Raw genomic sequence first — 138421 nt, forward strand, 5'->3', positions numbered from 1 at the left:
GGGAGCGGGCGAACCCCAGGGCACGCGCCAGCTCCGACCTGAGGCTGGGGACACCCAGGGAGCGACCCCACCCCCCGGGCCCGCAGCATCCCCTGGAGGAGGAGGCTGGTGTGAGAGGGCGAGACCCAGCGCGTGAACTCCACGCGGCCGTCATTGCCTCCGCAGACCTGCGCTGCTCCTGTTCCCGGGCCTGGGGCTCCCACGCCCTGAGTGGGAGCGGCTCCTGCCCCCTGCAAAGTACAGCAGCCAAAGGGCTGTGGGTGCAAAGGGACAGAGCAGGTGTTCTCGGTGGGGCGGCCTCGAAGGGGAAGGTGGAGCCCTGAAGCATGAGCCTGCAGAAGTAGCAGTCGTTCAGTAAATACGTGCTGATTTATTTATAGGGACAAGATGGTTTTAGGGGGGATAAATTCGAGAGGAGACGCAAGCATTTTATTCATCTGCAATGTCCCTTCCCTGGCAGCAAGGGCAGCCAGTTCTAGGACAAGCTAAAACCATCCTCTACTTAAAAAAAAAAGTTACCCCTAGTAGTCCCGAGGCAGAGATTAAATTAAAAAGAAAACACCCTCAATGATTCCTAATTATTTCTGAATACACAGGCTTGAGGAGTTTCTACTGGGTTCAGGAGGACGCTGTGACTTCTGCGTAGTGCTGGGGGGAGAAGGGTGGGAGCAGGGCCTATGCAGGCTGGCCTCAGCCAACAGACGCCAAAATGATGTCTACTGGCAGCTCCTCCGAACTTCTGGCTGTCACCTGCATTGTTACTGTATCCAAAAGCAGCAGCCGGGAGCGCACCAGGATGTCATGACCACCCCGGAACACACCTAGAAGGGAAGAGGCAATAATTACAGGAGTGTAAGGCAGAAGGGGCTGCAGAGGCTAGGCTGAGGGTGGCGTTTGCAGCCACTGATCCGGGCAGCTCTCGTGCAGTGAAATGGGAGTGGCCTGGAACCAGGAGAGCTGGGCTGAATCCCTGAGGCTCATGTGCCTTACTCCGCTTCTCTCAGCTGCAGTATCATCTACAAAGTGGAGGAGATAATACTAACCGTATTTCAAGCTTCTGCCAAGCTCAAATACATTAATAGACATACAAGCCTCGTCCCTGATGTCAGAGGCTCTCACACGTTGGCTGGATCTAAGAGCACGATGAAGGGACAGCCCCCACCATGACAAAACTGCAGAGCAGGTGTCTGCAAGACCCAAGGACTGAGGGGCTTCAGTGGGCTTGGGGGCTGTCAGCTGTGAGCAGGGCACCGAAGCAGAGCTCCCTTCCCAACCCTGTTTATAAACACTCAGCAAAAAGCATCTCCCATTTCCTTCTGTTCACTGTTTTACGTGTGATAACTGTATTGCCCCTCCCCTTAAATAAAGAGTCATTATCTCTTAGAGAAACATCTAGAAACAGAAACATTTATATACAAAATGCTTTATCTAGAATTTGCTTTAAAATAATCTAAGGGAGGGGCTGGCCCTGTGGCCGAGTGGTTAAGTTCACCTGCTCCACTTCAGTGGCCTAGGGTTCACCAGTTCGGATCCTGCATGCAGACCTATACACTGCTCAAGCCATGCTGTGGCGGCATCCCACACAGAAGAACTAGAATGACTTACAACTAGGATATACAACTATGTACTGGGGCTTTGGGGAGGGAAAACAAAAAAGAGGAAGATTGGCAACAGATGTTAGCTCAGGGCCAATCTTACTCACCCTCCCCTCCCCCCCAAAAAAATCTAAGGGAGAGAATGGGTGGGGATATAGATGCTATTAGGTGTTTTAGCTGGAAGATGGGCACTCAGAGGTTCATTGTACTATTCAATTTTTGTGTATGTTTGAAAATTTCCAAGATGAATGCTTAAAATTCCATTCCTATTAGAAAAGACCAACAACCCAGTAGAAAATTAGATGAGGGATATGAAAACAATTCATAGAAAAGGAAACACAATGGCACTTAACGTTTGACAAGATGCTTAACTTCATTCAATATACAAGAAATGTAAAATAAATCTACACTAAGACACCATTTTTCACTAAGGCTGATAAAGATCATAAAATCTGATAATACAGTGTGTTGTCCAGAGTGGAGAGGAAAGGCATACAATTCCTATGGAAGGCAAGTGGAAATATTTATCGAAATGAGAAATGCACTTTGACCTGGTAATGCCTTGGGAAACTTATCCTATAGATATTCTCAGTGCACACGTGAAAAATAAAGTATGTGTGTATATATGTATATGTGATGTCTGGGATCATTCACTGTAGCCCTGTCTGTAACAGCAAAAGACTGGAACAGTCTAAGTGTTCCTTGATACGGCCGGTTCTGTAATCTATGGAACATCCACATAGTGGGATACGAGGCAGCTATACACAGGAACGAGGATTCAGTTTGGGATGAGGAAGAAGTTCTGGAGAGGATGGTGGTGACAAGTGCACAACAGCGTGAATGTACTTAATGCCACTGAACTGTACAAATGGTTAAAATGGTAAATTTTATGTTATGTATATTTTACCACAGTCAAAAGAAAGAAAGAATGAGGAAAGTCTATGTACTGATAGGGCAGATCTCCAAGATGCACTGTTGAGTGAAAAGCCAGGTCCAGAGCAATGTACATACCATGTGTACATAAACATTTGAGTTAAAAAAGGGAAATGTGTCTGTATTCACTTTTCTAGCCACAAAATCCCTGGAGGACAGAGCGGCATTGCCTGTAATAGTGACACTGGCCGCCCGTGGAAGGGAACGGATGACTGGCAGCAAGGGTTGGGAGGGGGACATTTCACTGTGGGTCTTTTTGCCCCTGGTGAGCCATCGGCACTGTGAGTTGGGATCCCTGTGTCCCCAGTGGGCGTGCGTTCCCAGGATGCAGTGGCATCTGCACTGCGAGCTGCCTAGGCCCCTCCACTCAGAAATGCCACTTACCAGCCAGGAGCAGCGTGTGGGTGTTCTTGTTATCCGGCACTTTGTCCGACCTCTCACAAGGGTGCATTCCCAGGAATTTCACAATATTGCCCACAGCCTCTGCACGGAGAAATCCCAGTATCATTAACCCACAGATCTTGTCTCCCTTTGTGCCACCACCACTCCCCATCCCCTAACCCTGCTCTGAGGGGCTTTTAATGAAGTGGCATCTGAAGTATGCATTCTAGACATTGGCCCTGGATCCTTGGGGGCAGGGGGCGGGGAGGAGAGAAAGGGGAGAGGCACGCCAACAGTAGCCAAGGATTTTACCTTCAAGTGTCTTGATGGTTGACAAGGTGAATGTTTCCTCCTTCTCAAACTCATCTCCTACCTCATCCCAGGCTGCTTCGAAGTTCAGCTTCATGACCTTCTGGATGTGGTCAGCTACAGCGACTTCCAGGTCTTCCAGCTGGGGAGAGGGAGGGGGCCGTTAGGCACGCACTTCCAGGGGAGAAACTCCCTGCTTGTGCACCTCTGGGCCTCTGCTCTGTACTCGCTGCTCATCCTTTCCTGCAACACATTCAGCAGCTGCTTGCTCGGTGCTGAGCACTGTGCTAGGCTCTGGGGACACACAGCAACTTGACTGGGTCCCTGTCCTCAAGGTGGTCACAGCCAAGTGGCGTCCCTTCAACGGAAAACACCCTGACCCAGTAGCCACCTTAGGGTGTCAGCTGCAAGATCGCACCCCCTCTAGAGCCCCTAGAGTCAGCGCCTCAAGGATCCAGGGCCTGTAGGGAGCACTCACAGAGGTCTGCTTCCTGTGGCTCGGTCACTCCTATGACTCAGCAGGTCCTCCCCCTACCTTAGCTGTGTCCTCTGGGCCTACCTGTCCTGAACGCCCACCTCCATCCTAGCTGTGTCGTCCCTGAACTTGACACATAATTCTTCCCCCTACTTCGGACTGAGTGTACCCAAAGCTTCCCCATCCATTTCCCCAACACATCTTCCCTGAGCCCCTGCTCTTGTGGATGTGCCAGGTGCACATAAGCAGGACGCGGCTCCTACACAGCAGCACTGCCTCAGACCCGCCTCTCCCAAGGAGCTCACCTGGTCCTGGGGCAGTTCCTGCCCTTAGGGTCATTGCTGACTCAGGGAGGCCCCTCCTCAACAGTGGCGCTAGGATGACACAACCGTGCGTGTCAGTTATATTCCACAGTGACTGTCCCTCTAGTCATGAGGAGTTCTAGCAATCTCCAACCCCAGGCCAAGCATAACAGTCTGCACTCAGATGGCACTGAGCCACTGCCCCATCGTCAAACCCCAGAACGATCCTGCACTCGGTTCCATCCAAGCTCAGACAGGTGGAATTTGAAGGGCTATTTCACTGCATCAAAGGACCACCCAGCAGACACAAACTGATCCAATTACTCTAGAAAGCAAGCTGACAAAATGAATCAAAGAGTCTTAAAATCATGCTTATCCTTTGACCCAATTATTCCACTTCCAGGAATCTATCCTAAGGAGATAATCTGAAATGCAAATAAAAATTTGCACCCAAAGGGATGTTTAATGTAGCATTTATAGTGAAAATTTGGAATCCCAAATGCCTAACGTTAAAGGAAGACAGAGTCTAGTGAGTTATGACATATTTATGTAATAGAGGATTTCAAACTCATTAAAAAGTGTGTTTATAAAGTATTTATAATGACACAAGAAAATACTTACACCATGGTACTAAGTGAAAACAGCAAGATGTATAATGTATAGAATGACCTCAGCTATACAACTCCCTCACTCCAAAACCTCCCAAAGACTATGGGGTAATGTCCTCCTGTTTGTTTATGCTTTGTTTTTCTATTTCCCAAGTTTTGTTCTGCACATGAGCATGTATTTTTTAAGTTAAAAAAAAGTTTCAAAGAGAGCTGTAAAGCCCAAAACAGCAAGAAAGCGCTTCACGTCTCGTCAGCTCCTGGAGGGAGTTGCTCTGCAGCCTCAGGCACAGAACTGAGCCTCCTGACACTAGCTTCTTACCACATATTCATCCTCATAGCCATCATCATCGGTCTCCCCAGTGGTGGGGTCGCAGTCCTTGACAGTGAACTTCATCATGCAGCTGAACGTGCAGGCCACTGCAGGGAAGACAGGCTGGGTGGTCAGGATGTCCCCAGCCACTGTGGGGACGAGCTCCTCCTAGGGCAGGTGGCCATAGCCTGCTCTCTGGGTGTCTGCTATGTTATCGGTAGCAGCAACACGCCATCCAACTCCACAAATCTGGACAGGGATGCCACCACGTAGAAGGCAGGAGAGTGAAACCACGGGTATGAGGAGTCTCCTCGTGGGGAAGGAAGAAAGAGGGAAGCAGAGATGCTGTGGGATGGCTATGTCCACATAGTAGTCACAGGCCCACTGTCCAAGGTCTGGGAAAAGCAGCTGGTGGTTTCCTTGGGAGGAGTGGATTTGGGATGGTTCAGTATCGTGCCTTTGTGCTTTCATGGTACAATGAGCACTGGTCTGAGGCCCAGAGAGACCTGGGTTCTGCCTCCTACCAGCCGTGTGAACTTAGACAAGTCATTCCACCTGAGTCTGTTTCCTCATCTGGGAACAGGGACAGCATTACTTATCCCCATAGGCCTTCAGTGAGAATGAAATCAGATAATGCATGAGAAGTACCCAGGACTTAGCCATCATGCTGCTTCTCAGGACTGAAATAAGAGTTGAAGCTCTCATAGGAGACCAACGGCTAGTGCACAAGCTGCCCACCTCATCCTGATCCCGAGGGCTCCCACAAGGCCAGGGTAGTGTCTGGAGAAGGGCTCACCAGCTGTGGGGTCTTCCTTGGGCAGTGCCACCAGTGTGTAGCAGGTCCCAGGCTGGTTGTAGGGAAGGCTCCGGGCAGGCACGTAACAGAGCACCTCGTAGGCCTCAGTGGGCTCCATCTGCACCGTGACATTCTCCAAGGTCTGGTCGTTGAGTGTGTTCGTACAGTCAAACTGGACCATAGCGGAGAGGGGTTGCTTAGACACCACTCTAGGTCCAAGCCCTGCTGCCAGGAGGTCCTACCTCTCACCCTGTGGGCCAAAATGACCCCATCCCAGTCCCCCAGCCCAGGCTCCCTGTCTCCATGCTGACACTCAGGAGCCAGAGAGGTCCTAGGTCAAGGGTGAAAGAGACATACCGGCTGGTGACAGATCCTGTCATCAAATTGGGCTCCCAACCAATTCAGTATGGGGGAACCATGACCCTACAGGACCCATCACCCTGGGACCACTGCCTGGGCCCAAGCCCCAGCAGGGCCTCAGCCCTCCCTGCTCACCTGGAACACCATGTGGTCAGTGAAGGTGTGTTTGGTGCAGCGGACAACGTACTCTGTCTCTGACTCAGTGAGGGCCACAGGCTCAGGCGACGACTTGAAGAGGGGCCCCAGCCCACAGAATTCTGGCACTGCCGCCAACTGCTCTGAAACCCACAGGCCACATGTCCACTCAGCTTTTCAATTCCCAAACCAACTTGTGATGGTTTCTAATAAATGTTCATGCCCAATTCTCAAGGTCTTTCACTCTAGTGAGATGGATGGATGTCTATACGACTGGGTTACTCGCTATTTCCTAAATATATCAGTGCATTTTCTCGTCTCCCTAACTTTAAATTGTACCACCCACCACAAATACTCTTCTCCCCTCCATCCCATGAAAGACCTCAGAAGCAATAAACTGACTGGGAGACCCCACTGTCCTAGGCCTAATCCATTTGGAGACTCCCTCAACTTTAGCTCAGCAAGGATTCTTAAAAGGAGGTAGAAATTAGGAAGGACTAAGACGATGAGATGAATGCTGTCACAGCTAAAGAATCAGGCAAAAGAACAAACTGGTCCTATACATTTGTCAGTTAAGACAAATGCCAATAAGGAAATGTTTCAGAGTGTTGCAGAAAACCCAACTCAGGTGGTCTGTGGGCATCTGGTAAAGCCTATCCCTACACCCTGTAGCCAGGTTCCAGCACTGGGCTGGGCCCTCTGACCCGTCCAGGGGAATGAGGTATCTGGCAGCTGTCTGCACACATGGTGTCTGCCTATGATGGCTAGAGCTGCTGTCCCCTTCCCTGTTCCACGGCAGGGCAAGATTCCTCAAGCTAAAGGCACAGATCACCTGTGTCAGAATTATCTGGGGGTGGGGGCTTGTTAAAAATTCAGATTCCTGGACCCATCCCAAATCTGCTCTCTCAGAATCTCTGGAGTCGGGACGCAGGAATCTGCATTTCTAACAAGTTTCTTTAGATGACTCTTACGTATCCCGATATTTGAAGACCACTATGCTAAGATTTTCAACTTGTTTTCCCAATGAAATTGAACTCTGTAAGGACAGGAATTTTGCCCTGAGGGCAGGGATCTGCTATTCCGCCCTGTACTTAGTAGGTACTCAACTCATGTTTCAGGGATAGAGACAAGGGAGGCATTACTGTTATTATTTTGTTTTCTCCCCCTACAAAATGTCAGCCAATGTGACTGCGTCAGCCATTTGCTGCCTGAAGGACTGTATCTGATGAACATGCCAGCAAAAAGAGCCCAGAAAGAACCAGCTTAGATATCAGGAGGAACCTTTGGGCCTCCATGATCATCGGTCATCAGAGTGCTTTTCTACGGGAATTTATTTCACTGGTCGTCAGGTCTCTAGACCTAACACTTACTACCTGGGGGGTTCTGCTAGTAGCTATCAGCTAATGCCTCTGAGCTTCAGACTCTTCGTCAATAAAACAGATACAATAGTCTTGCTCACAAGGTTGTTCTGAAGATAAATGGGGCAGTAAGTGTCAAGATCTAGCAAAGTTCGTAGCATTTAACATGTGATGATAAATGAGGCTTTAGAAGACAGTTTAAAAATAGAACTGAAACCCTGTACGAGGCTTAGGAGGAGTCTCCCATGGAAAGTGTGGCAGAATGATGGCCCCCAAGATGTCCACGAGCTAAGCTCCAACTCTGTGAATATGTTATGTCACATGGTAAAAGGGACTTTGCAGATATGATTAAGTTGGATCTTGAGATGGGAGATTACCCTGGACTGTTTGGGTGGGCCCAATGTAATCACAAGGGTCCTTATGAGAGGAGGCAGAAGGGTCATGAAGAGGCTACACTGCTTTGAAGATGGAGGAAGGGGTCACTAGGCAAAGAATGCAGGCAGCCTCCGGAAGCTAGAAAAGGCAAGGAAACGATTCTCCCATAAGCCTCCAGAGGGAGCACAGCACTGACAACACAGGGAAACCCACTTTGGACTTAGGACCTCAGAACTGTAAGATAACCAATTTGCGTTGTGTTAAGCCATGAAGTTTGTGGCGATTTGTGATAACAGCAAGAGGGGAACAAATACAGAAGGAAAAGTTTCAAATTAGAGTGATCCAAGTTAGCTCAGGATCCTAGTTTTGCTGAATCTGAAAGATAATACGTTGACAGAAGACAAGATTCTGGAATGGAATGGAAAAGGGGGGATTTACTCCAATTCAACAATAACTGGGAGCCTACTGTGAGGAAGAAAGGCACTGTGCTAGGTGCTGTGAGAGAACAACAAAAGAACATGTGAAGAACCACACAGAACTATTTACAAGAAGATGGAAGAGCTGAGTAGAAGTGATGAGCTTAGGAGATCGGGGTGGGGGGGGGGCGCTTCACGAAGGAAGAGGCTAGTCCTTAAAGGTAGGAAGTCAATGGATAAAATGGTCTGGCAGTGAGATACACAGCCCCTCCCCTTAAAAAACACAAGACCAGAGGAACGGATGAATCCCTAGACAAAACCTTATAAGGCAGCGTGGACTAAACACATCTGGAATCCGAAAAAAAGTACAGTGTCTTTGGACCCAACTGTGCTGAATCAGACATTCTGAACTGGCCTGGGCTCCAGCGACCTGAGCCCTGAAAACCAAGGCCAGGTGGCACTCTGAGCCAGTTTGATCTGGATCTTAATTCCAGACCCTCCACTTTCCTGCTGTGCAACCTTGGGCACGTCACTTTCTCTGAACTTCCAATTCCTCAGACACCAAATGGACCTCATACCTCCACCTGAGGGTCAAATGTGCCATCTAAAAGTCTTCTCAGGGCCCAGCACTCAGCACAGACCCCACAAATGACAGTTCTTACTCTTCCTTCCCCTGAGGAGAGCAGCTACCCCCCAAAGCTGAGGAGCCCAAGTCCAGGTCCTGAGAACCCCACTGCGCACTGCCACTCACCCTGGAAGATCTCCTGCCGGGTGGCTGCCACTTTCTCAGGCTGCTTGGCTGCTGTGATGGGGGTGCTTTCTGCAGGAGCAAATACACATGGTGATCAACAACTCCAGTTACGGGGCAGCATGGTGTTGACCACAGTGCTACTACTTAGGGATTATAATTTCCAACCCTCCTGAGAGTGTGAAGTACAGAATATATGAGAAAGAGAGCAAATCTTTGTGTGTATGTGTCTCAATTTCCTGGAGCCAGAGGCAGAAAGGATTATTCCCTCCTCCCAGCACAACCCCATCCCTCCTGATTGGGTTTAGTGGCTTCGTGGCCAATGCAGACCCCGCAACGGAGGCCTGGACCTGAGGGCCTCTGAAAGGAACACAGGTGTTACTTACCTGTTCTCTGCTCTGCCATAGGAGTGGTGGCCAGGGGCACAGACTTGAGGTCAAAAGGTTTTTCTGACGGTTCTAGAGTGTACTGCTGCAGAGCCCTCTCCAGACCAGGGATGGATACGGTCAGACCTAAAGGCCAGTAGGAGAGAGGTCACTCTGCCTGGCACACATGACAGAACGAGCACCAGGGATCCCCCATGGAAGACTGAGGCATGAGGTCTAGGCTGTATGACCCTGGGAAAACCACCTAACCCTCTGAGCCTCCACTTTCTCATCTACGTCCTCCTTCATAGAACTGGTGTGGGGAGTAAAGTATACACAAGAGTGACTCAAAAAGGGTAAAGTACTATGCAAATACGGCAGAGGTCTTTATGAACGACTAGCATTTCAATTCACTGGGCTGTTCCCACCCACAATGGTGTAAACTGCATGACCCTAGGTCTCCCGAGGTCACAGTGATGCCATGAAATTGCCGTCCAAGTCCAGCCAACAGCATCTTGCCTCAGATTTTCCCTGCCAACAGAGGGTGTGCCTGCTCTGAATTGATGAGAAGAGCCACAGGTCCGATAGGCACCCAGATCAAAGACAGCCAGGGAGACTCACCATTTAGGATATAGCCTGCATTGAGGGCCTTCTGCTTCTGTTCCAGGACATTGAGATAAAAGGTGGCTCGGTCCCTTACTTCATTGTCATCATCCATCACACACCTGCAGCCAGAAGACAAGGTAATCTTGACTGGGGCCCCACAGGGGTGGCAGAAAGGATCCTGCAGGGCTTCATCAGAAGGTGGTGAAAGGAAGCAGGTCTTCTGAAGCCGAGAGTTCAGTCCCTGGATGTGGTATCCGGGCATCAAACACACAGGGGGCCCAGAAGACTCGAAATAATTAACTAGGAGGTAGCCATATTCATATTCCCTGGACTCTTTCCCTAAAGCCTACACAGTGAGGGAGGGAATCTCCTGTATCCAACAGCATACATCAAAAAAAGAATTTAATATGACCCAACAACTCCACTCCGAGATACATCCCCAAGAGAACTGAAAACATGTCACACAAAAACTTGTACATGAATGTTCATAGCAGCATTGTTTGCAAGAGCCAAAAAGTGGACAACAACCTAAATGTCCATCAACTGATGAACGGATACATCAAACATGCAATGAAAGGTTATTTCTCAATAAGAAAGAATGAAGTACTAGTACATGCTGCAACATGGATGAAACTGAAAACACTGTGAAGAAGCCAGACACACAAAAGGCCAGACATCGTATGACTGCAATTATAGGAAACGTCTAGAATGCGCAAATCCATAGAGACACAAAGTAGATGAGCCTAGGCCTGGGGGGAGGAGGTTTGAGGGGAGGGAGAAGTGACTACTAAAGAATGTAGGGTTTCTTTTTGGGGTGATAATGTTTTAAGCTTAGATTGTGGTGATGATTGTACAACTCTATGAATATACTAAAAATCATTGTATTACACATTTTAAATGAGTAAATTAGGGGCCGGCCCCATGGCCGAGTGGTTAAGTTCGCGTGTTCCACTTTGGCAGCCCAGGGTTTCACCAGTTCGGATGCTGGGGTGCGGACATGGCACTGCTCATCAGGCCATGCTGAGGCGGTGTCCCACATGCCACAACTAGAAGGACCCACAACTAAAATATACAACTATGTGCTGGGGGGATTTGGGGAGGAAAAAAAAAAAGACTAGCAATAGTTGTCAGCTCAGGTGCCAATCTTTAAAACTAAATAAATAAATGAGTGAATTATATGGTTTGTGAATAATATCTCAATAAAGCTATTTTTTTTTAAAAAAAATAACCAAATTAATAATGGTCATGCCTGGGTGGAGGGATTTTTGCATGACTTTGTTTTTCATGCTTTTCTATGCTATTTTTATTTTATTTTTTGCTGAGGAAGATTCGCCCTGATCCAACATTGGCTGCCAACCTTCCTCTTTTTGTATGTGAGCTGCTGCTACAGCATGGTCTCTGACAGATGAGTGGTATAGTTCCACGCCCAGGAACCAAACCTGGGCCTCCAAAGTGGAACGCACCAAATTTAACCACTAGGCCACTGGGGCTGGCCCAGTGCTTTCTATTTTTTACTTAAAATTCACAATTGTATAACTTTTCTCCCCCTTTTTAGTTAAAAAGAAACTCACCCGGGCCCTATGGCCCAGACTCACCTCTTCAGCAACACCAAGATACTGGGTAACATCTCTTCATTCTGTGCTCCAAACTTGGCCAGAGCACTCACAGCACCTGTGTTTATGAACCACATATGATTTACCTGATGGATGGGACAGCTCACCGCCTGGCACTTCCAGCGCTTCGAATGGGTCTCCGAGCAGAAGAGCCCCAGAGCCAAGCAGTCCCTAGCCAGGAAGCCTGAGCCCACTGCCAACATGAGCGGCTCTCACATCACCAATGGTGGATCTTGGCACCACCCAGCCTCAACTTCCTCATCTGCTTCATGGAAAAGGCAGTCCCATTCAGGGACTGTTTTCAGCATTAAATATGATGAGGCCACAGAAGCTGGCCACAAGGTCAGGCTTCTCAGCTTCTGTATACAAATGGCCTCAATTCGCAGTTAAGTTTTAGGTTAACACAAATGAGAAAATGAACTAATACTTAATGAATATCAATTACTGAAAGAGGAAAATATATCCAGCGGACAAGAGAAGAACAGTAAATTAAAAGTAAAATTAAGAATATGATCGTTGCACACAGAATTGTACACTCATTTAAAAAAGTGAATTTTATGGTACGTGAATTATATCTCAATAAGGCTATTATTAAAGAGAAAAAGCTAAATAAAAAAAAGCTTAACACCAACATATTTAAAAAAAAAAAATCAACAAATTAGAGAGGCTAAGAACCATTCAACTAGACAACATCTAAGCATTGGAGGTCCTTCCTACAATATTATAAAAAATTAACCCTGTGAGGCAAGAACACCAAGTGCCCTCGTCCCCACTGGAGGCTCCGGCCCCTCTGCTGGGGCAGTCTAATCAAGAATTAGCTAAGAGCCCAAGTTCAGCCCTGCTCAGACCTACCTGCTCGGACCTCTTCGTGCTCCAAGACCACTCGGTTATAGATGAAGCGGATGTACTTGGAGGGGTTGTTGGTCTTGGGCCCCTCCTGGCCCAGGAGATGCAGGATGCGAGTGGCCAGCACAGTGAACTCGCAGTCTTCAATGAATTCGCACAGGTGTGACAGCCCTGTCTCCTTGCTCTCCGAGTTCTCCTCAATGATGCTGATGATGCAGTCCACAATGGCCCGCTTGTACTCAAAGCCGCCCTGCAGCGGGAGGGATCAAGCTGAGCAAGGAGGCTGCTCTTGCCAGAAGTGAGCCATGAGGCCCAGAGCTTAACCAGGACCAGGCACAGTGGTCCAAATACAGAACCTAGAGGCAAGGAACCTAGCTCTCTGGGCCTCAATCTCCTTTTTGTGTAAAACAAAAGCCTTAGACTACACGCTCACTGGACGCTACTCAGACCTCAAGGTCAAGTGGGGCACTTTCAGTAGCTGGTTTGATAGAAAACATTTTGGGTCTTATTTTTCTTCCTAACTTTGAGATAAAAGGCAGAACGGGTGGTGTAGATGCTATGGAAAACAGTATGGTAGCTCCTTAAAAACTTTTAAAAAATAGAATTACTATGTGATTTGGCAATTCTACTTCTGGGTATATACCCCAAAGAATTGAAAGCAGAGTCTCAAATAGATATTTGCACACCCACGTTCATAGCAGCATTATTCACAATAGCCAAAACATGGAAGCAACCCAACTGTCCATTGATGGATTAATTCATAAAGGCAATGTGGTCTATACATACAATGGAATATTATTCAGCATTCAAAAGGAAAGAAATTCTGACTCATGTTACAAGATGGATGAACTTTGAGGGCATTACGCTAAGTGAAATAAGCCAGACATAAAAAGACAAATAGTATATGATTCCACTTATATAAAATATCTAGAGTAGTCAAATTCATAGAGACAGAAGGTAGAATGGAGGCTGCCAGATACTGGGGGTAGAAGGAACTATTTCTGTCCAAGGGACAGGAAGTTTCAGTTTTGCAGGATGAGAAAGTTCCGGAGATCAGCTGCACAACAACATGAATATACTTGTGCTGTGTGTATTTTACCATATGCTGTTTGTACACTGTGTGAATTCCTTGTGTGTGAGTTACATTTCAGTGAGGCTGCTGTGTGAGCAGGTACTCTGAGAACCTTCCAACACTACTCTCACTATCAGTTCTACGGCTAGCAAACCAGCCTGGGGGAGACCAAGAAGTTCAGAGTAACTGCGAGGCTTTGCTGGCAGCTGCTGTGACTAGAGGATGACGCCCCCCTGTGGGAGTGACAAACCTCTTCCAGCAGACAAGGTGCCATGTTCGAGTGCGGCACTCTAAGGAGTCAAAGTCTTTCTTACACTTAAGGAACCATGTGTTGTTCTGGGAGCCAGGGAGGTTGAGAGAAAACCATGGGCTTTGGAGCCAGACAGATCTCGGCTCAGATACTCCAAGATCAGGTCACCTTGGTCAGATGACCACAGGCAGGTCACTTCACCTCTCTGAGTCTCAGATATCTGATTTCTAAAGGGAGAAAATAGTGTCTGATGACAAGGCCAGTCACTAGGATCACACCCTGTACACTGTGAAGTGTCTCCGAAGTGCCAGGCCCATTAGCTGAAGGCTCCCTAGACGTTAGCGCCCTCTTCCCTTCTGACACTCCTGGGAAACCCAAAGACACACAAGGCAACGGTTCCTCTACTGCCTCAGTCCAAGGGCCACTCTGGGGTTGGGGCAAAGGGGTACCAAATATCTGGGGACCAAAGCTAGCCCTTGAGCACTCTGCTTCTGCTCCTCTGAATTAACCGGTTTTGTTGAGACATCTAAGAAAGGTGGCATAAGTGAATCAGGAACAAAAATAGAACCAATGTCACAGTATTAGCACCAGCTTCACAAGAAACCACCCCTAGAGCTCTTGGAATGGCCCAGAATATTTGTATGCTAGACAACACCAGTACAGAGCACGTGTTTTCCCATCTTCCCCACAAACATTGCCTCGGGGCATCTGCTGTGTCTGTAAAGCCAGGGAAGTGAGTCATTATCATAATTACTAGCAATTGCTGCACGTTTTTACTGTTGGTCTGTGAGGAGTTTAAAGGGCTGCTGGCACCACGGAATCCAGCCAGTTAACAGGCTGATTTGGGCACACCCAAGAAGAACAGGCTCTCGGCTCCAAGTTGAGCCAGGAGCCAGGTCACTCCTTGTACCAGGAGACCTGGCATGTCCTGAATGCCCCCTACTCTTACCTCTTCCCGAAGCATAGTGAACAGGAAGTTCATAAGGACGGCGTGTTTGCGAGGATACTTCTGACACAGAGCACTGATGGCCTGGACAACCACCACCTGAGTCAAACAGACATGTGTGAGGAGCAGACCCCTGCCACCAGGATCAAGTCATTTGGTTCACTAAGTGCCAAAGGAGTCCTTTCCAAGGCAAGGCCAGGCCCTGGATGTGACACAAGGGCAAGGAGATGAGAGGAACTCCATCACCACCCTCAGGGAGCACGCAGCCCCAGAGCCATGTGGGGCAGGGTGGCATGGAGAGCAGTCCGAACAGCCCCAGGTCCAGACTCTGAGTCCCCAAAACTCTGCTTTTCTACTCAGACCTCAAGGTAAGTCTGAGAGCCCCACTCCGGATGGGGCTCCTTGTCCTGCTTCTCTCCCCTCCCCCTATTCCCATGCTTCCCACCCACCAGCTTTTCTGACTCTTCTTTCATCACGCCTGCCTCTGGGTATTCTGTCCTTGGCCATCTTCTCTTCTCACACAGTCTCTTTGGCAATCTTATCTCTTCCCATGGTTTTAATCACTTCTTCTATGCCACTGACGCCCAAATCTTTCTTGTCTGAGCTCAAGTGTTTCAAATGTCTACCAGACAGCTCCACCTGCTGCCCACAGGCACCTCAAACTCAACACGTCTGCAATTACCTTCCCTCTTTCCTTATCCAAGACCTGACCCTCTCCCTCCTTCCCAAAACTCATTACCACCATCAACCCAAACTAGAAAACGGCATCATCTCTGACAAAATTCGCTCCCTTGGCCTTCATACACGCCTGCTAGTTGGCTCTGTTCCTTGAAGAGCTCTCAAACCATCCCTCCTTGCCCACTTCTGCAGCCTGCTTTAGGTGCCATCATCTCTTTTCTGAACTCCTGCGATAATGTCTCACCCTAGCTGATCCTCCAAGCTGCTCCAGAAGGATCTTTCGAATATGCAAATCTCACTGTGTCATTTCAGTATACAAAGCATTCTTAAAAACCCATAGGCAGAATTTATTTCTGCCTGCTTTGCATAATCCACACTATAGAACTTACCATACTATATAATTACTCATATTACTGTCTGCCCTGATTAAAACTCTCCAATAACATACTACATAATCCCATTTATGTAACAATTGTGACACAACCTAATTACATAATTGAGAACACAGTAGTGGTTGCCAGGGGTTAGGGATGGGAAGGAGGGAAGAGGTGTGGCTATATAGGATAACAACACAAGAAAGTCTTCTGGCTATGGTACAGCTGAGTATCTTGACTGTGGTAGAAGTTTTGCAAGACTACACAATGTGACAAAATTGCATAGAGCTTCATACACACACAGAGGCACCTGCATAACTGGTGAATAAACTATGGATTGTGCCAATGCTGGCTGACATTATACTGTGGTTGTGTGGGTACTGGAGGAGAGAGTTGGGGAAGGGGGTGCACAAGACTTCTCAGTACATTTCTCTTTTTTTTTTTTTCCCTGCTTTTTCTTCCCAAATCCCCCAAGTATACAGTGTATATTTTAGTTGTGGGTCCCTCCAGTTGTGGCATGTGGGACACCGCCTCAATGTGACCTAATGAGTGGTGCCATGTCCGCTCCCAGGATCCGAACTGGCGAAACCCTGGACCCCCGAAGCGGAGCACGCGAACTTAACCACTCGGCCACGGGGCCGGCCCCAGTACATTTCTTCTCTTTTTCTTTTTCTTTTAAAGATTGGCACCTGAGATAGCATCTGTTGCCAATCTTTTTTTTTCCCCTTTCTTCTCCCCAAAGCCCCCAGTACACAGTTGTGTATTCTAGTGGCAGCTCCTTCTGACTGTGCTATGTGGGATGCCACCTCAGCACGGCCTGACAAGCTGTACCATGTCTGCACCCAGAATCCAAACCAGCAAAACCCTGGGCCACCAAAGCACAGCAAGTGAACTTAACCATTCGGCCACGGGGCCAGCCCCAGTACATTTCTTTGTAACCTCCTGTGAACTATTTCAAAACAAAAGTTAAAAGAGGGCCAGGTCAGGTGGCCTAGTGGTTAAGTTCAGCATGATCCACTTCAGCGGCCCAGGTTCAGCTCCTCGACATGGACCTATACCACTGTGTTATCAGCCATGCTGTGCTGGTGGCCCACATCCTAAAATACAGAGGAAGATTGGCACAGATGTTAGCTCAGGGCGAATCTTCCTCAGCAAAAAAATAAATAAAACAAAACTAAAAAAAATTAAAAACTAAAGATACTTCCGAAAAAACTCTACAATACCTTCCTTAAAATCAAAACTCTCTATCATGACCCACAAAGTCTTACATGACCTAGCGCCTCCCTACTCTCTGGCTTCATCACCTACGACTAGCCCCAAAGCTCCCAACCCCCTCACAGGCTGCCTCTCTCCCTCCTGTCCACAACAACTTGGTGCCTGCCTTTCATCCTGGATCTTCCCCCAGCCAGCCCTCTCACATTCCCAGACCATGCTTCTCCTTGGGAACCTCCACTGCATTTCCACTTCTCTGCTCTGCCAGTGTCTGAAACGATCTCATCGGAGCACTTATTTACTTGTTTACTGTTTACCTCCCCTCATTAGAAAGTAAGCTCCAGGACAGCAGATCCCTGTCTTGCTCACTCCTATGTTCCCCTCTCCAAACACTCTACATAGTATACAACAAGTGCACCAAAACACTTCAGGAATTAATACAGGAATCCAAATGGCCTGGAAGCTACTGGTCTTGCAGTATACAGGAATAATATGGACAAAGGCCTACAGGCAGGACTGTGTGCATCTCCCAAGACCAAACCCTGTGAAGGGCCACATGCCAGCCTTCTCCATGAGTCCTCCGGCATGACCAGCCCCTCAGGTCAATCCGGCACGGAGGGCAGGCACAGAGGCTCTTCCTTACTCCGGGAACTGAGGGTACCTTGAATTCATCCGAGATCTCTGACATAAAGGAGGAGATCTGCTTCATGAGGCGGTCAATGCTGCTCTCGCTGCCCGTCTTGAGGAGGGTGGTGATGGCCAGTGTGGCAATACTGCGATTCGAATCTGTAACCAGGTTCTCCAGGTCCAGATTACAGGCTGTCACTGCTGATGGATGCTTCATGGCAACCTATTTTAGGAAGAAAGAGATAAAGAGAATAGGGATGAGAGATTAAAAAAAGGACTGTCATTCCACTGGATGGGTTTGGCCTAGTCAGAGGTCCTTCAGATGAGCTCATCTCACCATCTGGAAGAAAATAAGTGACCAGGGCTACACCTTTCACAGTCCAGGTCAGGGGCTAGGAAACACCTCTAGCGGGATCAGACCACCTCCCCCAAGCCTCTCCAAAGGCCAGGCCCCCATTCCACCCACCCTTGGACTCTTACCTTATTGAGGGTGCGGACCGCGGCATAGCGGAGAGCAGCCTTGGGTGAGCTGCAGAAGAGCTGAAGCACTGTGGGGAGACAGATGCCACAGGTCAGGCTGTTTCACTGCCTGGCAGGTGGAAAAACCCAGGGAGGCCTCCAGGGAAGGGCAGGAACAGGGCCTCAAGGGCGTACAAGGGCTCTGAGGCTGCTCAGACTCAAACCCTCTGCTCAGCTCATTTCCCTGCTGGCACTCCCACCCCAACCAAGGAAGAGAGCTCTTTTCTCCCTGGTGCCAGGAGCAAAGAGGCCTTAATATGCTCATGAGAACCCAGTGGTTCTCACAACAGCTGCTGTTTGCTGAGCACCTGCTGTGTACCAGGCACTGTGTGGAGGAGCTGCCGTGCCTCGTCTCAATGACCCCTCACAACCCCACGACAGCTACTGTTCTTATCCCTGTTTGACAGACAAAGACTGAAGCACAAAGGGGTAAAGCAACACAAGTGACTCTGGGTTAGCAGCCAGCGAGTGGCAGGAGCAGGACTGAAGTCCAGGACTGCTGGCATCTAAAGCCTGAGTCCTTGACTCCCATGACGTGAAACTCTACTCCTCTCTTCGGGGGCATGTGCAGAAGCCAGAACTTCCTCAGTCCTGCCTTAAACAGGTGCCTCAGTTCCTCTCCTACATCAGCACACGGCAGGCAGCACGTCCCTCCCTGTGCTTTGGTTGTCAGGAAGCTCAGGGCTCCATTCTGCACTCCCTATGTCGTGAACAGGACTGTTGTTCTCTGCAGGATCCATGTTCCTTTCTTCATAACTTGGCTTTTGTTCCCTTAGACTTTTTCAGCACCTATTTGTTTTCCTTAAATAAGATAACCCTTATTTTGAACGCTCTGTCTTACTTATATCTTTTCTTATTCTGGAAACATGGGGACTATAATAAGAACAAATAAACACCCAAACCAGTGAATGGATTCATTTAGCTCTTTTGTGTTTGTCTCTGAAGAGGAAGGGAGACATCTCTCCTCAAACACAAGCCCCATCTCTCTGCCTGACCAGTTTTATAGTATTATTATGGACAATATTTGAAAAGCAGGAGGTCCAATCCTTCCTAAAAATCTGCAACTTGAGCTCTCCTGACATAAAATCTTGGCTTTCAATGGGTTTTCTTCTCTAGAATGCTCTCCCCCTCTCCCACTCTTTGAATCTGGGTTTAGAACCCAGAAGAATCTCCTCTTTTCTAACTTCTCAATGTACCCGCTTTCCAGTCCCAACTCCTTCACACATCCTCACATGCTTGCTATTCTAATACACAGTGAGATCTCAACACCCAGGGCAGGGTCCTGCACAAACCAGGCCCGATTACCCACACACTGGATCCCAACAACTTAACCCTGGTGGATCCTTCTGAATAACCGGAGAGAACACTTATGCTGTGTTCACCACGGTGTGAGGCACCGTTCTCAGCCATTTGTATAGATCACACAAGTTTACTGCCTACCCTGACCCTGCGTAACAGGCACAATTACCATGCACATTCTAGAGAAGAAGGTGGAGCACAGAGAGGGTAGATGACTTGTCCAGGCTCACCCAGCTGGTAAGTGGTAGAGCCGGGACTCCAACCTGGGCTATCGGGCTCCAGCGTGCAGGCTCCAAATGACTCCTATGTATTGCTGTCTCCTTGCCCTGAGATGGCTCAGGCCCTAGAGAGCACGTGCTGGCCATAAATCCTGGGTTCTTCCACCAGGCCCTCTTGCCATAGCTAGCCAGCCTGACAGGCCGCAGAATAGCTTTGAACTTCACCTCTGCCACTCGCCTCAGCCTCATCAGTGGTTAAGATGGAACTAAAAGTACCCTATCCCCCAATACGTAACCCATGGGAGAAGCCCTGGTCCAGTGCTGGGCAGAGAGTAGGGCTTACCAGGTACTGATGTCTTCTCTTACCATGAGACTGTGGCTTATTTGAGGGGATTTTCTTTCTTTCCCTCAACCCCCGGCCCAGGGCCCAGTTCCCAGCAGGCACAAACATGTGAGGCTGGGGTGAAGGAATGTCTGGTAACCTGACACAGCTGGGGCCAGCTCTTTGGCACTGCAGCCTGGCAGATTGACGATGGCCGAGGCGGCTTCATACACCACCATCTCATGCTTGTTGCGCAAGCAGCTCTCGATGAAGTCAAACAGTGGGCTGTCACGGCTACAAAAGAACAAGGGCGGCAAAAAGCAGCTGGGGATGGCCCAGCATGGTAAGCTGAATGAGGCAGCATCCTGCCAGAGGAGACAAAAGCTGTTACCTGCCATCCTCCTCTTCCAGCTGCTTGCTGGCCACCCGGATCATCATGCAATAGGCAAAGGGAGACTTGAGGCCATGCCGGGTGAACTTGCTGATCATCTTATTGACGGCCAGGCGGTCATTCTTACGCACATGGTACAGGAGCCCCAGGGCATGGTACTACAGGACAGGAGACAGCAGCAGAGCACAGGAATGTGAAGCTCAGGTCTTCCAGCTGTATGGCCCTGGGTGGCCACCCCATCTCTCTGGGCTTCAGCCTTCTCATTGCTAAGATGGGCATCGTAGCAGCTACCTAACAGAGTGGCTGTGACAATTCCCCCAGATGCTCTGTATGGAGAGCCCCCAGCACAAAGCTCAACAAACCACATGAGTGTGTCTGCAGTTCTCGTTCTCACCCCTTGATTTCAGCAACGGCCTCAACGGGCATCATGAGTACAGATGTGGAGGGGAACAGATGCCACAGAGAGAAACAGTGGGAGGAGACCAAGCGTCTTTTGACAAGAAAGGGAAAGTGTGAGCCAGGCCCCAAGCACGGACATGTGTTGTAAGGTGCTGTGCAGCACACCTCAGACATGAGACCTTACAACGTAGGGTAAGCCTTACGGAGGGCAGACCTTACATAGGGTAAACCCTACAACACCCTGATGGTAGATATTCTTATCCCCACTGACCTGCCCAAGGACTCGCGGCTGGTACTGGCAAAGCTAGGTCTGGAGGGCCTAAAGTCCAGGGACTGCCCTTCTGGAGATGCAAGGTGCGCAGACTTATTTCTTGTCCCCTCTGCTTTTTGGTTTCCTTGCCAGAGTGGCATTCAAAGGCTATGACATGGAAGCTGTGTGGGCCTTCTATGTGGGAAGCTCCTGTTACCCTAGGAAGTGTTCTGAGGGGCCACAGCTGGCCCTAGAGGCAAGAATCAGTACAAAGGCTGAGGAGAGAGGGGGCAGGTAAACACAAAGGAAGCACCTCCAGGGCTGTGGCAGATGAGTCAGATGTTATAGATGCCGCTGCATTTGACCTTCACGGCTTTGTGAGGCAGGGACTTTCACTCACATTTTACAGACAAGGAAATCAAGACTTGGAGAGATCAAAGGAATTCCTGGCCTAGGTCACTAAAGAAGAGTTATGTAGATGAAAGTCCGCCAAGATTATGTCCATGCATCACCAACAAAGCCAGCTTGGCAAAGGCCCTCTGCTTTCCTCAGTGAGGTTTGCTACATGGCATACCCCAAAACAATACTCAGCTGGTTATCAAAATACATGAATATCTTGGCACCAGCTGGTAAGCAGTCTCTAACCCAATCTCTCCCAGCTCCCACCTCCCACCCATCCCAAGTGGTACCCTGAATGCTTTTCTAAAACTCCCAAGTCTCCCCACAATCCAATGACAAAGGATTAAAGCCTGCTTTGGCTAGAGGCACCAGGATCTCAGTGGTGACTGTCCATTCTGGCCAGTGCCATGCTATCTGCCTAAGTATTGTAAATAACACTGCTCCACTCACATCTCACCTGGACCATGATGTTATCACTGGATGCTGCCTCCTGGGCCTCATTCACCCAGCGCTTGACCACGTCAAAGCTGCACTTCAGCAGGTGCTATGGGCAACAGGGCACATTAAGGACCAGGCAGGCAGAAGGCTCTCCCATCACACCTCCTGGGCTCAGCTCTCAGTTCAGCCCAGCTCTGGGTCTTCCCTCTCTATTGGCCTGGTCTTCTGACACAGTGCACAAACTCAGGACGGCTCCCACCCTCACTCTCCCCACCCTGGCAGAAGATTTCCTACCAGGCCCAAACTCCAACAACCTGTCACCCCAAGGGATGGGTCAAGGCCCCTCCTCAACCAACCCAGAGGTCCCCAGGTGCTTGTCACTGACAAGGCGGGTGGGACTCTCAGATGTGGGGATACAAAAACACTTCTCTTTTCTACTGGAAAGCAACTCATATTTTCTTCAGTTTCCCAATCCACCCCCTGCCCCTGGCCCCACAGGGCCCCAGCCACAGCTACACACCAGGGAAGACACCAGGGCGGAGCTGGAGACACTGGGCACCTTGTCCACGATAGCCTGTTTCATGTAGCGCTCAATAGCCTGCAGCATGGTGCTCTGTGGGGACAAGGGGGGGTGGGCAGGAGGAGGCCCAACTGGTCCTCAGCAGCCCTCAGGAGGGCAGGTGATGGGGTGTGGAGGAAGGAAGCAAATGTGTTTTCTGTATTCCTGCACCGCCCCCCACCCCATCTCCTGGCTCAGTGCTTTGCCCAGGAGACGAGACCACCTAAAGCGTGCAAAGGATGAGCCTGAGCCTCGATGAGAAGCGGGGAAAGAGAGGGCTGGCTTGGCGGGGCAGCAGACTCACGTCAGTGATCTGGCAGAGGGCTCGTACGGCCGGGCCCCGGTAGTTGTCTTCTTTCCCGGTCATGTCCTTTGTCAGGCTGCAGGGCAGGGGAGAAAGCCTTGTCCACACACAGTAGCTTGCCCTGCCCTGCCCAAGCCCAAATCCCCACCCAGCCCTCTCCAGCTCCCGTCACCTCATCACCTGCCTGGATCACTACACCATTGTCCTAACAAGCATTTTCTCTGTATTCTTAATCCTTCCAAGCCAAACTCCAGACAGCAGCCAAAGGAATTTTTATAAAACTCAAAACTGACCAGGTCATTCCTCTGCCTTGACTAAAACATCCCTTAGGCTTCTGACTGCCATTTCCCTCAAGTGCAAACTCCTTAACAGAGAAGTCCCCAAACTCTCTCCTCTCCCAGCCTTTGCACATGCTGTTTCCTCAGCCTGGAGCACGCCTCGCCCCTCACCTCCACCTCTGTCCTGCCATTTCTCATTCACCCCTCAGGACACCACTCCAACAGTTCTTGGAGGCCTTTCCTGATCAAATGCAAGCTGGGGGCCTTCTGGTCTGCTCTCACAGCCCATCATACTTCCTGTGATAATCCATATGATACCCGATCTTAAGGGCCGACTGCCTGGTTATTTCTCTGTAAATTTTCGGGCTGCAGAGGCCATGTCTCTCTTGTTTGCTGCTCTGTTCCCAGAAGTACACATAACGACTGGTAGACACTCAATAAATATTTTCTCAATGGACCTACAAACAAATATATAACATCCCCCTGCCCAAAAAAATGTGGCAGGAAGAAATAAGAGAACTGAGTCCCAGTTCTTAAGGGCAGAGACTATACCTCAGTCACCTCTGCACCCTGAGTCACTCAGCCTGATGCAGAAACCAACACTGGGTAAGCAAGCCTATTTGAACACTTCTATATTCTTTATGTCTGCTTTTCTTGTGTTCTCTCCGGGTACCCACTAAAGTCTTCATGAAAGTTCCAGGCTGGCTCAGTTGACTAAGAGGCATCAAGTGAAGGAAGGGTTTGTACCTGAGCAAAGGCCAGAGAATTAAAGGGGAAACAACACACTCTGGAGGCTGTCATGCCATGGGCTGGGCAGCAGTAAGTGAATGATGAGAGAGAGAGAGAGGAAAGGACGCCTGGCAATATGTCAAACAAAGTCTCTCATCGCCAGGTACACATGAGAAAAAATGGCCTCTGTATCAATGGAACCCATCAGAGGAGCCATCCACAGACCCAAGATGCACCTGCTGGTGACGATGATGACATCCTCTGCGATGCAAGACATCTCCTTGATGGTCAAGTAGCACATGCGACGAAGGGTGGGCTGGGAAAGAAATGGGAAAAGCCCTATGACCCCTGGCTCAGCATGAGGGCGAGGGGAAGGAAAAGAAAACTCCACTCTTGGGGCTGGCCCTGTGGCATAGTGGTTAAATCCAGTGTGCTCCACTCTGGCAGCCCAGGTTTGCAAGTTCGGATCTCGGGCACGGACCTACACCACTTGTCAGTCATACTGTGGCAGCAACTCACATACAAAAGAGAGGAAGACCGGCACAGATGTTAGCTCAGTGACAATCTTCCTCAAGCCAAAAAAAAGAGGAAGACTGGCAACATATGTTAGTTCAGAGAATTCTCCTCACTAACAAAAGAAAACTCCAACCTACACAAAGGCAGTCCACACTGATAGGTGAGGTGACTTTCCCTTGGCCCTCCCACCACCCTGTCACAGCTGCCCCCTCTTGAGGAAAGCTAGGGGTGGCACACTTACATCATTGGACTGAAAGAGCTTGGTCATGGCAAAGAAGGCCTCCGTTGCTTCAGTGGTCCCTAGGTGCTCCCCCTATTGTAATCAAGAAAGAAGTCTCAGCCTGGGACAGAGGGGCCAGAAGGCCCTTCCTGCCAGATCAGTCCAGGCCAGATCTTCGGACCCTGCGGAGGGTCCATTAAAGGCAACATATCAGAGTTGGACGCTGAGGAGACCCAGAGGGGAGCCAGTGATTATAACCATACAGTGGCTGTCGAACAGCCTAATGGCTGTTTGACTTATACAACCCCCAACATGCCCCGACACCGTTTTCCCACCCCCAAGCCTCACTCTGTTACCTGGTTGATGAGGTAAAGGATCTTGGTGAGGATGTGGGCACATTTCCGAGGGTTGATGGGAGTTTCGTTAAATACACGGGCCTGAGAAGAAGCAACCAAGAATATTACCCCCCATCCCAGCTTATTTCCCTTCCATTGACTCCCTTCAAGCACACACAAGCTCTGAGAAGACTCAGAATAAATAAAGACACTTGCCTGGACAAGCTTATTGTCATAAGGAAAGAGTTTTGAGTTTTTCTCCTTAATTTATCTATTAACAACTCCTGCAATCTTCCCTAAGCATTACTTAGGAGTGTGCTGACTTATTGACTAACAGATACTAGTAAACACTTGTTAGCTAGAAAGAGAAATGAACAACAACAACAGAAGTGTAAGTACAAGGAACACTCTCCAGGAACAAAGTTTTCCTGTCTTTCTAAAAACAGGCTTCTCCTCTAGTGTTTTTTAAACCAGCACTTTGAATGTATTAGTATTCTGATCACATCAATCATGAATATTTATGATGGAAGATACAGGGGAGCAAATGACACTTGCCTCCTGGAGTACTGCACTCTTCTCAAGGTGCTGGAATGGGTTGGAGCCTCCACCTACAATCAGAGAACAGAAAACATTAAATAGAGGTTGTGACCCTGAGTTTCAGAAAGATGTCCCTATCATCTACCTACTCAAGTTGCAACTCCTCTGGAATGGCAATCAAAGCTTTACAATCTGCCTACAGATACCACTGCTGTCCCACAAGGGAGCTCCACTCTACCCAAAACCACTTATTCAGTCACCCAGGAGCCCTGCTACAGTCCTTCTGTGCCTCTCATAGCATCCTGTCTTGCATTCATTTATGCAACTGGTACTTAACTGAGTCCCTACTATGTGCAGGGACCACCATCTCCCCCACACCTGGGACTCCTTCACAGAACGTGTCACATTTGTAATTAGTTACAGGTGATTATCTGATGGATGTCCGTCTCCTCCATTATGCCTGTTACCATTCTAATATTTCCAGCCCAGGCACTGAGTGTCTCACTTGTTCTACCGCAGTATCAGAACATAGTACAGTTCCTGGCACGCAGTAAGCGATCAATACATGTTTGCTGAGAAAATGAATGAAAGAGTCACGGTTCTCAGCCACAGGACACTGGCTCCGAAAACTGCGCCCCAGTCTGGCCAACACCAACGCAGCCCCGGCGAATCCCAAGAGGTCGGACGGAGAAAGTAAAGGAACATCTGGCTCAGTTCCCTCCCTTGATAGATGGGGAAACTGAGGCCCAAAGAGGCACGTGACCCGCCCAAGGTCACCCAGCGAATCGGGGCCCGAGCTTACGAATGGGGCGTGGGGGGGAGAGCTGGAGAGCACGCTCGGGCTCTCCGAGGTCTGCCACTGACCAGTGGTGGACCTTAGGACAAGCCCCTGTCCCTCACTGGGCCTCGGCCCCGGGTCAGGACAGAAGCCCCAAAGAAGGGCTCCCACGGAGGGTGCCGAGAGCCTGCGCGGGGTTCCGGCCTCCCCCAGGCCAACGTACAGGCCTGGGCACCCTCACCCGATTCCTCGTCCTTCTTGTCGAATTTCTTCAGCATGGTGGTGCCAGCGGGGGCGCAACGCAGTAGCTCTGTACTGGACCGCGACAGCCAGCTACAGCAGTCGAGCGGCGACTCCACACAGCCCACTTCCGGCCGGCCACGTCGCCCTGCGCTTTGCGCAAGCGCACCCCGCGCCCTGCGCATGCGCACATTCCGGCCGCGCAGCCGCGTCCGGCGTTAACCTTGTCCCCGCCGGGCAGGGGCGGGGGAGGCTGGGGGCCGGGGCCGGGGCCGGGGCCGGGGTCTTGGGAGGAAGGGGAGCGCCCAGACTCGGCGCTGATCGGCGCCGCGGCTCCGCGCCTCGCGCTCTCCTTATCGTACAGTGTGAGGAGCAGTCGTCGCTGCCTCGCTGCGTTGTGGCGGGAGTTTAAACCGGCCTTCGGAGGTGAGGCCCGCAGCACACCGGCCTGGAGCAGACGCCCAGTTAGTTCATGTTACCTGTTGTTTGTATTGTCATTACTGTCACCTTCTCACGTGTGAGAAGCTGGCTGCTCCTCACTTTCAGTCCCCTTCCCCTGCCTGGTTTTCTTCCTAGCTCGAATCACCGCCTAACACATTATGTTTTTACTTTATTGCTTTTTACTGTCTTTATTCACTGCGGTGGATAACATTGGCATATAGCAGGTGCTCAGTAAATTCTTGGTATAATTCATATCTGTCTACGCCCTAGCACATCTGCTCCTGGTGCAAATTGTTTTGTATTTTATTAACTTCAGAGCTAACTAGAGTAAAAGATCAGCGTAGAAACTTCAGTGTTGCTGTTTAAGGGCTTTGGGTGTTTATGGAGCGCCGTAGTAGACCCGCCGCCTAGCGCTGGGGAGCGAAGGGACAGGAAGGGGAAAGAGAAACATCACGCGGGGTTTATCTTCCTAGGGACCTACGCGGGACACTTCGAGGCCAAGGTAAGGACGGTGTGTGCAGACTTGCCAAATTGCATCGGCTACGGCCAAGCCGAGTCAGGACGGCCCAGCGCTGCCACGCGTGGCACCAGCTTGCCTGGGGAGGGGACAGCCCGAAGCCTAGCGGGGAGGAGAAGGAGCCCTGGTGAGCCGGAGGTGGAGAGGAGCGGCAGGAGGCTGGGGCAGAGGCTGGCGAGTGAAGAAGGAGGGGCTGACAGCAAAGTGAGAGGAGAGGTGACGGCGGAGGGGCCAGCCTTTAGCGTCAGGCTTTGCAGAGGCTGAGTCTGGTGGCTGGGGGGAAGTAGGGAGGGGGAGGGAGATCTTGCGCCAAGGTGAAATCGTCGAGAGCCAGAAAGATGGTCAAAATCTTTACCGGAAACCCCACCCCTTATCTGGAGGAAATCAGCCAAAAGAAGAAAGTAAAATTGCCCACTGCAGCAGTTTGCTGCAAGATAACTGACAACACTCGAAATGCCCAGCAATAAGGAGATGATTAAGGGAATTATGGCACATCCATTGGATGAAATATTCCACACCCTTTATAAAGGGATAAATGAATTACTGACGACTTGTGAGGCGGTATGCAAGCTTCTTATAACAAATGAGACATTAAACAAGAAAAGCAGAGTGTAGAAGTACTCATAATTGAGATGAAATAAGTATGTCTCATGGTTAAAAACCAGAAGAGAACCCCAGAGACTTGAATTGTTGTGCTAAGATGATGAAATACAGATGAATTGTGTTGGGTTAATAACCTGTTATGATGTTAATTCTATAAAACTCTATACCAAGGACAATTTTGACAATACCTTGCTAAGAATGAGAATTGTGGGTTGTGACTCCAGGTCTAAGTATGGGCTTATCTATATAATTGTAGGGCTTTTATTATTTTTTAAATGTAATATATATTCTTCATGATAATCACTAAGTCCTTTTTAAAAACACAGAACACTGAAAGTTCAGGAAAAATAAGGGATATCTGAACACAATTGGGAGGTTTTACCAAGATCCATATCCTGGTTGTGATAGTATTTATTAATTTTACAAGTATTTAAAGATTGAGGGGCCGGCCCTGTGGCCAAGTGGTTAAGTTTGCACACTCTGCTTCAGCAGCCAAGGGTTTCGCATGTTTGGAACCTGGGCGCAGACATGGCACCGCTCATCAGGCCATGCTGAGGTGGCATCCCACATAGCAGAGCTAGAAGGACCTACAGCTAGAATATACAACTATGTACTGGGGGGCTTTGGGGAGAAGAAGAAATAAATAAAATAAAAGATTGGCAACAGATGTTAGCTCAGGTGCTAATCTTTAAAAAAAAAGTTGAAATATAATCCGCATACCATAAAATTCACCCCTTTAAAGTATACAATTCAGTGGTTCTTAGTATATTCAAAAAGTTGTGTACCCTTTATCGCTAATTCCAGAACATTTTCGTCACCCCCCAAAAGAAACCCATATCCATTAGCAATCATTCTCCTTTCCTTACTCCCCTCCCTGATGCCCCCAAAACTGAATCTACTTTCTGTCTCTATGGATCTGCCTATTCTGGATTTTTCGTATAAATGGAATCATACAGTATGTGGCCTATTGTGTGTCTGGCTTCTTTCACTTAGCATGATGTTTTCAAGGTCTGTCCATGTTGTAGCATGAATCAGTATTTCATTCCTTTTTATTGCTGAATAATATTCCATTTTATGGATGCACCACATTTTGTTTATTGTTTATCCATTCATCTGTTGAGGGACATTTGGATTCCCACTTTTGGCTCCTGTGAACAATGCTGCTATGAACATTCGTGTACAGGTTTTTGTGTAAGCTGTTTTCATTTCTCTTGGGCATATACCTAGGAGTAAAAATGCTGGGTCATATGATAACTATATTTAACTTTTGAGAAACTGCATCTGCACCACTTTACATTCCTACCAGCAATAAGGGTTCCAATTTCTCCACGTCCTCGCTCACACTTGTCATTGTCTTTTTGGTTGTAGCCATGCTACTGGGTGTGATGTAGTATGTCATTGTGGTTTTAATTCGCATTTCCCTGATGGTTAAAGATGTCGAGCATCTTTTCAGGTGCTTACTGGCCATTTGTGTATCTTTGAAGAAGTGTCTATTCACATCCTTTGCTCATTTTAAAATTGGGTTATTTATCTTTTTACCATAGAGTTGTAAGATTTCTTTATGTATTCTGGATGCTAGACCCTTATCAGATATATGATTTGAAAATATTCTCTCCCCTTCTGTGGGTTGTCTTTTCACTTTCTTTATAGTGCCCTTTGAAGCACAGGAGTTTTTTATTTTGATGAGGTCCAATTTATTTATTTTTCTTTGTTGCTGGTGCTTTTGGTGTTGTGTAAGAAATCATTGCTTAAGCCAAGGTCATGAAGATTTATCTCTATATTTTTTCCTAAGAGATTTATAGTTTTACCTCTTACACTTAGGTCTTCGGCCTGTTTTGAGTTGGTTTTGTACGTGGTATGAGGTAGGGGTCCAGCTTCATTCTTTTGCTTGTGGATATCCTGTTGTCCCAGCACCATTTGTAGAAAAGACTATTCTTTCCCCTATTAAATTGTGTCATCACCTTTGTCAAAAATCAAGTGACCATAATGTTTGGGTTTATTTCTGGACTCTCAATTATATTCCATGAATCTATATACCATAGTTTTGCAAGATGTTACCATTGGGGGAAACTGGGTAAAGGGTACAGCATCTCTCTGTATTATTTCTTACAACTGCTCATGAGTCTACAATTATCTCAAAATTTTAATTTAAAAAAAGCAGAAATTATTTTTATGGTACCTTCTCACCATCACTACTACCATCGCCGCCCTCACCCCACAACTAAAAGAGCTGTTCTATTCTAAGCATTTTTCATCTGAAGTACCCACTCTTGCCCTCCAGGTGGCACCAAGTCTTTTACCTCTAGTTTTTCAGAAGCCAGAGCAGGAAGAGAGTCTGCTGGGGCCTCTTGCCAAGAGCAGGGCCCCTTGCCAGGTTCTGGCTGTCCGCCAGAATGACTCAGGGCAGTTTCAGAGTCCTGGGCCTGCCCTGAGGGTCCCCTCCATATAACGGAGACTCAGGACTGCCTTTGCTTTAGGGGCAGCTTTGAGCCTCGTAAAATGAGTTCTCCAGGCACAGAAGCAGTCCTCTATTTCTTTGCTCACATCTACCTTTGAAAGCATTCATTCATTCCTGCAGCACTTACTGAGCACTATTACATAATTCTCATGAACATGTTACACTATTACATAATTACATATTTCTATTACATAATTCTTATGAACATAGCAAATACCTGTACTCTATGCATGTAAGCTATATTATTAATAAGAATGAGGCTTTTTTAGGATCAGATGATGAATATTGCCCCCCCCACCTTTGCAAACTGTAAAGGGCTACACTGTAATAAGGTATGATCATTATTGGGGCAGGGAGGTCACAATAAAAGTGCTGGCATTTGTCGCGTACTCACCAGGAGATGGACACAATGTATTTTAACCTTAACCCACCCAAAGAAAGTTCAAAGTAAACATCACTGTGCTTTTACAGTCATGAAAACTGAATCTCAGAGAAGTTACATACGTTGTCAAAGGACACACGGCTTCTGAATGACAGAGCTGGCATTCAAAACTAGGTTTCCAAGTTTGCAAAGGCCTCTGCTTCTCCTGAACCCCAAGCCATTAACTGAAATGAAATCTTGGGGTAAAGCCACCTTCAGGAAGGTTTGAGCTGGAGCACACGGTGGTTAGAAGATGACCTAGGGAATTGGGTCACCCCCTAAATATGCTTTCTTTACGCCTTTTCTTCTGAACATCATAACGCAATTCTACTTGTAAATGATTCCTGAATTCAGCACGTCGTTTCCCAGGTATTTTAATATATTTCTTTTTTTTTCCGATTAGAAAAACAAAAGCATTTATTTAGGGGGAGGGACCTTTTGAACAATACAGCAAAGTAAAAAGAAAAGGAGAAAATCAGCCATTCTTTTTTTTAATTACATTTTCATTTACAGTTGATGCATACAAAAGGATACATGTGATGCACATGTAAATTTTAGGGCATGAGAATGCAATGACACCCATGAACTCACCTCCCGAATGCAGACCTAGAACATTACCAGATACAGAGGCCCCCTGTATTATTATGCCCTGCCCAACCCCAGAGGTAACTTTTAGTTTATTGAAACTTGTGAAAAAAAATCAAGTATGTATGTATGCTTAAACAATGGACTGTATAGTTTTTGCTTGTTTTTGAGCTTTATAAAAATGGTGTCACAGGTAGCGTTCAAGGAATTTCTGTACTCAGCATTATCTAAGGTTCATTTTGAGGTTATGTAGCTGTAGTTCATCCTTTTCACTACTGCATAATATTCCATTGCGAATTACCACAATATATTTACCTGTTTTCTTCTTGTTGGGCATCTAAGTTGTTTCCAGTTTTTTTATTACAAAAAAATGCTGCTATGAACATTCTTGTGCCTGTCTTCTGATGCAGATATGCAGGAATGCCTCTTGGATATGCACAAGGAGAGGAATTGCTAGGATATTCAACCTTACGAGATAATGCCAACTGTTTCCCAGAATTTTTGTACTAATTTATATTCCCACCATGGACCCATATCCTCTCCAACTAGGTATTGTTAAACTTATTTTTTGCCAATCTAGTGGCTGTAAATGGAATCTCATTGGGGTCTAATTTGCTTTTCCCTGAAATTGAAAATCTTTTATCTGTTTATTGGATAATCATGCTACTTCTCTGAAATGCCCATTCATGCCTTTTTTTTTTTTTTTAAGATTTTATTTTTTTTCTTTTTCTCCTCAAAGCCCCCTGGTACGTAGTTGTATGTTCCTCATTGTGGGTCCTTCTATTTGTGGCATGTGGGACGCTGCCTCAGCATGGTTTGATAAGCAGTGCCATGTCCGCGCTCAGGATTCAAACCAACGAAACATTGGCCACCTGCAGCAGAGTGCGCGAACTTAACCACTCGGCCATGGGGCCAGCCCCCCTTTTGTTGTTTTTTGGTAGCCAATATGTAGGAGTTCTCTATTGTCAGTGCTGTCTTCTTTCAGTTTGTGATTTGTCTTTTCATTTTCTTAATAGTATATTTTGATAAATGGAAGTTTAAAATTTTAATGTTGTTGAATTATCAGTATTTTCTTTTGTGGATAGCATTTTTTGTCTTTTTAAAGAGATGTTTCTCTGTCCCAAGGTTGGAAAGATGTTCTGTATCAGTTCCGTCCAATAGAAGTTTCCGCAGTGATGGAAATGTTCCCTATCTGTGCTGTCCAGTACAGTAGCCATCAGCCACAGTGGCTGCCAAACGCTTGACCTGTGGCTAGTGTGACTTAGGGACTGCATTTTAAATTTTATTTAATTTTAATTACTTTAAAATTAAATTTAAATAGCCACATATGGCTAGTGCCTACAGTTTTATGTTTTCTTCTAAAGATTTAAAATTTTGCTTTTCACACTTAAGTTCTGACTTCGTCTGAAATTTTTTTATATGGTGTGAAGGAGCCAGCTGATTTTTCCCGTGTGAATAATCAATCGCCCCAGCACAATTTGTTGGATAGTCCTTTCCTTCCACGCTGATCTGCAGTGCTGCTTTAGTCCTATATCAAACTTCCATTTATGTTCTGTTCGTATGTCATCCGTGAAAGGCCCACTTCAATGCATCTATTTCTGCGCTGCCTATTCTGTAGCACTGTCAGTCTGTCCATCCCCGTGTCAATGCCACTGTCTCATCATAGTCTTAGAATAAGGCTTGATATCAGTATCTACTAGGGTGAGTCCTTCCATCTTATTCTTCTTAGAGTGTGTCTTGCCTCTTCTTGGCTTTTCCTCCTCCACATAAATCCTCCAAATAAAACTTGTTCCATAAACAAATTGTGGGATTTTAATTAGAACTGCATTAAATCTACAGATCAACTTAAGCAATCTTTAGCATAGTGATCATTATATAAATATAACTTTGTGCTTTTTTAAAGTAGACAGCTCCCATGGATTGGAGGCCTGCTGGGCGCCAGGCACTGTGTGATGTGTTGCACGTACGCTCTCTTTTAATTCTCACACAACCCTAAGTGGTGGGCGTTGCTCTTGTTAGCCCCATTTTCTGAGTTGACTGAGAGTTACAGAATGGGATTACTTGCCAGAAGTTACCCAGGGGATGCGGAATAGCCAAAGTTTGAACCCAAGTCCATTTGACTCCAAAGCTCTTGTTTTAATGTACCCAAGTGTCTTTAAACCATCCCTTATCTCAGACACTCAGTTGTTTCCATGCGTAAATGATATTGTGATGAACATCCTTGGTATACGTTTTGTCCTTGTTTCCCATTGTTTCCCTAGGCTACAATCCTAGCAGAGGAGTCCCTTGTCAAAAGATGTGCTGTATACTGTCTTCCAGAAAATTCATGCCAGTTCCACTTCACCAGCTTGTTTTAGTGTCAGCATTTGCCAATCATTGCCCCTAGTGAACAACCAGGAAGAGAAACTGACATTTCTACAGCCACTTCTTTGGGCCAGACCCAGTACTAACTCATTCTCTTATATTATCTAATTTGATCCTGACTACAATGCTGGGAAACTAAAGCTCAGAGACCTACATTCATTTGCCCAAGATCACACAGCAAGCTAGGGATGCAAAGCAAGCGAGAGGGTTACACACATTCTTAAAACCTTCCAAAGGATTCCCCTTGCTCTCCGAATAACGTCCAAACTCATCCTCATGGACCATGAGGCCCTAATGCCCTGCATCCTGCCTTCCTCTCCCGCCACGCTCCCCTCAGCCATACTGGTATTCTTTCTGTTCCTCCAACTCCCCACAAGCCTGCCCACTGCAGGGCCTTTGCCCATCCATTCTCCCCCTCTTTTACATGGCTGTTGCTCTCCTGCTCTGGCTCAGCTGAAAGGCTGCCTCCTCAGGGAGGCAATCCTGACCTCCATAACTAAAGTACCACCCCCTCTCTTTTCCACGATCATGTTTTGTTTTCTTCATGGTAATTTATCACTGTCCAAATTGATGATTTGTTTGCTTGTTGTATTAGTCAGAGTTCTCCAGAGAAACAGAGACAATAGGATGTGTGTGTGCGCATGTGTGTGGAGAGAGAGATTTGTTATGTGGAAATGGCTCACAGGATTTTGGAAGAGGGCAAGGCCCAGGATCTGCAGGGCGAGTCAGCAATCTGGAGACACAAGAGAGCCGATGATTTAGTCCCAGTCTGAGTCCAAAGGTCCGAGAACCAGGGAGCCAATGGTGTAGTTCCCATCTGAAGACTGGCAGGCTCAGGAGTCAGGAAGAGCTGATGTTTCAGTTTGAGTCCAAAGGCAGGAAGACAGCTGATGTCTCAGATTGAAGGCAGTCAGGCAGGTGTTGTTCCTTCTTATTCAGCCCTTTTGTTTTATTCGGGCCTTCAACTGATTGGATGAGGCCCACCCACATTGGGGAGGGCAATCTGCTTTACTCAGTCTACTGATAAAATGTTAATCTCATCCAAATACACTCTCACAGAAACACCCAGAATAATATTTGACCGGACATCTGGGCACCCCATGACCCAGTCAAGTTGACACATAAAATTAACCATCACACTTGCTTATTGTCATCTTTCCACCTTTAGCTACTAAGGCAGCTCCTTGTCTGCCATATCCCTGGCACCTGGCACATAGTAGGTACAATGTAAATAGCAGTTGAATGAATGAATGACAAAGCCCAGATTTTAGCCCTGGTCTGGGCAACTCCACATTTATCTTTTTTCTGCAATAGGAAATTCCTTCATGTTGATCACTGATGGTTTACTAAAAAGAAAACATAATATAATAGCTAAAGTCAAATCAATGTTCATGTGCAAATCCATGATTTTCTTGTCACGTGATGAAAGAGCCCTTGACTGGGAGTCTGAGGGCAGTATTCGGCTTCTTGTGGATCCTCAGTTCCCAAGCAACAAAATTAACACCCATCCTGCTCTCCTCTGAGTGTGTGACCGTGGGCCGAATAGGCACGCAACAAAGCTTCAGGGTTACTGAGGGATGGTTTTCCTGTCACTGCAAAGTAGGAGGAGAAGCAGCCACCTACAGGTTCTCTCCACCCTCCAGGGGGAGTCATGGGGCTGAATAGTTATTAGTGACTCATCAGGGGCTGGTGACAATGAATAGAAAGAGTCTAGAACATCTCCACGCTCTAGCAGACTGAAGAATAACGAGGACCCAATAAACTCAAAGGTGGTGTCTGTGATGAGTCCAGAGGCCTGTGCTCACCCCTCGGGGAGCTTCTTCATACAAACCATAACACCTGGGCCCGGTAAACACTGGCTTGTGCCCGGGCCTGGGGATTTTGTAGTCAGAAGGCCCTCAGAACAAGTCTGCCTTTACATAAACAGCTAAAATACACATGCACGATATGGTGGAGTGTCCATGAATCACACATGTGAATAAAGCAGGAACATATTCCATGTGCAAGGACCCAGTCCCAGCACCCCCCAGAGGGTGTTCATGGTGCAGTTTGTGAAGGGCCTTTGACTTGGAAACCCCCAGCAATTTTAGCCATAGGGGTGTTTTGTTTTCTCTTTCAAAAAATGTCATTAGAGGCTGGCCTGGTGGCGTAGTGGTTAAGTTCAGCATGTTCCACTTCAGCGGCCCAGGTTCATGGGGTCGGGTCCCAGGTGCAGACCTATGCCACTAATCAAGCCATGCTGTGGCAGTGACCCACATACAAAATAGAGGAAGACTGGCACAGATATTAGCTCAGGGCCAATCTCCTTCACCAAAAAAAAAGTCATTAGGGATCTACTATACATTGTGCTTTGCTCAGAAGAGTCCTGAGCAAGAGTTGATGCATGGGGGAGGAAGGACATGGAGCTGGACTGCCCAAGAGGCAGATTAAACATGTATCTTCACCCTGGCCACGCAGGACACTGCAGGGAGAGAGAGAGAATATTTGAAATAATTAAATATTTGATATTTACACCCAAGGAAGACTCAAAGTAGTCATCAAGGGGAAACAAAGCAGAATGTTGCTGGTTGATATTAGTCTTGTTTTTATTTTGCTTCGGAATTGGGCAAGCCAGCAAAGCATTCTGGTAAATGTGCGAGCTCAGGAGCCATTCAGCTGGGATTCTAGTCCCAGCCCTGCCAGAGGTGCCAGAGGTGCCAGAGGTGCCAGAGGTATTTAAATGTGATCAGTTCCTTTCCAGCTTCAAAATGAAGAGAATGCAACCCACCATCTGACTGCACCCCCTTCCATTTCTCTCTCCCTCACAGGAAAGAACATAGACAACCCATTAAAATTATATAGGTGACTCCTTTAAAAAGTTGCCCTTATTCTTCCTTGCTGCAAGTCTCGCCACCACTCCCCAACCCCACCCCCACCCCCGCCTCCACTGGATCTGCTCTGCCCAAGGTCCCCAGCCTTTGTTCTGTGATGACTCTGGAGGACTTTTGTTTCAGTTCTCCTCTTGCCCAATCTTTCAGCTGTATTTGAAACCAATAACCACTCCCTTCCTGGAACTCACAAAATGAAATGGTGTGTTACTTATGTATTGCCACGTAAAAGTCATTCCAAAACATAGCTGCTTAAAACAACAGTGAGGTACCACCTCATTCATGCCCTTCCAGATGGCCACTGTCAAGAAACCCCAGAAAACAAGTGTTGGCAAGGATGTGGAGAAATGTGGAACACTTGTACATTGCTATTGGAAATGTAAAATGGTGCAGCCACTGTGGAAAATAGCATTGCAGTTCCTCAAAAGATTAAACAGATAGGGGCCAGCCCCACAGCCTAGTGGTTAAGTTCCAGGCATTCCACTTCAGTGGCCCAGGTTCAGTTCTGGGTGCAGACCTGGACCATGCTGTGGCGGTGACCCACATGCAAAATAGAGGAAGATCTGCAAAATGTCAGCCCAGCAAAAAAATAAATAAAAAAGAGGGCTGGCCCATGGCCAAGTGGTTCAGTTCATGCACTCTGCGTTGATGGCCCAGGGTTCACCAGTTCGGATCCTGGGCACGGACCTAGCACTGTTCATCAAGCCATGCTGTGGCAGCATCCCAAATAGAAGAACTAGAATGACCTACAACTAGGATATACAACTAGGTGTTGGGGCTTTGGGGAGGAAAAAAAAGAGGAAGATTGGCAACAGATGTTAGCTCAGGGCCAATCTTCCTCACCAAAAAGCATACTTAAAAGAAAAAAAACAGATTAAACAGAATTACCATATGATCCAGCAATTCCACCTCTGGGCATATAACCCAAAGAATTGAAAGCAAGGGCTCAAAGAGATATTTATACACCATGTTCATAGCAGTATTATTCATAATAGCCAAAGCAACTCAAGTGTCCATAGACAGGTGAATGGATAAACAAAGTGTGGTCTGTGCATACAATGGAATATTATTCAGCCTTGAGAAGGAAGGAAGTTCTGATTCATGCTATAACATGGATGAACCTTAAAGACATTATGCTACGTGAAATAAGCCAGTCACAAAAAGACAAATGCTGTCTTATCTCACTCATAGGTAAATATCTACCTACATGCTGACCGCTCCTAAACCCAGATCCACTGCCCAGACTGAGCGCCAGACCCAGTGCAGCCTCATAAGTGCCTTTCAGCTCCACACTCCCTAACCTGGCTCATTGCCGTCTCCAGTCCGCCCGTCAGCTCCCTCTGCGGAGCGTCTCACCTCTGCTAATGGCACCACCCAGTTGCATAACCCGGAAACTGGGGGCCATCCTTGACATCTTCTTTCCCCTCATTCTCCACATTCAATCATCTACATTCTTCTTTGTCTCTTCAGCAAATACATACAGAGTTCCTCCTTAGGGACCAGGCTGTATGCTTGGCTTCTGGGGATCAGCAACAAACAGGACAGGCAAGATATCTGCCCTAATAATGTGCACAGTCTAGCTGAGGCAATAGTTTAAAACTTGTTTCCTTAGCTTTAAAATTAATTTAAGACAAAGTTGGGTAAGTGAGGACTAAATGAATTAATATAATGTAACATGCTTGGAACAGTGACTGGCACACTGTAAGTGTACGCAACAAATACTAGTTGTTGTTGTTAGAGTAAGAAAACCCATAAAGGAAGAACAAAAAGAGGATTCTGTGGAGAGAAGGAGAGAGCAGACCTCTCCCTGGGGTGGGCAGGGAAGGCTTCTCTGCAGAGGCCGCGTAATGGCTGAAACCGGAAGGATGAGAAGGGACCAGTCAGGCAGGCAGAGAGAACAACCAGCGCAAAGGCAAAAGGATGGTCTGGACGAAGGTGGAGGAAGTGAGAGAGAGGAGGAGGGAGAGAGAGAAAAGAGGACCCACGTCAGATATGTTTCCGAAATAGAATTCACATGATTTGCTGTGGGCAGGTGAAGCAGGGGAAATGGAGGGATCAGAGAGGATGCTGTATTTCTGGCTTTAGCCAATATCATTTATTGAAATGTGGACACCTGGGACACTCCCTAGTATGGCGGAGGGATGGAAAACAAGGTTCCCAGCGGAGATGTTCAGGAGATGTTCAATAGCCCATTTCCTGCCCGGTCGCTTGAGTCCACCCTGGCCCTCCTTCGCCCAGTCCGGGCTGCCAGCCTGCCTGCCTGGACTTCTGCAGTCCTCCACCCTGATCCCTTCCTCTGCAGTCCTCCCTCCCTCTGCAGCGAGGCTGGCCTTGCCCACACAGACCCTCTCCGCTCACTCCCCGGCAAGCAAATGACTGCTTAGTCCAAGAGTTCCATAGGTGTTTATTGACTTACAGATTTATAAGCTGTTGGAGCCAGAAGGGGCCTTCACAGCCATCTGCTTCCAATTTTCAATCAAGTGGTCTTTCTGCTCCCGTGTCCCTCACCCCCTGCCCTGTCCTTATGAAAGTCAGCGTGGCCTGGTGAGGGGGCCGGGGCTTTAGGGCCAAGTAGAACCGCATTCAGTTCAGGTAAGTTACTTAAACTCTGGGGGCCCTAGATGTTTTGTCTGTAAAAAAAAGGTTCTTTTTCAATTGGTGTGTTGGGGGTCCCTAGGACCACCCTTAGGTTCAATGATTTGCTAGAAAGACTCCACTCAGAAAAGCTGTTATACTCATGGTTATAGTTTATTATAGCAAAAGAATAAAGATTAAAGTCAGGAAAGGACCGAGTGCCTCAGGCAGAGTCCAGGAGAGACCAGATGTGAGGTTCCAGCAGTCCTCGCCCAGAGGAGTCCTTCAGACAGTGTGTGATGCTCCCAGCAACAATGTGTGACAACATGTACAAAATGTGGCCAACCGGGGAAGCTCATGTGAGCCTTGGTGTTCAGGCTTTTTCTTGAGGGTCAGTCACGGAGGGTTGGAGCACCTGCATGGCTGACCACAGGTACTCAGTCTTCACTACTACCCCATCAGCCAAGTCAGGCTAAAACAGTGTGGCACAAGGCCCCAGGCAAACAGAAACAGGCGTTCTCTATAAATCCCATTGCGGGTGTTAGCCCAAGGCCCCAGGTATACAAAGACTCTCTTATCAGGCGGGATATTCTAAAAGTTTATAGGTTATCTCCCAGGAGCCAGTCAAGGGCCCATCCCTTCTCTGGAATGTGCAGCGTTTGAGCACTCCAAGCCTGCTGAGTTGTCCTTTTGCTGCATACTTGGTCTGAACAGTTATTGTGTGTAGCAGCCAGAGTCCAGTCAGGAGAATCGAAACCGCTGTCATTCTATGAAACAGACAGAGTTAACAAGAGTTGGTTGCACAAGTGATAGAAGAGTTGGGAGCTAAGCAGCAGACAGCAAAGGAACCCAGAAAGCAGCAGCAGCAACAGGAAGCCTCTGCTGCCCCCAGGACCAGACGTGGTGTCACCAGAGCCCAGAGGCTAGAGTCGTCTCTAGGAACTGATGTGTGGGGGCACCTGGTGGACACTGGGACCACAGAGGGAGGGGCTGTCTGGCGGGGAGCTGGAACTACAGAGGAGGGTCAGCAACCATCCCACCCCCCCGCAGAGGGAGAGAGGGAGAAATACCCTTCCTCCTTCCCTCTTGCTTCTACCTGCCAAGCTTCCACTTGCATCTCCCATTGGCTGAGCCCAGCCATGAGCCAATGGGCAAGCCTGGGAAATGTAGTTTCCACAAGGGCAGGGGCTCCCCAGGAATGATTCAGACACCATTTACTTGGGACCTGTTCTAATGTTCCTGACACATTCACCCACACCGCTCCACCTAGCCCTGCCTGAGAACTGCCGTGCAAGCAGATGTGACCATCTACATTGTATGGATGAGGACACTTAGGGACTCAGGTGAAGAGAAACAGTTTGTGGGGAGTAGAGAGGGGGCGAGAAGAGTAGGGAAAGGAGGCAGGACTGCAGGCTCCGTCCTGTCTCAGAATGCCCAGCAGGGTTCTGCAAAACCTTTGGGGGCGGGAAGGCTCCCTGTGCCGGAGCCCGGCAGAGGTGGGAAGAGTGAAGTTCAGCACATTCTTTATTACTTTAACACAGCAAGGAATTTCCTCCTGCTGGAGCCTCCTTTCCTTCCTCAGTCAAACTGCCCCCACCCACATCTCCCCCTGGGAAGACCCAGGTTCATTCACAGCAGAAATTATTTGTGCTGAATCTTTTCTTTCTTTCTCCCCCCGTGCTTGCAAAGATGACTTGTGGCTACAATTTGTTTCATGTCTCAAGGACCCATTCACTTCTGTTTTTCATGCTATTTTCACGCTGGTGGTCAGTGAGGTCGGCCCAGGGCTGCTGCTACACAGGCAGGTAATTACTCGTGCTCACAATCCAGGCAGCTGGGAACTTCCCATAAATGGTTTTAAACACACCTTTGAATGATGCCAACTTCACACATTTGTCCGGGCCTTTGAGGATCAGAAAGCCCTTTTTTTCCCACCCCCCCCACATTTAGCCCAGCACCCTGGCCAACTTTCCTGTGCTCCCAGATAAGAAACAGAGATAAAAGTTATCATCTGTGTTCAAAGATTCTGTTCAAATTTTTAAATTTTTCTTTTTAAGATTTTATTTTTCCTTTTTCTCCCCAAAGCCCCCTGGTACATAGTTGTGTATTCTTTTAGTTGTAGGTCCTTCTAGTTGTGGCATGTAGGATGCCGCCTCAACATGGCCTGATGAGTGGTGCCATGTCAGCGCTCAGGATTCAAACCGGTGAAACCCTGGGCCGCCAAAGCAGAGTGCGTGGACTTAACCACTCGGCCACGGGCCGGCCCCAAAGATTCTGTTTAATTATAGTTAACCTTTTAGGTGTGAAAATGCTATGATGGTTACATAGGAGAATTGAAATTACCTCCAAATCTTTGAGGAAAACACACGCACCCACTTGTAAAGTGAATATGGCAACTTCTTCACAATTTTTGGATCTTTTAACTCTTCTGTTTATTTGACTTTTTTATTAGAAAAAGTTTGGCTGTAAAAGAATCCCCTCTTCCCCCTCAAACTTTTTTATGTATTTCTTTTTCATTGTAAAATTAATTTTTTTCTAGCCTCAAATAACCAATCATAGCTTCTAATCTACTTGAGATAAACTGTGACATAACTCTGAATTTTAATTTGCTTAATTCCATCCAAGAGGGGAAAAAAAAGGCAGAAGAAATAAGCCTTTCTATTTCAACTTGGACTTGGAGGCAGTATAGATAGGATTTTTTTGATCAAGGAGAGTGGCCCTGAGCTAACATCTGTGCATGTCCTCCTCCATTTTATGTGGGACACCACCACAGAGCGGTCTGACGAGCAGTGCTAGGTCCACGCCAGGGATCCATACCTGCAAACCCCGGACTGCCGAAGTGGAGCCCACGAACTTAACCACTACGCCACTGGGTTGGCCCCTTGTTTTGAGCTTCACGGTTAAGCACCTGCCTTATTCTCTCTCTCTCCCAAAGAGCACTGGTCCTGTGGAAAAGGGGGCCAGGAGGTCAGGTGGGTGTGTGCCTGCCCAGGGTCCAGGGACAGGGGTATGGCCCCCAAACCTCAGGGGCCAGGGAGAGGGCAGTGGAGTTGGCTTCAGGGTCTGCAGGGAGCTTAGTCATGTTAGCCTGGCTGTTGCGTCCTTCACAAGCTGTGTGACCAAGGACAAGCTGTAAAACGACCCCGCTAACACCTCACAGGATGGCCTTAAAGATCACATGAGAACATGACTGGGGTCACTTTGCCAACTTCCCCGAGCCTTCAAACAGCAGCTAGAACACAGCTGACGCTCAGCTCTAAAGCCGCTCCCTGGGTCTCCCGTATCCGGGGTGGCAGCCGTGCCCTCTCTGGCTCCCGGAGACCTTTGTCTTGACCTCTCTGGACACTGATCTTCACCTCCTGCACTTGGGCTGCTGTGCTGGGACTTGGGCATGATCTCTGACCTCAAGGAACAGCCTGTGATGTCTTTGCGCAGTGAATCTCCACGACTTCTTTCTGCACCTCTCCATCCCTGCCACACGAACACACAACTGGCCTCACACGAGTAGCACAGAGACTAGCGTGTAGGGGAGCTCAATACATCTTTGAATCAGTTATTGACCTAGTCTCTCGGATTGACTTCAATTTGTGCAGGATGCCATGCAAAGTGGGAAAGATACGGATAGTTATGTTGCAACCCTTTGCCTTGGGCTCACAGTCTAGTGGGGGAAGAGGGTCGACTCATACACAACCATTTATAATGGAAGATAAAGCGATGTTTCAGCCACCGATTGCCATGTAAGAAGCCATGCCAAACTTCTAAAAAAAATAATTGATTTCTTATTCCTCATAGTTCTGCAATCTGGCCTGAGCTCAGCTGGGCGGTTCTTCCGTTTACCTGGTATCTGCTGGGGCTGGAATGTCCAAGAGGGCTTCTTCAACTCACATTTCCAGCACTTCAGCTGGAATGGCTGGAACAGTGGGGGCTGGCTGGGCTCACCTATCTCTCCATGTGGTCTCTTCATCAGGGTAGCTGGGCCTCTTTACCAGGTAACTCAGGACGTCAAGAGACAGTGTCCCAAGAGGACAAACCTCAGCATTCAAGCACTTGTCAAGCCTCTGCTTGTGTCACTCTTGCTAATGTCTCATTGGCCAAAGCAAGTCACATGGCCAATCCCAGAGTTAATATGTGAGGGACTATAAAAGAGCATGGGGGCCGGCCCGGTGGTGCAGCAGTTAAGTTTGCGTGTTCTACTTCTCGGCGGCCTGGGGTTCGCTGGTTCAGATCCCGGGTGCGGACATGGCACCACTTGGCAAGCCATGCTGTGGTAGGCATCCCACATATAAAGTAGAGGAAGATGGGCATGGATGTTAGCTCAGGGCCAGTCTTCCTCAGCAAAAAGAGGAGCATTGCAGTAGTTAGCTCAGGGCTAATCTTCCTCAAAAAAAAAAAAAAAAAGAACATGAATACTGGATGCTCTGTTTCATTGGAGAGCACCAATGTATCAATCTACCATAACTAGGATAAGCACTGCATAAAGGAATAAATAAACTGCCATGGATCACCCAGGAGGAAGCTATTCATTTTGCTGTAAAGATGTCATACAGGCTTTCACTCATCCATTCATTTAACAAGTATTTCTTTTTTTTTACTGAGGTAAAATTGGTATATAATATTATATAAGCTTCAGGTGTACAACATTTTAGTTCGACATCTGTATACGCTATAAGGTGATCACCCCTAAAAGTCTGTCACCCTCCGTCACCATACAATCGACTCCCTTTGCCGATGTCACTCACCCCCTGACGAGTATTTTCTGAGTGTGGGGATGCAGTATGGACAAGACAGATGAGCTTCTGCTTCTGTGGGGTGTCAAATAATAAATTCGCAAAGAAGATAATTTCAGGTGATGGTAAGTGCTATAAAGAAAACAAAATAGCATAATAGGGTACAGAGTGGCTAGGAAGTGAGGTGTGGCTCTTTAGCTAAGGAGGGCAGGAGAGGCCTTCCTGGAAGGTAGGGCCTAGTGAAGATCTAAATGATGAGAGGAAGCGGGCCAGCCATGTGGGGATTCGGGGAAGAATGTTCTAGAAAGAGGGAACAAGAGCAAGGGAAGGAGGCAGGAATGCATCTTGACATGTTTTACAGACAGAAAGAAGGCCAGAGTGGCTGCAGTGTAAGAAAAGATGGGAGAGAGAGGGAGGGAAGGTCAGAGGGAGCAGGCAGGGGCCTTGTTGGACATGTGGATGCAGCCTCGAAGCATTAATTGAGTGTCAGGAGCTGTGACCCATAGTTTCTTGCCCATGAACTCGCCCCTCTGCATTTCCAGAACCATTCTGAGAAGGCAGCTAGACCTGGGGACGGCCAAAAGGGGAGGGACTCAGAAGGAAGTTAAAAAGTATTCTAGCATTTGAGGTCTAATATCTGTGTCCGGGAAACTGGGAGTCAAAGACCTCCCACGACCACCATGTACACACAAACAGACATGCTGTCTTGACATAGTCTGAGGGCCCCTGTGACCCACTTCTAATTATAACCAGCCTTTGTTTTCACATGCGTCATCCAGTGTAGCCCTCACATTGAGCCAGGAAGAGGCAATCTAAGGAAGCAAACAGTTGAGCAATGTTTGTGCTAAGCCCTGTGCTGAGCATCATCCTATGCGCTATCTCATTTAATCTCCCCCACAACCCTGTCAAGAGGTTTTATTACTGTCTCCATCTCGCTGTGGAGGATATAGTCTCAGAGTTGACGCAAGAAATGGCACAATTGCAATTTCAGCTGACGTCCTTTGATTCCGCATCACAGGCTTGTCCACTCCCAGCGGCTCTGGCTGTCTCATAGCAGGGCTTGCCATGGGCGAGTGGCCAGGTTGCACATTCTCCAAGAGCCTCATCTCCATACAAGGGTGTGCATGAGTCAGAGACACATTGGCAGGATTAAAAGAAGATGCTTATCATATTACCTTGAATTGGTCTTCCTTTATCAAACCAGAACACCTGGAGTACACTATGAGTAGATAGATAGATAGGATATTATACATATATGTGTAAAATTTTCCCTTTGTATTTATTGTACTTTTTCAAATGAAAAATTGTATCTATTGCTTTAAATTTAGATGTTCTTTACCTGAAAATGTTGCTAGAGATTAAAGAAAAGATACTGAGCATATTTGAAATGTTCCTAATACACTATTAAAAAACAAATTTATCCTGTTTGCTGACTTTTCAAAATATCTGCTCATTCCAAAAAGAAAATATATGTATCTTCATCCATATCTATAAAATTCTGTAGCCGTCTTTAGAATAGCACTATTATAAATGCAATGTTTGTGTGTTGAAAGTGTTAATTATTTCAAGTAAACATTTAGAATATACTACAGCATATGGCCGAGTGGTTAAGTTCACGTGCTCCACTTCAGGGGCCAGGGTTTGCTGGTTTGGATCCTGGGCATGGACCTACACGCTGCTCATCAAGCTATGCTGTGGCGGCCTCCTGCGTAGACGATAGAAGGACCCACAACTAGGATATACAACTATGTACTGGGGCACTTTGGGGAGAAAAAAAAATGAGGAAGATTGGCAACAGATTTAGTTTAAGGCAAATCTCAAAAAAATAAAATAAAGTATACTACAAATTTTAAACTTGATTTGATATTTCTTCATATTCAAAAACCAAATTAGAAGTGGCCCAAGTCTCTCTCAACCCCTGAGAAGCCCCCTGCTCCAGCTGACTTGAGCCATATCAAGTCTAGGATTGACTTTGTTTTTAAAATTGCAGAGAAAAGCGACCCGCTTGCATGATGTTCAATTTGCAGTCCACGTTTAGACACGGCAAAAAACATCCTTGGGGGCAGACATGGCAAAAACATCCTTGGGGGCAGATAACAGTCACTAGCCTGGCCGAGGCTGCCAAGGAGGTCCTGTGCCTCCTTCCCCAGAATCAGCCTGCTTCAGATCCTCTCCGCTTATGTCCCTTACACAGTGGCTGTCACATGTCCCAGTGACCCCGCTGGCCCCCAGGGCTGAGGCTGTACCTGAGCGTGAGCCTGCGTCCTAAGTAACTCCCCGCCGAGCCGAGCTGGGTCACAGTTCTTTCTCGATAGAATCTCTGATTCGCTTTCCCAAGGTCAGGAGCTTGAGCTCATGTGTTTCAGGGACAACCCAATCAGCTTGTATTTAAAACAGAGACTTTTTATAATTTGGAAAAGAAGGTAGAGCTTCTGGGAATAGGGAAAACACAAGTTAAAAGCTTTCCCCCCAATCTTGGTTTGTATATTTGCAGTATAACAATAAAGGAAATAAAAATTAGAAAACCCTCAATGATCTCAGCATGCTTCCCTTCTAATCCTCATCCCTAGAGGGGTATATTCTCACAAAGCTGTAGCTTTTTTTTTTTTTTGTAGCACAACTTTGTAGCACAATACAAATTTGTGTTCTGTCTTTTCTCCTGATGTCATTGATTCCAAAAAAGAGAACCTAGCTTTTTAGAGGGAAGGAGTTACTTTTTATTCCCAAGATGGTGTAATATTACATAAAGTTTAGGGAAATTGAAAAAATTTATTCATAAGCCTGCTCTCCTTGCTAAACAACTTTTTTTTTCTTCTGAGGAAGATTAGCCCTGAGCTAACATCTCTGCCAATCTTCCTCCACTTTATATGTGGGTTGCTGCCACAGCATGGCTGATGAGTGGTATAGGTCCGTGCCTGGGATCCCAACCTTCAAACCTGGGCCGCCAAAGCGGAGTGCGGAACTTAACCGCTACACCATGGAGCAGCCCCAAGAAATTTAACTTTTGCCTTTCCTATCTATACTTTGCTCACCGCATCCGTATTTTGCATATTTTACATAATAGAACTATTCTGGTTATTGCCCACAGCATTCACAGGTTTAAAAAAAAGAATACATACTCCTACACTCTAAAAAACTCTAGAGATCTGTGTTGAGTTCTCCTTACCAGTCCTCATCCGTGTGCGTATTTCACTTTTACAATTGTAATCGAAGCATGAGTCCAATGTAATCTTTTTGTTCTGTTATTTTATATTATAAAACATTCAATATTTCCTTATAGTCTTTGTCATTTTTTCTCTTAAATTTTCTTTAAGACTTGAAAGAATTATAAAGGTAATTTATGCTAATTTGGTACAAGCAAAATAATCCAAAAGTTTGTAAAAGAAAAATTCTATCTGCCCCACATCCTACTCGAATTCTGTCTGCTGAAGTAATAAATATTAACAGCCTGGAGGGCTCAATCTATATTTTTCCCCCTCTATCTTTCAGATAGAAACTAAATATAAACAAATATACACTGTTTGGGACAAAAATAGTATACTATGCACATTTCTTGACAACTCACTTTTTTTTTTTTTAACATGACATGCATATTCCTCCAGGTCAATAGATACCGATTTAACTTCTTCTTTTAAATAGGTTTATAATATTCTACGGTAAGAATCTACTGTGATTTATTCAGCTATTTTCCTAATGACAAACATTCCTATTGTTTCCAGTTTTTTGCCTCTAAAAACAATGCTGCGCTAAAACATCCATCTGCATATATTCTTCCATACGGTACTTTTATTTCTGTGGAAATGATTCTCCAAAATGGGATTTACAAAACCAACAAACATGTATATTTGTACTTTTAAATGTTTAAATCAACTTTATTGAGATATAATGTACATACAACAAAATGCTCCCATTTTCAGTGTATCACTCAAAGAGCTCCGGCACATGTGCACGCCAGTGTCCTTTCCCCTGAAGCTTTACAAGCACCGGGTGGTCTCATTCCGTCCACTCTTTGCCGGTCTCACACACGAGTGTCAGTGTCTCCTCCTTGCCTAGTTTGTGCTTCCCTGACCGCAGAGGTCGTGCTGCTGGGCTTTCCTCTTTTACGAGTTGTCTGTACATTCCATTTACCCCTTTTTCTATGGGATTTTAATTCCTAGAAACTGTTTTCTGGGGATATTAACCTTTGTTGTAGATATTATAATGTTTTCCTGCCATATCCTTTGTCCTCTGGCTTTTTAATAATGTTTTTGTCATAGAACTTTACGAATTTTCAGTGGTCAAACATGACTATCTGCCTTCACGGCTTCTAGATTCCCTGGTAAGCATAACGGATACGTATTTCACGTCCTGTTTCTTCACTTGGGATATAAGTATTTCCCATTTGTTACAGTTCTCAAAATTATAATTGTTAACGGCTGCATAATATCCCACCCAGAGATGGCCCATAAATTATTTAAAATTATTCTCTTGCATACTTAAGTTGTCCTGATTTTTCATTTTTTATTGAAACGTCTTTGTGCACATGCCTTTTTCTCCTTATTCAATTAATTACTTTCAATAATTTCCCAGGAGTAATGTCTTTGGTTTTGAAGATTTCATGTAATTTAAAAAATATTTCAGTAATCTAAAGAAATACCAGCACAGGGGCCGGCCGGGTGGCGCAGCGGTTAAGTGTGCACATTCCACTTCGGCAGCCCGGGGTTTGCCGGTTCAGATCCCGGGTGCGGATGTGGCACCACTTGGCAAGCCATGCTGTGGTAGGCGTCCCACACATAAAGTAAAGGAAGATGGGCGTGGATGTTAGCTCAGGGCCAGTCTTCCTCAGCAAAAAGAGCAGGATTGGCAGCAGATGTCAGCTCAGGGCTAGTCTTCCTCAAAAAAAAATCAAAAAAAAAAAGAAAGAAAGAAAGAAATACCAGCACAGCATCATTAATGCTTTCATAGTTGAGTGTAAAACAGGGCCAGTAACAGACCTAGAGGTTCAAGGGATGACAAATCAACCCCAAATATGCCTAGAACCCACTGCCATCTGGTTCGTAGTGGAAAAGAAGCTGACGTTGGATGTTACCTGCTCTATGCTTTCGCATATCTCTCCCCTCCCATCTCCTCTTTACGCTGAGGAAACAAGCCCAGAGCTGAGCCGGTAGGGCCGAGATTGAATCCCACTCTGACTCTGCCTTGAATGCCTGGTCTCCACACTGTGCCTGTGAGTCAAGGAAAACTTGTAGAGCACAGAGCATGGCACAGTTTACACAAGCCCTTTTACGTCCTTTTCCACTGCGGTTCTTAGTCAGGTGAATGCCTTCTCACTCTTCAAGATGCAGATGAAGGGTCTCCTCCTCCAAGCCATCTTCCCCCACTCTTGGGATGGTCTTACCATTCACCACACTGTGTTTTAATCCATCATTTATGTCAGTCTCCCTGACTAAACCCAGCTCCGCTGCTCACTTTGGATCTCTCAGGAGAAGGGCAGGAAGCGCCTTTGTAGGGTGAGCATGGTGAGGCCACCAGCATGGTGAGACCAGTGTAGGGGTAGTATGGGGTGCGTGATGTTGTTGGTAAGCTTGGCTGGGGCCAGGTCGCCAGAGCCCTGGTTGCCATGCAAGAGGCGGGACTCACTCCCATGGCCAGTGTGGAGCTGATTGGAGGGGCTTAAATGTGAATAGACTTGGGTACGTGGTGCTTGTGTGCAGGCTGACAGAATGAGGGCCCAGCAGAGGCAGCTGGGACAAAGGAAAAGGATGAGTCTAGATTCTAGAGAAAAACTGGATTTTGAAGCAATAAGTCTTGGCCACTGTAGTGACTGCTGCTATTCAGGACTACCTGGATTGATTTCTCCCTTAAGAACTTTACAGGCCATGCAGGGCGGGGTGTACATGTGTATCGGGCGGGATATGGCAAAGCAAGGTGAGTGCTTCAGAGCTACGCCGTCTCTGGGGCTGGTCCATCTGGACTGAAATCCTGATGAGTGACCACGTGTAAGTTACCTGACCTCTTTATGTCTCAGATATTTTCAGCTTTAAAGTGAGAGTATGTATCTCATCACGTTGTTGGGAGGAGTAAGAGCTAAGGAATATAAAATGCTTGGTACATATGAGCACTCAATGAATATAATTGTAGCTATTATTGTTATGAGAATATTACCGGTTAGCCCAGAGAAAGGAGCGCTCACGTGGGCCTGGGGCAGCCACAAGACTTCATAAGAGTGGCTTAGGGGATGGGCAGGGGGCCCAGATCCCAAAGGCACAGACACAGAAAATCTTCCTTTGGGGAGAGTAGGGGGTGATCCTTATAGGGGAGAGTAGAGGAAAATGGATTTTCCAAATGCTGTAAGCACTATAAACTCAAGACGTAAATCTTTTCTTTTCCTCTTTGTAATCTGGCATGTGGTCAGCTCCCAAGTATCTGTTAAATAAACGAATGCTTCCAAAATATTTTTAAAATATTTTCAAAATTTTGTTAAAATTATTTTTTATTAAAAAACACTCATTGCAAAAATTTTACCCATTCATTAAAGAACCTTTGTAACACAGACATTGTCAAAACTGTCTAGTGAATTGAATTATAGTCACTCCACTGGCTTTGAGAGAATGATGTGGAAACTTAGGCAACATTTTCAAATTACTTATATTTACTATAAAATTGTTCAATGTAAGATTGTCCAATATAAAAATACCTAATCTATCCAAGCTTCCTATTAAAACAACCGCACACCCAGGCAAATTTCTGTGGGGCAGGGACAGAGGCCCTACACTGTGCCTTAAGTTCTAGGGGGGGTGTCACGCCCTCCCCACAGCTGCCTAGGTGCTCAGTGCGGACTGCAATCAGGGGTAAGGGCTCCCCCATCAGAGGGAGGGCCAGAGCCTACAGCCTGAGACTCCCTCCACCTTCAAGAATTAGAGAACAGGAGGGCAGCATACGACCCTGCCACCATGGGCACAAATGCCATCCAGCTCTGCAAGCTTAAGGCTCTAGAACTCTGGAGTGGGGAGTGGCTTTCTAAGATTGATTTCCAGGGGTACTGCCTCCCATCGCCTGATCTACTGGGCTACATGCAAATGAGCAAACCCTCGCATGTTGGTCCCAGGTACGACTGGTGCAAATCGGGCTCTGCTGTAGGTCTTGTGAATATGCAAATAGGCCAGGCCAATATGTTGATATTAATATGATATGTTGACCCTTCCTGGGATAGGGCGTGTGTTGGTAATTGATAAGATACAGTGCCCAGACCTGGGACTTAGAGTCATAGTTCATATACCCACCCATTCTATACACACAAACAAAAAGGAAGAAAATTACAATTTCTCAGAATCCCACCACTGCTAACATTTTGTTGAGGTTATGCCTGTGCTGAGTATGTATATATATGTGTTATGTTTTATATATCTGTGCAGATGTATTTTGAAAAAGTTAAAACAAAAACAATAAAAATGAGATAATATTATCCATACTATTGCATACCTTATTTTTCTCTTAAATGTAATAATAGATATATTTCTGAGTTTGGCATTTATTAACTAGATGGTCTTGAGCAAGTTACTTAACGCCCTCTGCTTCAGTGTTCTCATCTAGACAAATAAAAAAACGAGCATTTCATCACAGGGAGTTATGTTGTCAGGGTGAGATAAGATAACACAGACAGAGTGCTTCGTTAGGGTCCAGTAAATGTTAGTTATTACTATGAAGTGGTTAAATATTCTCCAGAATTTTAAATGGCTGTGTAGCATTCCTTTGTACTGATACACTGACATATGTTAAATGTATATTTATATGATATAAATATATTTACATGTTATTTATATTATATATTATTTATACATATGATATATATCTGGCCTATGTATTGAAATACTGATATAGTGGCATATGTATATACTGGCATACATTTATTTATACATATGCCTTAATATCAATACATATGTATTGTATATAAAACTAATTCCTTATCTTTAGCCATTTAGATTGTGTCTTCTTTTTCAGTATTATAAACAATTGTCTTAGTCCATTTGGGCTGCTATAACAAATTATTACAGACTGAGTGGCTTACACAACAAACGTTTATTTCTCACAGTTCTAGAGGCTGGAAGTCCAAGGTCAAGGTGCGAGCAGATCCGGTGTCTGGTGATTGCCTGCTTCCTGGTTTGCAGGTGGCGGTCTTCTCAGTATGTCCTCACATGGCAGAAAAGGAGCAAGCTAGACCTGGCCTCTTCTTATAAGGACATGAATCCCCTTTTATGAGAGCTCCACCCTCATGAGCTAATTACCTCCGAAAGGCTCCCCTTCCAAATACCATCCCAGTGGGGATTAGTTTCAACATATGAATTTTGAGGGGACGCAAACATTCGGTCCATATCAACAATCCTTCAGTGACCATCTTTACAACAGCACGGTTGTGCACATCATTGAATATTTCATTAGGATAAATTCCCAGAAGTGAAGTTGATGAGTTAAATAAAATAACATCTTAAATATTTTTCCAGTTGTTACATATTTTATTTTAAATACCAAAGTGTTAATTCAGGCCCGAATTTGGTGAATCAGGAAGAGCACCATCGGTGAGTTCCATTCATTTCTGAAACTTTCAGAAGGGGAGTCCTGTAGCGTATATGATTTCAAGACATCCGCTTGGGAGCAGGGCGATGTGCTTAGTTTCTCGTCATCGCTGTATAATATTCCTCCACTACATCTGTGTTACTGCCTCCTTTTAGTTGCTTCTATGTTTAACTATGCATTATTAATATCCAGATTCTACTCAACATCTTAGGCTTAACATTTGTGGGCTAAAAGTGGAGAGAATAATTATTATTTCCCTTGGATAATTTTCTTTGTGAAAATCCTAATACCATAACAAACGCTAAAATTATTGGATAAGTCAGCCTCAGAACTCTTAACTTTGGTGTGTTAAATTTTTTTCATTTATCTCTCCAGAAATCTTTAAAGACTGCCCCAGGTGCCCCAATGAGAAGAAAATCATCAACTGAAATTTTAGGAAAACTTCCTCTCTTGAAGGTTATCTCTATCCTGCTGTGCTCTGTACCCAAGTTTAGTCCCCAAACCCTGGAACTGAAAGCACTCTTAGAGATACCAGTCCAGCCCTCTCATTTTACAGAAGAGGAAGCAGGTCCAGAGAGGGGCAGGGGCTCGTCCACGCTCACCCACTTAGCTGGTGGCAGAGGTGGACTAGAACCTCTGTCTTCTGACGCCAAGTTCACTGACCTTTCTGCTTGAGCACAGTTTCCTAAGGCATGACCTTGGCCAGCCCCTGCCTCTGCTTGCCCTCCTTCCACTCGGTCCATACAATTACTGAGCAGACAGTCCTGTGCGAGCCCAGATGACTCAGACTTGAGGCCTGGGAGGGGGCAGGGCAGGGTGGTGCAGGAGTGGCTGGTTACTCACGGGAGGGAGTGGCACTCTCAGATGGGGAATTGGAGAAGGCCTGTGGCACTGGGCCAGTAGGATTAGGCGAGGAGCAGCCTAGAAGCTGTACAATAAGGACTAGTAGAAAAGAAGTCTGGAAAGGCAGAATGGAGGGGCCGGCCTGCCAGCCAAAGGGGTGTGGATTTTTAGTTCTGCAAAGCTGTGGAGCCACTGAAGGGTCTGTTTGCTTTGTGGGAGAAAATATAACATAAAATTTGCCCTTTTCACCACTTTAAAGCGTATAACTCAGTGGCATTAATTACAGTGTTGTATGACCATCGCCACTATCCATTTCCAAAACTTTTCCACCACCCTAAACAGAAACTCTGTACTCATTAAGCAATAACTCCTTATTCTCTCTTGCTCCCAGCCCTTGGTAACCTCTAATCTATTTTGTGCCTCTATGAATTTGCCTATTAAAGATATTTCATATAAGTGGAATCATACAGTATTTGTCCTTTTGTACCTGGCTTATTTCACCTGGAAATGTTTTAAAGATTCATCCATGTAGAATATCTCAAAAATTCATTCCATTTTTTTTTTTCGGGTGCTAAATATATCATGTTACTGTTTGCTTTTATTTTGATAATATATACATGACATAACATTAAACATTTTAACCATTTTTAAATGGACAGTTCAGTGGTATTAAATACTTTCACCTTGTTGTTCAGCCATCACCATTGGCCATCTCCAGAACTTTTTCATCACCCCCAGTGGAAACTCTGCCCCATTAAACACACCTCCCCATTCCCCTCCCCCGCCCCTAGCAACCGCCATTCCACTTTCTGTCACTGTAACTTTGACTATTCTAGATACATCAAACAAGTAGAATCATACATTTGTCCTTATGTATCTCTCCTATTTTATTTAGCATAATGTTTTCACGGTTCACCCATGTTGTAGCACGTATCAGAATTTAATTCCTTTTCAAGGCTGAATAATATTCCACTGTACGTATAGACCACATTTCGTTTATCCAGTCATCCTTCCATGGGCCCTTGTGTTGCTTCCCCCTCCTGACTATTGTGAAGAAGCCTTCAGTGAACATTGGCATACAACTATCTGCTTGAGTCCCTGTTTTCAGTTCTTTGGCGTCTATACCTAGGGTGAAATTTCTGGCTAATATGGTAATTCTATGTTTAACTTTTTGAGGAACCGTCAAACTCTTTTTCCCAGTGGCTGCACCGTTTACATTCCCACCAGTACCGTACAAGGACCAATGGAGGGTTTCGAGTAAGGCTGGAATAAGATAACGTTTCCCAGGCCATCTCCCTCCTGGCCTGCTGTGGTATTCTTCAGGGTTAGGAAACCGCGTCTGTCTACACTGCCTGCTTCTGGGCTACTGCGGTGCCACCTCGGAGGGTCTCTTTTCTTTTTGGTATCAGTACTTAATTTTGTAACGATTACCTCTCTCCTTAATCCTAATACATCCCCACAGTATGAAAATTCTGAACAAAGCAACTAGATCTTTCTTATTCTAACATATTTCTGCTTTGTTATATATTTTCTCTTCTCCTTGAAGACTTTCTTATTAGAGGCTATTGGTTTCGGGGAAAGGGTTGGTTTCGTGGCTCTGTGACCATGAGCAAGTCACTGAAATCTTCTGAGCTTGTCACCTTGTGCAGGATGTTGGCAGATGTGATGCGTGAGTTATTTTTTCAGAAGGCTGTCTTGCTACCTGGAAAAAAAGGACATGGTTATATAGCATATCTTCACAATACTTCTGATATTCTCAAACTTGCTGTTGAGATTTTAAAACTGAGATCTTAATTATATTTAAAGTTTTATGTCCAGGGGTGGTTTATGTCTTAAAACATTTTTAAATGATATATAGAACCATTCAAGTTCATATTCCACATGCATTTGAAATATTATCTTTTATTCATTTTTAAATAACAATATTTGTCTTGTCTTGAATTTTCCTCCTATAGTAGATGCTGATAAAACCATCAAGGCAGCTTTTATTTGTCACAATTTATATTTATGGGAGTAATCTTTTAAATTTGTTCAAGATCAGTAAATACCATGTAATTTTACCTCTATGCCTATATATTTACCTTCTTTATAGTAATATAAATATATAAATATATTTTATTTATATTTTTATATTTTATATTATATTTATATTTTATAAACTTATAAATATAGAATAGGAATACATTCTTTCTGGTAATACAAGGTAAGAAAGCAGTGTTTTCTTGTTGGTGTTGTTTTCTAGATGCACCAGCAGTTATTGATTTGACTTCAGTTTGATAAATTTATAATAGGAAGAGGTGATAAAATTACTGTACTTAGAAAATATTATATGTAAAGAAGTATATATATTAGAATATTAAAATAAAGTGCAAGAATAAAGCATTAAATATTTTATATATTGGCATTTCCCGATGTAAAAATTTCCTTACACCAGTTAATGCACAATTTTTATAAAGATTTGTATAATACAATAGCTTCCAAGATTTATATGAATTGCTTGTCCTAGATTGGAAAGTCCTAAGATATTATGTTTATGGACCCTGCTGACTCACTTGGATCTATTTCTCAGAAACACAGCTCCAGAACACAGGCTGATTATCTCAGAGCCTGCCGAATAAAGTGAAATATCTAGAAGCAAACAATGTTTATAGTTACTCTGATTCAGCACAATTTAGATTCTCTTTTGGCAAAGAAAACTAAATAATGCCCTGCTACTTCTCAGCCACAGCCAACAGAGAGAGCTTGGAGCTCCTTGTCCAAATGATCATCACAGCAAAGGCAGCCCCTGGAGAGAAGGGGGGGCGGGGGCAGTGTGGACACACCACACTAGATGGCCCTCTCTGGCAGCACCCTGTCTTCAGGTCACCCCCAAGTGGCATTTTTGTTTGCAACATCAGGACTGATTTGTACTGTTGTTGTTTTAATTTGAAACAAAATGAAAGAAACAAAAATTCAGATAGACACCTAAAAAAGACGGAAATTCTGACACGTGTGAAAATTAACAAAGGGAAACCTCATTTAAAATGGAGTCAGGAGGCCAAAAGGGAGAGCTCTCCTGCAGTACCACTTGAGGTCGATTATAGGAAAGAGAGTCAGTTACAGACCCCAACAGAAAGAAGTCAACAGGAAAGAATCATCAATTACAGGAAGAAAATGTACATTGCATCCCAAATAGACTACCTCAGCAACCGAGCCAATGAGAAGCCATCACTACCCTGAACTCTTGCTTTTCTCCAATGGACTTTTGTTCAAAACAACCCCTCCCAATTCCCTATAAAATAATGTTCTTCTTTGATTGTTGGATTTGCCTCTCGTCTGCCATAGCACGCATATCTTGAATTGCAATTCTTTGGCTATTCCTGAATCACCCCATTTTGCTGGTAAAATAATTGGCTGTTTCATTTTTAAGGTTCACATATATGGAGTCAGAAGTGGGATCTGAAGGAGGCGACTGCCAAGATAAAATGACCCCCAGAATCTAGCAAGTTACCTGCACTGAGCTCCTTGTGCTCATCGCTTCTGTGAGTGGCCACCCACTTTTGGTTTGGCGAGTCTCCTCACAGATTTTGACCCCCGCTTCCTTTGCATTCTGAGCTCTCTGACTTACTCAGGACCAAGAGAGGCTTTGTTCTCTCAGGGGATGGACTTTGTCCTCCCAGTTCAAGGCTCTGTCCTTGGGTTCAAGGTGTCATCCCTGGTGAGTACTCAGTAGTTTTCTGAAGGTGGCACAGTTCCTTTTGGGGCTTGGGCTTGCCAAAAACTCAGGTTTTTTCTTTGACTTTCAGATTCCAGCAACTTTCTTTTGTTTTTAGATTCCTTCAGGGATTAGGGCTAGGACTCTAGTAACTTTCTTGGTTTTCAGAGGAAATCTCATAAATGGGATCCCAGTGATCTAAATGTTCTGAGGGAAACCCTTCTTCAGGGACCCTGGCTGGGTTTATATCTGAGAACTTTGGGCCCCTACTTGGGCATTTAACTAAGTCGGCCAAACTGACCAAGAGTGGTTTGAAATTACAATGGCTATTATGGGGAACTTTAGATCTCCCCAAACTTTTTTTAAAAACCAAATTGGAAGACTTTAGCTCTAAAATTAAGCAAAATGAATGGTATGTTTATTTTATTTGGTACCTGGAGGCTTCCAAAAGTGCGCAATACTCTAAAATTGCCTTGTTACGAGTCCCATATCTAAAGTAGCCAAAAAACTAAAAAACTCAAGGAAACAAAAGGGCTTCTGAGGCCTCTCTTTCCTCTCCCCTGTTTTTTGTTTTTGTTTTTGTCTTATGCTCAGACTCCACCTCTGGTGCCGTCTTCTTCCTTCCCTTCTGCATCACCTCTATTGCTGAAACTTTGGCCACCTGAGCAAGTAAACAACTTAGTCCATCCACCAGAGACACAATTTGGATCCAACTATTCACTTGAATTTTGTACCTGAGAAATGGCTGAAGTTTTTGAAACAAAAGCTGTAAGGTCTCTGTGTCTGTCTATATGTTATGTCTGTCTATTTTCATACGTGACATTTTTCTACCTCCAGATTGTATTGCTAAGATTGATTTGTAAAAGAGCTCTATTTAATTAGCTTGCAATTAAGCACTTATAAATTAAGTATTCCTAAACCTCAGAAATATAATGGAAATTAACCCAATTGTTTTCAAGTTTACATGCTCTAGGATTAATCTTTAGTAAATAACATTTAGCTTAAGATTGTTGTTTTAATTGAAACAGTCATGTCTTTAGAGTTATCAATGCTGAATATAATGCAGACATACAACTTTCAATCTGCCTGAGTTTACTAAGCTCACGTTATCTCTGTTAGAAAATTTGTCAGCAAGAAAGTGACTTAACATGATGGTTGGTTGTTTAATGTCAAATCCAAGCATGATTGTTAAAAGCAAGTAACATAAATAAATATAAATAAGATCAAAGCTTATACTAGGTTAAACTAAATAATTGATCATTGAATAGCTAGATAACTTTTAAATAAGATGAACATTAATTACTGAACACAGGCTTATCTACTTTTGGCTTCCTATTCCAGAGAAACTAAAGATATTTGAATTTATTGGTGAACATGTTTTATGCAACACTGAGAAATTTTCTATAAGAAAAGGCACATTTCTAGAAATATATAAAAGATAGTTATAAGTTCTCCAAGCCACAAAATGCTAATATAGTTCACAATTGCTTACTTAGTTTTTCCCCAGAAATTAAGGATTCTAAGAGTTAGGAATTCTAATCAGGGCTTGTCCCAGTGGCCTAGTGGTCAAATTTGGCACTCTCTGCTTCAGTGACCCAGGTTCAGTTCCCAGGCATGGACCTATACCACCTGTCTATCAGTGGCCATGCTGTGACAGCAGCTTCATACAAAATAGAGTAGGATTGGAAACAGATGTTACTCAAGGTGACTCTTCCTCAGCAAAAAAAAAAAAAAAAAAAAAAAACAATCCTAAGTAATATGTGTGATAATAAGGGAAACGTCTACATATCTAAAGGCCTGCCCTGGAAAAGGAATTTTAATGTGTGGTCAAGCTGGCTAAAATTAAAATGAATTTATTAAAATGAGTTTTAACAATAAAATAAGCTGATGCAGGGGGCTGGCCCCATGGCCAAGTAGTTAAGTTCAGGTGCTCCGCTTTGATGGCCCAGGGTTTCACTGGTTCGTATCCTGGGTGCGGACATGGCACCGCTCATCAAGTATGCTAATGTGGCATCCCACAGAGCACAACCAGAAGGACCTACAATTAGAATATACAACTATGTACTGGGGGGCTTTGGGGAGAAGAAGAAGGGGGAAAAAAAAGAAGATTGGCAGGGGCTGGCCCCGTGGCCGAGTGGTTAAGTTTGCGCGCTCTGCTGCAGGTGGCCCAGTGTTTCGTCGGTTCGAATCCTGGGCGCGGACATGGCACTGCTCGTCAGACCACGCTGAGGCAGCGTCCCACATGCCACAACTAGAGGAACCCACAACGAAGAATACACAACTATGTACCGGGGGGCTTTGGGGAGAAAAAGGAAAAAATAAAATCTTAAAAAAAAAAAAAAAAAGAAGATTGGCAACAGATGTTAGCTCAGGTGTCAATCAAAAAAAAAAGCTGATGCAAAATTAAATTTTGTCCTTATTTTCTGTTGAAAAGACAAGGTTTTCTTGGGCTATTGGTCTGCTTTTAACAACAGATTGTAAAAGCTTCTTTACCTTTAAGTAATATGCCTAGAAAACAGAAATTCTATATTTTATCAAAATTATTTTCTGTGCTTTCTGTTAAAGGCTAAGTCTTTTCTATTAAGAGGAACTAAGGCTTTTCACAGCTATGTAACCTTCTATATTTGTCTTTGAAATACTTCTGTCACTTTGGTTAAATGGATAATTAAATATTGTTTATAATTTTCTGTGATTCTACTTCACTAAATGTCCAAAACTTTTTGATATTTTTTATATACTTCTCCCAAATGAAATTCTAAATAAAGTCTTTTTGACCTGAAAGTAGCTTTGGGAATTTCCAGAGGGCTCCTGGGACTTCTCAAAGGATTTTGCTCTTTCCTCTTTTTTTTTTTAAGATTTTTTTTTCCTTTTTCTCCCAAAGCCCCCCAGTACATAGTTGTGTATTTTTTAGTTGTGGATCCCTTTAGGTGTGGGATGTGGGACACTGCCTCAGCATGGCCTGACGAGCAGTGCCATGTCCACGCCCAGGATTGTTTTACTCTAGTGTTTTTGCAAATATATTTTATCTTCCAGGAAATTCATGGGAAAGATCTTGACAAATACTCTAGAATGCAGGTGTGTGATAACTTGAAGATCATCATACTGAACTAGATTTAAAGGACCCCTTTTCTCCTCTCCTTTGAGAGAAATGTATCTTTACAAGGTTAAGCATTTATCTTTTTCTCCCTACCTGATCCCTCCAGAATTTAGAAGTTCTTAAGTGTGCTTTCCAAGGTAATATATGTATTTGCATAAATTCAATGAGAATCTGTTCTTATAACAGGACACAATTGGAAATACTGGCTACATTACCAAGTCTTTGACTAGAATGTCATATCCTAGAAAGACGTACATAGACTCAGAAATGACCAGAAAGCTTTGAGGAACTCTTGGCAATAAGGAACAGCAAAGCAATCTTTAAAAATCTTACGTGGTTAATCATTATTTTTGCTGTATTTGTAAAAGTAGTCAACCCAAGTTTAATAGAAATTAGTTAGTTTTACTATGATTATCTTTAATAAAAATGGGAGTTGGGCCAGCCCGGTGGCTCAGCAGTTAAGTGTGCATGTTCTGCTTCAGCAACCCGGGGTTCACCAGTTTGGATCCCGGGTGTGGACATGGCACCGCTTGACAAGCCATGCTGTGGTAGGCGTCCCACATATAAAGTAGAGGAAGATGGGCATGGATGTTAGCTCAGGGCCAGTCTTCTTCAGCAAAAAAAAAGAGGAGGATTGGCGGCAGATGTTAACTCAGGGCTAATCTTCCTCAAAAAATGGGGGGGTTAATTGTGGAGGGAGAAATTATGTTTGCACCTTTATAGATATTAAATTATAGTCTTATTAATTGTCTTTAAGATTTTGTTATATACCTGTTAGCTGGACTGGATCCTAAATTCTTCCAGTTTCCTTAAATGTCTGGCTATGATACACCAAACTAACATTTCTCACTTTTACTACCCATGAAATCTCCTTGGAAGGACTGTACTAGGTCCTCCTCAGTACCCAGAGGGCAGCCAAACTTCAGAGCCTTGAGCTTTGGGTACACATCTCACAGTTAAACCAGGCTCTACCTAACATTTAGTCCTGAACAAACACTGGAAACCTCAAATCAAATTGACCAGAAAGAGAAGCAGCTGACATCTGAGGCAGACAGCTTTCCCAAGATGCCTGGAACAGGCCTGTATACTTTTCTTTTACTGCTATCTCTCACTTTGTTTCTTCTCTCCCTTCTAAGGAAGGATAATGCCCTTGTCCATATTTTCCAATCCCTGTCTGATTACTGAATCAGAAACCTCAGTCTGTTCAGGGCAATAATAACTCCTTAGTTCACCCTATAAGTGATTTCACCGGAATTCCAGATGCCACTGTATGTTTAAATTGTTCTGCAGGTCCATTTTATAAAGTTAGGGTACTAAGCCTGCCTGATTTCATTCCTTGCTTTAATTTAACCCAAGCTTGGGCGAGAAAGACAAGATCTTATGAATCTTATGATAAATTCTGTAGGATTAATTATGATAAATTCTGTAGGATGGCCAATGTAAATCAGATCATTTGTATAATTGTTGATATACCCATATGTTTAGGCAATCTCTCCTTATGTAACAACAGAATGTCTGAGTATGGTTAAATAGTGGTGATGCCTTTAAGCCAGTGAATGAGTCCATAGATACTGTCACCTATGCAGGAGGCTTATGTACATCCCCTGGTTACATTTTCATATGTGGAGGCTCCGACAATAGCCTTTATGCCTGGGCATCTCACTGCCTTGACAGCTGGAGAGTACGAGGACAGTGTGCCCTTGCCATATTCCTCACCCTGTTCTCCCTTCATAACCAGTCAGAAGCCCCTCATTGGTCAGTTATACTAAATCCCTGTAATCTCCTCAAACAAGAACTTGCAGGAGGCATGTATGATTCTCGGTTTGCCTCCACAAGGAGAGCTTTCTTTCCATAGATCCAAGAAAATGATCAGGAATCTTCCCCCAACACTAGAAGAGTTGGCCGATTCCAAAGCCAAAGCAGTTGTGACCCAACAATGGTCGCTTACCTCTTTGGCCGGGGTAGTTTAGAAAACTGTGTAGCTCTTGATTACCCACCTGCTGAGCAGGGAGGTGTCTGTGCAGCAACAAACACCTCCTGTTGCACATGGATAAACAAACACCTCTGGGGAAGTAGAGACCCAATTACATAGAATTAGACAGCAAGTGTGTTGGCTGCAACAAATTTCACTCAATAAGCCACTACCTTTTGCTTTATTCAGCTGGTTACCCTTAGGTCTGGGCTCCTGGTTTGGAACTATCTTACAAATTGGGCTCATTATATTGCTTTTAATCCTGCTTTGTGTACTTGTTGTTAAATTCTATACCTATTGCCTGTTGAAACTTTGTAAACATGATATACCTAATGTGATAATTCAACAGTTTGAAATGGTTTCCAACACTTACAACCTCAGACAACTACAGACTTTGAATAAGAGATGCCTGAGGGTTCTCCCTCCTAACTTCCTTGTTACTCAAATGCGGCCCAAATGGTTTCTACCCACTATGTACTTTCCTTCCACCATGGAACATGACAACCAGGAAAGGTCCTTCCTGGCACCAAGGGACAAAACCATTATGTGCAGAGAATCTGACTCTTGATCAGTGATGCTTTCAGAGAAAGATCTTGATCAAAAAGGGAGAATGTGAAAATTAATAAAGTGAAACCTCATTTAAAATAGAATCAGGAGGCCAGAAGGGAGAGCTCTCCTGCAGTACCACTTGAGGTCAATTACAGGAAAGATAGTCAATTACAGACCCCAACAGAAAGAAGTCAACAGGAAAGAATCATCAATTACAGGAAGAAAATGTACATTGCACCCCAAACAGAAGTCCATTAGCTCGCAACTCAGCCAGTAAGAAGACATCACCACCCTAAACTCTTGCTTTTCTCCAATGGACTTTTGTTCAAAACAACCCCTCCCAATTCCCTCCTTCTTCCCTATAAAATAACCTTCCTCTGCTTTGATTGTTGGATTTTCCTATGGTCTGCCATAGCACATGTATCTTAAATTGCAATTCGTGGGCTATTCCTGAATAAACGCATTTTGCTGGTAAAGTAACTGGCTGTTTAATCTTGAAAGTTGATGCATGTTACAACATGGATGAACCTTGAGGACATTGTGCCAAGTGAAATAAGCCAGTCTGAAAAGGACAAATACTGTATGATTCCACTTATACGAGGTATCTAGAATAGTCGAACTCATAGAGACAGAAAGTAGGATGGTGAGTGCCAGGAGCTGGGGGAAGGAGAGAATGGAGAGTTAGTGTTTCTTGGGGACAGATTTTCAGCTGGGGAAGATGAAAAAGTTCTGTAGCTGGATGGTGGGTGTTGGTTGCACAACAACGTGAATGTACTTAATGCTGCTGAACTGTACGCTTGAAAATAGTTGAGATTGTAAATTTTATGTTAGGTATATTTTACCACAATAAAAAACAATTCAGAGAATCTACCCCAAATCCACATAGCTTTGTACATTTAGGCCTTGGCTTGTTAAACAGAAATCTGCTTAGTCTTCCTTTACTGAACACTGAGGTTTTTTTTTTTAAATTTTATAGATCATCGTAAATGTAAGGAAGTAGAGATTTTTTTTAGATGATTAATCCTTCCAGATTAAAGTTACAGTCAGGGCCAGTCCCAGGGGCCTAGTGGTTAACTTTGGCACGCTCTGCTTCAGCATCCCAGGTTTGGTTCCTGGGCACAGACCTACACTACTTGGCTGTCAGTGACCATGCTGTGGCAGCAGCTCACATACAAAAAGAGGAAGATTGGCAACAGATTCGCTCAGGGAGAATCTTCCTCAGCAAAAAGAAAGAAAGAAAGTTATAGTCAGACTTGGCTCAGATGCAGTGGATTCCATGGTGTCAGTCTTCAGGGCCATAACTCCACTGTGTAACACAAAGTGGCAAGGTAATCCTAGCCTGCATACAGACCACATGGAATTAAACTAGAAGTCAATAGCAGAAAGAGAGCTGGAAAGCCCCTCCCAAATACTTAGAGATTAAACAGTACACTAATTTTTTTTTTATTGCAGTAACATTGGTTTATCACATTATATGAATTTCAGGTGTACCTCGTAATATATGTCAAATTCTGCGTAGAATTTGTTCATGTTCACCACCCAAAGACTAATTACTATCTGTCACCACACACATATAAACAACACACTTCTAAATAACACATGGGTCAAAGAAGAAATCTCAAGAGAAATTTAAAAATATTTTGAATATTCAAAGAACTCTTAAAACTCAACAGTAAGAAAAGGAACAACCTGATTAAAAAATGAGCAAAACACCTGAATAGACACCTCACCAATGAAGATGTAGAGATGGCATATAAGCATATGAAAAGAGGCTCTACATCATATGCCATCACCAGGGAATTATAAATTAGAAAACAAAGAGATACCAATACACAAGTATCAGAATGGCCAAAATTCAAAACACTGACGTTAAATGCTGACAAGGATGTGGAGCAACATGCATTCATTGCTGGTGGGAATGCAAAATGGTAGACGCTCTGGAAGACAGTTTGGCAATTTCTTATAAAACTAAACATATTCTTACCAAATGATCTAGCAATCATACTCCTTGGTATTTACCCAAAGGAGTTGAAAACTTATGTCCACATAAAAACCTGCACGTGGATATTTATGGCAGCTTTATTCATAATTGCCCAAACTTGGAAGCAACCAAGATGTCCCTCACTAAGTGAATGCCTGTGGTACACCCAGGCAATGGAATATTATTCAGCACTAAAAAGAAATGAGCTACCAAGCCGCAAATACACAAAGGAAACATATATATATATATATAACTGAGTGAAAGAAGCCAATCCGAAAATGCTACGAACTATATGATTCCAACTATATGACATTCTGGCAAAAGCAAAACCATGGAGACAGCAAATGAGCAGTGCTTGCCAGGGTTTCTGGCAGAGGGATGTGGGAACTCTGTACTCTGCTCAGTTTTGCTATGAACCTAAAACTGCTGTAAAAAAAAAATGTCTGGAATTAGATAGTGGTGATGGTTGCATGGCTCGGTGATGGTTGCATGGCTCTGTGAAGGTACTGAATTGTACACTGTAAAAGGGTAGCTTTTAAGGTATGTCAGTTATATCTCAAAGCTGTTATAAAAAAGATAACTATAAGGTTGTTTTGTAGATTAAAGAAGATCATGCAGCATTTTATACATATATTATAACACTTAGTAAATATTGTTTTATAACTGCTTGTCCCTTTCCACATATGGACATAAACCTCTCCATTTTTTCATCTTTGTATTCTCAGTGCTTAGCAGTACCTTACACTTAGAAGTTGCTCAGTAAAGGTTTAATGAAGGAATTGGAGGTGAGAGATAAAGTGGAGAGAAGGATTACAGATGACTCCAGGGTTTCTAGTCTGGACAAATAGATGGATTGTGACCAACAGGGACTTCAATATGGGAAGCGGGTTTCATTTTGTTTGTTTATATGTTGAGTAAAGCACACTATATTTCAAACAAATTGTATTTGAGTAGTCTGTGGAATGTCCTGGTTAATTTATCCAAATAGTAATGATACTGACCCTGATATAAGGTTCCCTATATTAAACCCAGCATATATGGGGTTAAAACCAAAACACTCATTCCCTGCTTATTCCCTGGCTTCCTGCCTCCAGAATCCACTATCTTCCATGGAGACACACACCGCCAAGGACAAGCACCTGAATTCATTATCTCCTCCCTGCAAAGAGATACAGCCTGTTGGGAAAGCTGCTGACCAGCAAGGTCATGGGTTCCCTCCTCTCTCAAGTAGTCTCAAGGCCAAAGACAGGCTGGTGGGAAAGCTTCAACCAGCAAGGCCATATGCTCCCCCTCCCCTACATAAAACGCCAAATAAAAACCCTTCCTTTTAGCTTTTTGGGGAGCTTGAGATTTCAGCATTAGCTCCCCTCTCTCCTTGCTCAGCGCTGTGCAATAATGAAATTCCTACTTTCTTCCACTACCCCCGGTGTCAGAGATTGGCTTGCTGCACAACTGGTGAGCAAACTCACTTCAGGTTCGATATCAGTAATATGGTTTGTATACAGGTTTCAAGCTCAAGAAAGAGGTAAAGCCACAAAACATGCAGTCAGTCACAGGTTGCAAACCAGTGGTCTGTGGGCCAAATCCATACTACTAATGGGTTTCATTGGCCAGAGCAATTTTTTTAATTGGCAATTTTAGAGGAGTTTTAGCTTCCTGGGAAAATTGAGCAGGAGGTACAGGGAGTTCCCCTACACTCCCTGCCTCCCCACACACACAGCCTCCCCCACTATCAACATTCTCCCCCAGAGTGGCGCACTTGTTACAGTCGATAAGCCTACGTTGACACATTATTATCACCTGAGTCTATAATTTACATTAGGGTTCACTCTTGGCATTGTACATTCAGTGGATTTGGAGAAATTTATAATGACATGTATCCACCACTATGGTATCCTACAGAGTAGTTTCACTCCCCTAAAAATCCTCTGTGCAATTTTTCAAATAAGTTGCCAACAGTTGAACACTGGGAGATTTGTCATAAAAAACAAGAATTTCAACTGTTGAAAAATGAGACATCTGGCAACCCTAATCCCATATTCTCCATGGGCAACAACTAGCTGGAGCTAAACAGGGGCTGCTCCCTTTGAGCAGGCGGGCTTGCATGCCAGGGTTTGTTTCATTTTCATTCTACCTGTCCCCTAGTTATCTTAGTTGGCTCCTTTCATCCAGGTAGGTGGTATTTGAAACAGGAAGATTAGGGAGTAGAGAGAGAAAGCAGCCAAAGACCAACCCTTCAGGACACCAACGATTAAAGATGAAGAGGTGAAGGCAGGCAGTGGTAGGTCTGTGTTTGATGATCCTTCCACCTCTGGGCCCTTTTCCCGTTTCCCTAATGCTTAGCTTAGCTTCTTGCCTTGTTGCTTCATCAAGAATCTAATCATAGTTGATCCTGGAAGGGTTTATAAAGAATCTAATCGTAGTTGATCTTGCACTTGGAATTCCTTTCCACAATTCTTTTATTCCTTTTTCCCACAAGAAGGTCATTAGAAATCAGAAATTAGGGGGCCGGTCCAGTGGCAGAGTTCACACGTTCTGCTTTGGCGGCCTAGGGTTCACCAGTTCGGATCCCGGGTGCAGACATGGCACTGCTTGGCAAAGCCATGCTGTGGCAGATGTCCCACATATAAAGTGGAGGAAGATGGGCATGGATGTTAGCTCAGGGCCAGTCTTCCTCAGCAAAAAAAGAGGAGGACTGACAGCAGATGTTAGCTCAGGGCTGATCTTCCTCAAAAAAAAAAAAAAAATCAGAAATTAACAGTAGCTTTATTCTTCCCATTTATTCTGGTAAAACTCTCAGACTGGATAGTAAGAGTGAATGACATAGCAAGTCTTGAGGTATTTTGCCAAAATGATTAACTGGCCAAAAATGTTGGAGAACCACTGCTTTGTCACATAGAGTAAAAATGACCTGGAATAATTACTCTTTGTAAGGTCATGTGGGTTGTTTTATGACATTCTAATAATAGCTAACATATGGATAGCATATTACAGTGTAAAAAGTGCTTCTCACATACATTTTCCTAAACTTATAACCCCCTGGTAAGGTAAGTATCAATTTTCCCTTTGTATGGTAGTTCCATTTAAAAACTGTTTGTATTAACATTGATTCTGGAGATTCTAGACTCTGTTTACTGCATCATTGCAAAAGCCAGCAGATTACTCAACAGTGTTCTTGCCATATTCAAGGGAGAAAGCAATCTCATGTTTTACTTCTTTTTTTTTTTTAGGAAGATCAGCCCTGAGCTAACATCTGCTGCCAATCCTCCTCTTTTTGCTGAGGAAGACTGGCCCTGAGCTAACATCCATGCTCATCTTCCTCTACTTTATATGTGGGACTCCTGCCACAGCATGGCTTGACAAGCCGTGCCATCTCCACACCCAGGATCTGAACCGGCGAACCCCAGGATGCCGAAGCGGAACGTGCAAACTTAACCGCTGCACCACCGGGCTGGCCCCTCATGTTTTACTTTTAAGAGCAATAGTGTATTTCTTGAGGATATTTTCTTCCACCATAGTTATCACACAAATTACTCTGACAGCTGACCCTCAAGGTGTGTCAGAGTCCAAAGGCAGATACCAAAATTGTATTAGGTAAGAGGCCCTGAAATGCTGCCCCCATGTACTTCCCTTCTCCTCTTCCACCATTAAATACTCCTCTGGATTTCATTGGCTTTCCCACGTTTGCTCCGCTTGCACGTCATCCACTCCATTTTTGCCGACTCTACCTACCACTGTGCACTATCCTTGTGATTGTTGTACTTCCTCTGCTCTTATTTACTTCATATTTATTTTTAAATTAATCACATTTTATTATTATTTTAAGAGGAAACTTTTGGAAGCAACCTAAGTGTTGACAAATGAATGGATAAAGAAAATGTGGTATACATATACAATGGAATATTATTCAGCCATAAAAAGAAGGAAATCTTGCCATTCACAACAACATGGATGGACCTTGAGGGCATTATGCTAAGTGAAATAAATCAGACTGAGAAAGACAAATACTGTATTATCTCATTTATGTGTAGAATTTAAAAAAAACAAAAACAAAAAATCGAACTCATGGATACTGAGAAGAACAGATTGATGGTTGCCAGAGGCAGGGCGTGGAGAGTGCGTGAAATGGGTGAAGGGAGTCAAAAGGTACAAATTTCCAGCTATAAAATGAATCAGTCCTGTGGATGTACTGTGCAGCCTGGTGACTATAGTTAACAATTCTATATTGTATATTTGAAAGTTGCTAAGAGAGTAGATCTCAAAAGTTCTCATCACAAGAAAGAAAATTTGTAACTGTGTGGTGATGGATGTTAACCAGATTTATTGTGGTGTTCATTTCACAATACATACAAATATCGAATCATTGTGTTGTATCTGAAACTAATGTTATATGTCAATTATATTTCTATTTTTTAAAATGTACAAAGTCTGTAAATTACTCTGAGATGGTTTAGCAATAAAATAAAATACGTATGTTAGTATGTACAAAAAAAGAAAGAGGAAACTTTACTACACAAGTGAGACAACAGTATAACTTGTATATTATATTATCATAAAATGATAACATTCTAGATGGCTACTTGACCTATGCTCTCCTCATTAAGAAAGGTTAAATACAGTGTAGCAGAGGAATTAAAGGCTGGTAAGCAGCAAATTGAGACTTTCTCCTTGAGACGGATTGAAGGATTGAAAGAGATTTGAAATGAGACTTTATTACCATATGATGCAAATTTAGTCGATGCTCTGCCATGTACCACCTAAAGCATTCCATGAATCTCACCCTGTGAAAAATACTAGGTTAGCACCTCCTAGTTAAATGCCTCCTAGATCTTACCTGGAGAGGTTTGCTTGAATCTATAAGGTTTCTGTAAGGACTAAATAAGATAAAGGTGACAATACTCTGGATATTGTGGCATATAATAATCTCACAATAAATTAGGGGGCCAGCCCGGTGGCACAGCAGTTAAGTTTGCACATTCTGCTCCGGTGGCCCATGGTCTACTGGTTCGAATCCCGGGTGCGGACATGGCACTGCTCAGCAAGCCATGCTGTGGCAGGCGTCCCACATATAAAAGTAGAGGAAGATGGGCATGGATGTGTGCTCAGGGCCAGTCTTCCTCAGCAAAAAGAGGAGGATTTGGCAGCAGATGTTAGCTCAGGGCTAATCTTCCTCAAAAAAAGAAAAAAATATGCAGGTTTTCTCAGTAAGACTAATAGCTGAATTCTCATCAATGCCAGTATTGTGGTTGTGATATTTGGGCCGGCCCGGTGGCACAGCAGTTAAGTGTGCACGTTCCGCTTCTCAGTGGCCCAGGGTTCGCAGGTTTGGATCCCGGGTGTGGACATGGCACTGCTTGGCACACCATGCTGTGGTAGGCGTCCCACATATAAAGTAGAGGAAGATGGGCACGGATGTTAGCTCAGGTCCAGGCTTCCTCAGCAAAAAGAGGAGGATTGGCAGTAGTTAGCTCAGGGCTAATCTTCCTCGGAAGAAAAAATATATATATATAATATATAATATATAATATAATAATCTCACAATAAATAAATGCTGGTTGAAATTTGATGTGCAAACTATAAAGTGCTATGTAAATGAGATTATTATTATTCCAGCATACATTGGTTGATAAAATCATAGTTCCTGATGGAATGGGACAGGTTAACCTGAAGAGAGAGAGAAGTGGGCCCTGACAGACTCAGGAAAACCCTAGGAAACTAGATGTGTGTTTGAAGTGTCCAAAAGGAGGAAAAGAGGAACCATAGAAAATATCAAATTAACCACCCACTTTAGTTTGGTCTTGAGCTGTCTTTTGACTTATGTGGCACAAAACGTGAACTTTATTTTGGATAAATATTCGGCACTGGTAATTTCCAGAGTTAGTTTTAGGCCCCTGAGACCTTTTATTGCATGAAATAGGGAAGCCACCATCTAAATAAAGGGGAAAAATTACTTCTAATCATTCTTCAGATGCAATAGCAAAACGATGATTGCCTATTCACGAGTCCAAAATACCTCCTTTATATGTAATAAATCAGTGTAGAAAAGGAATTTCATGACTTAGAAGTATCAGGCCCACAAAAACTGATCTTAGTAGTATTTTACCTTACTAAAACACTTTGGAATTTGCAAAGCATTTTCGTATATTATACTTATTTAATCCTCACCACAGTCCTTTGAAAATATCCAAAGCCTCTTTTCTTTAACATTTATCTGTATAGCATAGGTATAAATTTCATGGTCCTAGAAATCCTAGTACTTTATGTTTTTGCCGTGGTTTAAGGGGAAATTACAAGAAACTTTATATATCAGTTTCTCCATTGGCCATCTGGGGAATTGGAATGTTCATATAAATAAACTAGTCAAGATAATTTTGGTCACTGGATGTTTTATAAGGTAATTTATTGAAGTGAGAGCTGAATTTGGAATTGTTAACTCAGCTATGCAAACTGTTTCACTGCAAGCACCACACCCCAGCCCGAACTCTCAGTGCAGATGAGAAAGACAAGTCACTGAGCTCAGGACAGTACTGGCCGTGCCAGCTCGTACAATCCACAGCTTTATGGCCAAGACTGCAGAAGAGTGGCTTCCGCTTCCGTCAAGGGAGAAAGAACAAGTAGCAGATGGGAAAGTGAGCAAAGAAAAAGCTTCACTATTACCTGAAATTGCATTGGCTTTGGCTTGTCCAAAAGCTATTTCCCTTTTCAAAGTCACTTTGTGCGCATTGACCATACCAGAATAATCAGCATTCTCTGTGGCTGGCTGAATGGTGAGTCAGGATTCTAAATTCTGGCTGCAGTGCTGGGGAAAATGGAAACACCAGTGCAGGAGTACATCATGATGTCAGCAGTTTCTGAGGGCTGGTCAAAATGCTGAAACATATGGTTTTGTGATACAATAAGTGCATCTGAATGCCCCCCAAAAATGAGGCAAAGGTTTGCTAAAAGCAAATCTAAGGACTCATGGCATTTGCCCTCAAGTAGTTAGAAGTTGTGACATGCTCTGCCTGGCATCCAACATGCTACCAGTAAAGCATTTGTTGGCATTTCTCAAATACAAAGGAAATGCTACAAAGCATGAAGGGTGCAGCCGTCTCCCCAAACCCAGTGTGGGCAGCCCTGAATGACATTCCCTGAATGAAACTCCTCTGTCCCTTCATCAATGATTCAAATCCAAGTTTCAGAAATTCTTTATCAATTCCTAAACTTTACATGATGTTGAGAAACAATGATCACCAAAATGTCAACACAATCTTGTATAACTCACAAAAGATTGGTATTTAGAACCTATAAAGAACTCTTTGAATTCAGTAAGAAAAAGGAAAACAACAAAATAGAAAAAATGAGCAAAATTGGGCCCTTCTCAAAAGAGGAAACATTCTTGAATAGCCTACAAATACATATACGAAGAGATGTTCAACCTCACTGGTAATGTGGGAAATGCTAATTGAAAAAACGAGATACTGAATGAACATTTATGTTCACATAAAAATCTATACGTGAATGTTCACGGCAGCTTTATTTGTACTAGTCAACAACTGGAAACAGCACAGGGGGCCTTCCATGGATGCTGGTTAATCTGTGGTCCATCCGCACCATGGAATGCTACCCAGCAATAAGGAACAAGCTATTGATACATGCAACAACTTGAATGACTCTCCAGGGAATTATGCTGAGTGAAAAAAGCCAATCCCCAAAAGTTACATACTGCAAAATTCCATTTATATAACCTTTTTGAAAGGACAACATTTTGGAAATGGAGAGCAGGGATTAGGCAGGAGGGAGAAAGCAGGAGGAAAGCAGGTGTGGCTATAAAAGGGCAACAGGTGTGAATCTTGTGGTGCTGAAGCTGCTTTTTGCCTTGAGTGTACAGGTGGATACAGAGACCTATACATAAGATACAATTGTATAGAACTAAACAAAACACATACACAGAGTACAAGTAAAATTGGGGAAATAGGAACAAAACCCGTGGGCTGTATCAATTTCAATATCTTGGTTGTGACATTGTACCATACTTTTGCAAGATGTTACCATTCGGGGAAATTGGGTAAAGGTACATGGGATCTCTCTGTATTCTTTCTTTCAACCACATGTGAATGTACAATTGTCTCAATAAAAAGAAAAAAACGAGACACCATGTTTCACCCATCAGATTGGCAAAAAATGAAATAATCTCACAGTATAAAATGTTGGTAAAGATTTGAGAAACAATGGCGCCCTCATCCATGCTGCTGGGAGTATAATTTGGTATGGCAACTTTTGAGGGTAATACGGCAGGCAACAAGTGAAATATAAAATACACACCATTCATTGGCCAACCATTTTCCTTCTGGGTTTGTATACCCTACAGAAACTCTCCCACATGTGCCTGAAGAGACCTGTATAAAAGGGTGCTTATTACAATATTGTTTGTAATAGCAAAAGAGTGGAAGCAACATAAATATCCTACAATAGGGTAATGGATAAATATATTTATAGTACACAAAAGTAAAAAATAATGAACTAGATAAGATTATATATAATTATATTATATACGTATCAGAAACAATATCGAATTTAAAAAGCAAGATGCAGGGGCCGGCCTGCTGGCACAGAAGTTAAGTTCACTGGTTTGGATCCCGGGTGTGGACGTGGCACGGCTTGGCAAACCATGCTGCAGCAGGTGTCCCACATATAAAGTAGAAGAAGATGGGCACAGACTGGCTCAGGGCGAGTCTTCCTCAGCAAAAAGAGGAGGATTGGCAGCAGATGTTAGCTCAGGACTAATCTTCCTCTAAATAAATAAATAAAAACAAATAAAAAGCAAGATACAGACTGATATTTATCCAGCAAATATTTGAGTGCCACCATGCATAAGGAGTTGTTCTAGGACCTGGAAGTACAGCAGAAAACAGAGAAAGTCCTTGCCTGTGGAGATTATGTTCTTGTTAGGGAACATAAACAAATAAGCAAATAGGTATGATACATTTACGTAAAATTTTTAATTGTTCATGTATGGTTTGAGATTATGCATATGTAGGTATATGTGTATATATAGTAATTTTATAATATATATGTATGCATTATAAAAAATAGACCAGAAGGATATACACCATTTCTATGATACTGGGAGGATGAGAAAGAAGCAGGACTTGGGTGAGGAGGTCAAAGGGAACATTGGCTGTGTCTGCGATATTTTAATTGCTTGGAAGCCATTCTTTTGCCACGTAGAAATTCAAATGTTCTCTTTTGTAGTTATAATTCATAACTGAAAGACATTTTCCTAGTATAAAAATTTCGAGTCTATAGTTAATGTTACTTAAATTGAAGTCTGAGAATGTTTCTTAAGATTGAGAAATTGATTATTGATTCATCCTTGCCAAACTCATAAGTAATTTATAAACTAGAATGGCCATTTGTGTTAATTTCCAAAGAAAAAGGCTGAAGATACATGCAACAAATGCACAGTATTAGATTTGGGCTCTCTTTTTCTTATCACCAATTAATTGGATCAATCAGGTCACAAGCACCTTCTGAGGTATGGGTGGCACCCTGGTTTAGTTTGTGTTAAAAACATCAGTTGTTTTTGGGACTTGTAGGAACTCTGTGCAACTCTATAGGTCTTCTTTACTCATTTAAAATGAGGGGATTAGATGAAATACTCTGAGATTAGACTAAATATTCTTCTAGATTTTAGACTCTAAATCACCCAATTACATAGTAGTTCTTTTTCAACTTTAACAATCAATTACATTATTTTTGTAGATTAGGGGAGCTACATGATCAAGTTTTACACTTTATAATGCTCTCTCAAAGAACAATTTAAGACATCTTGTAAAATACTATTTGGAAACAATTTACACACACCATTATTTTGCTATACACTACCTATTTCAAAGTTTAATGTAGATGCTTGATTCAAAATTACTTTTCTTTTTTAAATGAATGCATGTACTTCTCTTTTAAGGAAAAAAAGAATGAGTGGTTTTACTTTGAAACTTTCAAAACTATTTGCAAATAAAGTTTCTCTTACCAGTTAGTTTGCGGAAGTATAGACAGTTTCAATTTGAGGTCACAGAGGAGGAAGAATGGAATGCTCACTAAATTATTAGTCAGTGTTTCATATTTTCCTTATCACGAATTAGCATTCCTTTCACTTTAATGGGCCAATAGGAAATTGTAGGATTGGGTTTCAATAACTACTGGGAGGCAGGAAGCCTTGTGTTTAAGCACCTGGGCTGCCTAAGCATCTGGACCCGATTTCTTGTTGTGATAATAAACCTATAGGGGTTTTGTGAAAAGCACTCAATAAATAACAATAATGATAATAATGGATAACACTTTAGTAGTAATTACTCTATGCCAGGCATTGTTAAAAGAATTTTATATATATTAACTAATAGCTATTATCGGTATAACTGATGCCTATTTCAGGATTTAACTTAGTAAACCATGTTTCTGCTTCAGAAGAGGAGGGGAGAGTGGAAGCAATTGATTCTCCTTTAGTTGTATACTTTCTAAGTAAAGTCATAGACTATCTCCCTGCTGGCAGAGAAAACAACACACGGAAGGGTTTAGACAGATATATGCGATATCCTCTCCATTTAACAGCAGAAGTTAAGGCATGTACTATGCAGTTGGGCATTTTAGGGGAAATTAAGAGTTGGCAGGTATTGCTCAACTGGTACTCATTTTAAAGAATTCTGAATCATGCTGAATCACAGCATTTTACCTGGTCTTCTCTCAGGACACTTAATACTTTCTTACGGCCCTTTTCGTCCTGCAAGATCTTCAAGGACAAGGTCTACGTCTTAACTAGTCACCTTTGTAACTCCTGCAATGCTGAGCACAACACCTCGGTAAGACTGAACACTAGACAGAAGGTGGGGGAGAAAACGCTTTTCTAGGGGAGGGAAATGTAATAGGAGCCTCTTTCTTCAAATATGGCTGGCAGTTTATCTTTCGAGTGGGTTGGCTTTTTCCTTTATCTTCAAACATCTCTAATGAAACAGGTGTACCCAAGGGGATATCCAGACAACACAAGCTACTGTAGTTATATTCCAGTATAGACTTTCTCTGGAGACAGTCATAATGCCTCATGATCAGTCTGGTTCTATTAATAATTGTCATTACAGAAAGCTGGATGCCAGGTAGAGAGGAGCCATTAGCTGTCACTACTCCCAGAGCCAAGCAGCAAAGACTACATTGTTTCCATTCCTTCCACTTACGTCTTTTAAAACCTATAGAAAAACATTACGCCCTGTGTCTCTAATTCACACCCACTCTCTCTCTCTCTCTTTTTTAATATTAGGAACATTCTGTCCCTGGATCTATAATGAATAGCAAACATTTTGTGCAGCACTGTGGTTGGAATGGCAAATAAAAATCAAGTCAGGAAATATGAACTTATAATTTTAACCTGTCCTCCTAATATGGCGTGGATATACCAAGGGTGGACTTCCTACACAGCCTCTTACATTATACTGACTCACTGTTAGGGCTTAGGAAATCACTAAAGTGCCTGCGATTACCACACTACTGCTTACCTCAAGATATTATAAAAATTAATCAGTTAGGGAGGGGGAAGCCTATAAAGCTGCATAAGCTTCTTGGCAATAAAACTATAAATACAAAATACCATTTTACTATTGGTAACTCTGGTGTTAAAACTCAATACATAAACTGTTACGCAGTGCAATCTTATTGGAAATGGTGCCTTTTCATACTGAATTTAAAAATATGTTTACTTTAAAATTGTCTTGGTTGAAAAAAAGTTAAAGAAAAACTGGTCCTTGAAATAGTACATTCACTCTTTGATAACTGCTACCTTTTATTAAGCACTGTGTTGAGCACAATCTGCTAAATGCATTACAGTGATTAAGCACTACTGATGTGAACCCAAGTTGAACGCCTGATTCTCAGCACCTGCGCTCTTAAACCCTCCGCTATCCCACCTCCTCACAAACACGATTTCAAAAGTCGTACAGCCTTGGGACTCGGAGGATTCAACGAGAGCAAACTGGGAGCAAAACGATAGCTCGAGTCCACACAGCTACCAGCCGAACTAATGCTACAAACAGGGCCTGTGCGTTCCAGTTTTAACGTCTTAATAGATCTGTGCACTTAATTTCAGAATAGTCATTAAAGGAATGGAAAGTACATTCCTCGATACACCAGCCATGGGCTGCATGCTAACCTCAAAGAACATATTAAACTTAGTATGAGATTTTAGTAATTTCAGGGCCTTTTAGAACTGAAAAAACTGGAGACTTCCTTTTTTTTTTTCATATTTCCAATAAAAGTCGTTCCAAAATGGTACATAAAATTTTCAGAAATTTTAGTTCATATTGAACAATTTAAATTGGTTTCATCCTGACAGAGTATCTATGACCACGCAACCTTTTGGAGAAAACACCAAATTTAAACCAAGGGCCATGCCTGAATGCACGAGCTCAGGCCCGAGGGCTCTCCTGGCATTCCCTCAGCCCTCGGGTCGCTGGGACGTCACTCCAGCGCGCTCAACAGGTCACAAGGTGTGCTGTGAGGCGCAGTCTCAGCGCCATCCTGGCCCGTCCTCACGCCGCCCGGAGCCGGCCCCCGTCCCTCAGCCCGCGTTCCCGTTTTGAGGGCGGTCTCCCAGTCCCGGAGGTGAAAGCAGCAAGGCCTTCCGGGCTCTCCTCTAGCTCACACAAAACCCAAAACTAATGTCAGAGCCGGCGGCCTACGGCCACAGTCCCTGCCGCGACTCGGCGGCCACGACTTCTCCCCAAACCGGGACGTGGGTATCGGGCAATGGGGCCTGGCTCCGCGCGTCCGAGCCAAGGCCTACGGGCACATGCTGTCTTCGGAGCCCGAGAAGGCGGAGGAGTCTTCCCGGTCTCACGCTAACCACAGCCACTTCCCTGAGACCCGTCCCCTGGCACCCCTCCTCGCTCGGTGTCGGGAGAACCCTCCGGGGCCAGGACGCCCAAATTGCCCCCGGCCGCGCGGAGCCGGGAAGAAGCAAGAGACGCCGGAGCGCGCCCGGGAGCTGAGGCTACGAGCGGGAAAGGCCTCGCGCGGGGCACGACGGGACAGGCCGCGGCGCGCGGAAGAAGAGGCCCAGCCCACTCCGCTCCGCGCTCGGTCTGGGCGGCCCTCCGGCTCTGATTGGACGCCCGATCCCAGCGCGCTGATTGGCCGCGTGGGCGAGGCGGAGGAGAGCCGTGCGCAGCGGCGTGTGTGGGGCCGTGTGCAGACCCGCGTGTGGCGCAGGCAAGGACCCTGAAAATAAACAGCCGCTACCTTGTGAGCGGTCTTCCTCGGGCCTGCGACAGAGTCTCCGCCGCTGCGGGTCTGCTCAGACGCCGAAGGTGAGGACCCGGAGTAGGGGCCGGGGTGGAGGCTGGGGGAGCCGCGGCGCGGGACCTGGCCCGGGGCGGACGGAGAGGGTAGGGAGCGGTGAGGCGGCGATGGCGGCCGCACTTTGGCCTGCTTTGCTGCTGCGTCAGGCGGGAAACTCGGCTGCCACCGCCGCCTCGGGCCCGGGTTTCCGGCCCCCAGCAGTCGGGAGACCCTTCTGCCCTTCCTTTCATCGTGGGAAGCTGGGCCGCCGCGCGTCCGGGCCTCTCCCGGGGCCAAGGCCGCACCCCAGGCCGCAGCCTGACAGCAAATGAGGCCCGGGCCCGTGCGCCCTTGGGACTGAGGCCCTGAGACGCGAGGGTCGCGGAGTGCTGGACGGAGGGTCGATTTGGCGGGAACTTACTGGAAGGAGGCCGGGTGGTGGGGAAAGGCCCCTGGTGCGGATGCAGTGGGGGATGGGGTTGGGTCCTTCTACGGGCCATGTGCTGGGGTAGTGGGCCTGGCGGGCCATGTGCCAAGGGTTCTGGTGGGCTTAGAAAACGGTCCTTGAAGAAGCACTTGTGTTTAGGATGGTGGGACACACTGCTGCAAGGCCTGAGAGTCTTTGGAATTCATACTTTCATACTTGATAGCTTCCCGTTTCTTGAATTTTTATCGTCATTCAAGTGCTAAATTATTTGGCTCACACTGTAATTCGGAAAGAGGCAGATAGAGCCAGCTTTCCGTGAATCGACGCTATCTGAGTTGGAGGGGCGTTTTAAAAACTCAATTATCAGAAGAAAACATGAATTTGTCAAACTTCCAAAATCATAGCAGCAGCAGTAGCCTTTGCATCATTTCTGGGGTTAATTAAACGAATGCAATTTAATCTAAAAAACGAGACAGGAAAGTCGATTCGCCAGCCTCCATCTAGATTTCCCAAACGTGAAAACCTATTTTAGAACGGTATAATCGCCCATATTTGGATTTGGGTGTTGATTTTATTATGGATAAGGATTATGCTTGTTGCCACATGTTAGCCGCATGGCGTCAGCCACAGGGCACTTCCCAAAGAAGTGACTACCTCTGGTCTTGGGGGGGGTCTTAGAAAAGGAAAACATTGCTTAGTAATCACCTGTGATTTCAGATAGTGTGTTTCACGCTTTGTTCTGAAGGGTCCGCAGAAAGGGTAAATAAAGAAGCCGAGACCAGTTTTTTGTTTGTTTTAAGGTAAAGGGAGACTCATTTATAGCCTCATCTTGCCCCCGAATTACAAGTTTTTAAAAATAAGTTTTCCTCTTTTATTGTTTGACCCAATTTTGGAGAGAAAACAGAACCAATTAACTTGTGCGTGAATGCCTTAACCTTAAGTTAATTAAATTAGCAACTTTGTTACGCTTGTTCAGGCACGCTTAAGTAAGGTTTTGAGACTTTTAAAAAGATGTGAGTGTCAAAGTTCCTACCTCTTAGGCCTTTTCTCTCCCCCCCAAAGCAGTTATTTTCAAGTGCTTCAAAAAAATTGCTCTCATCGTGGCTTAAACACCTACAAAGTGCCACGTACTTAGGTACATACTGTTTTTAGCTTGTTGAGCCTGATTCTTGTCTACAGGGTGCTCTCTGTACTGAAATCTAAAAGGAATAATTTATTAGATTCCCAAGGGCTGTATTGAATAATTTTTTTTCCAAATTGGAACTCTTGGTGACAGTTTTTCTAAAAAAGCTAGCAGTATACATTTGTGTACTTATCTATATATGTCACATTGGGAAACTTGGGTAAGTTTTTCTTAGCAACCAGAGGTCCACGTTCGTTTTCATATTAATAACAAGAGAGGTAATGTATTTCAAACAAATGTGCAGTCTGTAAAATAATTTTGAGTCAAATCAGTGGAAGACCAAAGGGTATTTATGACACTGGCATTTGAACATCTGGAACAGGCAGTCATATCTTTTTTTAAGGCATTATAAATGGGTTTTGTAATATGGTTTTTTGACTGGATCCTTTTTACCTTTCTTTTAAAATTTAATATGTGGTATGTACATGGGAAGGTACCCAATTGGTGCTCAAAAGCAATGGAACTGCAATTTGACTTATTGGAATGGTTGGTCTGTTGGCTACATACTTAACCACAAGAGGGATTTTGGTTTTGTTCGCTGTAGGAGTGAGAGGGTTTTTTAAAAAAAGATTTTGGCTTCTTTCCTCTTCCTAGCCTCCTGACAGTAAGTGGAGAGCCAGAAGACTGATGCCAAGGCATCCTGGCTGGCTGTGTGGAGAACCCTCTTTCCGTACTGTCGCACTTAATAGAACTCCTGTTCTGGCAGTGGCAAATGTTGCTGCAGTAAGGGCATGCTATTGAGGGATTCCAGTGAAGTATGCACCATTTTGATGTTGCAAAAAACTGGTGGGATAATAAAATGAAAGCTTGTGACGACCGACTTTAATTTATAAGTAGATGGATTCTGTTAGGAGAGGGTAGTACCGTGATCACCTGGAGTGGCTTATAATTAGAAATGAGGGTATTAACTAGTGACGTCAGGTGGCCAGTCTGGGTCTGTGGTGACACTCCTAAGTTCTGCCTCAAAGAAGGTTAAGAAAATCTATCTTGGCTTAAAATTCGGGAAAGCTATGAGATGGTATACTGTGAATAAATTCTTTTATGGCTGTGGTTTTTTAGAAAGTTATCAATTGTAATTTTATTTTTATTAAAGAGAATTATAGAACAAACGCTTTTTGCATTCAAATTAACGTGTGCTTTATATAATTATTTGCTATCTAGTGACAATGCCCTGTGTAAATTTTTGAAGTAAGCGGTGAATTGGTATACTCTTCTGATAATAGCATTTTCACTCGCTGTATCACTTAACCCTAACAAAAGCCTCTCTACAGAGGACTTAGAGCCAGACTGTTGAAATTTTCACTCTGGAACTTTCTAGCTATATGGCTTTGAGTAAGTCACTTGGTCTCAGATCTTCAGTTTCCATATCAGTAAAATGGAAACAAGAATACATAACCTGCAAGGTTGTAAGGAGTATAGATCATATGTTGTTTAACCCTTGGCTCATAGTAGATATTTAGTTGTTAATTAAAACCCTTCAGGGGTCAGGGGAGGCAGAAATGGATGTAAGTAACCAATGTCATGCAGTAAATGCAGGAACCGGGATAAGAATCCAGAATTGCTCCCAGTATTGTACTCTCTTTTTCACTGTTCTGGCCACAATGCAGGTAATGCACAATGTAACTTGCTTCCTTCCGGTCTATCTATAGTTTATTTTTATTACAACAGTCTGAAGTGTTTCAGTACTGTTGGAACACTAAACCCACTTATTAGAGCTTAACAGTGAGTGCATTGGGAGGGGGGCAAAAGCTCCACAGTGGTCTAAAGGCAAGTAGGTCAACAACGCAGATGAGTCAGGAATAACCCTCAGCTTGGGGAAAATAGCTAGGGATACAGCAAATGTGATTATATACAGCTGTGTTAGGAAAAAACCATATAGAACAATAAAGCTAGATTCCCATCATACTTTGTCATCCCCCACCCCCAACTTGCTGTTGCTGTTTATTTTAAATGTAATATTTATAGAGTTATGGTCTTTTATTCATTGGCACTCTTATTGTTAGTTTTGACCATGTACTGTTTAGATTTAAGTAGTTTACTGGCTTTATTCTTGGTATCAAAAATGTGATACAATTACTGACATTATTGAAGACAAATTAATATAGCCATTTGAGTTTTGGTACCAATTCCAGGATTTGAGTGGTAAAGCCTACATGAGTGCAAAATCTGTTAATAGTCAGGCCTCTTAGCTTAGCATACATGGCCCTTCACAGTGAACCTTCCGTCTTTTTAAGACTGCCGTACTCCTGCTGCCTGGCATGCCTTGTGCTGCTACTGCATCTGTGAATGTGGTTTGTGTCATGAAAATTCAATACCGAAAAATTGAAATGGAAACAGATACCTGATCTCTGTTGAAAATGTGAAGTAATTTGAAATTCACCCATTTTTCTTTTCTTACCCCTTCTCCACTCCATTTATGAAACAGACTTTATGAGCTAGGCAACTTGAGTATAAGCAGACTTAGCCCCACTCTAAGCCTGCTCTCTAGACAGGGGAATGGTTTCTAACCTACCTGTAAGCAATCTAACTTAATTAGGGGAAGAGTAGAAAGGAAAGAATAACTATGTAAGCAAAAGAGATAAACCCTTGGAGTTTTTTAAATTGAGCATCAGGCACCTGGTAACAATTCTCACCACAGACCAGTTTTATTGTCTTCCTTTTCCAGATAAGGACAGGAGAGGGGTCAAGTGGTTGGTTAAGTGGTTAACCCAACCTTAGCTATGGTCGCCAAGTCTTTTTACTGTGTGAGGATGCATAAGTGTAGATGCAGCAGTGATTTTTAGCAGCAAAAGGAAGAAAATATATGCTCTCCTACTGCCTGGCAACAGCGAGAACACAGTATTTTGTCTTTTATCTTGAATTAGTATATAAGTTTTGTATCATTCCATAAAATATTACAGAGATCTAGTTGATTGTGAATTCTTGGAGTAGGAGGAAGAGCCTGGTTGCCAAGTTAGAGTCCTGTCTTGGTTGCTGACTTTTAGTGTGACTTTTCCAGTTACATGTGGGAATTTTATTAGATAATCTGAAATAAATACTAATTTACAGTGATTGTAGTCAATCCTTAATGAGTACATAATTGAAAATACATTGTTGCTTTAAATTAATTGGTGTAGTAACTCTTGTGATAGCAAGAATGTTTTGTTGTCAGTACTTGATTAGATTGAATTGGATCTATACAAGAAACGCAATTCAGTTCATTCAGCAAATGACTCTTAGCACTCCCTCTGCCAAAAAAGGGGCAGTTAAAATACTGAGTTACATAACTGCTGCTAAATGCTTAATTATATGGGGTGTTGTGATGATTCAAAGGTGAATAACTTGGTCTCTGCCCTCAAGGAATATGCTAAAACGCACTATGGTAGTGCCGTCAGACATATTAACAAAGTGCCCTGGGTCTATTATTTAACAGGAAGGAGAGTTCCAGGCTGGGAGATGTGGTCAGATTCTTTTATAGAGTTGGCATTTGAGTTGGCTCTTGAAGGTTGAAAGAGGTTGTGACAGGTGGAGAGGGTGGAGGCAGGACAGTACAGCAAAATTCCAGCCAAGAGCAGTCATAGGCAGTGAGACTCACAGAGCCATAGTTCTCAGCTCTGCCTTACCTAACTGCCTTTAGTTTTCCTAAGGAATAACATGAAATCCTCTAAAGAGAATACATTTGTATATGAATATTAGAATGGGGCCCTGCCTCCTAGGATAAGTAGCATGCCTCTAAAACATAGTGGAAATCAGTTGGTTTAATGTTACTAAAGAGCAAATCTATCACAAGGGACTCAGTGAAAATGTAGACTTGGCCAAAGAGGGAGAAGGCAGATTGCATACGCATTACCTAAGCCCACTGTGAAGACATCTTTAAAAACATGTGACCTATTAATGATGAGTCTTTCGGATGTTAATAAAATTAATGTTTCTTTTCCCTTTAAGATTGTGGGTTTTTTTTTTTTTAACAGTAATTTACTCTAGTAAAAAAAATTATGTGAGACTAAAATTTGTTGATGGTAAAACAAACATCTAAAACTAGTTACAGTGTATAAACTTTTGCTTTTGCCACTGAACTGTGCATATCTGTTTTACAGATTGGTTTAATTGCAGTCTAAATGGAGAGAGACTGCTTTCCTAAATAATTTGCAGTTCATATGGGAATGATTGCATTTTAACCAACTTTCAGTTAGGAATTAGGGTTGGACAAAGTAGAGCTTAATGTTTAATCTTAAAGTGTTATTTTAGCTAATCGTTGTCTTTCCAGGAATACTTTTCCTGTCATTTCTTTTTCCTCTATTCACTTTGGATCTGGGTCCCATGAATAAAAGTAAGACAAAATGGGGAAAGAAATAGTTCATGAAAAATCTACACATAGGTTAATCAGTTCTTGAGTAGCTAAATTGTTTGAACTAGTATTTCTATGCTGAAAGTAAACCTAAAATTTTAAATGCTGGCTTCATTCTGCTGATAAACATTTGATGATTGATTATAACATATTTCCTTTGCACTTTACTATTATGAAATAAACAAGGTCCTTTAAAGCAGCAGTCCAGAGGGGAGATTGCCCAGAACTATTATTTCTTTAGCTTTAGAAATACATATTGAATATTGGATTGTCGTATTTTCTAAAAGATAAGTATCTTGTTTAAATATTAAATTATAAAATTTTAGGATTTGTCAGATTGCCTGGATTACCTTGTAAAAAGCAAGTGCTCTTTTCTGTACAAAGAACTCATCGAGAGCCATAGTGAGATATGCTCAAATTGGTCTGACTGTAAACTAGAGGAAGATGCAGATTGTATTTGTTTATCCTGACTGTTTTCTCTGGTGGAAACCAGCATTTCGTGTGATTGAGAATGCTAACACCAGTGTAAGAAAGCAAATGTAATCTCACATTTTACAGAAATGCATTTTTAATCCTCAATGGCTGATTTCTTCTGACTAGAAATGTGCATTATACTTCTGAAACCACTACAAGTGTCACAGGCTTCTCCCTCCCCACCCCCCGTTTTTTTTTTTTTTGGAATGTTTATATGGCAAGTGGCAAGGCAAGAGTTGGTAGAAAGATTCTTCTGAAAATTTATCCTGAATCTGATTGCAGAGAGTTGGAATAAGTAAGTATTGAGTTCTTTTTAGTCACTAGATGTCTCTTCAGCTTAAAGATGAACCAGTTACTGAGAGGAGGGAGGGAGGCCGTGCCATTTGAGTTTAGGTGCTGTGGTTGGTTTTCTAGTTCCACTAGCCAGTCTTACTCAATTGGAACAATATGTTTTGCCTAGGTCATGGTTCTTATGCTTGGCTTTGAGAAGGTATTTTTAAAACTTTGTGTACCATTGCTTAACAACTGGAATTCAGGGTAAAAATCTTTAGATATGGAAGTGTGGAAATTTAAAAGTTACCTTGTTTTTAGTAGCTAGTTTTTTTAAAGGCCACTTTACTAGGAGTTTGTCCTGCAACATTCCATTCCATTCTATTCCATTCCATTCTCTTCTATTCTAGGAAGAGCCCCTGTTTATTTTTAGATTGTTACATAAGTATAAAAGCCATTTGCTTTAGTGGGAACTTTGCTTTTATTTGGACACAATTTCCAATAAAGGAGTCTGTTATGAAATTCCAAGTGGCCTTGTTTTAAATGTAAAATTACAGAAAAATTGGAAAAGAGGAAAATAAAAGTAAATAAATGGTCCCGGTGCTTTAGATGCCATTAGCACTTGGGTAGTGTACCTCTTTGTCGCTTTTCTATTATTTTTAACACAGTGTATCTTCTGGAGACTAGTCAGAAAGCAAGTGCTACAGTATAACTAGGCACACTGTGTTAGATGCCAAGGTAACAGAAATTATTTTTCTTCACTTACCCTTCACTCTCAGAAACTATACTACAGTTTCATGGGTCTGGGTTATTCCAATTTTATGACTAGTAAATGATTTCCAGTTGTCCAAAATAAAGTTTACTGGCTTATGACCATGAAAGTGTGTTCATTAAGTTGGACTTGAAATGAGGTATTACTAATTATTTCTGATGGCTGTTCTGTAAATCCCATCACCCCATCAATAACTGAATTAATGTCTGTATTTTAAAGATCAAAAATTGTATGAAAATATGTTTTACAACGTTTTTCACTTTTAATATATTTCATAATAGGCATTATAATGCCTAAGTATATAGTTGTGATTATTTTCTCACCAGTATATAGACTGGCTCCCCCCTGCCCCCCGAATAACTATATCCAGAAATACACTGTAAGGGGAGGAGAATAGAGGCTAAAAGTAATTTTAAGTGGTTTAACGTTTTCATTTTTAATATTTTGAAGATCTGACTGCAGCCATGAGCAGCAATGAGTGCTTCAAGTGTGGACGATCTGGCCACTGGGCCCGGGAATGCCCTACTGGCGGAGGCCGTGGTCGTGGAATGAGAAGCCGTGGCAGAGGTGGTTTTACCTCGGATAGAGGTATTTTTGTCGAATAAAAAATTTTGAAGTACTTCAGTATTCGTTAGTATCAAGACTGGTCTAATTAGCAAAATTCTTTTGTTTCTGCCCAAAATAGGTTTCCAGTTTGTTTCCTCATCTCTTCCAGACATCTGTTATCGCTGTGGTGAGTCTGGTCATCTTGCCAAGGATTGTGATCTTCAGGAGGATGGTAAGTGTTTAACACTTCCTTTCATACCCTTCTAGAACTTGGAGAGGTGAGCATGTGCTACTGCACATAGCATTGGAAAAGATTTTCTGTCTTTGAGGTTTTGTATGGTTTAAAACAGCAACGTTTTGTAAAGGTTTTATAGTCTTGGTCTGCTTCTTTTCCTTATTGTTGAAGCCTGCTATAACTGCGGTAGAGGTGGCCACATTGCCAAGGACTGCAAGGAGCCGAAGAGAGAGCGAGAGCAATGCTGCTACAACTGTGGCAAACCAGGCCATCTGGCTCGTGACTGTGACCACGCGGATGAGCAGAAGTGCTATTCTTGTGGAGAATTTGGGCACATTCAAAAAGACTGCACCAAAGTGAAATGCTATAGGTAAGTTGTTAGAATGTTGCTGGCGGAAAGCTCATTGCAGAGATTCTTTGAGATGAATTAACTATACAAACGGAAGGACCTTGTAAATCAGTACATTCAGTGACATTTGGCTGTGACCAGGTGAGACACATTTTAGGCATACATAGCTAGCAAGCAGCCTGTCTATACATTAGTTAGTATTCTGCCGTGATAGCTTATGGCAGCTGGACAGCTTATACAACTTTAGAATTTTTATTGTTTTAAAAATGAAAATGTAATGTTACAATACTTTGGAGTTTTCTGAGACTTTGTAGACAACTGTATAATTCATATACAGAAATCTTTTGTCGTGTAACCAGAAATCTTTGCCTATCTGTGAATGTGACATAGAATAAAATGAATATATTCAAAGTGTGAAATTTAAGTTTTGATGTATACATACCTGTGAAATCTTAAGAATTAATTTGTATGAGGATATGACATCTTTGCTAGTGTTTCGGTTTGGTGTTTCTCTCTTACGGCGAGTATTTTAATTTTATGGTTTAGGCTGCACAATAGCTAGTTGAATTAGCTAATTCTTCTTTCCTGCTGTTATTTTAGGGGTTAATAAGACTTAATGTCTTGAAAACAAGAATGTATTGCTTCACTTGTCATTACTTTTTGTTCTGCACTGACTAGTGCTTTAGTACAGTTTTACATATTCTGAGCACCATTGTGAAAACTATTAATTTTTCTTTTTAGGTGTGGTGAAACCGGTCATGTAGCCATCAACTGCAGCAAGACAAGTGAAGTCAACTGTTACCGCTGTGGCGAGTCAGGGCACCTTGCACGGGAATGCACGATTGAGGCTACAGCTTAATTATTTTCCTTTGTCGCCCCTCCTTTTTCTGATTGATGGTTGTATTATTTTCTCTGAATCCTCTTCACTGGCCAAAGGTTGGCAGATAGAGGCTACTCCCAGGCCAGTGAGCTTTACTTGCCGTGTAAAAGGAGGAAAGGGGTGGAAAAATATCGACTTTCTGCATTTAACTACAAAAAAAAAAAGTTTATGTTTAGTTTGGTAGAGGTGTTATGTATAATGCTTTGTTAAAGAACCCCCTTTCCGTGCCACTGGTGAATAGGGATTGATGAATGGGAAGAGTTGAGTCAGACCAGTAAGCCCGTTCTGGGTTTCTTGAATATGTTCCCATGTAGGAGGTAAAACCAATTCTGGAAGTGTCTTTGAGCTTCCATAAATAACTTTAATTTTAGCTTAATGATGGCCTTGGATTGTCTGACCTCAGTAGCTATTAAATAACATCAAGTAACATCTGTATCAGGCCCTACATAGAACGTACAGTTGAGTGGGAGTAAACAAAATAAAAAGACAAATGTGCGTGTTAATGGCTATGTGAGAAAAATCGGGATAAAAGCCTAAACAGGAACAACTTCATCACAGCGTTGATGCTGGATATACAGATGGTGATGGCAAAGGTTTAGAACACATTTTTTCAAAGACTAAATCTAAAACCCAGAGTAAACATCTATGCTCAGAGTTAGCATAATTTGGAGCTATTCAGGAATTGCAGAGAAATGCATTTTCACAGAAATCAAGATGTTATTTTTGTATACTATATCACTTAGACAACTGTGTTTCATTTGCTGTAATCAGTTTTTAAAAGTCAGATGGAAAAAGCAACTGAAGTCCTAGAAAATAGAAATGTAATTTTAAACTATCCAATAAAGCTGGAGGAGGAAGGGGAGTTTGACTAAAGTTCTTTTTGTTTGTTTCAAATTTTCATTAATGTATATAGTGCAAAATGCCATATTAAAGAGGGGAATGTGGAGGACTGAAAGCCGACGGTTTGGACTTGTCTCTTTGTACTGACTCAGTCATGTCCTCAGTAATGAAAACAGCTGTTATAAGGAAGCATAGGCTTTAGATATTTTGGTGTCAGTTGTTTTGCAGTGATGGAGAAATTTAATTTTCTTTCTAATCCATTATAATGGTGCCCTCCTGTGTTCATTCTGCACAGTTTTAATACTATTGCTATGTTTTAACATTTCCTGGGCTTCACAAGGATCTGAAATGTTGGATTCCTTGTTTTTTTTCCTAGCATCAGGTCTGAAGTTGAGAAAGAAGTTAGAAATCATTTAGTTGAATAAACTCACTTTATAGATGAGTTACTAGAAGCTTAATCCAGAGCCTAGAACCTTAAACATCCTTCCTACCCTGTGCCCTCTGTACTTTTTTGTCTCCCCACTGGACTAAATACAGTTAGTGACATATGCTTTCCTGACTTAGTGTCCCCCCCACTGCTCTGTGATTTTTCACCTTGGATATATTGTGGATTTTTCATCGTAAATGTAGTCTGGTCAATTTGTTACGGTACATCACTGCAGTTGGTGTCTCAGCTGTGCTGTGTCAGTTCCAGTTTTGTCCAAAGCAGGCAAGAAAGTGAAGTCATGATGTAGGTTCATTTCCTTATGACTATAAGCTTACATACTTTCTTTTTTCATTTGAAATTTTTGCTGAGCAAATGGTATGCCTCAGTGTTAATTAAAGGCAGCACTGCTAAATTAATTAAGTTCGGGGTTGTAGGGGTGGTGCACATGGGATGTTTCCCCCCCCAAGGTTTCCAGCCTCAAGTACTAAAACAAAATATAGCAAATGAGATATTTAGAACTACTTTACTTCACAGTCTTTTTTTGCTGAGGAAGATTCACCCTGAGCTAACATCTGTTGCCAATCTTGCCCTTTTTGCTTGAGGGATATTTGCCCTGAGCTAATGTCAGTGCCAGTCTTCCTCTATTTTGTATTTGGGTCGCTGGCCCAGCATGGCTGCTGCTGAGTGGTGTAGGTCCACGTGCGGGAACCAAACCCTGGCCGCTGAAGTTGGGCGTGCCAAACTTAACCACTATGCCATGGGGCCGGCCCCTTCACACAGCCAATTTTTGTGCTGCGTTTGTAGTACCTAGCACCCTTTGCTGGGAGACTCTTTGAGTACATAATTAGGGACTTATTCACAGCAGACCACAAAATGTTCTTTGATAAGATAGTGTTTATTTTGTTGTCCTTGATGACTCTGAGCAAGTGCAACATGAAAGTGTGTTTTTTACAGGGAAATCAAACTACTGCCAATGAGCAGTTCATGTAAGAATTAATGCCTTGTATGACCTGTTTTTAAGGCAACTTTTTAAAAAGTTTTCAGATAGTAACGTTCCATTGATAGGTGATTGGTTTTGTTAGAAGTGAGGTTTGCCGGGGGCTTAGCAGCTTTCACTTTTGGGTAAGAAGCCTGGATTCTTAACTTGAAGTAAATTCTTCCTCCAGGACATAGGGCCTAGGAAGAGACCAGTCCCTTGTGTTTCTCCAGTATATGCTGAGATTCCCATCCAGCAAGATAGATAAAAGGTCAAAGGTTTCTCCTGTTAGTAACGTGGCTTGAGGGGATGAAGGAAAGATAAGTGGAGGTACTACAATGAATTTTGCATCGTCTAACGGATAAAACTTCATCTTGCTTTTGCATCTCTGTTGAGTTTTACTTCCTTTTTGCCTACTTTCTAGAATAGCTTTCTCAACGTCTTGAAGCTTCTTCATCAATGACTTAAATGAGTGGTTCACATGCAGCTCTTACCTACAAACTTATTTTGAAGAATTTCATCAAGAACAGTTAAAAAGAATAACCAGTACAGTGAACACTTAGGTATACTCCTAGATTTGACAGCAAACATTTGTTGCTGAGCCATTTGAAAGTAAGTTGTAGATGTGACACTTCACCCCTGAATGTTTTGCCATGCATCTCATAAGAATTAGGATGTTCTCTCTCATGATCACAATACCGTTATCATACTTAGGAAACTTAAGGGGCCTGCTTGGTGGCACAGCAGTTGTGTTTGCGTGCACTGCTTCGGCAGCTCAGGCCTCGCCGCTTCGGATCCCTGGCAAGGACCTACCACTGCTTACCAAGCCGTGCTATGGCAGGCGTCCCACATATAATGTAGGGGAAGATGGGCACAAATGTTAGCTCAGGGCCAATCTTCCTCAGCAAAAAGAGGAGGATTGGCAGTGGATGTTATAATCTTCCTCAGGGAGGAAAAATATTTAATGTTTCCCTAGTACCATCTGATACATAACAATATTCAGATAGCCCCACTTGTATCAAAAAAGTCTAAGCCAGTTTTTCCAAACCAGGATCCAGTTGGGGTTTATAAATTGGTATTTGGTTAATAAGTTTCTTTAGTCTCTTAATCTAATGGTTCCCTACTTTTTTCCCTCATAACCTTGATTTTTTAGACCAGAGCAGTTTTCTTGAATGTCTTATATTTACTGATTTTTTTTCCTTCATGGTGTCATTTAGCTTGTTTATATCCCCTGTATTTCCTGGCCTAGAGGCCTGATTATTAGGTTCGTCTTGAACTTGTTTTGGCAAGAATGTTTTAAAAGCGTGTAGTGTGGGGCCGGCCCTGTGGCCGAGCGGTTAAGTTTGCGTGCTCCACTTCAGCAGCCCGGGATTCGCTGGTTCAGATCTTGGGCGTGGACCTACACATCACTCATCAGGCTGTCCTATGGCGGCATCCCACATAGAAGAACTAGAAGGACTTACAGGTAGGGTATACAACTATGTATTGGGGCTTTGGGGAGGAGAAAAAAAAAAGGAAGATTGGCAACGGATGTTAGGTCAGGGCCAAACTTCCTCACCAAAAAAAAAAGTGTAAAGTTGCGTTACATCACTTTTACTGTTGATACAGGACTTGATCATTTAAGGCATTTTTTTCATTGTAGTGATAACCATTTCCTTGAAAACCTAGTCATCTCTTGGTCCTCAGTATCCTTTTATATACCCCTTATGCACATGTTGCTTTGAGTTTATAAAATTCTTACACAATTGATGGGAATGTAGAATTTTGCTGAACCCCACTGGTTCAGGAAAATCAAGTTATACTGAGAGTGATATAGTGCACTTCCATGGTTTTGAGGTTCTTTATAAATATTGAATAAAAACATGTGGCTAAAAAAGCTACGTAAGGAAAAGTTGGTTTTCTTAATAGAAATGGTCACATGTTGAGGTTGTGGGGAAAAAATTTCCAAAGTGAACGTTTATGGTATATAGTGCCTTGAAAGATTTTGTCTGAGAAGATTATAGCTATTGCAATGGAGTTATTTTGATTTTTTTATATGCTAAATTATTCATGGGACATGCTCTTAGCATGTGGCAATTCTAGGGTCAGGAGGTCAGACACTCGGTTTTCTAATCATGGCAGAGTATGAGACATTTTCTCTGGGAAAGGAAGTTGTCCACCTAATTGGAGGTGGAAAGCTTATTTAATACCATATTCCGATTGAGAATTCCATCTAATTTAGATGTGCATAGCAAAGAAAGCTACACTGTTAAGGTTTTTTAGCTATGACCTACCATGGAGTCTGCATTTTTTGCTTATTTAGCAAAGCAGTCTTTTAAAATGATCATTTGGTCTGTGCATTTTTGCTTTGGCACTTTAAAAAGAACTAAGAAGTTCCTCCTTTTCCCTACAATAGGTAGGTCAATAATTCCCCTCCTCCCCACAGACCCAATAGGCTGTATTGCAATGAAAGGTCACAGTGATGGAATTAACTTAGTGACGCATTGTTTACATCTGGGTACCTGTGCACATTGTGTTGTGTTTTCAGGAGTTCAGTGCAGCATTGCACTGCAATGTGCAAAAAACTGCATATTTGCCTTAGATCAGTGGCATAGGGTTTTGGGGTGGTTGGGTCTTTTCCAGAAAACATTTAGACTATGCTGTCTGGTACAAGTGCATTTATAACTTTGTCTACTTAAAATGCCAGAAGTAAAGCCTTGAGATTTGGGGGATGTCAAAGAAGTTTTTAGAGCTACTTTTACCATCTGTCTCTTCCTACTCCCTGTTTTGGATGTGTTTGTGTTAGTGTATATAATATTCATATTTGTTGTGATAGTCGAAGTGAAACCTCCATGATTTAAAAACTGGTAAAAATCGTAAATTCTATAGGAGATTTTGAGCACATTATTTTTGCAACAGACTATGATATGTAATAATGAGCATTAGGCATTCCATTTGCTGTAACTAACGTAAGTGTTGGGCTACTGTTGTGACCCTTAGATGCTTGCTATGTAAAGCATATAACTGCATAAATCCTAACAGTCTCAATGGAGTAGGAGTTAGTAACATCTTTGGTAGAATTAGAGATGCAGACCTTTGCATTGAATTTGTCAAAGTGGGTCCTGAGCATCAGTATTTTATAAGCCTCCAGGTGATTCTAGTGGCCACTGGATTGAAAACTATTGGGATAAGTAAGGTTTCCGCCTGACTGGTGCAGTTGGAATTTGAGAACAGCTCAGGCCAGTGTTTATCCTTTTAATTATAGTGGTTTAAGTTTAATTATCCTTTTTTGCTTTCCTTAGAAGTGAAAGCATTCATTAAACATAACTGCTTCACATCTAACCTTTTTCAACCCCACTACAAACCTTGACAAGGAACTTTAACTGCTACTTTCAATCTTTCAGTAAATGTTTTGATAGCAAGCTGTAGTATTGAACCTGTCTCCTAAGATAGCTGATATGTATCTGATGGCAAGGATGGTGGTAGTGGTTTCTTAAAAATAACAAACTTGGTCTTTTTTGCACCTCCATTTCTACTCTTTCACTTGTGAAGCATACTTCCTAAGTAGGCCTGAGGAGACCAAGGCAGTTTCGTTGAGTAGTGTTGGTGCATTTTAGTCCTGATATTTTCCAGTCTGTTTTCTCCCTGCTATTGTGGTTCTCAGTTTTCAGCACTGGATTGAAGATACTTTGCAGTATGACCCACAAAGCAGGGCCTAAAACCTCACTACTCTTGTCTCCCCAGCAGAACATTGCCAAGTGACCAAGCTTAGGCAGAAATAATTTGGTAGCCTAGAAAGAGGTAGTTAATTCAGTGACTTAGTAAGAATTTTTCCAGTTTATTGAGTTGAATTTCTTTCATAAGCATGGCTATCTGCTCTTCTGATCATCCCATCTCATGGCCTTGCCTTCACAGAGTAACCAATCTCTTTCCTTAGGTTCAGTTTAAACATTCTTACTTGCATTCAGCTTGCCCCCTTGTGCCCCCAGTAATGATAGTCACAGGAGCAAGGTGTTATCACAGTGGGGCTTCCACTTAAAGCGGATGTGTGTGTGGTGGGACAGGGGAGCGGTTCCCCAAAGGAGAATGAGGAACTCCAGTCATTCCACCTACTACATTTATACTTCCTGGATCAGGCCACAGAGTTTCATGCATTAGACACATGAACTCAGGATGTTTCTTGGTACTTGATACTTGGCTGATACATGTAGCATTTTATGAGGTAACCCTATATGATCATTGGAGCTGATAGGAGCCTTCTAATCAGGAATTGATTAGACCTGGATGAATGGTTCAAGGTCAGATTTCTGGCTCATTTAGGCATAAACCTGCTTAAAGGGATGGGCTTTTCATTCAGTGTTTCCAGTGGTGTTTTTAATTTGGAAAAGTCAGAAACACATATTTGTGCAAATGATATGGTCTGGCTGGCACAGATGAGGTGACATTTGTCTCTACACTGTGACCATTTGCTTGTCCACTAATGTTTTGGGTGATAGTTTCCACACAGTGATCCTGAACAGGTAATGGCAGAGGTCAGAGCTTGAGTCACAGACCCTTTTTCTGAAAAATTCAGAGGCAAGATTTTTGTTCTGATTTTTAAATAGTACACCTGAGAGCAAAAGTAAGAACTTGGTGTCTACTTTGAAAGCTTTGCTGGTTCTCTGCTGTAGGAGGAAAAGGGTCTGTTCACTCTAGTGATTTTCCTGCCAGTTTTCGGGATTAGATCACAGTCACTCTAGCTGCCAAGTTTACATCACTTTTTCTTCACTAGCTAGGTTTCTGAATGAAGTCAACTAAAAACTGCCTTGGAATTGGAATATTACTAAGATGATAAGTGGTCATGTATGGAAGAAACATGATTTTCCATTTGATTTCAGTTTAACTTTTAAAAACATTTTTTCACTATGGAAAATCTTGGGGGGCCAGCCCCGTGGCCGAGTGGTTAAGTGTGCACGCTCTACTTTGGCGGCCCAGGGCTTCACTGGTTGGGATCCTGCGCGCGGACATGGCACTGCTCATCAAGCCATGCTTAGGCGGCATCCCACATGCCACAACCAGAAGGACCTACAAGTAAAAATACACAACTTTGTACTGGGGGGCTTTGGGAGAAAAAAGAAATAAAATCTTTTAAAAAAATTAAAAAATCTTGGAGTAGAGGCAATAATAGTACAAATTGTGTTGCATCTATTACTCAACTTCAGCAACCATCAACTTCCTGCTCTCCCCTACCCCTTTTTTTGTTAGACTATTTTAAAGCAAATCTCAACCATCGTATAATTTCACCCATGAATGTTTGTAAAACAACCAGACTGTTAACATTTGACCAGCTTAATAATTCTTTTGTAGCATGAAAAACTCAGTCTTCTGTTTAGTTTTCTTCAGTGGATGCAAGAATATTTTTCTAATTTGTTTGTTTGGATCAGGATCCAAATACTCTGTATACATTGCATTTGGTAGTGTCTCTTATGTCTCAAATCTGTAACAGTTCCCTGTCTATATTGGAAAAAAAATTGAAGAATTCCCATTGACCTTTATTTGGCTGATTGTATCCTAGTAGTATTGTTTCGCATGGTTTTATCCCCCAGAGGTTCTGTAAAGTGGTATTTAGATCTAGAAACTTGATTATGTTTTGGTCTTTTTCTTTTCTTAGGCAAGATACATCATAGGGGGTGCTCTGTACTTCCTGTTAGATCTTATCAGGAGGTACGTGATGTCAGGTTGCCTCACTTTTGGTGATACTAAGCTCGACCAGTAGGTTCTGGTGATGTCAGTCTTTTCCATCCATTATAAATTTCCTCATCAGCCTTGCACCAAATGGTTTTGGTAGCCATGGATGATAAATATCTAGATTTGTGCTAATACTTCAGTCATGAAGAACAATTAGTGAGAGGACCCTAAAACCTTAAAAAGGCAAGCCGAGGGTAGAGGACCCCGGGAATTAACATGTGTGACTTCTGAAACCTGGCCAAGTAATCTTGGACTTTCTCCTCTGGGGTCTCGGTATTGCTGTACTGGGGCTTCCAAAACCCTTCTGATTTTAGCAGCAGAGGCTTGCTCATTCTTGAGGCTGTGTAGCATCATGCAAACAATATGGGCTGTGGTGTTGGAATCTCAGCTCCAAGTCAGTTGTGGGTTTAGATTTGAAACTGAGCAAGTGGCTCTCAGCTCCAGTTTTCTCATCTGTAAAGTGAAAAAAAAAAAAAAGACTCTTGATCTTGCAGGATCACTATGATGGATTTTTTTTTTTTTTAAAGATTGGCCCTGAACTAACATCTGTTGCCAATCTTCCACTTTTTTCTTCTTTTCCCCAAAGCCCCTCAGTACATAGTTGTATATTCTAGTTGTAGGTCCTTCTAGTTGAGCTATGTGGGACGCCACCTCAGTGTGGCCTGATGAGTGGTGCTAGGTCTGCACCCAGAATCCGAACTGGCAAAGCCCTGGGCCGCTGAAGCGGAGTGCATGAACTTAACCAGTTGGCCACGTGGCCGGCCCCAGTACCTGTTGTTTTAATTCAAGCTCTTCCTACATTGCCACCAGATTCTTTGCATGCCACCTGAGAGGAATGCCTCTCAGTACGTTGGGTAAGTCTGAAATGGGCCTGGTTGAACCTGTTCAGGGCCGCCTTTAATGTATGGCCACTAACTCCCGAGCCTTTGGAAGGCTGCAGATGGTAATAGGAGTGAAGCTGGTCAGCTGGGAAATGGAAGAGGTGGTGGTGTAGGGAACTGGAGAAGAACCCGTAGCCCTCCGCGGAGAACGACAGCTGCTTGGCTCTGCTGAACTGAGGAGAGATTCTCTGACGCTTTGGTGCATGGAGGGAGCTGTCTACTATTTCAAACTTTGTTTAACGCATAGTTTGTTAAACTTGAGCAGCATTTTGGAAATGAGTTTTTCCTGGGCATTTAGATCTTGTTTCCAAATTTGTTTGCAGTTTAAACTTTGGTTAGAAGTTTAATTTGGCTTTGAAAACTTGAAACAGAAACACTACAAATATAATGGTTTAAAGTTTTATTAATAACTTTAAATTTTTCTTAGACCTTTGTGATGTTCCAATCTACTTCTTCCTAAGGATTTTAATAATTCTCCAATGTTCTATTTTTATAGTTTTCTTGGGTGTTAATACTTTCATTAGACCTAAGAGAAAAAACGCCGTCTCAAATCAGGATGGGACTTTCTGGTACTTTTGGCTGGTTAACCCTAGGTTAAAACACAAGCCCAAAGGCAATTAAAACCTGAGATGCTAGAAGTAACGTTGACTCCTCTTTCTTTCTTTCTTTTTTTTTTTTTTTTATAATTTTTTGTTTTAAAATTTTATTTTTCCTTTTTCTCCCCAAAGCCCCCTGGCACATAGTCGTATATTTTTAGTTGTGGCATGTGGGATGCCGCCTCAGAGGGCTTGATGAGCGGTACCATGTCTGCACCCAGGATCCGAACCGGCGAAACCCTGGGCTGCCAAAGCGGAGCATGCAAACTTAACCACTTGGCCTTGGGGCCGGCCCCCCCGACTCCTCTTTCATAACAATTTCTCTTGGTATGATGGGTCTCTTAGCCCCTATCTTTCAAACATTTTAAATGTTTAGATTATTTTTTCCAGAAATGAAGTGTTTTTACAATATTTATATTAGGCCACAGGTGTTGATCAAGCCTTTTTTATCTTAGTATAGTTTATAAATTTTCTGGATTGTTTAGCTGATTTGGACATTTTTATTTACTTCTTCACAGGTGAAACTGGTACACATCTATATAATTAGAAGTGTCCTTAACAGAAGAACTTCATATTTATATCTTTACAACTTTTTGTGTGTGTGTGTGTGAGGAAGATTGGCCCTGAGCTAACGTCTGTTGCCAGTCTTCCTGTTTTTGCTTGAGGAAGATTGTTGCTGAGCTAACATCTGTGCCAATCTTCCTCTATTTTGTATGTGGGACACTGCCACAGTGTGGCTTGATAAGCGGTGTGCAGGTCCCCGCCTGGGATCTGAACCTGGAAGCCCCAGGCAGCCAGAGTGGAGTGGATGAACTTAACCACTGCGCCACTGGGCCAGCCCTAAACTATCTTTTGTACACTTTTAAGTTTTCTTAGCAAAATTATGATGGCCTTTTACAAATTTTTATTAATGTTTATATTGTCACATCCTTATTTTCTGCTAAGAACAGAATGTTCCAAGATCCATTCTGATTTTTTTCTTGACCTAAGACGGAATTGACCACTATATTAGTTTCCTATTGATGCTATAACTCAATCACATCCACAAGTGCTTGTGCCATGTAAGGTAACATTCCCAGCTTTTGGGGATTAGGACATGGACATCTTTGGGAGGGTATTCACCTTTCCACCTCAGTCTGGCCTCTGACCCCTTAAGATTCACACCTGTCTTGCATGCAAAACATGTTCACCTCATCTCAGCAGCACCAAACGTGTCAACCCATTACAGCTCATCAAAGTAAAATCTTATCAGCTTCAAAGTCCCAAATCTCATTATCTAAGTTGCCTAAATCAAATATCGGTGGGATCTGGGTATGATCCATCCTGGGGCAAAATTCCTCCTCATCTGTGGTTTTATAACTTGTTTTTAAGTTATCTGCTCCCCACATTAAATAGTAGGATAGGCATAGAACACCAGTAACAGACATTGCCCTTCAAAATGGGAGAAAAGGGAAGGAAAAAGGGAGTCACTGGTCTCAACCAATTTAAAAATCAGCTGGGCAAACAGTATTAGTTTTTAAGGACTGAATATCCTCTGGGCTTGAGCTGCCTCCCTAGGAGTCATCCATTCTTTCTTATGAAAGGTAGCACTTGTTTATAGCTGAGTAGGTGTGGGTTTTTTTTTGGTGAGGAAGACTGGCCCTGAGCTGACATCTGTTGCCAATCTTCCTCTTTTTGCTTGAGGAAGATTGTCACTGAGCTAATATCTGTGCCAATCTTCCTCTATTTTGTATGTGGGATGCCACCACAGCATGGCTTGATGAATGGTGTGGAGGTCTGTGCCTGGGGTCTGAACCTGCCAACTCTAGGCCACCAAAGCAGAACATGTGAACTTAACCACTACACTGCCAGGCTGGCCCTACAGCTGAGTAGTTTTATCAGCCTGTTTCTTACCTCTAGGATTTTAGGAGTTCAACAGCTTTCTTTGATTTTCTCCTCTCTCTGTCCCTTGCAGTCCAAGCTAGCAGTGTTTCTACTGGTGTAAAATTCTCAATCTTGTGAGTCTCCTGTGCATGCCATGGGAATTCACTCCATTAGACAAGAGGCTCCTCTGCAGATCTTTCCTGGATAACCCCATCTCCATTCCTAACTTCTGCTGAGATGATTGAGGTGATCCATGAGTCATACACCTAATCTCTTCAAAAAGCCCTCTGTGTGGATGAATATTCTGAACTTTTGGTCCTTCTGAGACACCAGAAAAAGGCTGTCCAACCACACCCTTGGCTTTTTATCCAGAGCACACTTCCCTTAACAGTGAATCTCCTAATTTTAGCATCTTTTGCATTGTGGATAGGCTGAGAATTTCTCAAATCAAGGTTTTTTTTTTTTTTTTTTTTTTTGAGGAAGATTAGCCCTGAGCTAACCGCTGCCAAGCCTCCTCTTTTTGCGAGGAAGACTGGCCCTGAGCTAACATCTGTGCCCATCTTCCTCTACTTTATATGTGGGATGCCTGCCACAGCATGGCTTGCCAAGCAGTGCCATGTCCACACCCGGGATCTGAACCGGCGAACCCCAGGCCACCAAAGCAGAACGTGCACACTTAACTGCTGCAACACCGGGCCATCCCTTTGATGTTACTTTTGAACAGTTCTTTCCTAGATTTCTCTCTTTGCTCTTTCATTTTACTATAAGCTTCAAAAAGAAATCAGAAATTTCCCTCAGCTAAATATCCAAGTTGGTCATATACGAGTTCTGCTTTTGACATAACTGTCAGATACAATTCAGCTAAGTTTCTACCACTGTCTGAGGATTCTCCTTTTTTCCAATTTCCAATAACATCCCTCAGTTCTTTCTGAGCCCTCACCAGCAGTGCTTTTAGTGTTCATATTTATTAATAACCTGTTTATGATTACATACTGTCTAAGACTATAGATTTCCTCCATTGTGCTCTTCTGAGTCCTCACCGGCAGAGTTAACATCCGTGTTTCTACTGACAATTGCACAAAGCATTCTGGGTGTTTTTCTGTCATCCTCATATTTCTAGCCTCTGCCCATTGCCCAAATCCAAAACCACTTTTATGTTTTTAGGTATTTCTTACAGCAGCACTCCACTCATAGATAGCAAAATCTGTATTAGTTTCACGTTGCTGCTGTAACACATTATCACAAACTTTGTGGCTTAAAACAGCACAGATTTATAATTCTGAAGGTCAGAAGTTCAAAATGGGTCTTATAGGACTAAAAGTGTCAGCCGGGCTGATTTCCTTCTGGAAGCTCTGGGGAGAATCCTTTCCTTGCTTTTTCTAGCTTGGAGAGGCTGTCTGGATTCCTTGGCTCATGGCCACATTGCTTCCAGTCACACCTCTGACTCTGACCCTGGGCTGCTTATAAGGATCTTTGTGATGACATTGGGGCCGTCAGGTAATCCAAGATAATCTTTCCCATCCTAAGATCCTTAACTTAGTCACACCTGTAAAGTCTGTTTTGCCATGTGAGGTAATATATTCACAGGTGTCAGGGATTGGGATGTGGACGTCTTTGGGGGGCCAGTTTTCTGCCTACCATACCTGCTCTCCAATGAACCCTTGTTCATTTAGTGAACAATAATTGAGGCCCTTAGATGGGTGCTAGGGGACACATATATGAATGTTGCTAGGCAAGAGTACTGCCTCTTGCTTGTTGGGCCAGACAGAGTTGGAAAAGGTCTTTTTGAATATCAGGAGGTTTTTTCTACCCAGTTAAATGTATTACATTATTCTACCTTGCTTATAACATGGACTGATCTAACACTAGGATTTTTCACCTGTGTTAATAGTTACCGTGCAGGAGTATGGGTTTACTGTTGCCCCAAATCAGGATTTTTATGTGAGATTTTCCAGTTTTTATAACATGATGTAAGTCAAAGCAGCCCCGTAGGCCAAATTCAGACTGCTGGCCAGAAGTGTACAACTGCTGTCTTATGGACTAGTGATGTGATCTAATGCTAGGTCACAACTGTGGATGGACTGAGAGATAAGACATGGGTGACTGACACTGGCATGTGAACACATGAGTCTCAAAACTACAAAAATGCTGTTCAAACTTACAGGGTGGCTAGGAAACACAATATAAGTTGGGGCTGTTGGCACACAAAGAAGGCAGGGCAGCACTATTGTCTCTGCTCCTTTACTCATTCAGCCATCAAACCTTCCATGCCAGGCGTGGGTGTGGGGATGGAGATAAAAAACAAGATAGGATTCCAGTAGGGTGAGGCCTGTAAATTTTAAATCTGGTGATTTTAAAACCGAATAGGGCTTTTACAAAGTCCTGCAAGCCCCTGAGCCTGGCCCAGCTGACTGTCCATGGGGGTTAGGTAAGGTCACATAATAGATCTGACTGTAGAGCATAGGGTTGTTTCTGAAATAATTATTGAGAACTTTACATAGATCTATTTTGAGCATTTTATATGTAGTGTCTCCTTTAGAACAACAGCTCTGTAAGGCAAATGTCCCAATTTCATGGATGAGGAAAAATGAGAAGAGAAAGATACATCCTATAAGCCAATTTCACAGCAGAGTAAAACTTAAACAGGTTGAGTAAGTCATCTAGGGCCACAGAGCTAATAAGTGGCAGAACCAGGTTATGAATCCAGGCTGTCTAAACTCTCAAATGATGAGTAGGTATAAAGAGGCAGGTTTGTTAGGTGGTAGGATGGAGGAAGGGTGCTGCGGGCAAAAAGAACAGTCTAGACAAAGCAGGATCAGTGTGAGCAGAGAAGGGACATTTAGCAGACTGTGGCAAGATAAATGGTATAATCTGGATTCTCTTAGTTTCAAGTATCAGTAAGTTTGACTTTTACAGGTTTCAACACTAAGAGGAATTTATTGGTTCATATAACTTAAGATTAAGTACTGGGCTCGAGGTAAGGCCTCATTGGGCAACTCAATGTCACCAAATACTGAGAATCATTTCCCCTTGGAGTCCAAAAGTGGCTCACATCAGCTTCTGGTATTCCATCTGTTCTGACATCCAATAGGATGTATTCCGTCCAGCATTGCAAACAAGTCCTGAGACTCACTCTGTGCCAGCTTGGGTTTAAGCGCACCAATCAGCACGCTCAGGGAGATGGGATGGATCGATTAGGTTAACCTAGCTCTCCCAGCCCACTCTGAAAGCTGGGCTTGCAGTTCCTTCCCCAGAACCGTAAGGTTCCCAAGTGGAATTCAGGTGGGGGGGGGGGGGCGCGGAGGAGGGGAATGGATGCTGGAAGGACAATCAACATAGGTAATGCCTCTTGAATCCTTTTACGTATTATATCTGCATCCTAGAGTCGGATTTAGTGGATAAAGGTATAGAAGTGTGAGAAAGTCTTGTTTGAGTGAGGAATGACCCTCCTATATTAAGATTAGATTAAGTTGTAATAAAAGACCCTCAACTGCAGCAGCTTAAACAAGATTTCTCATTTTACAGAGGTAGGTGTTTCAGAGCTGGGAGGAGATCTGGCATCCTCACAATACTTCCATTTCTGAGTTCCCAGTGCTCGTTCTCAGAGTCACCTCTAAGCAGAGAAGGGAAAAAGGCTCAGGGGAAAGCAAGTCTTTAACAGCACCACCTAAGTGGCACACATTCCTTTTATTCAATTCTCATTAGCCATTATTTAATCACAAACCGACACCTATCTACCAGAGAGGTGGGAAGATGGAGTCTAGTGGAATGGCCATATGCCAACCTAAAACTTGTAACGAGAAAACTTGTCCTTGTCATGGTTCAGACACGAGAAACTGGCATCTATTCTTCTAAGTACTTGTCTGTCCTGTCTGATCCTGAACCACATGTCAGCTGCTTCTGTCGCTGGCTTGTGCCTCCTGGCTGCAGCTAGAGTGCCCACCATTGGTTAGGTTCTCTGGTGGAGGAAGCCACCACGGCCGACGCCATGCTTGGGAAGGGAGAGCTGCTGTACCTGGCTGAATTTGCTACCGGCCCTCACCTCAATTCCACACCATAGCTCACTCCTTTGCTGACACCCCATGGGAGGAGCCAGCCACCAGAACCATTCCTATCAGTGGCCTCTACCCGGTCTTCCTGGTCCTTGCCTAAGGATCTTCTGACCAGCAATGTCCCCATGACACACTGACCACATCTCTCTGGGCAATGACTCACATACCACCTTTCTAACCATCCTCCTCCAAATAAGTGCCCTTTTTTCTCCGGGACCCTAAATTTCTTATTTTAAAAGAGGATGGAGGGGCCAGCCCTGTGGTCCAGTGGTTAAGTTTGCACGCTCTGCTTCTGCGGCCCAGGGTTTCGCTGGTTGGGATCCTGGGCGCCGACATGCCACCGCTCATCAGGCCACGCTGAGGTGGCATCCCACACGCCAAAACTAGAAGGACTCACAACAAAAATAAACAACTGTATCCTGGGGGGCTTTGGGGAGAAAAAGGAAAAATAAAATCTTTTTTTAAGAAAAGAGGGTGGAGCCAGCCCTGATGGCCTAGGGGTTATTAACGTTCGCTGCGCTGCGTGGAACCACACTACCCATCTGTCAGAGGCAATGCTCTGCAGAGGCTGACACACAAGAAGCAGAAGAACTTACAACTATACACAACTATGTACTGGGACCTTGTCAGGGGGAACGGAAGAAGAAAAAAGGAGGAAGACTGGCAACAGATGTTAGCTTAGGGCGAATCTTCCCCTTAAAAAAACCCCAAAAACCTGATGATTGTGCAGCCCTCTCTTAAATAAATAGATAAGTAAATAAAAAAGAGGGTGACCTCAAGTACTGGTCAGGGTCTGATAGGCCCCGTGATTCCAGGAGAAAATCGAAAAAGTACAGGCCCCAAGTAAATGACAGGGAAACGCGAAGGAGTTTACAAAGCCAGGCCAGCTCCGACTCCTGGAGAACAGGCTGTCGCCGCGATCTGCCCAGAGAGGCGTCTGGGCGCTGGGCAGCGGGAGACCGCAGCTTCCACTTCCGAAGCTGCCTCTCCACGCGGGCGGCTGATGCTGCGGTCCAGCGGCCCCGGACAGTTGTGAGGACTCGGTCCATTCAGAGGGATGACGACGAACTTCCAAAACGGCACGTTGGCTCTCACAGAAGCAGCAAACGGGGAGGCGAAGAGAAGCGTACGTAGAGCAGCAACCAGATCCCACCCAATTACAGTCGGCGTCGCCCGCGTCCACACAACCAATAGTTAACGCGAGAAATTTCGCGGTTCTTACCGCGAGAGCAAAACCAGCCGCGGGGCTGAGTCAGAGAACTGTCGGCCCCACTACGCAGGCGCAATCTTGCCCACGTACCTGCGCGTTGGTGCGACGTCCAGACGCCGAGGAAAGGCCGACTGCAGAAGCGCGCCTGCGTTTCCTCTTCTTACCCCAGCCATTTCTCGGTTTCATTTCCGGTCCCCCTCCCGTATCTTCCCATTTGTCCTTCCGACAGAAAAATCGGTGGTGTGGTCAGTTAGAATCTTCAGTTCCCGTCAGGTTGACCTCGCCTGCGGCCGTGAAGCTCCCGGGGCTTGGGCCGCGCGGCCCACGGGCGGCGCCCGCCTCGCACCATGGTGAGTAGAGAGGGGGTGAGTGGGCGCGCTGCGAGGACCCCCACCCCCGGGCGGGGCTCGTGGCCCAGGGGTCTGCCCGGCGTCACTGCGGGCTTCGGGCTCCTTGGCTGTGACTGGGGGATTCCCTTCCTGCCTCGCTTTAGTTGGAGGAGGCGATGGAACCCCGGGATCCGGGTTACCACCTCCGACAGTGTTGTAATCTCGATGAAGCGCTTTACGTTATCGATGGGGAAAACTCAGGCGCAGAGAGGCTCAAGGATCGGCTCCGAGTCACGGTGCCTGGCGTGGGCCAGATCCTTTGCCCCCAGGTCCCGTAGGGGAGATGAGCAGCGGTTGTGACTGTATGTTTCTTGATTATTTGGTTTATGTCTCTTCTCGGTCTCCCTCAGAAGATTTCAGCTTCACGAGGATAGTCTTTTCTCCATTGCTTCCTTAATGTCTGACAGTGTCGCACGTTGTAGGTGTTCAGTAACAATTGAATGAATGGCGTAGTGTCATTGCATGAGGGTGTGATCTCTGTGGTCTTGCGCGGTTCATTGGCTTCTTCATTCGTTCGAGAAGTGCTAAGGATGTGTAAGTATGAGAATGCATGTAGTGCTGGTACAAAGAAGATACTCGTACATGTCGGCTGCTCTAATATTTTCATGAAGTGAAGCCCCATGAGAAAGCACGCGACGCTGTAGTGAGGTTATAGAAGATGCATTGGAAGCCGTTATAGATTCATGAGCACAAGATCCCGAGGAGGGAAACCAGTGGGCTAGAAGCAGCCCTTTTTGTGGGAGGATGTGCCCCAAATTACTGCTTCATACTGTCCTATTCAGCCTTGAGGATCTTCGTTTCTGAACTCTGACGAGCACAGAGAATCTCCTGTCTCCATTCCCTAGCAGGGAGAAAGATCCGTGGGCCTGGATATTTCTGGCTACAGGAATTACTGGGTATTTTATATATTGTCACCACCACACATTCATATTTGTGGGCTTCCATCACCCTGGGTTCATAACCCTATTACATTGATTCATTGTTTTGGGGTGAAGTTCCTATGAATTCCCTCAAAAGGAAGAATCATGGCCAAATTCTTAGCACCTAGCATGGTGTTTAAAGCATGGAGTAAGCATCGAGAAACGCTGAGTTAAATATTTAGAATCTATATGCTTTAATGAAATAGGTAGGACAGCCTCAGCCTTCAAGATGATGGCTTCCTTTGGGAGAGGCTCTCTGCTTTTTTTCTCGGTAGATATTGTGTTCCTTTATCCACCAAGCATTTGCCAAGTTTGTTTCTGTGTCCATTGAAAGGTAGGGTCAGAAAGGAGATTTAAATTGAGTTCACATTTGCTGAGCATCTATAAATTGCATACCTGATGTCTTCGTGTATTTATCTCATTAAATCATCATGACATCTCTGAGATAAGAGGTATGATACCTGCTGTGAAGATGGGGAAACTGAGGCTTAGGGAGACTACTTCTCAGGGATGGTAAGTGGAAGAGCTGGGAGTAAAATGCAAGTCCCTGACTCAGCAAGCACTCTTTCTACTTATACTACAACCCAGAAAATATGTTCCCTGCCTGACTCTGTGTTTCAGGGATAATTGATTTGACAGCGGTGTGACAGTACTTACACAAAACTCACTTTGTGAGAACCAGCCCCTCCTTCCTCAAATTCTGCTGACAGGGAACAGATAATTATAATGCTGGGTGGAAAGTGCCATGGTAGGTATAAACCCAGACAAAGGGCGACAGCCTACCTGGGAAGAAGGGGTCATGGAAGAACTTTCTGAATGGTGATGACACAGGTAAATTTTGAAAAATGAATAAGAGCCAGATCTAAGTGGGTGGGGATAGTGGAGAAGTAAACATTTTAGGTAGAGGGAGCAGCATAAAGTCAGTCACAGGATTTGAACATCTTTCCATTTTTTTGTTGTTACTGTGTTCATATACTAGGTTCAAGCATTCTGCTTGTGACTGTGTCCTTTTGAAATTTTAAAAGGTAAATGAAAAAAAAGGTGTTTTAAGCATTTTTCTTCTCTTCTCTCTCCTTTTAGGCCCGAAATGCAGAAAAGGCCATGTAAGTATCAACTCGATTTTGTCTGTAGATTTTATGTAACTTAATTACCACTACAGAACTCTTGTTGTGTTTGGTCCTTTTGGTGTTTGAGCCTTTTGGTAGCTGTTTCTTTCTCTACATGTGTTAAAATGGTATTCTCATATTTGCCCATTTGTTTTCCCCATTAGTGTTTTCGGTCAGCTCCCAGAACTTATACTGGATGAACATTCGTTCATCTGGGGATGGTGCAGGGGCTGTGAGAGTGACAGCTGGGGTACCCCATGATATTAGTCTTTAACATCTAGTTGTGTTGCTCACTACAATGTATGATAAGTAGAGTTTTCCCACAGTCCTTGAATGCAGTGTAAGTAAAATAGATGCTTGGGTGTTCAAAAACACAAATGGTCTTATGAGCCCTAATCTTTGGAACATGGAAGCCCATAACTTCTCTGTGGTTACTTAATTACTATATATATATGAAGGACATTAAGTGTGGTCATGAGCAGATTTAGCCCATCCAAGAACTTGGGTGATAAGAAATCTGTGAATAGGGTCTGATGGAGTCTTCTCTTTTCCTGGTAGGACGGCCTTAGCAAGATTTCGCCAAGCTCAGCTGGAAGAGGGAAAAGTGAAGGTTGGTGTAAATCTTCATGAACGTAAAGTATCCAGAGCAAATGCAGTGAAAGTCCCTCCTGAGCAGACTTCCAACTCCACATCTTCCTATTTCTCGTCTATACTTGCTGACACTCTTAGGAGTCTATACACTGGAATTTCAGGTGTATCTCTATAGCTGGGGCAGTGTGATGATCTGGCTGCTTGTTCTTCTGTCTCCTCTGTGATATGATGATTGGCTTCCCATATTATCCCAGCTCTGTCTAATATTGAATAATAGGAAGTGGAGTGTACTGTGGGGAACATCTCTAAGCTGAAACAAGTAAATGATCTCAACTAATGGAGACTCAGCCAGGTTAGGGATAATATATACCATTCTTTGAATATTTTTGTTTGTTTTTTTAAATTATGCACACACACATACATATATGCAGTCATGTATCACTTAACAATGGGGATCCATTCTGAGAAACACATTGTTAGGTGATTTTGTCATTGCGTGAATATCACAGAGTGTACTTACACAGACCTAGGTAGCATAGCCTATACTATCCTATACGGTAGTAATCTTATGGGACCACCATCATATATGTGGTCTTTCATTTACCGAAACATTGTTATGTGGCGCGTGACTGTACATATGTTTCTTCTAAACACTGATAGCTATCTTTTTTTTTTTTTAAATTTGAGGTAATATTTGCTTATCACATTATATAAATTTCAGGTTTACATCATTATATTTCGATTTCTGTGAAAACTGTAGCATGTTCACCACCATCTAATTGCCATTCATCACTGTACACAGGTGCCCTTTTACCTCTTTTGCCCTACCCTCTCCTGCCTTCCTCTCTGATAGCCACCAATCTAATCTCGGTGTCTATGTGTTTGTTCATTGTCGTTGTTGTTGATCTTCCACGTATGAGTGAAATCATATGATACTTGGTTTTCTTCCTCTGACTTATTTTGCTTAACATAATGACCTCAGGGTCCATCTGTGTTGTCACAATGGCAAGATTTCATCTTTTTTTTTTTTCCTAAGATTTTATTTTTCCTTCTCCGCAAAGGCCCCCAGTACATACTTGTATATTTTTTTTTAGTTCTGGGTCCTTCTAGTTGTGGCATGTGGGATGCCGCTTCAGCATGGCTCGATGAGCAGTACCAGATGCGCATCCAGAATCTGAACCCTGGCCCGCTGAAGCGGAGCACGTGAACTTAACCGCTTGGCCACGGGGCTGGCCCCACATCTTTTTTTTTGGCTGAGGAAGATTCGCCCTGAGGTAACATCTGTGCCCATCTTCCTCTATTGTTTATGTAGGTTGCTGCCACAGCACGGCCACTGACAGACAAGTCGTGTATGTCTGCACCTGGGAACCGAACCTGGGCCACCAAAGCGGGGCAGACCGAACTTAATCACTAGGCCATGGGGCTGGCCCCAAGATCTCATCTTTTTTTTATGGCTGAGTAGTAATCCATTGTGTATATATACCACATCTTCTTTTATCTATTCATCCATTTATGGACAGACACTTAGGTTCTTTCCAAGTGTTGGCTATTGTGAATAATGATACAATGAAGGAGTGCATATATCTTTTCAAATTGGTGTTTTTCTGTTCTTTGGATAAATACCCAGAAGTGGAATAGCTGGATCACGTGATAGTTCTATTCTTGGTTTTTCAAAGAATCTCCATACTCTTTTCCATAGTGGCTGCACCAATTTGCATTCCCACCAGCGGTGTTGGAGGGTTCCCTTTTCTCCACACCCTTTCCAACACTTGTTATTTCTTGTCTTTTTAATAATAGCCATTCTGACTGGCGTAAGGTGATAGCTCACTGTCGTTTTGATTTGCATTTCCCTAATGATTAGTGCTGTTGAACATCTTTTTATGTGTCTGTTGGCCATCTGTATATCTTCTTTGGAAAAATGTTTTTTAAGATCCCCTGCCCATTTTTTAATTGGGTTTTTGTTTTTTGTTTTTGTTGAGTTGTTATGAGTTACTTATATATTTCAGATATTAAACTCTTATCAAATATATGATTTGCAAATATCTTCTCCCAGTTGTCAGGTTGTCTTCGTTTTGTTGATGGTTTCCTTTGCTGTGCAGAAGCTTTTTAGTTTGATGTAGTCCCATTTGTTTATTTTTTCTTTTATTTTCTCTGCTTGAGCAGATAGGGTATTCGAAAATATACTGCTAAGGCCAATCTCAGAGAGCTACTGCCTGTGTTTCCTTCTGGGAATTTTATGGTTTTATGTCTTAGATTCAAGTCTTTAATCCATTTTGAGTTAATTGTAGTGTATGGTTTAACGTAATGGTCTCCTTTTGCACATGGCTGTCTAGTTTTCCCAACAGCATTTATTAAAGAGACTTTCCTTTCTCCATTCTATGTTCCTGGCTCCTTTGTTGAAAATTAGCTGTCCGTAGATGTGTGGGTTTATTTCTGGGCCTTTGATTCCATTCCATTGATATGTGTGTTTTAAGTTGTTTATAGTTATTCAGTGTACTAGATACAATGCAATGAATGATTTTGCCTGATAGTTGTTTCCTAAGGAAAGATTGTAGAGTGAGGTTTAAGGCTTGATGAAGATCATCTGGAACTGCAACTTCAAATGTGTTTAGACCGTTAGACGCCTTAGACTTTAAGCCTGAATCAGTTGAATGTTGCATGAAGCTTGTAACTTCATATAGTACAGTGGCTACATGTATATTTTGCTTCTCCTTAGGAGCGAAGACCCTTTCTCGCCTCAGAATGTACTGAGCTGCCCAAAGCTGAGAAGTGGAGACGACAGGTAAATTCTGGGTGAATCTGATCTTAGTAGAAGTAACAACTCTCTCAATACTTATTATCTAAATGACTCTTAAACCAGAATTCTAAGTATTTTTAGTTACTAATTTTGAATTATATTTTTCCTGTGCTTTCAGATATATTCAGAAAGCATAAAAATGTATTACATTTTATTTTTTTCACAGATCATTGGAGAGATCTCTAAAAAAGTGGCTCAGATTCAAAATGGTAAGCAGTTTGTCTGCTTAAATTGCTTGATTGTCAAATCCACATTTAGACTTGGGAACTTGAGCATTCCTTTCTCAATAATCAATAGAACAAGTAGAAAATCAGTAAGGACATAGAAGAACTAAACAACAGTACCCATCAATTTGACCGAAGTGATGTTTATAGAACACTCCACCTAGCAACACTCCACCCAATGTGAAAGAATACACTTTCTTTTTTTAAGAGCACATGGAACATTCACCAAAATAGAATATATTCTTGACTATAAACCAATGTTAGCAAACTTAAAATAATTGAAGTCTGGGGCTGGCCCCGTGGCTGAGTGGTTAAGTTTGTGCGCTCCGCTGCAGGCGGCCCAGTGTTTCGTCGGTTCCAATCCTGGGCGCAGACATGGCACTGCTCATCAAACCACGCTGAGGCAGCGTCCCACATGCCACAACTAGAAGGACCCACAGCTAAGAATATACAACTGTACTGGGGAGTTTTGGGGAGAAAAAGGAAAAAAATAAAATCTTAAAAAAAAAAAATTGAAGTCATACACAGTATGTTCTCTGATTACAGTACACTTAATGTAGAAGTCAACAACAGGAAGATATCTGGAAAATTCCTCAATACTTGGCCATTAAACAGTAAACTTCTATCCAACCCATGTGCCAAAGAGGAAATCACAAGGAGATTAAAGAACATTTTGAATTGAATGAGAATGAAAACATAATGTCAGAATTTAGGGGATGAAAAAATTTATGATATTTAGCTAAGCAGTGCTTAGATAAAAATTTATAGCACTAAAATAATAGGAAATAAGAAAGGTCTTAAATCGTTATCTAAGGTTCTACTCTAAGAAACTAAAAAAAGCAAATTAAGTCTGAAGTAAACAGAAGGAAATAATAAAGGTAAGAGCAGAAATTAATTAAATTGAAAACAGAAGATCAATAGAGAAAAGAAAAGCTGGTTCTTCCAAAAGATCAATAAAATTGATAAATTTGTAGTCAGACTAAAAAAACACAAATCACGAACATTAAGAATGAAATTGGGAACATCACTACAGATTTTACAGATATTAAAAGGACGATAAGGGAATATTACAAACAAGTTTATTCCCATAATTCAACCACTTAGATGAAACGGGCCATTCCTTGAAAAAGACAACCCGCTAAAGCTCACCTAAGAGAAGTGGTTCTTAGCCAGGCGTAATTTCACCCCCCAGGGGACATTTGGTAGCATGTGGAGAAATTTTGATGGTGACAACTGGAGGGGTGCTACTGGCATCTAGTGGATAGAGGCCAGGGAGCTGCTAAGCATCCTACAAAGAATTGACGCAAAACGTCAGTTGTGCTGCTGTTTAGAAACACTGTTCAAGAAGAAATAGAGAACCTGAGTAATCCTATATCTATTAAAGAAGTTGAATTCATGGTTAAAAGCTTTCCAACAAAGAAAACTCCAGGCTCATTTCGCTTCACTAGTCAGTTCCACCAAACATTTAAGGAGTATCAATTATATACAGTTTCTTCTAGCAAATTGAAGAAGGAACACTTCCTAATTCATCTTATAGGTTTTAGGATGTGTTACATTGATACTAAAATCAGAAAAAGACGTTATAAGAAAAGAAGAACTATAGACCAATATTCCTTATGAAGGTAACATAGAAGTTCTCAACAAAATATTAGTAAATCAAATTCAGCAATTTATAAAAAGGATAATACATCACAACCAAGTGGAATTTATCCTGGGAATGCAGGACCGACTCGACATTTAAAGATTAATTAATATAATTCACTATATCAGCATTCTAAAGAAGGAAAACCATATTATCATCTTAGTAGATGCAGAAAAACTATGTGACAAAACTTAACCTTCATTCATGACAAAACTCTCAGCTAACTGGGATTAAAAAGGAACTTCATTATCCTGATAAAGCACTTCTACAAAAAAGCCTGTAGCCAGAATCATACCTAATGGTGAAAGATTGAATGCTGTCCTTGTAATATCAGGAAGAAGGCAGAGACAACCATTCTCACCTCTTCTATTCAGTATTGTACTGGGATTCCTAGGCAGTGCAGTAAAGCAAGAAAAGGAAATAAAAGATACACAGATTGGAAAGGAAGAAATAAAATGCCATATTCTCAGGTGATATAATTTTCTGTGTAGAAAATTCCCAAGGAATTTACAGAAAGATTTCTTGAATGAATAATTGAGCTTAGCAAGGTCACAGAATAGAAGGTCAATACACAAAAATCAATTCTGTTTTTATATACTAGCAATGAAATTTGAAACTAGAACATTTTTTTAAGAGTGGTATTTACAAAAGCACCAAAATACAGAAATACTTAGATACAAATCTAACAAAATATATGTGTGATCCGTATGATGAAAACTGAAACACTGGTGAAGGAAATCAAAGAAGACCCAAAGAAATGGAGAGACATACAGTGTTCCTGGATGGGAAGACTCAACATAGGAAAGATGTCAGGTTCTTTTCTTTTCAACTACTGTCACAATCAAAATCCCAACAGGATTTTTTTGTATATATTGATGAACTGTTTCTAAAATTTAAATGGAAAGGCAGAGGAACTAGAATGGCCAAAACAATTTTGAAACAGAACAAAATTGTAGTAATCATACTGTTTAATTTCAAGATTTAATTAAAGCTACAGTATTTTTTTTTTAAGATTTTATTTTATTTCCTTTTTCTCCCCAAAGCACCCCAGTACATAGTTGTATATTCTTAGTTGTGTGTCCTTCTAGTTGTGGCATGTGGGACGCTGCCTCAGCGTGGTTTGATGAGCAGTGCCATGTCTGCGCCCAGGATTCGAACCGACGAAACACTGGGCTGCCTGCAGCGGAATGCGCGAACTTAACCACTTGGCCACAGGGCCAGCCCCAAAGCTACAGTATTAATGTGATTTGGTGAAAGAGACACATAGACCAATGGAACAGAATACAAAGTCCAGAAGTAGAGCCACGCATATGACTTTTGACAAAGGTACAAAAGCAATTCAGTGGAGAAAGGGAGGGATGCTCCCTTAGAAACAGCCGTACGGTGTTTCATTTCAATATCAGGGTTGTTTATTGTTTTCCCTCTGTGGTAAGTTGCCCCAGCTTCTCTCAGCTCTTGGCCTCCGTAAACAACACCTCAGCAAGATCCCTTGTGGACATCCCTTTAAATTAGTCCCTTCGCCGTGATTCTCAGGCTGTAGTCTTTGCCAAAAGATTTTCCCATTTAGCAACACATTGTTTTCCTGAAAGGACTATACCGACACAGAATGCTGCCAGGCACCAATGCCTATGCCAGCCTCACCACCTCTGCTGGCATTGGATGCTGAGTTTCCTGAGCTCCACGATTACGCTGTTTTAATTGTTGTGTAAATAGAACTGCAGGATTGCTTCAGTTTAAATTTCTTCTGTTGCTAATGTGGGAGTTTTCTTTGAGGATGTTTTTTCCCCTACGCTGGTGGGAACCATATTTATAATCCTTGTCCTATGATTTATTTGGGTGTTGATGGTTACTCTTGTAAATTTAAATGAGTATTTTCGTGTTGTGTACCTTTGTAGGTTTTAACATTCAATTTTAAGGGTATGACATTGAGTGGTATTTTGAAAAAATTATCATTTTGTTTTCTAGCTGGTTTAGGCGAATTCCGAATTCGTGACCTGAATGATGAAATTAACAAACTGCTAAGAGAGAAAGGACACTGGGAGGTCCGGATCAAGGAACTAGGTGGTCCTGATTATGGAGTAAGTGAGCAGCAGCCCAGAGGCTCTTGGGAGTGAGTGAGTGAGCTGCTTTGGCAAGCTGGGTAGGTCCTGTCCAACTTTGCATCCGCTGTAGCTCCCAGCCCTTGCCTGCCAGAGTAGGCACTCGGGAAATGAAAGAAGGCATAAAAGTGCCTGTTCCACGTAGACAGGAAACCTGTCCAGGGATGGGTCGGATGAGGCTTAAAGACTCCACAGCAAAGGCCTCAGAGCAGACTGGGCATCTGCCTTTACCAGCCAGATGTTCTTGAGTAAGCCACTTAATCTCTCTGGACCTCTTACGTAAAATGACATGACCCTCTCACATCCTTCTCTGAACTCCTTGGGAATTGGGGCAACCATTATTGGATCTTTACCTGAAGGGACGTTGGGGGCACTCTCTTCTTTCCTTTCTTTGGACTCTTAGAAATGCGATACCCTAGAACAGTGGCTTTCAAGCTGTTAGGACCATGACCCATTGTAAAACAGACACACACAGGGGCCAGTCCCGTGGCCAGGTGGTTAAGTTTGCACACTCTGCTTCAGTGGCCTGGGGTTCGCCAGTTCGGATCCTGGGCGTGGACCTACACACCGCTCATCAAGCCGTGCTGTGGCAGCATCCCACATGGAGGAACTAGAATGACTTAAAACTAAGGTATGCGACTATGTACTGGGGCTTTGGGGAAAGAAAATAAAAAACAGGAAGATTGGCAACAGATCTTAACTCAGGGCCAGTCTTCCTCACCAAAAAGCATACCTTTAAAACACGCACACACACACTTTGGATCACAACCCAGTACACACAAAAATGTGTTGAAAAAATACTTAGTATGTGTTGATGCACTTTTATATTTTCTATTCTGTTCTATTTTGATTTTTAAAAAATTAATGATTATGACCCACTAATGAGTCTCAACTTTGAAAAATACTGCCCCACGTCCTGCCCCATCTACCCATTTGTGAAGAGATCTACCTCAGTTCATTTGAACAAGAAGTTCAATCAGTGGGCTGTAATATATTATGTAAGAAACACATGCAGTGTTTCTATGTGATTGTCTTTTTACCTTTATGAAAGTCTTAACACAAAACCGTGATTCTTAGTTTAGTATCTGATGTAAAAGAGAAGCATTTATTCTTCCTGTTGCAGTAGGAAAGGCACTCATGCTTCTTGAGCACCTGTTCTGTTCTAGGCACTGCCCTAGGAACTTTCTCATTTAACTTCTTCAGCAGTTCTGTGATGATGATTTTTTTTTTTTTTTGAGGAAGATTAGCCCTGAGCTAACATCTGCTGTGAATCCTCCTCTTTTTTGCTGAGAAAAACTGGCCCCGAACTAACATTCCTGCCCATCTTCCTCTACTCTATATGTGGGACGCTTCCACAGCATGGCTTGACAAGCAGTGCGTAAGTTCACACCCGGGATCCGAACCACTGAACCCCGGGCCTCCAAAGTGGAGCGTGTGCACTTAACCACTGCAGCTCCGGGCCGGCCCCTGTGATGGTGATTTCGTTTCCTGTCGGACTGCTTTACAGTAATGCAGAAGTTTATTAACCTTCCTAGAAAAGTGGCCTCAGAAGCATGACAAAATTAATTTGTAAGATATTCTTAAATTCCACCACCCAAAGTCAACATTAATGTTTTTATATGTTTCTTTCTAGACTTTTTTTAATGCTTAAGAATTTATTTCATTTTCTATGTATAAAAGTAATACATTTAGAGTTTCAGTTTTACAAGATGAGAAGAGTTATGGAAATGGATGGTGGTGATGGTTGCATGACATTAGGAATATATTTAATACCACTGAACTGTGCCCTTAAAAATGGTTGATGGTAAATTTTATGTGTATTTTACCACAATAAAAAAAAAGAAAAAGTTATACATTAAGTTGAGAAAAGTATAAGCTGGAGAACAGCAGTGATAATCCCATTGCTTAGGTTCAGCCAGTTGGATATTGCCTTCCATCGTTTCCCTGTGAATGCCGTAATAGATCATACTGTGTGTATGGTTTTGGTTCTAGAGTTTGTATTTCTTTTCAAAATTGTAACATTGATTATATAAACAGTATGTACTTTTATGCAAAAAAAGAAAAATTATATAAAAATTATAAAATGTTAAAAATTTTGTGAATATTATATTCTACGTATGATATAGAATATATTATAGATTTTCTTACCAGCCCAAAATAACTGCTATTGACATTTTCTATTTGTCTTCCTGGCATTTTTTTCTATGCATATATATGTTTATTTTTACAGCTGTTGGTTCATATTCTGACTATATGCTTTGTTCACTTAATGGTATATCAGGAGCGTATTTTCATGTCAATATATAACCATTTATATAATTATTTTAAAAAGCATTTTTGAGCTCACAAAAAGTTGCAACAAAGTATGGAGAATTCCTATATACCCTTTATGCAGACTTAACCAGTTTTTAACATTTTGCTTACTTTCCTTTATCATTTTCTGTGTGTACCTTGAGATTTATCTTTTCTGAACCATTTGAAGCTTAATTACATCATGGTCCTTAATACTTAATAATTCTATGTGTATTTCTTAATCAGAACGCTCTCTTTTATAACCATGGTAAAGTTAGCAAGTTTAAGACATTTAACTTTGATACAGTCATTTTATCTAGTCCACTTGGCTGTTTTGTCAATTTTCCCAATAATGTCCTTTATAACATTTCCCCCTCAATCACAGGACCTAGTCCAGCATCACATACCACATGTAGTTGTCAACATTAATTTTTGTTTTTTTGTGGGTTTTTTTTGAGGAAGATTAGCCCTGAGCTAACATCCACTACCAATCCTCCTCTTTTTGTTGGAGAAGATTGGCCCTGAGCCAGCATCCATGCCCATCTTCGTATACTTTATATGTGGGACCCTTGCCACAGCATGGCTTAATAAGCAGTGCATAGGTCTGTGTCCAGGATCTGAACTGACAAATCCCAGGCCGCCAAAGCAGAGTGCATGAACTTAACTGCTACACCACTGGGCTGGCCCCCCAACATCATCATTTTTAATGGATAGATTTTCATCCTCTGGACATAAGTCAATATAAGAGTTTCATAAGAACCATCATCTTTAAGGTCTAGAATATATTCCATCTGTGACCATGCTACAGTTCACTTAAATCATCCTTCTACTGTTAGGTATTTAGGTTGATTTTTAAGGGATAAAAAAATGTATCTAAATATTTCTCTGTACATAAATATTTTCCATGGTTAGCATTATTATCTTAAAATATATTTGCAAATATGGAAATAAATAGTGGCTTTAAGGATCTGATCCACCTTCTCTTTTTCCTTCCCAATAAGAAAGTTGGCCCTAAAATGCTGGATCATGAAGGGAAAGAAGTCCCAGGAAATCGAGGTTACAAGTACTTTGGAGCAGCAAAAGATTTGCCTGGTGTTAGAGAGCTGTTTGAAAAAGAACGTAAGTAATTAATATTTGTGAAGGTTTTAGCCTCTAATTCTTGGTAATCATCATAACAGTAGACATGCTGTGTCCTAGGTGCTCTTCCTGTATTATTTCTTAGCTGCACAACAGCCCTGTAGTATCAGAATTATTATTCCCAGATTTTAAATGAGAAACCTTAAGCACCGGCAACTGAAGTCACAGACCCGGGATGCAGAACTGGAGCTAGAAAGTGAATCTAAAATTGACTGGTGCCGGATTCCACGCTCTTTGCACGTGCCAGTCTCTCAGTCTGAATGAAGAGTTTCTGTATTTGAAATTCCCCAAAATTATCTGGGCAGGGTCTGAAGTTCATTGAATCAAGTTCGTGTTTTAGTTATTATTTGAAAAAACTATAACTGAAGGACAAGCAAAACCTTGGGCCAAACCCCAGTATATAAAAATGGAGAAAAGTGGAGCTACTCTGTGTGAATCCAAGCCAGGCGCCCTCACGCTCCTGCCTTTTCCCTCCGTGGCCCTGGGAACTTCAGCCAAACCTCGGCCTTCCAACATGCAATTGGAAACCAGTAGTCTGGAGTTTTTGTGTATTTTAATTTTGCCTTTTAGAAAAGTAGTCTAAACACTTTATAGAAAAAAGTGTGAAAAGCAGAGAATGATAACAGTATTCTCACCACTGTTGGCATTCTGCTCCGTTTCCTTTCAGTGTTTTGTTTGTTTTTTTTTTAATTTATTTTTTTGAGGAAGATTAGCCCTGAGCTAACATCTGCTGCCAATCCTCCTCTTTTTCCTGAGGAAGACTGGCCCTGAGCTAACATCCGTGCCCATCTTCCTCTACTTTATATGTGGGACGCCTGCCACAGCATGGCTTGCCAAGTGGTGCCATGTCTGCACCCAGGAACCAAACCAGTCAACCCCGGGCCGCCAAGAAGCAGAAGTGCGAACTTAACCGTTGCGCCCCTGGGCTTGCCCCTCAGTGAGTTTTTCTATTTGTTTAAAAATATAATTCTACCTTTATTTAACTCTGCTTATTTTTAAATTCATTATGCCGCAACTGGTTTTGTATACATCGTTAACATCACTTAAAAATAGTTCATGGTTTAAATATCATGCCGTTCATTTTGAAAGCAATATAATTTTATTAGAAGTTGTAAAATACAGAAAGTCAGAAAAAAACCAGCCACATGTTCACAGCTTGTAGATGAAGATTGTTGACATGTTGGGGCAAATTGCCTTCCAGTTTTTAAAGGGCTATGCATGGGGGCTCCTAAATTGAAGTTATCCTGTATATGTTACTTTTTTTTTGCATACACATTTTTTCTAAATTTATTTTTATTCTAGCCATGGATCTTGTTTTTAATCAGGAAAGTGTATGAGTCAGTCTTAATGAGTATAATTCAGACAGCGCAGTCTCCTTGGTCCCCCATCCCTGTCTCCCTGCTAAAGATAACTGGTAACCGTTATTCTCTGGTCCGTTCCCTTCCAGGCCTTTTTCCATGCACTTCTGTGCTTATTGTATCAGCTAAACTTCATCATTGTAAGTGACAGATGACTCAACCCCAGTTCACATCAGGCAGAAAAATGGATTTATTGGCTCACATAACTGACAAGTGCATAGTTTGCTTTCAGGAGTGGCTGATTCCAGGTCACATTTCTCCATGTTGCAATTTTGACTTCCACTGTATAAACTTTTTTCTCTGTCTAGCGCTCTGCTTGTGGTGGCAAGTTGTCCATCATTGACTTAAACATTTTGTCTCTCTCAGCAAGAGATTTTTCCCCCCAAGCAGTTCAAGCAAAATTCCCAGAATTGAGTCTAGTTGGCTTTAACTGGATCATAGTTCCGTCCTTAAACCACTCCGTGTGGCTGGGAGGCATGCAGTGCTTCAAGCCAGCCAGGTTTCAGTTCTGTACCCTGTCCTGAGTGCAGCCAATAGAGTCTTGGGATGTGGACCCAGAGTGGCGGAGCTGTGGACAGAGTTGCTGTGACCAACATCAGGGTGACAGGTGGAGGCCTGCCAAAACACAGTGGCTCTCCCAGACCTGTTGTATTGTGATGTCCATTGACCCTCCCATGGTTCTGCTTAGAGCTCTGTTAGTGGATGTGAAGGATTAAGGAGTATCATGGTGTGGATTAATCATACTTCATGGAATCATTACTCCTTTGATACAACTTTAGTGATGTCCAGTTTTTCATACATATAAAATTTTTGCTGATCTGATGGGTGAAAGAAATATTATTTTTATTTTTTATTTCCCTGATTACTAAAGAAATTGATAATGAATTCAGCTGCTAATTGAAATTTTTATACATTTGAACTTTTTTCTTCTTAAATTATCAGCTTTTATTCTTTGACCAATCTATTGGGTTTTCATTTCCCTTTTGATTTTCAAGAATTACTGAAATATCCTGACTAGTAATCCTTAGTCTGAAAATGTTTTCTTCAGGACTTTCTCATTTTATCTTTTTTGTTTTTTTATAGTTTCTTTTTTCTCATCTATATACTTACGTTTTCCCATCATAATGTCACTAGACATTATGGCATTTCCTATGTTATCAAAGCACCTTGTGAAACAGCACTCTTGGGGCTGTGGGATACCCTGCAACTTACAATCGTAAGATATTCCAAGTTTTTACTACTATATAAATAATGCTATGATGCACATCTCTGTGCATAAAGCTTTGACAGCTTCTTTTTTTCCTTAGGATAGATTCTTTTTTTTTTTTTTTTTTGGAGGAAGATTAGCCCTGAGCTAACTCCTGCCAATCCTCTTTTTGCCGAGGAAGACTGGCCCTGAGCTAACATCCATGCCTATCTTCCTCTACTTTACATGTGGGACGCCTGCTACAACATGGTGTGCCAAGTGGTGTCATGTCCGCACCCGGGATCCGAACTGGCAAACCCCGGGCTGCCAAAGTGGAATGTGTGCACCTAACTGCTGGGCCACTGGACCGGCCCCCAAGGGTAGATTCGTAATGGACTATATGGGTCACAGTTTTCAATGTTGATGTAAAAAAGGTTGGTATCATTTACATAATCCTACTACTAGTATAGAGCAGTGCCTGTTTCATGGTATTTTCACGAATACACGTACTACGTGCCTGTGTAACACTGTGTAGGGAGAAGGCTTGAGTGTGATTGTGATGAGGCATTCAGCTAAGTTGGTGCTGTTTTTTTTTAGCTCTTCCTCCTCCAAGAAAGACACGCGCTGAACTCATGAAGGCGATTGATTTTGAATACTATGGGTACCTAGATGAAGACGATGGTGTTATTGTACCTTTGGAACAAGAATATGAAAAGAAACGTAGGTCTCCGGGCATTTCACTTCATCGTCGATGGCACCTAGTTTCTGTTCTCTCCTTTGAAAACGGGTTTTTCAATAGTGCTTTATGCCAGAAGGGAGTTTTCTTCGTTGCTAGTGGTTTTTAGAGGGAGTGGTCTGCTAGTGACCTAACCTCCAATAACTCTGAAGCAGTCAGATCCGTCTTGGGTCAGAAGCAGCAGGTTGGGGAAGCCACAAGAGCAGCATCTGATGTGGTCCCTGTGCGCCAGAGTTCACTATCTAAACTCCTTCCCAAACTGGCCTTTCTTGAAATCATGAAATGGTGCCCATTTAGGTACCTTTTAGATCTGCTTTAAACACAGCTGACAGGTTGTCACTGTAGAGCAAGATGGGTGTCCCTCTCTGAGTGCCTCCTCTGTGCCAAGCACTGTGCTAAGCCTTTAGTGGACATTCTCTCAAAGCCTCATGACGACCCTGTGAGGCATCAGTGATTGCTGATTGTCATGTAGTGCATCGAGCTGGGGCTTTGCAAGCAGGGGTTCAGGAGTCTGAGCTCTTTTCCAGCATGCTGTGCCACTGCATCTCCATTTTCATGTGGGTGTGCAGGAACCCACTCAGGTGGTTGAACTGGGAGGGGATCTGGGGACGTCCCCTAAAAAGCTGCCTTGTAGCTGTTGTAAGACCACACTGCTGTTCACGTCCGATTCCCACCCACCAGGGCAGAATGAAGGGTGTCCCTTTCCAGAGAGGACGTCTTGGCCTTGCCCTGCATAGTATTTAAAGCTTATTTAGAGACCAGAGTAAATAACACCTGCTCTCCCCTGTCTTCAGTCAGAGCTGAATTAGTGGAAAAGTGGAAAGCAGAGAGAGAGGCCCGGCTAGCAAGAGGAGAAAAGGAAGAGGAGGAGGAAGAGGAGGAAGAGATCAACATCTATGCTGTTACGGAGGAGGAGGTACTGGGTGGGCAGCGAGGGTCTCCCTGGCACTCAACTGTCCTCTGCTCACTCTCTGAAGCCTGTGCCTCAGGAGGATTGGGTGGAGTGGTAGGGAAGAATGTCAGCTTACAGACCAGGGGTCACTGTCAAAGCCCAGGTCTGCCCCTACCTCCAGCTGTGGCCTCAGCCTCTCCTGGAAGATAGAGATGAAGATCACCTCCTAGGATCACAGGGAGGGTTCCAGAAAGGAATGGCTGTGAGACCAGTTGGTAAACTGTGATTTACACCAGGATTACTTTCTTGTTTCTTGGAGATAGGCCCTATGGACTATACTGGAATTAGGTTTATAAACACATTTGAAGCCATATGAGTTTTAGCCCGTGACTTCATCATTTCTTTTTAAATGGCAGTGCCAGTAGCTCTTTTCTAGTCTTAACACCCCGTTTTACAGACAGAAACCAGCCCAGAGTAGAGAAGGGACTTACTCAGAGTCACAGTTGGGAATGGAGCTGTGATCCTTGCCTCTCAGGCAGAGCCTATGGCTTCTGCCTCCTCTGCAGGGCCTGTTGTATGCAGGCCTGGCTCCTTGGATAGGTCCAAAATGGAGCTGATTTGCTGGACTGAGAAAGGGGAGTGGAATCACCCATGTATAGACAATGGGTCAGGTCCTAGTGAGGGGCTTGCCATGACATCACTGGCAAGGAAGCAGGCTCAGAGAGGTTCAGTGACTTAGTTAATATCACACAGAATATAGCAGACCTGAGGTTCATGCTCAGGTCTGGCTGATGAGCGGTGGGACAGTGATGCATTTGAAGCAGGATGGCAGCATGCCCTAGCAGGATTTTCTTTAGGTGCAAGTATCCATCTGCTTTTTCAGTGGATTTTTGTTTAGTTAGTGGCTGCTGTGAGCCAGGCTCATGCTGGCGCACGGCAGTGAACAAGCTCTGCTTGTAGCTCAAAGTCCGGGGGAAGACAGTTCCGTAAGCAGACACAGTGGAAACTGCAGCTGTGACGGGAGCTCTGAGATAGGAGCATAGTGCAGGGAGAGCCTGTGAAGGCTTTCCTGGGGAGGTGACCCTTCAGCTGAAATCTGGAAGACGAGGAAGGGTTAACCAAGTAAAGAGTCAGTAAGAAAAAAGTGTCCAGGCAGGGGGAACAGTGTCTTCCAAAAGACTCCTTGGGCATGTGAGGAACAGGTGATAGGCCAGTGTGGCTGGAGCTTAGTGTGTGGGCTGTTGGGTCTGAGAGGAGGTGAGAGAGGATTGAGGTGGGGTGAGCTAGAGTTGGTGAAGAGAGTTTTTCTTTATCGTAAGAGCAATGGAAAGCCACTAAGGATTTTTTTTCCTTAAATAATTATAGATTTACAGGAAGTTGCAAGGGTAATAGAGAGAAGGCCTGTGCATCGTTCACCTAGTTTCCCCCAGTGGTTACATCGTACATAGTTATGGTCCAATACCAAACTAGGAAATTGACTTGGTGTAATGAGCGTGTAGAGTTCTGTCTTTCATCACATGTGGATTCCTGTAAGCACCACTGCGATCAAGATATAGAACTGTGCGCCCCTCAAGCTGCCCCTTTATAGTCCCACCTCCTCCACCTGCCATCCCTCACTCCTGGCAGACTCTAATCTGTTCTCCATCTCTATAATTCTGTCATTTTGAGAATGTTTTATAAATGGAATCATACTGTGTGTCACCTTCTGAGATGGCCTTTACTCTCAGCACAGTGCCCTTGAGATCCACCCAAGTTGTTGAATTCAAGAATTCATTCCTTTTTATTGCTGAGTAGTCCATATACTGAAAAGTACGTAAGTTGTAAGTGTTTAGGTCAGTGAATTTTCACAAGCTGAACATCTCCATATAGCAAATAGCAGGTGAAGAAACAATACGACCAGCACCCCACAAGCTTGCTTCTGCCCCTGGGTGTCACTCTTCTGAACTCTGATAACCCTTACGTTTTCACCTGTTTCTGAACTTGATATATCAGTGGAATCACGCATATGCTTTTGTGTCGAACGGTCATGGGTATTTGCTTAGTGTCCAGTTTGGGGCTCTGGCCAGTAGGGCTGCTGTGGATTTCCTTGCTCACTGCTGCTGTTTGAGTCGACACTAAGGCGTGGAATTTCCAGGTCGTAGGGTGGGCATGTGTTTAGCTTCAGTGGATACAGCCAAATGGTTTCCCAAAGTGTTTGGACCAGTTTCGCTCCTGCCAGCAGCGATCTGAGTTTCCACCACAGAGTTTCTAGCCAGCGCCCCTGGCAGCTGGTGGGGAAGAGGATGCCACAGGGCATCTGGCACTGGCACAGTAGCCCCACCACCTCACAGAGTCCTCGCTCCTCCTATTTCCAGTATTATTTCCGTGTTATTTCCTTAGGTCATTAGTAATTGCTGTTGACTCATGTAGCCTCTGAGTTGATCTTTTTTTATGTATGGTACATTTTTAAAATTTAATTAAAAAAATAATGTATTCAGAAGATTCAAAAACCAAAAAGTATATAAAAATGTTCAACAAAGATTCTCTTTCCTAGCCCCGTCCTCCACCCACTGAGCTCTCACTGCTGTCACTAGTTTCTGTCCTTATTTTCTCTCCTCATATAAAAGGCGGCAGAGTGCACACAGTGCTCTGCCGCTTGTTGTCTTTAATGACGTGTCTTGGGTGTCTTTCTGTGTGAGTGCAGAGCTTACTCATTCCCTTTGTTCCTGTTAAGCGGCTGCGGGGTAGTGAATGTTATAGTGGTACCAACATTTATTTAACGGTCTCCTACTCACAGAAATTTGGTTGTTCTCTGTTTGTAGTCCGATGAGGAAGGCATCCAGGAGAAAGGAGGGGAAGACGGGCAGCAGAAGTTCATCGCTCACGTCCCAGTGCCATCTCAGCAAGAGGTAGGGGAGAGGCCAGGAGTTCCCTTATAGGTGGAGCTTCCCAGGTGCCAGGGGCCTTGCCTCTGAAGGAGGCTGCACGGAGTGCTTTAGTGGGTTTTCTTTTGTTTTGTTTTTTGTGGGGTTTTTGGTGATGAAGATTGGCCCTGAGCTAACATCTGTTGCCAATCTTCCTCTTTTTGCTGAGGAAGTTTGTTGCTGAACTAAATCTGTGCCAATCTCTCTCTGTTTTGTGTGTGGGACATGACCACAGCATTACTTGATGAGCAGTGTGTAAGTCCACACCCAGGATCCGAACCTGCGAACCCTGGGCCACTGAAGCAGAGCATGTGAACTTAACCACTATGCCACCAGGCCGGCTCCTTTAGCTGGTTTTCTTTGTCCTTCCTCTCCGTTAGGGCAGCTCTGACTCCTGACCACATGGGACTGGTCACTGTGCTCATAATGGGGTGTGGAATCCAGAGAAGGCAGGATTTCATCTGCTTTAGAAGAACCAGACACGCAGTCTGTTGTTCACATGCTTCCAGTGGGATAGTGGGCCTCTTGAGACCACTCTGGATAGTGGGCAGCTCGGTGGCCTCCCTCACCAGGACTCCCTCCTAGCTAGGTTCTGGCAGGACACAGAGGACCTTGCTGGGAAGTGAAACATGAGCCCTTTACTCTTGCTGTCCACAGATCGAGGAGGCACTTGTTCGAAGGAAGAAGATGGAACTCCTCCAGAAGTATGCAAGTGAGACCCTGCAGGCCCAGAGTGAAGAGGCCAAAAGACTCCTGGGATATTAGGGCCAAGCTGGGACCCTCCTTGGGGTCTGGAAATCTGCGGGAGTTCTTCATCCCCTGCTGGCCCTTGCGTTCACCCACAGGGCTCTGCCATCCTAGGACTGCAGACGGGCTGATCAGCGATATGAGGCTTCCTGCTGCTTCTCACCATTCATCCTCCACTGACCTTTTCTCACCTCATCTGAACTGAGGGAAGGGTCTGCCCTGCATCTCCCCAGCAGACCATCTGCCTGCTGCACACTCGGCCATCGCCTTGATACAAATGTTTGCCTACTGGATCAACTCACTTATGTTTATCTTGCGTGTGTAAAACAGGCTGCTAACTGGCTGCCTTTAAGTGTTTTATTTAGCCTTCTACTGTCATTTGGTGGGCAGGATGATAATTAGTGACCACCATTAAAAATTTGCAGTTTTTCCTAAAAAGACATGTTTGTAAGTGTCATCATTGTGAAGTTTCAGTTGTATGTTATTTCTTGTCTGTCACCATGTAAGTGCTCCCCTTCCCCTGCTGTGCCCCCCTACCCCGTGACCACTGAACCATTTTCTTTGTCTATGTGTTTGTTTATATTCCACATATGAGTGAAATCATCTGGTGTTTGTCTTTCTCAGTCTGGCTTATTTTGCTAAGCATAATTCCCTCCAGGTCTTTCCATGTTGTTGCAAATGAGATGAATTTGTCTTTTTTTATGGCCGAGTAGTATTCCATTCAGTCATCAGTTGATGGGCACTTAGTTGGTTCCATGTCTTGGCTATTGTGAATGGTGCTGCAGTGAACATAGGGGAGCATATGTTACTTTGGATTGTTGATGTCAAGTTGTTGGAGTAGATACCCAGTATTGGGATAGCTGGGTCATATGGTGTATCTATTTCTGGTTTTTTGAGAAACCTCCATACTGTTGTCCATAGTGGCTGCACCAGTTTACATTCCCACCAGCAGTGTATGAGGGTTCCCTTCTCTCCATACCCTCTCCAACATTTGTTAATTTTAGTCTTAGTGATTATAGCCATTTTAACAGGAGTACGATGGTATCTTAGTGTAGTTTTCATTTACATTTCCCTGATGATTAGTGATGTTGAACATCTTTTCATATGTTTATTGGCCATCTGTATATCTTTGGGAAAATGTTCATATCCTCTACCCATTTTTTGATTGGGCCGTTTGTTTTTTTATTGTTCAGTTGTGTGAGTTCCTTATATATTATGGAGATTAACCCCCTGTCAGATATAGGATTTGCAAATATTTTCTCCCAGTTGATCGGTTGTCTTTTTGTTTTGATCCTAGTTTCTTTTGCCTTGCAGAAGCTCTTTAGTCTGATGAAGTCCCACTTGTTTATTTTTTCTTTTGTTTCCCTTGTCTGAGAATACCTGGTATTCAGAGATCCTTTTAAGATCAGTGTCAAAGAGTGTACTACCTATATTATCTTCCAGGAGTTTTATGGTTTCAGGACTTATCTTCGAGTCTTTGATCCATTTTGAGTTTAATTTTGTGTATGGCCTACTTTTGTGAGGTAATGGTCTACTTCATTCTTTTGCGTGTGACTGTCCAGTTTTCCCAACACCATTTAGTGAAGAGACTGTCTTTTCTCCATTGTATGTTCTTGGCTCCTTTGTCAAAGATTAGCCATCCGTAGATGTGTGGTTTTATTTCTGGGCTTTCAGTTCTGATCCATTGATCTATGTGCCTGTTTTTGTACCAGTACCATGCTGTTTTGATCACTATGACTTTGTAGTACATTTTGAATTTAGGGGTTGTGATACCTCCAGCTTTGTTCTTTTTTCTCAGGATTGCCTTAGCAAGTCGGGGTCTTTGGTTGCCCATATGAATTTTAGGATTCTTTGTTCTATTTCCATGAAGAATGTCATTGGGATTCTGATTGGGATTGCACTGAATCTGTAGATTGCTTTGGGTAGTATAGACATTTTAGCTATATTTATTCTTCCAATCTATGTGCATGGAATCTCTTTCCATCTCTTCAAGTCATCATCTATTTCTTTTAATGATGTTTTATGGTTTTCATTGTATAAGTCCTTCACCTCCTTAAATTTATTCCTAGGTACTTTATTCCTTTTGTGATTGTAAATGAAATTGTATTCTTGAGTTCTCTTTCTGTAAGTTCATTATTAGAGTTCAGAAACACATATGATTTTTGTAAGTTCATTTTGTACCCTGCAACTTTACTGTAGTTAATTATTTCTAATAGTTTTCCAGTGGATTCTTTAGGATTTTTCTATATTTAAGATCATGTCATCTGCAAACAGCAAGAGTTTCACTTCTTCGCTCCCTATTTGGATTCCTTTTATTCCTTTCTGTTGCCTAATTGCTGTGGCCAAAACTTCCGGTACTATGTCAAATAAGTGGTGATAGTGGGCATCCTTGTCTTGTTCCTGTTCTCAGAGGGGTGGAATTCAGTTTTTGCCCATTGAGTATGATGTTGGCTGTGGGTTTGTCATATATGGCCTTTATGTTGAGGTAATTTCCTTCTATCCCCGTTTTAAGAGTTTTTATCATAATTGGCTGTTGGATCTTGTCATCTGCTTTCTCTGCATCTGTTGAGATGATCATGTAGTTTTTATTCCTCATTTTGTTAATGTGGTGTATCACATTGATGTGTGGATGTAACCATCCCTGTGTCCCAGAAATAAATCCCACTTGATCATGATGTATGATCTTTTTGATGTATTGTTGTATTTGATTTGCTAATATTTTGTTGAGGATTTTTACATCTGTGTTAATCAGCAATATTGGCCTGTAGTTTTCCTTTTTTGTGTTGTCCTTGTCGGGCTTTGGTATCAGAGTGATGTTGGCCTCACGGAATGTGTTAGGAAGCGTTCAATCTTCCCTAATTTTTTGGAATAGCTTGAGAAGGATAGGTATTAAATCCTCTCTGAAAGTTTGGTAGAATTCCCCAGGGAAGCCATCCGGTCCTGGGCTTTTATTCTTTGGGATGCTTTTGATGGCTGTTTCAATCTCTTTCCTTGTGATTTGTCTATTTAGATTCTCTATTTCTTCTTCATTCAGCTTTGGAAGGTTGTAAGAGAGTAAGAATTTATCCATTTCCTCTAGATTGTCCATTTTGTTGGCATATAGTTTTTTTTGTAGTATTCTCTTATAATCTGTTGTATTTCTGTGGTATCTGTTGTTATTTCTCCTCTTTCATTTCTAATTTTCTTTATCTGAGCTTTCTCTCTTTTTTTCCTTAAAGTTTGGCTAGGGTTTTTGTCAGTTTTATTTGTCTTCTCAAAGAACCAGCTCTTTATTACACTGATCCTTTGTACTTCCTTTTTTGTTTCAATAGGATTTATTTCTGCTCTGATTTTTATTATTTCCCTCCTTTTGCTGACTTTGGGCTTTGTTTGTTCTTTTTCTAATTCAGTTAGTTATAGTTTGAGATTGCTTATTTGGGTTTTTTCTTGTTTGGTAACGTGAGCCTTATTGTGATGAATTTCCCTCTTAATCTGGCTTTTGCTGCATCCCATATGAGTTGGTATGGTATGTTTTCATTTTCATTTGTCTCCAGATATTTTTTTATTTCTCCTTTAATTTCTTCAGTGATCCATTGGTTGTTCAGTAGCCTGTTTTTAATCTCCACATCTGTGTCCTTTTCTCAGCTTTTTTCTTGTAATTAATTTCTAGCTTCATAGCATTGTGATCGGAAAAGATGCTTGTTATTATCTTAATCTTCTTAAATTTATTGAGGCTTGCCTTATTTCCCAACACATAGTCTATTCTTGAGAATGTTCCATGCGCACTTGAGAAGAATGTGTATTCTGCTGTTTTTGGATGGAGTGTTCTATATATGTCTAGTAAGTCCATCTGGTCTAGGTTTTCATTTAATTCCACTGTTTCCTTGTTGATTTGCTGTCTGGATGTTCTATCCATTGATGTGAATGGAATGTTGAGGTCCCCTAGTATTATTGTGTTGTAATTAATATCTTTTTTTAGGTTTGTTAATAGTTGCTTTATGTACTTTGGTGCTCCTGTGTTGGGTGCATAGATATTTATAAGTTTTATGTCTTCTTGATGAAATGTCCCTTTGATGATTATATTCTGCCCCTTTTTGTCTCTCTTTATCTGTCTTATCTTGAAGTCTGCTTTGTCTGATGTAAGTATTGCAGCACCTGCTTTCTTTTGTTTGCCATTAGCTTGGAGTATTGTCTTCCATCCCTTCACTCTGAGCCTGTGTTTGTCATGGGAGCTGAGATGTGTTTCCTGGAGGCAGCATATTGTTGGGTCTTGTTCTTTAATCCATGTCGCCACTCTGTGTCTTTTTATTGGAGAATTCAATCCATTTACATTTAGGGTGATTGTTGATATATGAGGGCTTAATGCTGCCATTTTATTACTCATTTTCCAGTTCTCCTGCTTTTCCTTTGTTTCTCGTCCTGTGTATTTTGGTCTACCAATGAAGTTATGTAGTTTTTTAATGTTCTGTTTCTTTGTTTTCTCCTTATTTATTATTTGTATCTCTGTTGTGCTTTTTTGTTTAGTGGTTACCCTGAGGTTTGTATTCAAGATGTTATGGATAAGATAGTCCCTTTTCTGAACTCCTCTAATTTCCTTAGACTAAACCGATTCAGTCCTTTCCTCTTCCCCTCCTAAGTTGTTTTTTCTCAAATCTTATTCCATCTTGTGTTATGAATTTGTGGTTAATGACAAGATTATCTTTGTTTTTGGTGTTTTCTTTCCCTTTGTCTTTAATGCTACACTTGAGTATTTGCTATCCTGCTCTGATTCTGTCTACCATTTAACTCCTTACTCCATGCTTTGTAACTCCTTTCTCCCTTTTTTTTTTTTTCAGGTATGAGGGCCTTCTTGAGGATTTCTTGTAGGGGGGTCAGTCTCATGGCTACAAACTCCCATAGCTTATGTTTGTCTGGGAAAGTTTTTATTTCTCCATCATATCTGAAGGGTGTTTTCACTGGATAGAGTATTCTTGACTGAAAGTTTTTGTCCTTCAATGATTTGAATACGTCATTCCAGTCTCTTCTAGCCTGTAAGGTTTCTGCAGAGAAATCCACTGAAAGCCTGATGAGGGTTCCTTTGTAGATTATTTCCTTCTGCCTTGCTGCCCTTAGTATTCTTTCTTTGTCATTCAGTTTTGCCAGTTTCACTACTATATGCCTTGCAGTAGGTCTTTTTACATTGACATATTTAGGAGATCTGGCAGTGTCTTCCACATGGATTTCCTTTCCTAGGTTTGGGAAGTTCTCTGCTGTTATTTCTTTGAACAAGCTTTCTGCTCCATTCTCCTTCTCTTCTCCTTCTCCTTCTGAAATACCTATAATTCTTATGCTGCATTTCGTAATTGAGTTGGATATTTCTTGGAGACTTTCTTTGTTTCTTTTTAGTCTTAATTCTCTCTCCTCCTCTATCTGGACCATTTCAACATGTCTGTCTTTGATTATGCTGATGTGCTCCTCTGTGATGTCTGCTCAAGTGTTCAGGAAACCTGTATTTTGGTTTTTTTATTCCATTGTGTCTTTCATCTGTAATATTTCTGATTGATTCCTCTTTATCGTTTCACTCTCTTTTGTGAAGCAGCTTCTGAGCTCGTTGAATTGTTTCTCTACATTCTCTTTTACCTCACTGAGTTTATTGATTATAGCTGTTTTGAATTCTTTGTCATTTAGATTACATATTTCTGTGTCCTCAGGACTGATTTCTGGGTTCTTGTCATTTTCTCTCTGGTGTGGAGATCTAATAGAGTGTTGTTTTTTTGTTTTGTGTTTTTTAAAGATTTTATTTTTTTGCTTTTTCTCCCCAAAGTCCCCCTGGTACATAGTTGTATATTCTTAGTTGTGGGTCCTTCTAGTTGTGGCATGTGGGATGCTGCCTCAGTGTGGCTTGATGAGCAGTGCCATGTCTGCGCCCAGGACTCGAGCTGATGAAACACTGGGCTGCCTGCAGCAGAATGCGCCAACTTAACCACTCGGCCACGGGGCCAGCCCCTAATATGTTTGCTACTGCTATAGGGAGTGGCTCTGTTCTTTCGCATCCTGGTGTTATTTGTTGGCAGTTACCACCTGTTGCCACTGGGTGGGGGTCAAGAGCCATGTATTCTGAGCCCTCTGCTTTCAGTGGAAATCTGAGGGGCTGGAGCTGCGGTGAGTGGGTGGGGGGAGGGGCACTTTCTCATGCGTGCTCTCTGGGTTTTCTCCCTCTGCTCTTGCTATCTGCTCTCCTGGGGTGTTGGCTTGATATGGTCACCCCCTGCGAAAGCTTTCGCCCTCATAGAGGGCTTTCCTCTAGTCTGCAAAGGCCCCTGGGAATCCTTGATGTTCCTGTGAACGAATGTCCCCTGCCCTGTTTTGTTCCCCCTTTGAGGCCTCCTGCTGTCCCGTTCGCAGTCCTTAAGGGGAGGAGCGAAGATTTCTCTTACCCTGTGCCACCTCCTCCTAGGTGGAGCGCCAGTCTCTCCGCCCTCTGTTGTATGGCTGTGTGGGTCTCTCTGACATTTTTTGTGTTGTGTTTGGATGTCTTCTGTTGGATTCTGGTTGTTTTTTTTGTTGTGTATTGGAGGGAAAATATTTCTGAAGGACCTCACTCCACCATGATGCTAACATCACTCTTAGGGATTTTTATATGAAAGGGAAACCCTCACTCAATGTCTGCAGCTTGTTCCCTGGGCTACCTGTACTCAGGCAATGGTAGCACTTGGATGTGAGGTTCACAATCACTACAGGGGAGAGAGTCCTGAAACACGTAGCCTGGGTGTGGAGGGATGGGACCAGTCCCGGGCTCTGGGAGCTGAGGCAGGTGGGCAGAGAACAGGGCTAATGGGGGCAGGGCCTCCAGTGCTGGCCTGGGTGAAAAGCACACTGTAGATGCCCGGGAAGCCAAGCTGAGTCCAGACCTGCCTTCGGAGCTGGTTCTCTTCTTTCCTGTGGGGACAACCAACAGCAGAGGCTGCAGCCTCCAGGCCCGCATCTGTAGGGGCTTCTCCAAGCTCAGAGGGTGCTGGGAGTGTCCGGGAGTCAGTGTCAGGACCAGGTGGTTGTGGTTTGGGGTCAGGGCCCCAGCTCGGTCTCTTTGTGAACAGGAGCCCCTGCTTGGAGAAGCCCATCACACAGCAGGGGTTCCAGTTCTTCAGGTGGGTGGGGGATGGTCTGCCTGCCCGGGGGCAGCACATTCTGGAAATGGCAGAGCCCTGTGTGGCTGGGGTGGCGAGTGTCAGGGGACAGGGCAGCTGGGCCGTGGAAGATCCTGGCAGGCCTCCTGCAGGAGACTGAGGGCAGCAGGGAGCCGTGCAGAGCTCTGAGCAAGGCAGTGACCTGGTCAGTGTGGGGCTTGCTTTAGGAAGCTCCCTGCAGCCAGCCAGGCGTGGAGAGGAGTCCGGCAGAGACTGGGCAGAGGCTGGGTGAGGTGGGGAGTGGCCATAGGGAAGGGGACCGAGGACGGACATCAGAGGTGATGGAGCTCAAGTCCCAAGTGCTGTGAGGGTGAGGGTAGGGGACATGGCTGGGGCAGAGACACCCAGCGTCCTGGCTTCCCTGAAGGAAGGGCTGGCGGGGTCCCCCCTCACAGAGCCCTTAGGGAAATGTGTGCAGGGAGCAGGGAGGGGTCAAGGTTGGAGCTTTGGGAGCCCCCGGGGAAGGAACAGGGTCAGACTCAGCTCTGGGACCCAGCATCCAGCCCAAGCCTGGCCTGAGTCCCCAGGCTCAGAAGCAAACTTAGTGGGTGCCTTGAGCAAGGCAGGGTCTCAGGACAGCCTGGCCCTGGTGTTGGTGGCCCTCTGGGAGGTGTTGCGGGGGCCTGGCCCTGAAGATCCCAGTTGTGAGTTTCCTTCCAGGGGTCACAGGCGGGCTTGGGGCTGCCTCACATTTGATGAGAGCAGGAGATTCAAACAACTGATGTTTCTTCTCCCTGGAAAAGACCGTTGGCAATGCCTGGAGGGCGGCCCGTCGGGGATGTCCAGGGCTCCAGGGCTTCCTCCCTCAGTCAGTGCAACTCAGCAGGCTTCTAACCACCTGGACAGAGACAGAAACAGGAGCCCCTGCTCTGGCCCTTCAGTTTACAGAGCCCCTCCCCACTGGGGATCTCATCGTAGCTTTGTGGGATGCAGGCAGGACAGGAAGTAGTGTCCCACATCTGAGGAAATGGAGCCTCTGAGTGCAGAGGCAACCCACCAATGTCCTACAGGTGTCCCCAGCAGAGATGGGACCCAACCCCAGGCTGCTTCTTGCCCTGCAGGCCCTTGCTACTTGTCTTCCAGGGGCCCCAGAGGGAAGGTCTCAGCAGGGCTCCCACCACAGGCCTGGATCAGCAGGGAAATTGGCTTGCAGGGTGGGACTACGGGTAGGTGTGTGGTTGCCGGGGCCGAGGCAGCATTTGATCAGCTCTTTGACAGGGTCCAGCCGATCAAGAAGAGCCAAGGGGTGGAGGGCGCCCCTCCGCGAGAATATGAAGAGCCGGCCTTTCCCCAAGCTATGCTGAACTTTAAAAACTTATTTTTCTTCCCTTTGTCTTATACCCATTTTCCTACTCATGCTGTAATTTTCCACATGGCCGCTTTAGAGAAAAGAGCATGCTCCCCCCGCGGAGTTGGTACTGAGAAAAATATGTGACCACCTGCATAAGCCTTCAGAATATCACAAGGGGCAAGTTCCCCCTGACGCACATAGATAGTGGGAGAACTTTTCTCTCTGATGAGGGGTTCGTACTGAAGAGAGTATTTGGATCAAAGCAGCTGCCTCCTTCTGGTTGATGTTTTGCTCTTTCCCCAGTTTCCCTGGTGGGAGTGGATGTACCTCTTCCTCGGTGGTTGATTGGAGTGTTCCTCCATGTGTTAGTTGTTGAAAAGTGTATTGTTCCCCTGCATGTGTTTGGCAAAACATTATAGAAGTCTTTTCTTAATTGCTGAAGTCGCTTTTGTGCAGGAAAAGATAGTTAACCTCTGCCCCCTAAAAGTTAACTCTGTTCCCTGTAAGATTATACTTATCAGTGATTGCTTTTTGGTTTACTCTGCAAGAACATCTGTACTGCTGTATTTATCCCCTGCTAAAAAAGGTATAAAAATGCTGTAAAAACCAGTAAAGACAGACTTGCTTTGTACTTCCTTATCTCTCTGAGAATATTTGTAGAGCTAATCCTGAAAAATATAAAAACGACACTTGTGCACAGTAAAGACAGGCTTGATTGCACCGACTCAAGTCTCACCTCCCCTCCTTCACTGTGCCGACTCCGTCTCTCCCTCAGGAACCTGGACTCTGCTGGAGCTGGACTCCGGCATGTGGTCACCTTGGCCCAGCTCATTGCCCACAGGTGACAGAACTAGTCTCAGGAAACTTTGGTCGACAAAAATCTGTTTGAGGTTCGTTTCAGCTCTGACTCTGCGTGCAGTTTCCAAAACAGCAGCTTTCCATACACGTTTCTGTAGTCTTCCCTCCCTTCCCTCACCCCACCTGTCCTCTCTGAGACTAACACGTCAGCTTTCCTCCTGCTATGCTTTAAGGTTTCTCACAGCACCACTGAGGCCTCAGACTGCCCTCCTCCCCCTGCACCCCAGCCCCTGCACTCTGCCCCCTGACCCCATGTGCTCCTGCTCTTGGGCAATTTATAAACAGGAGGAGATTAAAATCTTTCTCCTCCTGACGCTGACTCCCTGGACAAGCCTGCCACAGGGAGGCAATGGGGCTGGTTTTGTTGCCTCACAGACCCCCATGCCCCACCCCAGCCTCTACAACCTCGACTGGAGAAGAGGGCATCAGCATCTCACCCCTTCCTCTCAAAGCCCCAAGAGAGGAGGGGTGAGGGTCTCACCCCTGCTCACACCACCTGCAGCAGGATCCCGCCAGGGGGCCTCAGGCCTTCCCCAGCTCCCACAGGCGCTGCTTGACTAACAAGCAGAAAGGTCCACTGGGAGACTAGTGGCAGCACCCCACCCCTTCAGGCGTTCTCACATCTGCCCCCTCCTGCTTCACCCTCCTCCAAAAAAGAAGAATGTAGAGGGAAGTTCTCCTGTAGGGCTGACCCAGTTCCTGCCACAGAGTATTTTTCTGCAAGTCACTGAGCCTGGTTTACTGCCTCAGTAAGATGAGAAGTGGGGAGGGCAGATCTGCGCCCAGGTCCCTTCGGCTCAGGGTCAGGTAGGATTCTGTGAAAACTAGCATGTTTGAGGGTCTGGGAAATAGAGGAGGGGCCTCAGGGCAGGGGAGCAGATGATGCTGAAGAGGTGCTGTGGGCCTTGAAAGTGTGGGACTTCCTGAGGGTCTCGGGCTTGTCGCAGAGTGGGAGCAAGGGCAGCCAAGTAAGAGCACGCCTCACAGGCCTGCTTGGTGGCGTGAGCGGCCGCAGGGCCAAGCAGGAGCAGAGACGGGCTGAAGCCAGGACAGTCTTCCAAGGGCGGCGTGCACCTGGTCTGGGGGTAGCAGTAGGGCTGGGAGGGCTTCATGGAGGTGGTGGAGGTTGGAGGAGGGGTGCTGAGAGCCTAATGATCCCATATTTCCAGTCAGAGCCTCACGTGTGAAACTGGTACCATCAAACGAAGCAGGGTTCATTTGGCCCGTGTTTATGATAGTTTGTGGTTCCAGGAGGGGAGAGAGAGCTGGATGGACCACGTTTCTTTGGCCACCAGGGGAACCGAGGGCTGCTCCCGGGAGGGAGCCTCCCCAGCCCTCAGCCAGCAAAGCCCAGGGCACCTAAGTGTACAACGGCTGCCACATATTTTTGTGTTCTTGCTGCTTTTAGTTTCTAATTTTTTTTTCACTTTTTTTAAGATTGGCACTTGAGCTAACAGCTGTTGCCAATCTTCGCTTTTCTTTTTCTTTTCTTCTTCTTCTCCCCAAAGCTCCCCTTGGTACATAGTTGTATATTAGTTGTGAGTGCCTCTGGTTATGCTACGTGGGACGCTGCCTCAGGATGACCTGATGAGTGGTGCCATGTCCACACCCAGGATCCGAACCGGCAAAACCCTAGGCCACCAAAGTGGAGCGCGCGAACTTACCCACTCGGCCATGGGGCCGGCCCCAGTTTTCTAATATTTTGCAGCAAGCAGTCTTCTGTACTAAGCACACAGGGTATCATGGTTTGTGTCTGGTCTTCACGGCATTTTTTCACCTTTATTTCTGTTTGGAGCATATTTTCAGCACTGGCCTGGGCACTGCCAAATAAAGAAAACTTGGATGATATTGTTAGAGGCTATGTATTTTATAATGGTAACTGTAGAAGGAAAGAAAAAGATGAAAAAAGAAAGAAGGGAGGAAGAAACGAAGGAAGGAAGGAGGAGAAAGGCACTTGTTCCTCTAACCACTTGGAGGAATTCTGAGCCACAGAACAGTAGGCTGACAGCAGATGCTTCCAGTTGTCAACTAGGATGGTGCCACCGTGTGGCAATAACCCAAATACAGGGAGAATTCACTCTGCCTATCCACCATCAGCTTTAAGAATTTTAAATTCTTGACACATTTAAAAACATTTGTGATGCACATTATTTCAAATTTTGGGCAGTGAGACATCATTAATGTTTTTTAATTGCTCCATTTTGAACAAAGATAATTCAATTTCAGATAAAATGGCACAGGAATTTGCCATCAAAAAAGAGGAAATGCAGATATTTTTAAACAGCTTTATTGAGGTATAATTTACATACCATCCATTGTAGGAGTACAATTGAATGATTTTAATAAATTTCCTGAGTCATGCTACCCTCGTGATGGTCCAGTTTTAGAATGTTTCCATCACTCCACAAATGCAAGTGGTTTTCTGGGCTGGGCTTTCTGGTAAAATCCATACCCAGACTGCTAACATGCTCCCACCCAATCCCAAACCAATTCCAGGCAAAGACAATGTAAAGGCCAGTTTATGGGCTAGCTCCAGTGGCCTAGTGGTTAAGTTTGGCACACTCCACTTCTGTGGGCTGGGTTTGGTTCCCGGGTGCAGACCTACACCACTTATCTGTGGCCATGTTGTCACAGAGGCTCACATACAAAAAGAGGAAGATCGGCAAAGATGCTAGCTCAGGGCCAATCTTCCTCAGCAAAAAAGGAGGAAGACTGGCAATAGATGTTAGCTCAGGGCAAATCTTCCTCAGTAAAAAAAACATAAAAAGACCAGTTCAGCTATCCAGCCACTTGTCCAGCTCACCCCAAAACTGTCAACATTCTTCCTTTCTATCCCCATGCCTCCAATTGGTGAGAACCTTGGCTCATCCTGGTTCCTGGACTCACTTTTCCCTTCCCCCCTCTCCTCCGTATGCTCCAAGTAGCCACTCTGAGCTGGAGGCTGACCTTGTTTTCTGGGGCTCTGGGCTTTGACAAGCCCCACCTTTCCAGAGCCAACCCCAGCATGCAGAAGCCTTCCATCCCACATCCTTCAGTCTAGTTCCACCTTGGAATGGAGGCTATTTCCTGCTGCTCCAGTCTGACACAATACAGCTGGGCTCTCAGAATTGAAAAGTGCAATTTTCCATGGCACTTTGGGAGTTCCTGTCTGGTATTCTTGGGTATTTCCCTTGGAGTGGAGTTCAGACTGTTTTGGAACAAATAACTCTTCCACCTTCTCCATAGGTCTGCCTTTGCCTCTTCAGCCAGTCTCTCCCCTACTTGGCCAGTAAAGCTGGTCAGGGGTCCTCAGGGTACTGGTCCTGGTGGACTTGCTCTCTGTGGTCTTCTGAAGCTATGGGGAAGGCCCCCTTCCCTTTTCTACTTGGGAGGGTATAGATTTCTGTCTGCTTTGTTCACTGATGTATTCCAAGCCCCTAGATCAGTACCTGACCCATTGCTGGCATTAATCAAATTTTTTGAATTACATGGAACTGGAGAGCTGTAGGCCCCTTGAAGGGGCTGTCTGAAGAGGGCAGGAGTGGTCTCAATTCCCTCCCACCTTGGTAGCTGGGAAGCCCTTTGGCAGATAGGTCTTATTTGATCTATTTTAAGCTTCTTACAGAAGTTTGGGTCTCATTTCTCTGATGACCCCTGGTCCATGGGGCCAGCTCCTGGGCTGGTCTGCCCTTCCACAGAGCTTTCCTGAACCTCCCTTGTTCCTCTCCTCCGCCAGTCTTTGGTGCTTTTCAGCTGGGTCAGTTCCCCAGACTGGACCCATAATGCCAAGTGAGCCAGCCCATTCTGAGCCATTTGGGCAGCTACTTCAACCACTGCTAGGCTGCCTTTTGGGGTTGGGATCTCCCAAATCCTCCTTCTGGCCTAGCCTCCCACCAAACAGGGCTCCTTAATTCCACTCCCCCTAGAATCCTGGGGGTGGGGTGGGGTTCACCTTCAGCACACAGCTTTCAGGTCCCTCTCCCCACCAGGATTCTGGCCTCCTCCCCAGTTTTATAGCCAGCTTAATTTCTGGCCTGACCAAAGCCTTCTCCTTCCCTCCTCGTAGTATGCCCCAGGCCTTTCCCTTCTTCAGCGGGGGGGGGGGGGGGGGGGGGGGGGGGGGGGAATGCTACAATCTAGCCCATC

The 138421-nt window shown here is 43.7% G+C and overlaps 3 protein-coding genes and 1 long non-coding RNA gene across 9 annotated transcripts; 3 read left to right on the forward strand and 1 right to left on the reverse strand.

The window, feature by feature from the left end:
* Positions 1-350: 350 nt before the first annotated feature.
* Positions 351-27178, reverse strand: COPG1 (COPI coat complex subunit gamma 1). Its single transcript, XM_001488529.7, has 24 exons — positions 26423-27178; positions 25422-25474; positions 24888-24968; positions 24553-24624; positions 24032-24111; positions 22789-22864; positions 22446-22538; positions 21945-22031; positions 20440-20597; positions 20209-20342; positions 18171-18238; positions 17725-17913; positions 14803-14898; positions 12538-12781; positions 11668-11743; positions 10088-10191; positions 9488-9613; positions 9105-9173; positions 6205-6347; positions 5710-5881; positions 4923-5020; positions 3222-3360; positions 2913-3011; positions 351-821 (listed from the first exon to the last, which is right to left on the reverse strand). Exons 1-24 carry the CDS (start codon positions 26604-26606, stop codon positions 691-693), a joined length of 2772 nt encoding a protein of 923 aa, XP_001488579.2. The 5' UTR covers positions 26607-27178; the 3' UTR covers positions 351-690.
* On the forward strand, positions 26735-69164 carry LOC106781778 (uncharacterized). 2 transcript variants are annotated; one of them, XR_011426764.1, is made up of 4 exons: positions 26735-26847; positions 56784-56895; positions 57663-57841; positions 67898-69164. It is a non-coding gene; the product is annotated as an uncharacterized lncRNA (long non-coding RNA). The 2 variants fall into 2 exon arrangements; XR_011426765.1 differs by lacking the exon at positions 26735-26847 and adding an exon at positions 27104-27364.
* An 8010-nt stretch (positions 69165-77174) lies between these two features.
* Positions 77175-88294, forward strand: CNBP (CCHC-type zinc finger nucleic acid binding protein). Of its 4 annotated transcripts, none has more exons than XM_003363053.5 (5): positions 77175-77998; positions 85873-86010; positions 86108-86200; positions 86375-86573; positions 87294-88294. In XM_003363053.5, the coding sequence occupies exons 2-5, from the start codon at positions 85887-85889 to the stop codon at positions 87409-87411; spliced, it is 534 nt and encodes a 177-aa protein (XP_003363101.1). In that variant the 5' UTR covers positions 77175-77998; positions 85873-85886; the 3' UTR covers positions 87412-88294. The 4 variants fall into 4 exon arrangements, with proteins under 4 accessions (XP_003363101.1, XP_070093263.1, XP_003363100.1 ...); XM_070237162.1 differs by having other exon boundaries at positions 77226-77998; positions 86108-86198; positions 86370-86573; XM_003363052.5 differs by having other exon boundaries at positions 77226-77998; positions 85873-85989.
* A 15781-nt stretch (positions 88295-104075) lies between these two features.
* On the forward strand, positions 104076-125440 carry ISY1 (ISY1 splicing factor homolog). 2 transcript variants are annotated; one of them, XM_001488818.5, is made up of 11 exons: positions 104076-104333; positions 106373-106395; positions 106957-107008; positions 109706-109771; positions 109953-109995; positions 113618-113730; positions 117045-117162; positions 120322-120444; positions 121255-121376; positions 124154-124240; positions 124913-125440. In XM_001488818.5, the coding sequence occupies exons 1-11, from the start codon at positions 104331-104333 to the stop codon at positions 125018-125020; spliced, it is 858 nt and encodes a 285-aa protein (XP_001488868.1). In that variant the 5' UTR covers positions 104076-104330; the 3' UTR covers positions 125021-125440. The 2 variants fall into 2 exon arrangements, with proteins under 2 accessions (XP_001488868.1, XP_070093259.1); XM_070237158.1 differs by lacking the exon at positions 104076-104333 and adding an exon at positions 104550-104674.
* Positions 125441-138421: the final 12981 nt, after the last annotated feature.

Source organism: Equus caballus, chromosome 16, assembly GCF_041296265.1.
Source record: "Equus caballus isolate H_3958 breed thoroughbred chromosome 16, TB-T2T, whole genome shotgun sequence".
Classification (NCBI taxonomy): Eukaryota; Metazoa; Chordata; class Mammalia; order Perissodactyla; family Equidae; genus Equus; species Equus caballus.

What these genes read in the sequence shown, in the direction of transcription:
- COPG1 (XM_001488529.7), bottom strand. Translation starts at nt 26,606, where the DNA reads ATGCGCAGGGCGCGGGGTGCGCTTGCGCAAAGCGCAGGGCGACGTGGC. An exon ending in GTCATCATCGTCACCAGCAG is followed by an intron (nt 22,865 to 24,031) that starts GTGCATCTTGGG and finishes CCTGCCCTGCAG; the next exon opens with CCTGACAAAGGACATGACCG. An exon ending in CCGCCCTGGTGTCTTCCCTG is followed by an intron (nt 22,032 to 22,445) that starts GTGTGTAGCTGT and finishes TGTTGCCCATAG; the next exon opens with CACCTGCTGAAGTGCAGCTT.
- CNBP (XM_070237162.1), top strand. Translation starts at nt 85,887, where the DNA reads ATGAGCAGCAATGAGTGCTTCAAGTGTGGACGATCTGGCCACTGGGCC. An exon ending in TGGTTTTACCTCGGATAGAG is followed by an intron (nt 86,011 to 86,107) that starts GTATTTTTGTCG and finishes TGCCCAAAATAG; the next exon opens with GTTTCCAGTTTGTTTCCTCA. An exon ending in ACCAAAGTGAAATGCTATAG is followed by an intron (nt 86,574 to 87,293) that starts GTAAGTTGTTAG and finishes TTTTCTTTTTAG; the next exon opens with GTGTGGTGAAACCGGTCATG.
- ISY1 (XM_001488818.5), top strand. An exon ending in AGTGGCTCAGATTCAAAATG is followed by an intron (nt 109,996 to 113,617) that starts GTAAGCAGTTTG and finishes TTTGTTTTCTAG; the next exon opens with CTGGTTTAGGCGAATTCCGA. An exon ending in ATGCTGTTACGGAGGAGGAG is followed by an intron (nt 121,377 to 124,153) that starts GTACTGGGTGGG and finishes CTCTGTTTGTAG; the next exon opens with TCCGATGAGGAAGGCATCCA.